Here is a 118351-nt window from a genome sequence, read left to right as displayed (position 1 = left end):
CCATTTGGGTAAGAAACTATCGTTCTGGTCTCTGTTTCTGTAGCATTTATAATCTGACTGCGGTCTGGTCTGTCTGGGAGATCTTGTGCAGAGAAGCTCTTGCAGAGAAGCTTATTTTGGGTAGGTAGTTGGTGTCAATATGCGAGTGAACACAGGACATCAGTTTCCAGAATAGTTGTTGCTGACTCCTGTTTTCCTAGAAGGTCAGTTCATGGTCACAGTTTCTTTGTCCTGCACCCATTGGGACACTTTTTGGTGTCAATATGCGAGTGAACGCAGGACATCAATTTCCAGAATAGTTGTTGCTGACTCCTGTTTTCCTGGAAGGTCAGTTCATGATCACAGTTTCTTTGTCCTGCACCCATTGGGGTTTCTTCTGTCCAGTCAACTACTCACCATCATGGAGGTTTCTGCTGAGCTTATCTGGGATGTCTTGGGACTCTGGCTAAGGAGGTATCCTTCTTTCTCAGTATATTTACCAGATTGCCTTTGTGGTGTCTCCTGTTAATCTTTAAGTTCCTCTCATAAAATAGGGTTTCAGTTCCCCTGATCACCCTGAGTCCTTATTTGCATATTCAGATTCCTGTTTCCTGATCCTTGAAAACCATACTTGTGTCTAATATTCTAGTTGAAGCCTCACTAGCACAGTGTGTTGAGTCTTCCCTATCTGAACCAGACATGGATCTCGAAGAATCACATCTGTCTGTTGGAGCCACGTTGTGGTCTCTAATGATTTTGCTTCATGCCTCCAATCTTTCTGTTGGTCTTTCCCAAAGAATGACTCACCTTCAGTTTACAGTATCAGATTTGATAGTCCCTAGATGTAAGATTGCGTTTGCTCTGTTGAATTGCCATAAAATCTTAAGGTCAGGTACCTTCTCCTCTGTGATACCCAGATCCTCTCTCTGCTGATTGTACTTCCCCAATGTTTGCCCTCAGCAAGTTCGTCAATACTTTCCCCCCTAAAAAAGTATAACACAGTGCATAACAGCACCAGAACAAGAGCACTCTTGAATTTATAAAAAAAAGTAGTGGAGTACTGTAGTGGAGTTACAGCCACTAAGGGTCAGCAGAGCTTATATTTTCTCGCTGGTTTGTGGTTTCTGGCCAACAGCATGAAGTCAGCACGGGCAACAGGCCCTTTAGATGACTGCATAACATGAGCAGTATTGCAGTTTAAAAGGGGAAGAGGCGTTACAAGTTACATGTCTTACATCAAGTTACACTGGAAAGGACTTACATGGTGACATCCGGGAGCCCATGCATGCTCTGTCACCAGCTGAGCAGCTACCCTTCCATAAAGGTCACTGCCAAGGCCATGGAACAGGAGCACTGAGAAACTCTGATGATCTCTTGCCCTGTGCCCCAGCAGCTGCTCTGTCCCAGGGCCTGGCACTCTCTTCAAGGCATCTGCCCTTGAGGAAGAAAGTGGTGTGATGCTGTATATGCCTGTGTAGGGTTTCTCTGAGGTCATGTACTGGGTTTACACGGCAAGGATTTGGTAGTGGGGAGACTGCAGCGGTGGCTTCTGTGAAGAGACACCAAAAGCTGCCCCCATGTTAGACAGAGCCCATTCCAGCTGGCCCCAAGACGGACCTGCCACTGGCCAAAGCTGAGCCTGTCAGCAGGCCTCCTCACGGCTGCAGGGGGATAAACATGAGGTGGGCAGATGAGGCATTCTGCAGCTGGAAAAGTAAACCAAGCCCTTTTCTGCTTTTCACACTGCCCTGTGAGCAGACTGGCGGAGCACAAGAGGCTGGGAGGAGCCACAGCTGGGACAGCTGAACACGGACCAAATGGATATCCCATTGCATACGATGCTGTGCTCAGCAATAAAACTGGGGAGGAGGGAGGTTGGCAGGGGCTGCCCTTGCTCAGGGACTGACTGGGCATCAGGTCAGTTGTTTTTCTTGGTCTTGGGTTTTCTCCTCTTTGTTGTTTTCTTTTTCTCTTTTTTTTTTTTTTTTTTCTTAAATTAAATTGTCTTTATCTCAACCCATAAGTTATTGTACTTTTACCCTTCCAATTCCCTCCCCCATCCCACAGGATTGGGAAGTGAGCAAGTGCCTGTGTGGTGCTTAGCTGCCAACTGGGGTTGAACCATGGCATTCCTCTGTAAACCAAAACAGTAATGCCCCAAGAACACAACATCTGAATGATGGGATGCTATCAGCATCCACTGGGCGTCTGCAGATTAGGAGTGCAGCAGCATACAGGAGGATTAGCCGTGGATGTTTAGAAGAAATCACAAGTACGACAAGAAATCACACAGCAAAACATCAGTATTAAAAATAGAGAAAGTCAGAAATATAAAACGTGTGGTATTTACAAAGACAGCCAAGTGAGTCTTCCAATAGCCATGTTAAATATGACACAACTAGGGTTAATGTGAACCCTCCCTCTGGAGACCTCAGTCACAGAATTAGGAATTCCCGTGAGAAAACCTGCAAGTTTGCCCTTTTTGTCTTGTTTGGTTTGACAAACTGGCAAATGAGATACAGGTGATATATCTCCAAGACTTGTATCTTTCCAAATTCAGATCTCTGTATAACTGTTGCATATGCTAACTATCCTAGAAAAATCTGCTGGTCATGGTGGGATTATTTAAAGCAGATAATATATTGGCTGAATTTGGACTGTGTAAGGAGATCATTTAAAACAGGCTACAGGCTTTCTTCTTTGCAAACTGGTAGATCACTTCATGTTGTACAGGACTGTGTTTAGTGCAACTTCATGGATAAGCTTGTCTTTATGTTCAAAATTAAAGCTTACTTCTTGTTTTGTGCTCTGTAGTCCACACTCTCCTTGGGGGCTGTGTCTCCGGTTTTGAGCAGTTTGAATTGCAACCACTTAATTTCTTAGTAAGTTAAGGTTTCTTTTTTTTTTTTTTTTTTTTTAATATGATTGATTAGCTTACTTTAAGGATGGATTAACTGGAATGCAATTGCTATTCAAGCAACAAAGCCAGTACTGTGTTATTTTTTCTCCTTTTAATACTTATTGGCATTGTCTCTAGGGATTATCACCAGGATTTAAAATACTTGATGATTTTTAAAATTAAGTGTTTTCTTTCAGTCAGATGATATAAACACTATCAACAATGAAATAATTGAGACTAGATTGCTTGGTATCAGCCTATTGATCTTTTCCAAAGGACACATCTGACAAAGCCCAGAAAGGAGCTCTCTTTGCTTTTGGATATCTAGAGGCAGTTTTAATTCGAGCGAAATAGGAATTTGAAAATAATAGAAAATCCTGATTATCACACAGGTAGGTAACAACCAGGGCGCCGTATGTTAGGTATGTTATGAATTTTGTGTTACCTATACAGTTAGACCAATATGGCAGAAAGCACTGGCAGAAGAATCAGAATATGACAATTCTAATCAAGGATGGACCATTTTGTCGGGCTTCTTGCCCCAAGAGAGATCGAGTAACTATTGACAGGTTTGTCAAATTTCTTCTTAAAGAATTCTAGTAATGGTTACTGCATCAGCTCCCTGGGTAATTGGTTGTACTGTTTTTGAATAAATAGAGTTTTCTTTATTTCATGTAGACCAAGCTGTATGCATTTCAAGTTCTTCTCTTGTCCTATTGACAAATTATCTTCTCGTCTTTCCTGATCTTTTCTTGTATTTGACTGTTACCATGCCTCCCCTTAGCCTTTCCATCTGTAGACTAAACACCACCATGCCTTTGCATCTTTCTGCCTTAGTCTTAGTTCCCAAGATATTTACTCGTTCTTATTGCTGTCCTCTGGACTTTCTCTAATTTGTCCACATGCTTTTCAAATGTTGTCATGTCCAAAACACAACAGAAGCCTCCAGCTGGGGCTCACCAAGACAGAGTAGTGCCTATCTGCTACCTAAGCAGCTGTTTCCCATCTTGTCTAAGTGCAGAACCCTGAAATTATTTCCTTACATCGTGGGGTTTTTTTCAGAATATTTATTTTATAGAGATTCTTTTGAATTGTATTCCTATTTTCTGTGTTACTCTCAGTTGTTTGCAAAAATATATCTATAGATACATCTATTGCATCAACCCACTCACTAATGAAAATTCTGAGAATAAATGTCCAAGGCAGAGTCCCGCTCTGTCTATCCCTCTGTGCTGACAGTGAAATATTGGTAAATTTTCTAAGAAAAATCAGACTCATGGCTGACCTTTTTTATTTGAAGCAACATGAAGCTACTTGCTGCTATTCCATCCTCTCACATTAAATGTGCTTTTTGCTGCCAGTGATTTTTTAAATAAACATCACATCTCCATATATAGCATTATGGCAGATGCTTAGATTAATTTTTGTTTATTACCGTGTGATGTATTAATTACAAGTAAAAAATATTACATTGCAGTTAAACATCAAAAGGCAACTTAAGATGGCAAAATTAGTTAAGCAAGAAGGTATGAATAGCTATATGAAATCTCAATTCAGTCCTCCGTCCTTATGCAGCATGGTAGACTTTAATTACAAGATCATGCACCACTTTTTACAGAGGACTTTATGCATGGAATAGTTACTCATTCAAGAGAGCATAGTCTATTTTCAGCGTATTTTATATATCCGTGCAGTCTGTCCTCTTTTATTTGCTGTGCAATGTGTAAATGTAGTACAGAATGGGGACGTGCATCTCCTCCTGGGTTCTTGAGGAGCGGTGTCAAATAATATCTGAATGCTCTGCAAAGAATTTTGTACAATACAAAGACAAGAGTCAAGATTTGTCAGCAACTAACTAACTTAGAGTATCCAGCTAGAAATGTCACGGGACATTTAGCATGTTACACTGCACATAGTGTTCCTATTGTGTGCATCTGTAGTGACTATGAATGGTCAATGCTTCTGCCAAAGGATGGCAAGTGTTTCGAACCAGTGCTCAGCAAGCACACATCACGCAGCTATGAGCTGCCAAAATTCACATAAGGATCATATGGGAGCTGTAGGGCAGAGGCTGACATGGTGTCTAACTCTCTGTGTCACCTTTCAGATGCCTTTGTTATAAAACCCTCTTTTCTTCCTTCTCACTCCTCAGTCTTCTGTTTCATTCATATATTCCAAGCTCTCCATGATGGAGGATGGGGTCCTACAGGCAACAGCTTTCCTTGCCCTGCAATCCTGACCAGCTCCAAAGGCAGTACTCCAAAGTTCCCTCTCTCCAACTGATAAGGAGACATGAGTCATAGGGGGAAAATTACATATGATCACAGTATATACCATCCCTTTTCCATTATTCAACATAAGTAGGGGATTTAATAAAAAAATGTAATGAAGAAACCTCCAAAGCATGTCTCCTGACTTTGAACTACTGGCTCTGGCACTCAGCTTTCTTTTAACTAAGTTCGCTTTAAAGTAGTCTTTTCAAAAGGTCTAAGCATGCTGGGGAAAAAAAGTAATTCTATGAATTGCGCTATATCCCTTCCACACACGAAACTTCTCTACAGCTTGTATACTTGGACCCTGGGCAAATGTTCAGAGGGACAGCAAAAGCTGAACCAGTGGCTGTCTCTGTCAAATCTCAAGACTCTGAAATGCTCTAGTTCCTCTGTGATTTACAGCAGTGAAGCAAACAAAGAATTATTTTAACATGGACTAGAGAGAAAATATTATTTTACTCCTACCCATGTTTTCAGACATTTGGAAGTCCTTTTCTTCCCCACATGGGACAAAATACTTCAGTGCTAACAACAGGTTATCAGCAACCTGAAAATAAAGTTTCTGATAAGTGTCAGTGACCTTTATTACTATGTTGCAATCAGTGTGACCTACAATATGGTAAATTAATTAGTAGGCAGCAAGTAAGTTGGTTTTGAGCTAAATCTATTGCAGTTTTATGAAAAGCAGTTAAGCATCTGAGATTGGACTGGCACAACTAAAGGGTGCAAATATAGAGAGGGCGTAAGGACCAGTGAAGTGGAAGAAACTGGATCAGAGGCAGGAACTGAGGCCATAAAGAAAAAGAAAAAGGGTCATAGCAATAACTGCTGCAAGAACTTTGTCTCAGAAAGCTGACAGTAGGATTGTGTTGGCTGAGGTTTAATCCAGGCGATGTCTGTCAGTTTGCCGTAGGCAGGGCGGTGCTGCGTCTGAAAAGGTGGGGCCTGCAAGCAGTTGCAATGAGTTCATTTTCTTCATCAACTGCCTAAAATGTAAAAGATGTCAATTCCATTTCTTAACCCCTACACAGAGCAAGGCAGATGTATGTAATGAGGTGGAAGTAGTAATTGTTCTGAGGTAGTAATGAGGCCACGCAATGAATTAAACCAAGGTGAATTTGTGTAATTGAAACATAGCCTGGAATAAATTTTTTAGACAGGGAATGGAGTGAGTGAGATATGGCTATCCCAGAAATACTGGCCAGATCTTTGGAAAAAGTTGTAAAGGCTGGGTTATGAAGGAGGTTTCTCAAGCAAGGAGAGTTCACAAAGTAAATTAATTGTGCCCTGTGTCATCTTATCTGCTGATCCTTTATGTTTGTACGTATCATCGCTCCATAGAATTTTCTGCCATCATGTAAAATGCCTGTTGCAAAAACCCCTTTGGTAGAAGGAGGATGTTCCAGTTGTTATTTGTCTTTTGTGTGTTTCCAGCTCATGAATCCCTTGGAAGGACACTTGCCACGCTGTTTGGACTCTGCGAATCCAGATGCAAATATGCAGTAGAGGAACGCAACAGCACACAGAACCAGGTAAAAAAGATCTGCATCTTGCTTAGGAGAACGGTGAGGACGTGGTTCGTTAGGATTTATTTTAACTTTGCTATTATGCTTTATGTCACAGAAGATGTTAAAAGCTGATTTCAGCCCTGAACAATCTACTGTTGGACCATATTTGGCTCTGTAATGCTTTTCGTACTGGCTTACTTAAAGCTGTTTGAAAGCTTTAGTAGAGGTTTGAGCGTGATTATTAGTTTGTGTCCTACTTCATTCACCAGTCCTCCTGTACTGTATGTTCTGAAGTTACTGCATTTAAGCTGGGTTTTGACTGTGAATGATATTTGAAAGTCAACAAACAAGAAGTCAAGACAACCTCAGGAGTTTTATTTCCCAGACTGATGAGATGGAGGTGCACGGCAAAGGTGTGTGGATGCGTGGCCAGATTGTTCACTTCTGTATCAGTTCTGGTAGCAGAATCAGAAATCAATGATGGTCTAGGCTTTGGGGACAAATATTGGCACCGGTTTTGGGGCCAAAGTCAGGGTATTGTGTTAGCAGTACCTCCTGAGGAAAAATCTCAAGAAACAGAGGAGCACCTTCGAAAACTTTATCTAACCACAAAGGACTTTTGGGAATGTGTGTGATACAAAACTCCTCCCCAAAACCAAATTCTAAAATGTTTTTCTGTCACCAGCTCACTGAAAGTCTCTAAAGTGTGTTGCTCTATTGCAACACTCCTGTTTTTATTAGTGTTTTTGGCTGTTGGGTAATACAGCTGAATAATGTAATGTAACTCCAATCATCCTTTACTAATTCCTGCCAGGAAGAAAATAACCTGCCCTGCTTTGTTATGCTGAGAGCCTGGTTATTGACGGCTGCAGCAATGCTTATTATACTGGACATTTAGCCGATTAAAGACAGGTCCCAGTGCTTCTTGAGGAAACACTGCATAGATGATCAACCAGGTTAAATTTTGTAACTAAGGGTGGATGAAAATTGTGGTGAAGTCGACTTTTTCTAGTAATAAAATTCTACAGAAAAGATAGGGGTTTTTTATATGTGGGGATAGAAGATGATGTACTTTGTCATTTTAGGTTCGATTTGCATTGCTGAGGACTGTCTATAAATAAAGAGGTCTTAAAAGTTGTTGAAACTCTCTAAATCTGTATTTCAAGTTCTAGTTTGATAGTTTTACACATAATTTTAACTTCAAAGATGAATCAGGCATGAGCTCTCACAATTTAGGCACAACAGAACTTCACTGAAGGCCTGAAGTACCAGCTAGTGCCAGTTTGTTCTTTAAAGTGAATGTCTACTTTGAAAAATGGATATGTAAAAATGGTAGTGTAGCTCTCCAAGTTTTGGGTGTGATTGAATTTTAAAAGGGGACCTCAGCCCTGGCAGCGTATTCTGAGATCTTCCACTTGAGCTTGAATCTTGTTCATCAAATGCTATTCTTCTTTCTAACAGTCTTAAATTTGAACCTTCGATGCATAAACCTATTTAATCACATTTTATCAGGCTTGCATAGGGGAGGGAGTAACTTGAGAGGAAAAGGGTAGCAGAGGAGACTTTGCAGTTGGCACCCTGCTTGAAAGGTGAGCCAGAGGTGAATGCAGCTCACCCATCCTGCTCTAACATTGACTTCCTGCAGCTTTTTACTGCTGAAGCAAAACTGGTGCATTTCTAAAACATAACAGCAGATTTGTGGATAATGTTTCCACTTTGTTGCTTTTAAAGATTTATTTTAACTATGCTTTGTGGCTTCTGGTATTGCAAATACCAGAATTATTACTTCACCACATAAGCTACAGCCATAAATCAGCTGTATGTGATGAAGCCTCTATGCTCAAGGTAGCTAGAAGCACTGGGACAATGATCATTTTTTAAGTGCTCCTAACAGAAGATACCTAAATTAGTTGCCTTTTATCTAATGAATGTTTTACTGATTTGTCTTCAGGAACATGGAGATGGTGGAGAGAGCTCTGAGAGAAATTATGTGGACTCTGATTGAAAAAAGCCACCTTGGGGCACAGGGTGTTGAAGACAGATCAGTTAAGGATGCAGTGGGTTTCTCCCAAAGTGCTTTTCCAAATATTAATGAAGTTTCAGAATGTGACCTAAAAAGTGTCTCAACTACTAAATACTGAATGTTGCCATTCCAATATATCTCTGAATAAAGTAACTGATAGGCTATGAATGAACTGTTATTGGGCCATGGCATAACACATCTCCCTTTGCCCAGCAAAGCAAGATTTGAGTGTTCAGTAGAGAAAAAAGCAACACAGTCAATGAAGAGATAAAGGAGTTTTGTGAGGAAGAGCACGGCCTCTGTGGCATCTACTGCTTTATTTAAGCTAGGGAGATAGTTGGAGCTTCTGTCATCTGGTTCCCATTTAGCTGAAGCTCATATTTTCTGATGCACAGATCTTGGATCTGTCATTAGCTGATCACTTCTGAATATGGAAAACTTAGTGCTTGGGGCATTACAGTGGAATTCAATATCCTGGTATACCTAAATCAGCCTGCAAAGTCCTCTTTTGTTCTGGGCAGCTGCAGACTTTTTTTCTCATTCGTCAGAGTAACAGAATGAAAAAAACCAAGAACTTTAGCTGGCTGAAAACATGTAAAATTTCCCTTTTAAAATATTCAGCAAAGCAAGTAGCTTGAACACTAATAATCATGATTTTATTAATTCTTGCTCTCTGGATTCTGTATTTTTTTTGCAAACTAAAATGTCAGTCAGTATTCATAAGAAGGTAAACTGGCTTTATAGACCAACCAAGATAATAACAGAAGAATATACTTATCCTAGTTGATATGCTGCTTCAGTAATCTCCTTATGAGATACTGAGTATTGTCCTAAGCTACTCTTCATTGCACTTTTTTGATTACTTGTATGCATGAAGAAAGTGAGAAGAACATCTGGAAGAGTGGATTATGGAAAGACGAGTTTTCTGGACAATACTTTTGAAGAGATGTCTAAATCATGTTTTTCCCTGACACTTTCATGGTAGTTGAGAAAAAGCATGTCCAAAATTTGGTTTTGCATGGGCCTGTGTGGTTTCTGGCTAGCTAAATGGAATAAACAAGATTCTTCAGTTGCTGGGTTGTCAGCTGACAATGCAAATCAGTGCTACCCTGTTGTGTGCTAACCTTTACTTTTTTCCTTTCTAAAAAAAAAAAAAAAAAAAAAAAAAAAGACAGATCACAATGGTTTAGAGCATGAGGATTTTTTACAAGAGTAATATTCTCCCCCAAAAACCTGTTTTCTTTCTCAACTAGTGAAAAGGAAGTTTCAGACACAGAATCACTGAAAGCAGACGTTTCATTCATCTACATGCAAATCACCACTATAAACCATGCTTGAGTCTCACAGGGAAGATTGGAAGTGACACAACCTCCAAGCAAAACCGGGAGCTCAGCCTATTTCTGCATAACAAGTGCTGTAACTGATTGAAAGCCGTGAATTTTCCATCACTTTCTCACAGGCTGCTGAGTGTCTTGTTTCCTTGGCATTTCTGTTTCTTCCTAATTTCAGAACTGGAGAGTTGAATTCTTCACCTTTCAGCTCCTGCTGTATAAACCAGTGGTCAGAATCAGTAAATGTTCCAGCTAAGATGGCACACTCCACAGGCCTGTCTGCGCTGCTGAATGAAATATTGAAACTTAAACTATTTCCATTACACAGAACTGTCGTCTTATGATAATTCTGTTGCATATTAGGTCCTAGGATTTGATAAAGTAATGCTGTGGTCAAAGCAGTGGAATTTATTCCCATTACTCATTTTCTCATCTGTTTTCTTTGTGGGTTTTGTTGTTGTGGTTTGTTTTTTTTTTAATTTGCCTTCTCTTCAGAATCGTATGCCCACCAGCGAGACAACTTACAGCCATGCTGTTCCTTGTTCACATTTTGAATTATGTCTTTAAGTGAGGGCTCTGATTTCTTTCTTTCAGCTAGTGCCAATGCTGATAACCCTGTTCTGCTTCTAGCATGATAAACCTTTGGGAAGGAACAATTTCCATCATCAGTTTTGATGTTTCACTGCAAGGCAGAAAATGCCCACACTGTCCTTTGGCTTTCTCCTGATTTCATAAGTAAGCAAAGCATAACAGAGGAAGCTTGCAATCAGCCATTTCTGTCTGGGTAATATACACAGGAGGCTCCATTTCCACCCTATTCAGCTTTTGTCAGGTTGCTTCTCTTTGCTGCTTCTAGTTTGTACCTGATGATATCTTTATTGGCAAGTTGGGGGTAAAGGTGAGATCTGGAGGGAATCTTTTGGTGAAGGGTGCCTGTTGAGAACTTGTTCTGTCAACTCAGTTGAGTTCCACCTGTTAAAAATCAAATGCAGTTTTTTGCTTTACTTCTTTTTGGAAAGCAACTGAAAGGAGCTTTTTCTCTTCCTGTGGCATCATTTTCTTGTATTTTGTCATCCATGAACAAGCATGACTATATGCAAGTTACTGCTGATAACGGAAGAATAAGCCCATGAGGCCCTATCCTAACTGCTTCTCTCTGTCACCCCGGGGCTTGAGGTTGCAATGTAGGCAGCAGATTCCTGTTGCTGACATCTCTGGTGTCTGGTCTGATGTGACAGCAGTTCTCTATGTGCCTCCAAAAGAGGCAGCTGAGCCAAGATCCATCCACCTCATTCCTGTGCTCCAACAGCTCCAATTGGGGATCAAGTCCTGTTTTGCCAGGTGCTCCACAAATATGAAATAAAAGATGGTCTTCACAGCAGCAACCTACTTCTAGTTCACAAGAGATGACAGCAGATTGCGTGCTGCAAGTGAACGGGCAGGGCTCACTCTGTATGAGCTGGCAAGGATAAAGCAGCTATGAAACAGAGAGCTGAGTCTTCATTACATGGTTTTCCCAAACCCCGAAAGTTCAAACCCCCCAATGACCTATCTGGCTTTGGACTTGGGCAGTCTTCTGCAGCTTAAGGGTTGACAGGTCGTTTCTGGCACTTTTCCCCCCTGCTGAAAGACAGATATTTTCTAGTTGTTGACAAAAATGGAAAAACAAGAAATTCAGTCTATGTTCTTGTTAACCATTTAAAAATGTCTCTTCTGGAGAACAGCTAGCTGCTCTTTCATCAAACCTGCAAAGAGGGATTCTACTGTGACATTATAAGAAGCTTGCACTAAATGCTTTGACAAAAACCATGCACACTTCGAAATGAAATCTTATTTATTGTGGTGTTATTAAAGTGCTAAATAAACAGACAAACTCAGAAGAGCTGGTAGGATGTGGGCGGATGAATAAATGAGCTTTGATGGCAATGTCAGTCAATGCTAATTCCTATCCTTTGAAGAAAGTGTGATAAACACAGCTGCCAGAAGTATGATCTGAAATTGCTCTAATTAAAATTAAATTTAACTGGAATGAAAGCAGCTGAGCACCTTGCTTTGTTTCCTTTTTAGCTGGACTAATTCAGAAAATAATGACTTTCCAATTCTTTCCTGAACAGGTAGGAGGGTAAGTTGTGTTAAATATATATAAGGATCTGAGTATGCACAAAACTATCATATGAATTTCTGTGTTTGTATTCCTTTTATTGTATTTGCTACTCAGGATTTGTATCTTAATTTAGAATCTGAGATCTTCAAGGGGGAATTATCTGTACTGGCTGCTAAACACTTTCTTCATAGAAACATGGGGAGATTTTGTAAGTCCCTCATGTTTGTCTCTTAAGTAAGTTTATGCGTTAACAGTAAAAGACAGACAAGGGTGTTTCAATGTTATGAACTATTTAACTGCTGATCAGGACTAGGGATGAGAATAAGAAGTCACTGTAAAGAAAGACATCAAGGGAGAAAAGATTAGAAACCAAAGACAGATGATCTTTGGATAATCCCTCATTTTTTCTCTCCTCTTTGTCTCAAACCACCTTGCTCCTTTTTGTAGATGTTTTGAAGGATCCAAGCTTTGCAATTTTACTTTGCAAGTAGAATTTTGATTGGGCTCTGATCTGGATGGCTACTCCTTTTTGGGAGAGATGAAAATGAAGCAGAGTGATAGATTATTTCAGGGTTGCGTTTGGGATTTTTTTGTGTCCATTATTTTCTGAAGAAATCTAATTAGTTACAGAGAACAGTGTAGCCAGAAGTAAATAACTGATCTCTCTCTCTCTCTCTCTCTTTGATTTGTGAGTGCTATTGATTTTGAATAAAGAGATCTGTGTCAGAATTTAATGCCATAAAATAAAAATATGGATATATCTCTAGATTTTACATAGAGAAATATTTTGCTAATTTAGAAAGATATCTTCTATCAGTGCCATCTATCAATTTCAAAATGTGTTAATTACGGCAAATCGAGCTGATGAGAAGTTCCATTAGTTTATAGCATCTCTTCCACGTGTGAACACTAGATGGCAATGAAAGACAAGGAGCTGTGGTGTCGAAACATCCCGAATTTCTCGAGGTTAGAGTACTTCAGTGGAGGGATCACTGAAGCACAAATGATATCCTGTAGGTATATTTTGTGAAAAAAGGGAAGGTGTCGCAGGAATTACAGAAACTATATTACATGATTTAGTAGTCGCTTGAGCTGATAGAAGAATTAGAGATTAAGTGGCAGAATATGATATTAAGCGACCAGGCCTGGCAGCAAAGTCTGTCTGCAGCCAGACAGGCTAGAGCTTTTCCTCTTCCACTTGCTCACACTGCTTTGCAGAAGACATATCTCCTCTAAAATTCATATGCTCTCTCCCATTCACTGTTGTGCTCCTTGAGCACATCTGTAGTGCCAGACATGACAGAGTTAAAAACATCAACTTCCACAGCATTTCATGCTCTGATCCTACCCCTGTCTGACCAAACACAAGCTCTTGAGCTTATACAGGAGACGTGCTGCTGGCACTTAGGATGAGGTCTGAGTCAGAACTCAAGATTATAATGAGCCTTTAATAAAAACCATGTCAAGTGAACCCTAGAGGAAGAACAAGAAAGAAGGGAGGGGGTCAGTGTCTCTGACTCAGGCTGCAAACTGACTTGCAAATCATCGACAGTCTGACCCGGGGTGTTTCACATGCTTCAGACCGACTCTTAGCTGATTACCCTTGCAATGGGATGAAAGTGTAACAGCTTGTCACATGCAAGGATCACTGCAAATTATCCAATGTCTTATCCTGGTTTTAAAAATTATGGAGATGTACTTTTATTCCAACCGCAAAAGAAAGCGCTCAAAAGTTAGGAAACTCTGTGTCTCTGAGTAACAACGTACCTGTATTTCAGCCCATTCTGTGCACTAAATGAGGTGGAGGTCACTTGGGACAAAATGGTATGCATATGTAATTAAAAACTGAAGCATATGCACAAGATGGCACAATTACGGCTGTAGCAAGCTTTTCCTAGCATTTCAGCACTGGATTTACCCATCTAGATAATATTGTTTTCTATGTGTGATTTTTATATACAGTATTGAAATTTCTTTAAAAGCTTGAGGACAGTGCACTGCATGCAGGGGGATGCTGCAGGGGCCAGAGAAGGGATCTGTGTTACAGCCTGGGCTGAAACCATCCTAGGGCCGCTGTGGCCTGTGTGGTGCCCTGGGTGAGCCTGGGCCCCTCACCACGCTCCCCTCCTCCCTGCTCTTCCTGGCCTTTCTGCCACGTACCCTGTCTCTCCTCCATGATGACAGAGACCCTCTGCAACCACCTCAAGTTACAGGGCAACTGCTGAGAGCGCCAGGTTTAGTTTCTTTACTTAATTCCTCCAGGAAAAAAAAAAACCAAAACACCAGATTTTCCACTGGTAGCATTATGCTCGTTCTCCTTTCGTTACTGTAATTATCTAACACTGAAGAGAATCGTTTCAACCCGAGATACGACCTTCCTTCTGTTTAGATCTCTTTTTAAAACTGTCTGTATGAGGCTGTCATTCTTTGGAGAGTTTTAGAAAGCTTCCCCGACACAACCCCTGCCCGCTTTCAGGGCTTGGGCGCAGGGGGAGGACGGGGACGGGCCCTCTGGCGACCTCCTCGCCCGCACGGCCCTGCGGCCACACTCAAGATGGCGGAAGGCAGGCGCCAGGCCGCGCGCCGCGCTCAAGATGGCGCCTCTCCCGCCCCCTTCCCCGCCCTCCCGGCGGTGACTTCCGGAGGGAGAGGGCGTCCGTCCCATGGTAACTGCGCCACGGTGGAGACGCCGCCGCCGCGGGGGCTGCTCGCTTCCTGCCGCCACCCGGGCCAACAACAACGGGCAGCCGCCGCCGGGGCTCTGCCGCCGGCAGCCGCCAGGTACGCGCCGCCGGGGGGGCCAGCGGCTCTCCCCGCCCGCCCCCGGCCGTGAGGTGAGAGGAGCCTGCCGGGGGCGGGCGGGCCCCGCGGGGCGGTCTCTCCGCGCCGGCGCTGAGGTGTGCGGCCCCCGCGGCGGGAGGGCGGTACCGGCCGCGTCAGCCGCAGCCGGCTCCGGCGGGCAGCCGGCAGCCCGGCGCGGGCGGCGGCGGGGCCCCTCAGCGCGGCGCGGGCGGCGGGCAGGCGGACGGGCAGCCCGTCTGCCTGCTTGCCGCCTCCCGTCCGCCGGGACGGCTCCCTCCGCCTCCAGCCCCTCCGGGCTGGCGGGCGCGCCGCGGGCCCCCCCACCCCGCCGCCGTGCGGGAGCGGCTCCCCCCCGCCTCCGCTTTGGAGTAGGTCGGGCCGGTGGCTCGGGGGAGGCGGCGGCGGCCCCGGCCCCGTGCTCCGGCTGTAGCGGGGGGAGTAACCCCCTCGCCTGGGAGTAGCGCCCCGGGACCCGTCCCCCCGGGACACCGGCGTCTCCTCCGCGGGGGCGGGAGAGCTCTCGTTGGGGTGGAGGTGTGCGGGCGGTGGGGGTTGCCCTCGCAGCCGCTGGGCAGCCAGCGGTGCCCATGTGTCTTCTGAGCCTTATTTTGAAACATGTACAAATGAAAATTTTTTTAAGTTCACTTCTGAATTTTTGTGTTTATTTTAGTGGGAGCTGGGGCTTTTTTTTTTTTTTTTTTTTTTTTACAAAAAAAGGTGCTCAGGCACCTAACTTTTTTCATTCATTGTGAACTGAAATATGATCAGCCTTTGGTGTGCTTTTGGTCTTTGTTCAGGCACACACTGCTTGTAGTTGCCTAGTTCATTTGTTAGGAGCAAAGACTCTGAGAACACAAGGTGTACAGGCAGTGGTTTCTACAGGGTACTCATATGGCAGCTCCTGACTTCTGCCTGCGCAACCCGTATTCTGACAAGCTGCTTAAGCATTGCTTCCAGTGGTGGTGGCAAGTGCTGGAGATGCGCTGGGGAGACCATTAAGGCAGAGGTTTGTTCAGAGATGTACATCATGAGGAGCGCACAAGCCTCTCCGGTTTTTGGATTCGCTGCAGGTGACCAGTGACTGTGTTACCAGCGATGGCATCTGCAGCTATTGCAGCTAGCTATCACTGTACCCCACTTACGGAATGGTTAGCTCCCACGTGAAGGACGGCTCACCTGGTGGTTTCTTCCCATCTTTCTCCTAGTGGAGGAGGAGAGGATATTAGAAGTTTAATTAAAAACACTTCTGTGAGGAAGGCAATAGGACTCTATCTGTGTTCTCAGCCTCTGGATAAGATTGAAAAATATGATTTTGCAGAATGGTTGATGGTTCATGTTGTATGTCAGCAAATGAGAGCCATCTCTTTTCAGGAGAGGGATGAAGAGCTGCAGTTACTCAAAAGTGTGTCTGTAGCGTGTGTGTGTTTTAAATGAACAAAAGCGGTCTGATCAGAATTGCAAGTAGCTTCTTATAGAATATCTGATTTAGACAAACCTGTAAAACAGTAACAAGCAGGATAAGGCATCCAGATTGTCAGTGGGCTTTATAAATGTGCTCAGCTTTAAAAGTGTTGACTGGTGGAATTGCAGGGGAGTAAAAATGCAACAAAGCAGTTGGGACAGATAGGGACTGGGAATAAGGTGGGATTTCTTAACTGGGCAAAGGGGTAAGAGCCTTAAGCAAACAGCCTGCAGTGATAGAGGTGGAAGAGATATAGTGTGAAACAGCCAAGGGGAGGTAACAGACTTTGGAGAGGGGAAGCTAGGAAAACATAAATATGTAAAACACTGGCATTTACACACTCTTGTGGCAACTACTTAAGTTTGTAATCACTAAACTGTTGACTCAATAATGCTTATAAACATTCATAGTATATTGTTTATAACATTCACAAGTTTATATTTATTTTACATACATTTGCCTTTTACTCTGTGAAATAAGCTTGACTTGTGCTGCTCCGGTTTTTTGGTAGCTCCCAGAAACTGCCACTGGTATTGGCATACTGCTGTGCTGATTGCTGAATGTACAAGTGAACTGACATGCAAATTACAGATGCAAACAAACATCCAGGGTCTCTTTTTTTTTTTTTCTTAAGTAATTATCTTTAAATGTTAAAGTAACAAAACACAACAGCCTTTAACATTAGTATTCTATTTAGGAATAAAATGGTTGAACTACACCATGATTGTAGTAGAAGATATTTTGGGAGTCATTAAATCGAAAGGAAAATCAAATTCTGCAGAAAGATTTATTTCCTCCTTTACAGTGAAGTGAGTAATATCCTGTAGTAATATAATAGCCTAGTTTGAGGACACAGTTATTTTGAGATTAGAAGCTTAAATGTGTACATCAGTTAAAGGCAGATGGATGCTGAAATTGGGACCTGATAACTACAGTGGTGCAAAATATGGAAGACTGCATTAGGATGTGAGACTGCATAACATAACTTGGAAGGTTTTTTTTTTTCCCTTTTGGGGGTGTTGTCTGTATATAGGGAAAAAAACAGCAAGGATTGGATTTACCTTTTTTTTTTTAACCTGCTTTTGAACTCATTGTAGTGGAGTTAAGGTTGTTTGAAGGTTATATAATGCGATAAATAAGGCTGCAGTGGTGACTTTGCCTTCATGGAACCTGAGCGTGGGTGGCTGGGCTGTCCTCTGTATAGAGCAGTACCTTTGCTTCAGTCTGATTGCCTTGCTTGCTCATTAATGCGTGAGAGGCATCACTTCAGAATGAAGCATGTTCTCTATTTTTTAGCAGACAGACTCACAGCATTGCTGAGAAAGTAGGGTTTTTCCCTTCGTTTTTTTTTCTCACTCCTTCTTTCCAAATCTGCTGCCATTGCAGATTCCCAACTCTGTTGGCGAATGCCATGTAAAGCTATTTTTGACTGATCAGAGAATTACTGTAGCAAGAACAAAAGACATTGATGGGGGCAAGCAGTCCCAAGGGGCCTTGAGAAGAAAGAGATGGAATTCAGATTAGTAGCCTCCAAAAAAATCTTGCCGTAGAAGAGGTGAAAAATAAGACTATAAAAGAACAAAGGTAAAAAGAACATATGAAAACACTTAGTTCTCATAATGTTACCCTTTCCCATGAGGAGGCTTTTTGACTGGCTTTCATAGTAATGTTTCTCATATGTTCACCATAGATTTGAGCAGTAAGCTCTACTTTTCCTCTAAGCCTTTAACAGAGCTGATTGATTTATTAGCTTTGATAGACGTATAGAATTAGTTTCAAACTTTGAAATACATAATAAGCACCTCAGATAATTAGCAAGCCTACAACTATCTCTCTTTAAAGTGATCAATGGCATTAATTTGGTTTGGTAACCATGGCTATTTTCTTGTTCAGTGACCATATGGTATTTCTGAGTTTAGTGTGACTTCCTGTGAGCAGTTTTTACAGAGTCAGCTGGGCTTTAGTGTGAAGTGCAGCAAAAATTAAACAGTATGGGAAGGTGTGAAAATGTTCTTATATTAAAAAAAAAAAAAAAAGAAGGAAAAAAACCCCAGGTTGCTTTCACTTTGGTGTAAGAGTGGATTGTAGCATCTAAATCATACATTCAGTGAGACTGTAATGCTAAAATAATCAAAACTTGTAACTACTGCTTCTTTGACCCAAGTTTTTCATGCAAATAACTATTAAGAGAATGGTGTTTTGTTGTAAACAAAATAGTTCTTAGCTTTACTGAAAAAATGAGACCCCTTACAGTAAATTATCCTTTTAAGGGGATCTCTTCTTGATGTGTGATACACTAATGTTGTTGTTGCATGTGTCTTGACATTAAAAGAACAGCCACATGAAATTTCCATCTGAATTCTGATTTTTTGAGGCTTGCAGTAGTCAAAAAAAGTGTGAATTTTATCTGTCACATAATTTTTGGATCACCAAATCTAACAAGTCAGGAGCTTTTGAGAAACATTCTAGGCATCAAGGAGCACAGCCCAGCTGAGTTGGTGAAAGCTAGGATAACAGAGGATTCCTTCACTGGGAACCCCTGAGCTGTGTGTGAAGCAATTTTATAAAGGTGAAAGGTGTTGGGTTTTTTAAGCTGACCTTTACTCTCTGCTTATTAATAGTTTAAATTGCTCCATGGGAGATTCTCCAGCATGCAATATTAAGAGAAATAAATCTGGCTGGGAGAGTTGTGGGGAAGGAGAACCAGTATCAGGTGGTGAACCTGGAAGGAAAAGACCTAAAAGCAGAAGCAATCAAGCCAGGTGAGTGGGGCAAGGAAAGAGGTGTTGGGGAAATGGAGTGGGGTGAAGTCAGGGGTTACAGGAGACTAAAGGTTGCTAGTGACTATGTAGGGTAGCATAGACCTCATGAGAATGAGTTTTTCTGGGGGGGGAAGGTGGAGGAGAGACAGAGGGAGGAACTGGTTGGTATATAAGAGGCAAAGTGCCACATGAGATTAAGTAGAAATACTTATACATAATTAAGTAGAAAGGAGTGGCAGGCATGAGAAGAACTAGTGACTCTAAGGTGCTGCACGGTCTTGGAGTGTGTAGATGGAGATGAGAATGGGGGCATGCGGAGCCCGTCCCTGTGAAGGGAAACCTGAGTGCTGAGGTGGGGAACTGAGGGGCTTGTACGGAGACAGCTTAAGGCATGAGGCACAAAATGAGAGGAGCTGTACCAGTACCCTCAAGAGGGACGTGGTAGGGTGTCACACTGGCTGTCCACAGTGGTGCAGAGCCCAGAGTGGTGGTCACAGCGTGCACAGCTTACAGAAGCTGTGAATGGAAACACTCTTTCTGCCCTCCCTGTTCTTATTCCTCTCCCCATCTTTATTCTCTATGGTAGATGTGAAAAACTTGATTTCTGGTGTGTAGGTATAGTCAGCCTATGACTGGAAATAATGTTAGCTTTCTACATTTATGTCTCTGAAGAAAGGTCTTGCTGTATATCTTAATCTATAGCATTATTGTTTTTGTAGAAACAGAGAAACACAGCATGATAAAACCATTCTTGTGCTGTCTATAGTACAACATAACCCTTGTGGTATGTAACACAAATTAACAAAAAGGACTGAATTAACCCATAACTATTAGCAGATGGATACTGTGTTTTAGTCTTGTATAGTCTCTCCTTGTGAATGAACTTGACAAGCAGACAAAATGGGAAGGGGATAGCTCTGGCTTTAATAGGAGGAAATATTTCCCTTGTCATTTGAAAACACCTTCTGGGGTGACGGGTGCATGCCCAGCAATAGCACTTTCTTGTGCAGAGCCATAGTGTTTAGGAATTAAACAACTGTTATTCCTGGATTGTCAAGAATCTCTGCCCCTTCCCCAAGCATTAATTCTTTATCTTCTGTCTTTATGTAACCAAGGTTGGTCAAGGGCTGTAAACAGCCTTGTTTTAGACTTCCTAGTATTTCTCTATGCCGTTGCCATCCTTGCATGTGATAAGACATGCCTGTTGGAGCTGTACCAAGGAGTAAATCTCAAAGGCAGGAAGTTTTATTGCCACAGCTAATACTGTGCTTGTGGCTTGCTTTTGAAAAGTATTGCATTTGCTGTTTTCCCTGAGTGTTTGAAGAGTATATCAGTGAGCATTGTTTTAGGTTGGAATGTTTAAGTACAGCATCATAATCTTCCTGTGACTTGCACCTGCCTGTCTGATCAATGAGTATGCTTTAAAAATATCTTAAATATAAAATGACTAACTTAAGAAATCGGTTCTTTCAATGTGCATACCTTTAAGGCTTCTTTATCAATGTCATATTTAATTGTACGTGTAACATAAGAATTTTTCTATGTTTTAGCTTAGGGAAGATGCATTTGCCACTGATACATGTTCAAGCTGCCTTTTGTGAAGTGCTTGTCTGTGATTAAATATTTATACACAGGATGGAGCATCAGTTGTGAGGTTTTGTAAACACAAAATCCATTCTACCTGGAATGTGAGTGGAATGATACTGCTCAGATTACACTTGTGCTTTGGAGTAGTGCTGGAGTTACAGCTGGGATTTCTGGGGTTTTTGGAGTTCTTTTTTTGTTTTCATTTTTGCGAGGCTTCTTCATTTGTAGTCTTCCGAGTTTTGTGCTTTCCTATTAGTTCTAAGACATGGTAGGTGCTTGCTGTCTGTAGACTTGGACTGAAGATCCCTTCTAGACTTGATGTGAACTTAAAAGACTGTCAAACGGGAATTTTCTCCTGTTTGCTGAAAGTAGTTTTTATGCTCAATAATACAGCTGATAGGATCCATTTCTAAAGGTAAAAATATTTAACATTGGAACACGCTCATTGGGCAGCATTTCTTGGAATTTGCATAAAAACTGGGTGATGTGGAGATGTCTTTGGGTGGGAGCAAGGAAGAGGGGGATTTGGAGAACTAAGTAATTAATTAAAGATTGCTGCAGTTGTGATGTTTTGGGCTTAGAAAATTACAGAGTACTATGCCACATAGTTTGAGTATGTAAGTAAGTTAAAATTTTTTCTTTAATATGTATGCAGTTGAAAATAATTATATAAAGCTGAAGGAAATTTTTGCCTCTTGGAATAAACTTTACTCTAGTCTTAAACATATGTTCTCACTTATTGTTGCTAGCTTCTTTAATACCATAAAAAACTACAGCAGGTATTGCAAGAATTCAGTAACTTAATCTTAACTCTTTGAAGTTAAATCATGTGAAATGTATGTCATGCTGATATCTTTATAAAAACATAATGGAATTAAACCCGAAATCATTATTAAAACTAAAAGTAAGATAACTAATGTAGTTTAGAACTCACTTCTGTGACAGTAAAGTCTAAGATCCTGAGTAGTCCTAGAAAGTTTTTGGGCCTGAATTAGTCATCATGTATTTTCTTTGATGGTGAAAAAGCAAGATTTGTATGAAGAGTTTTAGAGTATAGTATTTGTAAATGTATCATTGCGTAATAATGTTTATACGTTAAGACAGCCGAAAAGTAGTGTTATGGTTGTCTGTGAACTATAACTGGCTTTTTTTATGTGTAACTGCTTAACTGCCGCATCAGTAAACTGTTTTTCTCTGCTTAATCTGCTGTCAAGCAAAACCGATTTAAGATCTGCTGTAAACTCAGTACGTTGGCAACTTGTTCTCTGTTAAAAAATGGTGGAGATGGCATTAGTCAGAAAACAATTACTTGCTTTGTAAGTAGTGCTGTTGAGTTATGACTAAGTATATTGATTTGCCTGGCCAACACAAACTCCAGACAGATTTTTTTTTTTTTTCATGGCCTTTCCACGAGAGGTCACATGGCTGTTTGTTATTGCCTTGGATATGGTTGAGTTCTACAAACCAAACTGCTTTCTGGGAAATCTGAGAGGTTTTTAAATTATTTTTTTGCAAATTGATTTTGGTCACTGATCTGTGACGGATAGATTGGGGGAGGCTTATCGCTCTATGCTTAACTTTTCAAAATCTGTTACTTTGTAAAGCTCTTTAACTTCTCTTTGTCATGGCTTTACCAGTAACATATACAATAAAGTTACTGACTTTCAGAAATATATTGATTTCTACTCTCTTTACCATCTAGGCAGGAGAAACTAGCATCTGCTTGCTTGTGCCAAACATGGTTTTGTTGGGTTTTTTTAATTGGCATCTTTTCCTCTAATCCCCAAAGGTGATTTGAATATACTGTTCAGAGTTCCTTTCTGCATTTAGAACTTAGTCTGCTAAATCTGTAAAACCCACAAACTGAAGCTGTAATAATGGGTTTATGAGCCACTGAGGCTTCTTTCTACTTTTGAGGTCCAACAGTAATTTACAGAGCTCCTTCTTGTCTACTCTACCTTTCAGTATTACCCTCTCTCTTTCAGGGAAGGGTCTGGTGGTCACTGACTTACTGTCAGAGGTTCCAAATTAATGTTTAGTAAACTGGTAATAGTTGGTCTGAATGATATCCCAAAATGATTATACTGCTTTGTTCTTCAAGGCTTAATGCCAGCTCTGTTAACCCTGTTAAGAGGATGTTCTGTGGTATCTTGTTTGCCTTTACTGGAAACCTATATTCTTATTTGTGTTACAAATTTTCTCCATTGTATTACAGCTCTAAGCAGAATGACTCGGGTGGAGTCGAAAACAAATACAGTAAGTGAAAAGATTGAACAAAGTAAGTATTCTGGTAGTGCTTAATAAGATCTAGTTATCTTTTATGTGTGAACTGCTTCTGGGTAGTCTTCCATGATTTACTATTTAGTGTAATAAAACATGGGCAAAACCAAGCACTTACGGTTATTGCATGGAGAAGGGCAGGTGGGGGTGGTAGGAACTGATGCAGCAATTTTGTTCTAATGCTCAAATTTTTCTTTTTCACAATTACTTTCTTTCAGTGAATTTAGACTAGCTTCCTGAGAGTCTATCTATAAATAACAGTATCAAGTAGTTTTAGTTACAGATGTGGCTGCCATGTGCAGCAGCTGTGCTCTTACTGTGTGTAATGCTCTAGATTAGGGTGACAGCCCTTGTTGGGAAATACAAATCAGAACTTCCTACTACAGCATACAAGCCCAGTAATGTGGTCTTGCTTTCTGCTTATGTGTTCGTGGCATAAGACTATTCAATTCGCTAAGCCAGCAGAAGACTACTCGCTTAAGTTAGCTTTCTGGTTAGCAAGTTGAATGAACTCAACACGTGGTCAAATGTACACCAGCATGACTGGTACAGCTCAACCAGAATAGGAGGCAAGAGACCTCATTTAGCACTGATGAGGTATTTGGTGATCAGTTGGATCATTTCCATCTGTAACATAAGGCTTTGTTTTACTGGACTATTGATAACTTGAATGTGAGATGCTGCTGGGCTTTTACTAAATTAGGGTGAAGACAACTAATGAAAGAACTGAGTAGTGAAAATATTCGAAGAAATCAATTGGTTGCAACCTTTTTGGAAAAGGTTTGGATGAACCTTTTTTCAGAAATATTTAAAATTTCTGGCTTTCTACTTTCATTAAGTATGGTTTTCTTTCTGTAAAGTTGGTTAAGAGCACATATTGGCTGAGAGTTCTGACACTGAGACAAAGTTAGGTTAAACAATTTTAGAATAAAGAATAAAAGGTAAATATGGTTAAATAGTAGAAATGCATGATACAAAGGAATTGTACTATACAACAAGCTGTTTACATTCGTGTGTTCCTGTCTCTAGAGATGTTTTTCTTCAGGGCTAGCTCTTTCTCTGTATCTGGTCAAGCATGTTTGATACTAAGGGCATCCTTTTATGCTTACTACAATTAAGACAGTGTACTTATACCACATATATATATGGTGATAAGAAGAATAAGGGCTTGGCCTGCTACTAAGTAGAGAAATGTAACATGATGTTGAGAAAACTGTATGGTTAGTGGACTTGTTGCTTCAGATTTATCTTTATTTCAGGATAAGATGCAATTATACCTCTCCCCAGAAACAGAAGTGTAGGAACTTTCCTTAGATAAGGAAAATAATGAAGAATACTTATAAAAGTGCTAATTTGAAAAGCAGATGAAATTCAAACAAGGTTATTTTGCTTCACATGGTTCCTGGTCTCAGAACTGTTATCAGTTTCCATGTAGACAGATGAAGCTCTTTAAAGAGGGGGAGAAGCCAAGCCAGGACCTGTATCTGAGAGGGGCAGGTGGAAGAGAACTGCTAGAGAACTGGAGACTACCTGCAGAAACATTGCAACAAATATGAACTGTTTGGTAAGCTCTTCAAGTAATAAATACAAAGGTGTTAAACATAAATGTGGATTTTCTCAAAATTCACAAGCAGTCAAATCTCCTTTCATGACATGGTATCCAGTCTTGTTTGGATGGAGCAAATACCATCTTAGTTTAATGAACTATTCTAATGCTTTTGTCTGTATGAAAAGCAAAGTTTCTCTGAATACGTTGGTGAAAAACCTTAAATAGTTTCGTGGATCACTGTTAGACCGGAGGATGTCTAGACTGAATGGTCTCTGCAGAGTTCTGTCACTAATTTCAACTTAAGTGAAATGTTAAGACTATGCAATATTAGCAGCAGATGGTACCAAGCCAAGAATTGCTGCAGGTGTGTTGGAAAACATGGTTAGGGTTCAGAATGATTTGAAGAAAGTGGAGAAGCAGTCTGAGGAAGAATATGCCTTTTGGGATAAAGACAAGACTCAAGATCCTCCATTTATTGATCATCTCAGTACAAGTAGACAATGGGGAAGTAGAGTGAGCTTTGTGCAAAGGAGCTGGGGATGTTGCAGTTAACAAACCAGACGTGGTTCTGTTAACATAGATGTTGCAAACAAGTCAGATGTACTGTGATACATAAGCAGGATAATTTCCCATAAATCACATGACAGTCCTTCATTCTAGGCTCGGGCATTTCACCTCAGGAAAAGCTAGAGTACTTAGAGTGTAGAAGAAAGTAAAGAGAACAAAGTCTTGAAATGTAATTATTTTATTCACAGAAAGACTTGAACTGTTTTCCTTAAAGAACAGAAGACTACAGGGAGAATGAAGAGTTGTCTTCAGGTGAGATATAAACAAGAAGAGAGCGTTTTTCACTCTAGCCACTTGACTATAGAACCGTTGGTAATGTGCTTACACTGCAACAAAGATAATGTAATTGGACACTAGAATTGTGAACCACTGGAACAGATTGCTTGGGAAGACTGGTATTTTCATTTTTAGAGTGCCTTATAAGGCACAGATTAGCTATGTCTAGACTGTGCTTTTCTCCTTCAGTCCTGAGAGGCAGTATTAGCTGATTTATTGAGCTCCTTGTCTACCATTATTTAATAGTATTAGAAAATCCTAGAAGGGTTTCTGGAAAGCAGGGGCATACAAATTAAAAAGATATCAAAGTGGTTAATAGCATTGGGCCCATGTTAATCACTTTCTCACTTTTGTGCTAACAGTCTTGCTATCAAAATTGCACATCTGCATTTCCACTCCTTGCTCTTCAAAGAAGAGTAATATTGCATTGGGGGAGAGGGGGGAACTACTTCTATAAATTTCCTGTCTCACTTCCATTGCATGACTGTAAATATATTCCTGTTGATATACACTTAGTGTATACTGGTGGCTACAAACTTCCAGAATCATCTTTCTTCCCCAGCTCCGTATAAAATTGTTTTGGGAACAAGGGAAAAATTAGACTCTTCAAACCCCATGGAAAGTTTGATACTAGATTCTGAGATTTCAGACTGCTTTGCTCATTACTGCAAGTTAGAATTAAGATAGAAAATAAAACATTCCCTCATTAGCAGATACAAGCCTTTATCTTAAATGCCCTTTTTCCTAAACCTGGCAAACAAGATGCATGAATAAGAGGCAAGTGTAGCCTGGTAGCAGGAGCTTGGGCCTGGGAGACAGAACTGTCAGCATCTTAATCTTAGATATGATGTTGAATTATGTTTTGCTGACGGGCATGTTTAATTACTGGCCCTGTTTTCCACACGTCAGAACATAATGCTGTAAGGATTAATTTTTGTCTGTAGTTACAGAGATGAAAACTCTGACATATATCTCTTTCTGCTTTAAAAGTTAGTATGTAAGCCCAGGGTTTTCATTCATGGATTCTTAGGTTGTGTTTGACAACTGCTACAGTATCTTCACGTTAAAGAACAACCATTTAAAAATTTGGTAGGTTAAAAATACCTATCACGGTAGAATTTACTGTGGTATTTTCCCTGGTCTTCGTATATGGAAAATGCAGCCTCTTGTTTTCTTCCTTTACTTTTTTTCTTCCGCACTACTGTTGAAGGTGGCTCCTTTCTCAAAGACTTCAGATGTATAGTATAGTTTGACTCTGTTCATGATTTATAAGGGTACAGAAAGCTGCAGTATTTAAATTTTATTGGCATCCAAGTTCTTTTTACTACTTAGCTTTCCTAAGTGAGGTGGCTACGTCAGTGTAAACTGATTTGACTTTTATCATTGTTATAGCAATACAGCTATCCTATGAATTTCTTTTTTTGATTTAAGTTCCTTAACAGGCTGGGGCCCATGCTAGTATGATGTCATTCTGGTTCAAGAAACCAGCAGCGTTGAATAGTGAGAGGGTGTGTGGGGTCTTTAGGGCAATGAAATACCTTTTTTTTTTTTTAACTGGTAGCATCAGACTGAAATCCCTGCAGGCTTCTTTCTGCAGGTGTGGGTTTTAAGCTAGGCCTCCACTGACATTTACATTTAAATTTATTATTACAGTGTCACCCTACAGGGTTTATAGTTCCTTCAGTGAATTCTTTGTGAAAGAACTGGCATCATTTTTTAAAAGGTTATGTTGAATTCTCGTTTCCACAGCACAAGTTGCCATGGATATGTCAGGTTCTTAATGTTTGTTTACATAGGAATGAGGTAGGGAAGGTTCATGCTAGCTATTTTCAAATGAATGTTCTGCATCCAAATGATGCTGTTCTCACTGGGAGTTAACTGGCCAGTGAATGTAAATTCTACTGTCTGTTTTGAAAGTGGATTAAGTTCGCTTTGGAATGAATTAATGCAGAGATGTTCATGTGTCTGTCTTTACTTTGCACTAGCTTGTCAGTTGCTCAGGTTGCTTTTTGTCCTCTGCAGTAAATTTTGCGTGTCCTGCAGTACTTTGGAGTCCTGTCAATCAGCATGTCAATAGGTAGACAATGTACATGTGTTATTGCAGTGCCCAGGAACTGAGGAATGCAGCATTGCCACTGTAAAACCTGCTGTATTTCATGCATCTTTCATGCACGAAGCAAGGAAAGGTCCTAGACTTCTCATGAGCTGGGAAAAGGGGATGGTGGATTTTGACTGGCTGAGAGCTGGCATAACAAGGAAATTAAGCCATAAAACTCCTGCATGCGTAGATCAGATGTCCAGGAGAGGCTAGTTACATAATACAACACTTGAAGTATGTTTCTGGTCAGCTCTCTGCCTTCCAAACCATCTGCTTTGCTCCTTTCTAACTACTCATTTACTTTCTTCCCCTTCCAAAATAAGGATCACAGAGATGAACGTGTTTATATAACCTTTCAAATCTTGATTCAGAAATACTGACCGCTGACTTTCAAGCCCTTGCAAACTACCTGCACAGCACACCAGACTCTGCTCTTGAGTAACCACTAGAAAAGGTATACAATTAAAACAGAAGTCAAATGTTAACTTGCTCCTTCCCCAAGTCACACTGTAACTGGCATGGGCAGGCATGTTTGAAAGCTGAAGAAAATGAGCCCTGTTTTTGTCATAGCGAAGATACAACTAGGCTACGTACTGCTTATGTCTCATTCTAAGCTGTGCAGTCCTTAAGGACAAGGCGAACAACTGTTGCAGGACACATGATTAGTTTTTTGGTCAAAGAAGCCAAAAGTCCAGAGGCAACATAGTGGAAAAGAGCGAAGAGGTGAATGTCCTCGTGTAGAAAGTGAAAGATGAGTAAGGAAGAAAAATGCCTGTTAAAGAAGCAGCTCTGTAAAATATGATGACCACTTTTAATGGGGCAAAAGAAACAATTAGCAACAGTTTTCTTGGTAAAACTGAGCCTTGTGTACATGTTGAGATAAACTTAATTCTGGAACTCCACAGCCACAAAGGCTCTGTCCCCTTCCACTTCATAATCAAAGGCAGGTTTCTTGAGCGGGGGAGAAGCCTGGGCATGATCTGTGTAGCACAATGCTGTGTACCAATGGCTTCCTATGCTATCTCTAATGTCAACCCTGTTTTATCTCACATGTAAACTTTATTAAAGGTATTTTGACAAAAACGTGATAGTCTTATACCTTGTGTGTTCCACAAACCTGAAATGTCTCTATGAAGGAGTGTCTTGTGTGTTTTAAAATGTGTAAATAAAGTACCCTTAGTGTGCTAATTTTAGTGCAGTACATCTGAGCTGAGTTTCCAAATGGAGGTAACAAGATGTTCCATGGGTTTGGTATCCATAGCAATAGCCAGAGAGGTGTCTTTGTGAAGTGATAGGTACAGAGATAGATGTGTTTATAAACTATACCTGTTTAATAGAAGAGCTCTTTCATGGCTTTTATGGATGTAGTGCAGAATATCTCTAGTGATTCGTGCAAGATAAATACCACTTAGCAGCCCCCACCAATAAACATCTTCATTTTCCACTCAGAATCTGAAACATATACTCTCTACTTTCTGTACCTGTTTGAAGATACAGGTTAGTTGGGTCCTTCTTTGTAGTCAAACATCCAGTCATGAGCGTGTCAGGGAGGGAACCTTTATCTTGCAGAACAGCAAGGCAAGCTGTAGTCTAATTTTCTTTGACACAAGTTCAGTTTCTTTGGGAGGAAAGTGGGCATGGATTTGATGACTCTAGTATCATGTCTAAAATTAAATGAAGTTGAGAATTGTCCCACTGGAATTGCTGAAAACCACAGATTTCTAGCTTTGGGTTTTGAGACCTGATACAGTATGGCTCCTTGCTGGCTCTAATATAGACCATATACCATAAATTTGCAAATTCAGCAGGATGTTATAAAATGGCAGTGCTTGGGGATGAATGCCTTTTGCAGTCTGTGCTTATTTCATTATATTAGGTGTTGTCTTAACAATCCCAAGCTCTGGTAATCGCCAGTGACCAAACACTCTTGCGTTAGTCTGCTTTTATGGCAGTTCAAGCCTACTTTCCAAGTAGATTTCTAGGTAAAAGTCACCTTGTATTTTTTTCTAATCATCCCATATGTCTATTTTCCATACTTGGAAATTGTGCTGTAGGCAGAAAAGCTACTTGGGCTAGTGACAGGGGAAGGAAACCCAAAGCACTATACATCTGCTGGATTACCTCATTTTCCATCAATCCTCTTGGGCTGACCCAACAGTTAGCTTCCAAAGCTGACGCTACCAGCCATCAAGATCCTAAATATTCACAAAGCAATCTCTGTTCAGTGTTTTCAGATTAACCCTTAATGCATGGTGAGAAAATGCCTCAGATGGAGAATGTCAGCAGGGAGGGGGAAGAGATACTAACCCAGAATGCTGTTCTCTTATTCTGAAAGGGATGACTGCTCCTGTGAGTGTGTTGATATGAAGGAAGCTGAGCAGCCACCTTGTTCTTAAGCTGTACTTGCCTCTCTATTGCTGTTCTGGAATAGCTCATGTGATATGAGGTACATTTTGAACTAAATAGCCAAGTGGATGAGGCATTAAAGTGAGAATGCTCAATCTATGGAAAGTGTTAGGTTCTGCTTCACTGGGGAAGACTTAATATTTATCTGTTTTTTTCTTCACAGCATGTTCACATAAAAGATTCTCTATCTCATGCAATAAATTTAGGCTTGCTCTATGAGCCATAAAAATCAGTCTTAATATTCTGAATTTGAGACTTAATTCTTCAGTATTGTTGTTTCTCCATAATCTGCTTTTGATGTGATTATTTTCCTTTGAGAGAGGAATGAATGTGTATTACTGTTTAGTAGATTCACTTTTGAGAAGTTTGTCCCAAACCATAGGTTAGGTTTAAAACTTAAAAGTTCCCCATGGGATGCGGGAGTCTCCTGAGAGCTCATGATTTGCACTTCTGTGTTGCTGTGTGCAAACAGTACTTGGTAGTGGGAACTTCTCTCCAACTGTGTTGTTGCAGAAATTTGTTATTCTTGATCTCTGGGGGTATTGCTTGTTTGATCCACATGCTTTTTATTAATGTTCTGTGCTGAATGCCTGAGAGAAATTAAGATAGGTAGGAATGCTCAGTTTAATAAATGAAGGCATTCTTGTGTGTCTCTAATTTCAAAAGAGGACCTCTTTGCTGGCTAGAGCTATGTATGTGACTGTTCTGTAAGGCTGCCAGGTTTTGAGAAAAATCATACTGAGAAATGGTATTTTTATAGTTAGTTTCTTTAAGGGTGTGGTTGAATTCATATTGCTCAGCCATTTCTCTCTTACATAGTTATTTCTCTTATGTGGATAAATGTTGTGTCTTGATTCTCTCTTAAAGTGGTGAAGAGCAGGTGTGTGGATTTATAAAAGAAAGAGGAATACAGAATTATTCTTACCATACTTTTTCACTCACATTTAAATCGCTGAACTATTTAATCATGTTGGCTGTTGCTTTTAGAGATAGTTTAGCTGAAACTCTGAAAAAGAATTCTTTGCTTCTGGTGCTCTTGATGTGATATCCATCATCTGTAAACCTCAGAGTTGTGACCAAAGCAGAGACCTAAGGCATTGGATGCCTTTTATGTTGGGTTGGGTTTTTTTGTGAAACCTAAGTATAGTAGTCTAAATATCCCTTTCTCTTGTATTAGTCCTTTCTTCTCCTTTTGGGATTAACAGAAAAAACATTTATCAGTTATTTATTACTAAATTCTATCTTCTAATTTCTGTGCAAGGAACCTCTTAAATAGCAAAATTAATGGAATTACTGTAAGTATGTGATATTTTTGTGAAACTCTGAAATAGGGATATAAAAAGTTACTCTTTTCAGTGTCTTGATACACTACAAAGAAGGATTTTTACACAGGGAGAGTTCTACTATGTACTTTGGAAAGCATCGCAAGAATGTCAGTGTTCATAAGTAAACTTTGCACTTTCAAATATATCATAGAATACCAGGGTGGAAGGGACCTCAGGGATTGTCTGGTCTAACCTTTCTTGGCAAAAGCATGGTCTAGATAAGATGACCCATCACCCTATCCAGCTGAATCTTAAAAATGTCCAATGTTGAGGAATCCACCACTTTGCTGGGGAGATTATTCCAGTGGCTGATTGTTCTCATTGTGAAGAATTTTCCTGTTGTGTTCAATCAGAATCTCTCCAGGAGTAACTTGTACCCATTACACCTCATCTTTTTCATGTGGCTCCTTGTAAAAAGTGAGCCTCCATCTTCTTTGTAGCCACCCTTTAATATACTGGAACATGGTGATAAGGTCTCCCTTAAGCCTTCTCTTCTCAAGGCTGAACAAACCTCAGCCTTTTCTCACATGGCAGGCTTCTCAGCCCTTTGATCATCTTTGTGACCCTTCTCTGGACCTTCTCCAGCCTGTCCTCATCTTTTTTGTGTAGCTGGGACCAAAACTGAACACAGTATTCCAGGTGTGACCTGACAAGCGCTGAGTGGAGTGGAATAATGACTTTGTCTCTGCTGGTGATGCCCTTGTTGCAGTCCAGCATCCTGTTGGCTTTCATTGCTGCTGCAGCACACTGATCACTCATACTGAGCTTGTTGTCCACCACGACCCCCAGGTCTCTTTCCACAGAGCTGCTCCCCAGCCAGGTAGATCCCAGCCTGTGCTGCATTCCTGGGTTATGTTTTCCCACGTGCAAGACCTTACACTTGTCCTCGTTGAACTTCATAAGGTTCTTGTTAGCCCACTCTTCCAGCCTATCCAGGTCTTCTGCAGGGTGGCTCTCCCTTCTGAAGTGTCCACTTCCCCACTCAGTTTGGTAGCATCAGCAAACTTCAACAGGGTGTACTTGATCCCATCATCCAGATCACTTATGAAGATATTAAATAGCATTGGGCCCAATATCGATCCCTGGGGGACCCCACTTGTGACAGGTTGCCAGTTTGGAAAGGAGCTATTTACCACCACCCTCTGGGTGTGGCCTGTCAGCCAGTTCCCCACCCACCACACAGACCATTTGTCTAGACCATATCATATCAGTTTCTCTAGGAGTAGGCTGTGGGGAACCGTATCAGAAGCCTTGGAGAAATCCAGGTAGACGATGTCCACTGCTTGCCCCACATCAACTGAGCAGGTTATTTTGTTGTAGAAGGCGATCAGGTTTGTCAAGCATAACCTGCTCTTGGTGAATCTGTGCTGGCTTTTTCCAATCACGTGCTTTATTTGGCTTGTGATAGCCCCCAGGAGGATTCGTTCCATAACTTTCCCAGTGACTGAAGTAAGACTGATGGGCCTATAATTTCCTGTCACTTCAAGAATTTCTTGTAGGTGGGGGTTACGTTAGCCTTCCTCCAGTCTTCTGGGATGTCCCCTGATCTCCATGACTTCTCAAGTCTGATTCATGGAGATGTGCATTGCAGTGACATCAGCCAGTTCTCTTACCACCCTCGGGTGGATAATGTCAGGGTCCATCGATTTGTAGGGGTCACGCTCCTGTAATAGTTCGCATACCAATTCCTCCTTCAGTGATGGTGGGTTTGTGTTTGCATCAACCTGGATTTTTGTTCCCAAGGGCTGGGGCCCAACAGTGCTGGTAAGCACAGAGGTGAAGAAAGTGTTGAGAACCTCTGCCTTTTCAGCGTTGTTGGTGACTAACTCACCTCTCCTGTTTAACAGTGGGACAATATTTTCTTTCTGTTTCTGCATGTTTACATACCTGAAGAACCCTTTCTCATAGTTTTTGACAACTCTGGCCAGTTTCAATTCGAGCTGAGCTGTTGCTTTTCTAACTGCATCTCTGCCCACCCTGGCAATGCGCTTGTACTTCCCAATGGTTACTTGTCCCCCTTCCCATCTCTGGCATGCTTCTCTTGGTTTTGAGCAGACTCGGAAGCTTGCAGTTAAGCTGAGGGGATCTCTTGCTCCATAAAGTGGCAGAGTGTTTAGAACTGATGTTATAAAGCCTGCTTCCTGGGTGGTCAGTGATCTATAACCTTTAATTTCTTGCTGTATACCAGTTTTTACATATTTAAGAGAATAAATCATTGATTTTTAAACAACTCACTTTAAACAACTCACTTTAAACAACTCTTAACGTTTCTTTCTGGGTTGACATTTGTGCGCTTGCTATCACCTCTGAAGCAGGTTATTTGCTCTGTTTTGTATGTTCCTGGCTAAATGGCATGGATATACATTAGGGATGAGTACTGGGAAGTCCCTGCTAGGGATTTCTTAAGTATGTACAACTCTGGAAGTGCACATATGGCTTGCTCACTCCCCTGTCCTAGGAACAGTTGTTACACACAGGCACTGGCATTCTAGCAGATAGAAACTGTTAACTTTTGAGTTATAATGGTCTTGAAGAGAATGCTGTGCAGTGCAAATATATGTGTTATATATGTATTATAATGACTCATATTTAGCAAAAGACTCTGGCTTGCCTTAATCCTACATAGCTGTTGTTAAACTTTTATTTCTTTTCCCTGATATTTTAGACTTTTTAGCAGCTGTCATTAATCGTGTGGTTGAACAGTTTGAATGCTAGTTGGAAACAGGTGGTGCATGCTTTAAATATCTTGAGATACAGACAATGGTCAACAGTGTTGTAATTGAAAATGTAGATATTTGTGTCAGCCTATGTTCATTTTGTTTCAGCAGAACTTTGATTTTCTTTGCTGTGAAGTATGTACAAAATGTTCTAAAATGAATTTAGGGGTAAAACGATGCTCAAACATCAATTCATTATAGATTACTAAGCCTGTACAAAACCATCTTAGAATTCGCTGGCTTAATTGTAGAGGGTATGGATTAACCAGCAGCAGAATGTCATGACTCTTAGCTGAAAGACAGCTTTGTATGAAGCATTTCATTTAGTATTCTACGATTCCCACCCAGAATATTCCTGTGTTCACTGAATGTGGCATGTGTATTAACTGAGAGAGACACTTGCATAAGACAGTGAAATCTTTCACAAGCAGACACTTCGGAAGGCTTAAACTTCAGGCAGAATCTGTTATTGTGTACCTTATTTGGGTAGTAAAAACATCCAGTTTGCAATAGCTTATCCTGTAGCATAGCATTAGGTGTGGGTCTTAAACCTGTTTGCAAATTGAACCTTGTAAACCTGCAGCTAAAAGTGCATAGTTTTGGGTGTGCTGTAATTGAAGACTTTAGAGAAGAATCATCAAATTGAGGCAATTAATTGGGCCTCCTTAATTAAATCTGTGGCTCTTATAATTAAATCTTTTTAAAGTATTATCTGTATCTCTGTACAGTGTTCTACTGCCAGTCTATTCAGTTGGGTAAATGAGGTTCGATTCAGACCTTTCTCTTAAACAAAGTCCCTAGACCATTAAGCTAGCTAAAATAAATTTAAACATTTGGTTTTCATTAGTGTTGTAACTGAAACAAAAACATTTTAATGACTGATCCCAGAGTATTTTGAAGTTTGTGCAACTTTGCTGGGAAGGTATTTAAACTGTAGTATCAGTTGCAAGTTGGCCATAGGCCAGTTCTTCGAAGCTGTTTCAAAGCAAGATGTTGGGTTTCCAGAGTGTTATGAAACAGGAAAACTTTGAGAGGGGAGAAGCAGTGGAAGGTAGTTATGGTAAAATTTGCACTGGTGAAATGAAATTATCTGCTAAAAGGAGACAGTGACAGTATTCATGCTGTACTACAGTTTGCTGCTTTATTGGAGAGCTGTTTCAGTTATTTGAGAACAGATAAAGTTTTGAGCTTTAATACCTATTAATAATTAACTGTCCAAGGAATCGGTGTGCTTTTTAGATGGGTTTTTAGTATCTTAAACTTGCAGAAAATGGGATTGTGCTTCTAAGAGAAGGAACTTATATGTTGCTTACAAGATCTAATTTTAAAAATACTTTTGGGGAAAATACTTGAGTTGCTCTTGGGAGAGGATGACAGTGAAATCTGATAAAAATTAGCGTGTGGATTTGGCCTTTGAGTGGTGTTCCTCAGGGGTTGGTGTTAGGACCGGTACTGTTTAACATCTTGGTTAGTGATGTGGACAGTGGGACTGAGTGCACCCTCAGAAAGTTCACTGATGACACCAAGCTGTGTGCAGGGAGGGCAGGCCATCCAGAGGGACCTGGACAGGCTTGAGAGGTGGGCCTGTGCAAACCTCATAAAGTTCAACAAGGCCAAGTGCAAGGCCCTGCACATGGGTCAGGGCAATCCCAAGCACAAATATAGGCTGGGTGATTAGTGAATTGAGAGCAGCCCTGTGGAGAAGGACTTGGGAGTAGCAGTGGGTGGAAGACTGACTATGAGCCAGCAATGTGCACTCGCAGCCCAGAAGGCCAGCAGTATCCTGGGCTGTATCAAGAGAAGTTTGGCCAGCAGGTCAAGGGAGGGGATTCTCCCCTTCTACTCTGCTCTTGTGAGACCCCATCTGGAGTTCTGCATCCAGCTCTGGGGCCCCCAACATAAGAAGAATATGGACCTGTTGGAGTGATTCCAGAGGAGGCCACAAAGATGACTTGGGGGCTGGAGAACCTCCCTTATGGGGACAGGCTGAGAGAGTTGGGGTTGTTCAGCCTGGAGAAGAGAAGGCTCCAGGGAGACCTTATAGCGGCCTTCCAGTACTTAACAGGGGCTACAGGAAAGATGGGGAGGGACACTTTATCAGGGGGTGTAGTGATAGGACAAGGGGTAACGGTTTTAAACTGAAGGAGGGTAGATTTAGATTAGATACAGGGAAGAAATTCTTCACTATAAGGGTGGTGAGACTGGCACAGGTTGCCCAGAGCAGTGGTGCCTGCCCCCTCCTTGGCAGTGTTCAAGGCCAGGTTGGACAGGGCTTTGAGCAGCCTGGTCTAGTGGAAGGTGTCCCTGCCCATGGCAGGGGGTTGGAACTAGATGATCTTTAAGGTCTCTTCCAACCCAAACCATTCTGTGATTCTATGAAATTTTAATTGTTAGGTCTACATTCATGGGAGAAGCTGGAGACTGTTAAAGTGCTGTAAGAGGAGGATCACTTATTCTGTATCATGCTATAGTCACAGTAGTGTTTCATGGAAAAACTGCTGAAGTTGTTCAAACATTCTGGGTGATCAGGGGTCAGTCAGAGAGCCAGGGACTGGATATCCAGGGCTTCATCATGTCCAAACAGAAATTTTGTAGTTGCTGCTTGGCCTGGGCACACAGAGTGCCAATAGTGGTGTTTATCAGAGTAATTTTAGATTTTGGTGTTTGTATTTTTATTTTTTTCTTATAGGAGATTTGGGTTAAGTGGCAGTTAGAAAAAGACCAGAATACTTCATTTGGGCTATTAGAAATTGATAGTGATTTGAGCTAGGATGAACTAACACTTCTAGCAAAAAAAAAAAAAAATTACTGCTCAGATGGAATTGTCTGTCTGAACAGGTGTGGATTTTAATGGGTTTGTCCACACAGTATAACCTTAGTGAAGTGATTTAGCTGTAATTGATGAAAACAAAGTGTTCCTACAGAAATCCATCTGTCATAAGCAAGAAGCAGTGACGAAGAGTGGCTGAAAGTCTGGATAGCTTCTGAGAGTTTCATCCCAATTTTGCATTTGATGTGTTTATACTTGATTTTATATAGTCACCTTTTAGGAATAATGTTCTTATGTAGAATGTGTATAGCCAAGCTGAATTTAAGTAAATTCTTATTGTATCTTTTGCAACTATTATGTTGTGTGTCTGTTCTGTTATTTCAATTTAGAGTATTTCATGTACAATATATATACTTTTTCCTCTGGCTTTCTAAGAATTCTGTAATTTCCTTTAGTAAGTTTTAAACAGAAATATAGCATTTTCCAACACAAATTTTACTCAAAGTGGTCCTCTGTCTTTTTAAAAGACTGTGTTCAGTGCTTGTTATAGAAGTTTATTTGAATGCCTGAATTAAAGGTTTTTACAAATATGGAGTAATGTGAAGTTGCTGCTCCTCTGGGAGGAGTCTGAAATATGCCTGAGTATGCCTTTTTCTCCCATATTCTGTCTCCGGGATGTTTGTGGTTTCACTACTGGGATGTTCTAGCTGAATTGTCCTGCCTACCAAAGCTTATAGGGAATGACTGCAATTCTGAGGCTGAATTAAAGGAATGGCCCGTTTCTTACGTGTGTGCAGGTGCTGAAAACACTGTGTACTTACACCTTAATTTTCTGCAAATGGAAATAATGGAATAGATGCAAATGCGTGTTTACGTTGGTACCTTTAGCTACAAGTTAGAAATCCAATCCTATATTCACATTTATTTAGGTTTTTTGCTAGGCCATGTAACAGTTATCTGACCACAAGATCATAGTAGACATAAAGATTTTTCCTATCTCCTATGGTTAAACTGAAGACACTTTGTGTGAGCTGAAGATCTTTGGAAATACTAGTTGTGTATTGTTCAACACATGAGAAAAATTTGAATAGTGAAGGACTGCATAGTTTGTCATAATTCAGTGTAAGGAAGATTCCAGCATTTCATGATCACAAAATGTAGTTAACTTATATATAATTGATACTGTGCTTTGAAACTGCTTCAGCCAGATTTCATTGTTTTTATATCTTCCCTCATTCTAATAGTCATTAGAGGTTTTTTAAAAAATTATTATTTTTGTAAGATTAATTTTAGAATTTAATTTCTTGAGAATATGTAGTTGAGACTTAGTACTCTTTGGTGGCACTATAATCTTGATAATGTAAGTAAATATTAACATGGTGCTGGTACTAACATGAAAAGAAATATCATATCTAGCCCAGAGAGTTAAAAGGCATTAATAAGGGGAGAGCTGTCCAGTACCCCTTTGGTGTATCAGTTGATTCACTACTTTTAGTATTCCAGTAGTTTGAGTAGATATGAGATAGAGATGGCAGAGGACTGAGCATTAATAGTAGTGAGCAGGCTGAAAGTTCAGTCCTTGTCTGAACAAGGGCTGTCAGAATGCTGGGTATGTATAGGAGGAACGATCCTCTTGTAAACATAGAGGAACAGAATAATCCGGAAGGGAGAGTGTGCACCATTAAAAAGCTGGAGAAAAAGCGAGTTTAGGAAGAATGAAGAAAGTATATGGGATGTTTGAGGAGAAGTAGCAACAGGAAATAAGATCTGTCCTTGACAGAGGCAGGCATTTAAAGAATATAGAAATGGCAGTGTTGAATTTGACTTATAATTTGACTGCTTACTGTGTCACCTCTGATGTCAGCTACGGCCAGAAGTTTCAAGGAAAGTGTTGTGACAAGTAGTTGGGAGAATCTGTTTGCAGGGGCAGCCTCAGCTTAATAGTTCGAGAGAGCTCATCATGGATAAATTTAGCTGTTTAAATGGTTAAGGACCTAGTCAGTGCTAGTCGTCCAGGCTTCCTTTAGAATAAATGAAGAGAGACTTGCACTTTCAAAATGTCATTTTCAAAGATACTATTATGACAAATGTTTTAGCAGGTAGTTAAATGCTTCCTGCTCTGGGGGTGAAGTTGCACACTGCAGCTAAGCCACTGTGATAGCTTTGTCTCTGCACCTGCTCTGGCACACGTCAGGTCCACCTTTGAGTCAGCTTGGCTTGCCAACCAAGGAAAAATATAACCTAGTATGAAGGGGTCTGGGAGAGAATGGTTTTCCATGATCTTTGCCAATAGAAGCAGCCCAGTTCAGGGGCTGAAGAGCACCAGGGCTGATGGGGCAGGGATGGGGCTGGAATCTTATGTAAGGAATCTTACTACCTTAGAGAGGGTGAAGTTACTTGTTATGGCAGACACACAAAAAGCTTAACATGTTAAACATCAGGTTTTTATCTATCTTCCAATAGTTTTTCCATTGGCATTAATAGTATGAGCAGCTAAATGTTCTTGTCAACCATAAAAATTTGCAGTGCATTAAATCTTGCTGTATTCCATGTTTAGCATCATGTGGTAATGAATTCTAAAGGCTGATTGATTTCAAAGATGTCAAGGTGCCAAATTTAGATTTTTATTGAATGTTCTCTTGTCATGAGCAGACAACTTGCTTTACTTCTGTTTTATTTCTCTCCACTGTTAGGCTGCAACTGGGAACAATATTCTTTCTAATGAGACTTCTGAGCGTGGAGCTCCAGTAAGAGCAACAACATCTGGCTATAATAAGGTTTTGCTCTCTTTCTCCTGCTTTGTGACTTCCACGTGCCAAATGCTTGGTGCCTTCATCCAGCTACATCTTGCTAATAGGACATGGGGAAGAAAATTAAGGCGCTATATGCAAATGCATGAGATGCAGGCAGCTGAGGGGGAAACAATTTAAAGTGGGAATATAACATGCAAGTCTCATGAATGTGTGAGACTTCTTAACTGGTCGAGACAATGAGAACAGAAATTCCCAATTCTGGCTAACTTCTCTGTGCAGTTATTTTCCATGTAGTTTTTAGTATGGTGCACCCCTTTTTTGTTGCAAGGTAAATAATTTCTGTAACTTCAGTGTCTTTTGATATAGATGGATTTTTTTCCTGTTGCCTTCTGGCAAAGTACTATAGTCAGAATGGCAAGAGTTTTGTTTTACTAGGGAGAGTTAGGATGGAGGTTAGACAGAAATTCTGTGATTGGGAATCAGTTTCTTGATGCTGGCAAAGAAGAAAAGCCCAGGCTTTGAGAAAGATGCTGCAACACTGACAAGAACTTCCCTTTGAGAGAAGGACCTGAGGAATCAAGAGAACAACAATGAAGAGGTCTCAGGTGGCAGCTGCACTAAAGATGCCTTTTACCAGTACAGTAATTGACTCTTATTTAGAGAGCTGATCAAATGAGCTGTTAGTATTTCTAAAAAACCGTAAGCAGAAAAGTTGAATGAATTAGATTTAAAAGGCAATTAAGTAAATGAGGATTCTTTTTACTGAATCTCTTAATAATTATCATTATTTTTGTTTTAATGATTGTCATATCTGATCAGGTAATGACTGTTACAAAGCAGGAACAATTAAATGATTTAAAATATAGTGCGCACATAAGTGCATCCTACTGCAGAAGTGAAAACTTAATGAATGTCCTTGGGTGGGATGGAAGTTGGGTAGAAGCTGTGGAGGATGAGATCCTGCCGTGGGGGAGAATGTGCCTTTAAGATTGCATCAATGCCTAATTTAAACACTGATCGTTCCATGTGGTTCATGGAATTGTTGATTCGGGGTTTTTTTCCTTCTGTTTGCTTCGTTGCTTGGATAAGTAATGGAGTGAAGTCTGGAGCTGACTGTAGGAACACTTGAAATTTAGAATTAAACCTTTTTTCATTTGACGGGAAGGAAAAATACAGCTGTCTGGGTGAAGATACTGGCACGGTTTCTCTAAAGAAATGGAAAACGTGTGGTTTTTTTAGGTGACAGAGCATGGAGTAAAACTTGCAAATAAAACTTGCATGTATGTTCTTTCCTGCTTCCCATGTTCACATTACTTAGTTAACATCTTTAAAGGGACAGTGACTGAATAGAAGGCTAGAAATATTTACCTTCTACATTTCCAAGAAAAACAGTACAAAAGTACCCAAAGATTAGAGAAATCTTTTCCCTTACTGTGCTTGGCAGCTCTTTCTGAGCAGCAGTTTTCATTTGTGGCTCTCTTGCTGTTTGCATCCCAGCCCAGTGAAAGGACAAGAGGCAACAGGCACCAATTTAAATACAAGAAATCCAATTTAAACATAAGAAAACCCCCTTGTTTTACTGTGTAGATGATTGAAGATGAACAGGTTGCCCAGAGAGGCTGACTGTCTGTACACATCTGTGTGTTCTTTTTGTGTGCCATGACAGTTTTAATCATTTAATTGCAAAGTAATACTATGATAGGGAAAACAGTGTCCAGCACTAACCATTCTACAAATTTAGTTGCTGTATAGCAACGCAAAAATTGCAGTTCTTGAAAGTATGAGATGGATTATAAGTGGCATAGTTTGTTTGGGGATCAGAAAAATTGGCTATATGGTTGCAGAATTGGTGTTGCAGTGATAGGGCCTCTGCCATATCTGAAACTTATCTTAAAAATATATCATGGACTTATCTTAAAAATTTATCTTGTGAAACTACTCAAAGAGTAAAAAAAACTTTCATAGTTATGAATTTATGGCTCAAAACGTCTAGGAAAAACATTCCTCGTTGAGTTGTCCATCTTGTGGCAGTTATATATTTTTCTCTGAAGAATCAGATATTTTGTCACTTTTGAAGACTGAGAAATCCCCATTCTCTTGTGTATTGATTCAGCACAATCATTCCTATATTTCAATCACACAGAAATGTAAATACCTACAGTTGTATATACAGCAGTGTATAATACTGTAGCTAGTTTCTTCTACAAGAGAAATGACTTAATGAGCTACAGAAAGCAGTAATACCTTTTCTAATCCATAAATAAGTATGCTTCAATACCATTGCTAATGGCTTCTTATAACTTGGTAAATGTTGGAGAGAAGTGTGTCACTTCTGTACTGATTACATGTAATTTCTCTTACTGTAGATGCACACCTTTCTGAAAACATCTAAACCAAACTAACCTGCCTCAAAAACCCTCAAGAAAAAGGACTTCTGGCTCATTTTCTGGAGCAAGGAGATTCTTAGTTTTATTTTTCTTATTGGATATTCACTTTCAGTGGTCAACTACTGCCATTGACGACAGAAGCAAAATTTTAACATGATTAATGTGAGACATTAAGCAGAGATTAAGTTAAAATTTCTTCAACATTCTTGGTTCATGGAAAGTAGAGCAAATCAGTCAACTCTGAAATATCAATTGGTCTGCCTTGAAGTTTTAAGCTGGGAGTGGGAGTCCTGGAATGCCAGATTTCTGCCTCCACCCTGACTTTTCTGTTACTTTTCGAGACTTTGTACTGCACTTTTTCAAAGAAAGGTCACGAGCAGGAATATAGTCCTCTGCTGTTCCTGAGTGCTCAAAGCCCTCTACGAGGGGAGAGTGACTGGAGTGATAAACTGCTTTCCCTCTTTGCATTACCTCATCCTCCCACCTCCTTGTTTTTTTTCAGCATAAGCCAGTGTTGCAGACACTACTTTTTTTGCCTACTCTTACAGTGACTTGATGGGCAGATTGCATATTTTAATGGTGTAGTGCTAGATTTTGCCAGTGCTGTAAAGCGGAAGTGTGCATTTAACAGTGTTGCTGCTTAGATTAACAATTACAGGAGAAAATAATAGTTGTATTGGTCTTAATTTCTCATAGCTGTGTGAGGATCTTCTCATAGTTTATTATGGGGCGAGGGGAAACGATAAACCACCTCACTACTTGCATTTACTTCCTACCCCATCCAGCTTTGCTGCAGTCCGTAAGAGCGTGTCCTGCCTGGGGAATGGAGCAGAATTTCTCAAATGCGTTTCAGCTCTATGAGATATTTAGTGGCAACAGCTGTTTCCATCTGTGTACATGTGCAGGAAGAGATGTTCAGCTGAACAGGCGGCATGCTCTTTTTATTGTGGTATGCATAATGCTAGCATATGTTCTCAGTTTACAGATCTGCAGAATATGGCATATTTTTTTCTGAAGCTCATTGAACAAAATATGACAGAAAAAGAGTGCATATATTTGTGTTTTAAAAACAAACAAACAAAACCAAAAAAACACCCTGAATCTTGTTGCGGTAATTGGAAGACAGGACCTATTTGATCATCTATCAAAACTACTTTCTGTTGTAAAAGACAGGTATATTATTTTTCTTTATGTGTATTCCATCCTACAAGTGAAATATTGTCTCCAGAGAAGGAGCTAGGGCTTTTGGCATGTACTCCCAGTTCTGACAGTGCACCTAGAACCCTATTAACAACTGGCTGACATTACCTCAGACAAGGTTTCAATTCACCGAGTCCATGCACCTCAGTCCACCAAAAGTATTTTCAATGCAAATGTAGTTGTTTGGGCATTGGGATATAGTAATTATAAATTCAGAATTGCAGATTTGTTTATAAAAACCCTTGAAAACAACAAACTGAAAAGTAGGAATTCTATTTTAGGATAAAGACAAATGAATTTCCCCTTTTCCTTCTAAAAAATCTGGATCTTGTGTAATAGCTGCAACTCCTTTTTGCCAAAATAGTGGTCAGTTGCCCTACTGCTTGTGTTAGCTGATGTTGCTAAACAGGAGCTAACTTGAAGCCCAGCAGCCAATTCTTTTCTCTGATACTGTGATTAAACACTTGTTTCACTTGTGCTTGCAGACTGAAGGGAAGAAATGGTGTAAGTCCCACTCCTGCACCAGACAAACTGGATAAAATTAATATATTGACAACTTAGCTTTTGTGGAGAGGAGTTTTGACTCGGAAATCTTTTGAGGGAGTCAGTGAGCATGAAGGAAGAGTTTATTAGGAATAATCAGTGTTCCGGACAATCCAGGCAATGTAATATGTGTATGGCACAGAGCAGTGTTTTCTCTTGATTGTCTGCAAAAGCTTGGAGTTTGAAAGTAGAAAATGAGCAGACAGAAGAAAGAAGCTGAGATGTTGGCACACATCATACATCAACGAAAGTAGTATCATGAATGACATGAGCTGGAGGAGAGACATTAGACGCACATTTCTGAATTTGGACAGGACAAGCTCAGGTGTGGTACTACTGAAGGTCAGCTAGAGAGAAGACAAACTGGATTTGCAGTACCCTGCAGTCTGCACAGAAGCATTAGGAACCATGGCATAACTAATGTTTAAACTCATTCTAATTGTATTAAGGTATTTGGAGCCAATAGTTAAGTTCTGCTTGCTTGCAGTGAAATATTTGTATATGGGCATAAATAATGTTAACTGAAAAAATGCAAAGCAGACCTGCTCAAATACTCTGTCAGTCTGTTGTTGTTATAGTTCTTGTAGCGTACAGCTTTTTTTTAAAATCCGTATTTTATTCAAATGCTGTTTGAAGTACTGACTTTCCCCTTCTGCAATACTGTATGTTCCAGCGATCAGTATAGACACGTCCCACTTTGAAGTGGTCTATACTTAACTACCTTGTTGAAATTCCAAGCAGAGCTCCACTTAAGAATTTACACTGAGATTCCTTCCTGCCCTCATAAGTCTAATCGGTAGAGTCTCTGTTTATTTTCAATCCAGGTACAACTGCTGCTTTTTAACTCTCTTCCAAACTTTAAGAAAAATTGGATTTCATAGAAAAAAATAATTTAGAAAGTGTTAAGTGGCATGATATTCTGATACTGATGAGAAACTTTGTTCTGCTCTCTCTCTCAAGTATCCTTTGCAGAGATGTGATCTTGGCAAATGAGCACAAATAGTTTGTACTAGTTAATTTTCCACCTCAAGTAAAGAACATACAAACATGAGATCATATTCCTGGCATAAATCAGGTTTTAAGAGTATTAGAAATCTGCCATCAGCTTGCACACAAATATTTATCTTTTAAGTAAATTATACAGATTTGATTACATTTTAGGTACTGAGTAAGGTACTTTATATTCATGTAGTAGGCAAGATCAACATGACACAGTTCCTCGGACTGCTAATTCATATACATTTCTGCACCCAGCACAAAATGCGTAGTAGAGGCCTTGATTGGAATATGCTTGGGAGTCTTCTGACTTGGTGGTAATCTTCAAGGTATGCTGATAACTTCAGGCCATTCTTGAAGGCAAGTCTGCTCCTTTCCCATCACTTCAGAGGCTTCTACTGAGTAAAAGCTTTTTACTGTGAAGAAATGAGATTTCCATTTTTAAAAAAAAATCATATTGATGGTTTACTGCAATGGAAACAGGCTTCTGTGTGCCTAGACATTCTTGACTCATTGAGACCATCAGTCTGAAATTAAGGCATCCATTTGATTTACATGAGCAGTGAAAAAGTTGTCTTGATAACTTTTTTTTTAATGAATAGTGCTTGAAGCTGGCTATCAACTAGCATGTTAGAGAACTTAATTTCTTACTCCTAATCTCTAAACTGTACAGTTACTTTCTGAACCATTCCGCATGCAGTATATTTAGTGTTTTGGTATCTTAAAAGTTCTCAATCCTTGTTTTCAGGTTAAGCCATTTAAAATTTTACTTATTTTTAATACTCGAATTATAAATATTTAAATAACTACTTGTTGATAATTGCTGTTTTGTTGGTAATGTCTAAACTTAGAGGGTAGATGGCTGTCCTCTTTCACTTTGTTTTTTATGAGACTTGAAGGTTTTTGCTTGAAGATACTATAGATGAAATAATAAATCCATACCACTTACGTTTTGGAGAGAATGGGAATGTGATCATAATTCCTACTAATCTTGTTACATAAAAATTGCACCTTGGTCTAAAAGTCCCAAGTTGAACATACTTCTGACAAGAAGTCATTATCCAGGAAACACAGAAGTTAGATTTTAATTGTATTAGACAAACTAAAAGAGAGGGTTACTGGTGAAGCAGCCTCAAAGGGAAAAAATGGTGTTAACCTGTGTGATAGAAGGGTTTGCAGGGAAATTTTAAGAATCCATACAGGTGTTGGGCTAGTAGTGGTTGGAATCCCTGGGTAACAGTAGGGTGAAGTTATGCTTGTAGCTCAAAAATAGCAAGAGTGTGGGACTTCTCTGTTGAAACTCCATTGATATGACTGGTTTGGGTGAATAATCCACAAAGTATGTGAAAGAATGACTACAACCCTAAACTCGCTTCCTTTCAGTGAAAAGTTATGCCATTTCTAGGCACCCAGGTAGTTACTACTCAAAAAAATGCAAGTCTTCAAAAAAGCCCTGTAAGAAAGCTAATGGATGCCTTCAGATACTACCAGCCATAAGGCTTTTGGGAAAGGAAAATGTCAGCTTCTACCTTACACTTCTGTGATGCCAGACCCAGTAGCTCCAGGACAGACACCTGCTTTTCATAGCCTAAGACTTTTTGTCTGTTTTTCAAGATTGACAGATGAGGAAGTTGATGTGACTGTCATTTCCAGGTAATGGAAGTTATCCTTGCATCTTATCACTTTAAGTGTCTTCTCCAGGAAAGTGGTTTTCTTTTGTAACCTACATGACTTAAAACCAACTACTTGTCTGCTTCATCCCTGCTGCCATTGATATCACCAGCCTGTGTACATCTGTCCCATTAGTTAAGTGTTCCAGCTGACATGTTGCTGCTCAAACTTATGAAGCAATCAAGATATAAAAACATCTGTACTGAACAGTTGTCAAAGACTGAAGGTAGCTGCTGAAGGCAGCGATGTTCTGCAGGCAGGCCAACTGCTGTCACCAGCCTGTTCAGATGGTTAAATTCAGTTCATGTTACTGATGATAGACAGAATGCATGACAAATAGAAGAATGGGGCCAAGAGCTGCTGTTAGGAGTGGACTGAAATCAGGGGGCCGATTCCAAGGCAGGACATGCAGCTCTCCTAGCTGGGTGGTGTAGCAGTACAGGGAAAGCAACAGGTACCCATTGTTCTTACACTTTTTTGTGACAAAATGTGTAGATAAGTGGTAACTTAACATCAAAATTATATGCACCCATGTTTCTCTGTTCTGAGAGTTTATTAAAAGCTTTGTTTCTCTTCTCTTTCCCTCCTCCCCCCCCCCCCCCCCGTTGCCCTAAACCATAAAAAGGAATTTCTAAAACTCATTTTCAGCTTTTTTTGTGCAAAAAGCCTAAATCAGTCAAGAGTGGGCAAAAGTTCATGCCAACACAAACAGTGCAAACAGTGAATCAGCGGTGTCATGAGATTTCTTAAAACTGCATGTCATACAATAAGATTCATGACTTAGTATGTCTCAGGAAGTGCTTCAAGGCTATTTCTAATGTGCTAAAACCATGCACAGGTTTGCATGTTGAAATACATTTACTCTTTTAACCCTTCTCAGGACAGTGAACTTCTGTGTACAGCAGTTGAGACACAAAACCTCGCTCCATATTCGGACTTTCATTTTGGAAACTAAGTGTATGTGTATTTGCATCTATCTCTGTGCTACCTCTGTTTCTTGATGTGCTGGATTTGTTCTGCTTATAACTTTTCAAGTAAAACAGACATAACTGGCTAAAGATGCTTAATTTTTCTGCTTGCTTGGAATCCATTTTGGATTTCCTGGGATGTAGGAAGGGAAGTCAAATATTGCAAAACATTCTTCCAAGCTGTGACAGTGAATGCCTGAAATCTTAAGTCTCCAGCAATTGTACTGATCGAACCAGAAAAATCCTTACAAAAATATTGTGGTTTCTCTCAAATTGATAACAAAGTTAAGTCAACTTCTTACCTGTGAGAGGCTGTGTTGGGGATTTTTGCCTCTTTTTGGCTCTTCCCTTTAAGGAGGGGGAGTAAGTTTTGGGGTTTTTATCACTATTTCCAGCCTATCTTGGTCAAATCCTTGTGTTCCAACCTGATGATGATGTTCAGTCTCTCTGCTCTCCTGTAATGTCACTCTGGTTCCTACGCTGATTCACCATCTTCAAGTCCCTTTGTTTTCTTCTTAGAACATCTGTCCAAAAGACCAAAAGAAAGGATTTACTTTCAAATGTGTAACACTCTGAAATGCACAACACTTCCAGCAATGCTGGGTGTTTGACTGAGCCTTTCAGATTAGGGCAAGTCGAGGTCCTGCTTTCTCATGTGTATTTTCATTTTTATTTGTCTGATGTATACCTGGTTCTGACTTACTCTTGTGGCCATACTGAGAGGCTATCCTGTAGTTGGCATACCAGTTCTGGTTTGTCTCCTGCTGACCTCCCATCACAAATTCACAGCGGATGTCTGAGCTTCTGGCTGGCAAGCCATGTTTTTGGTGCTGAAAGGTGATATCCAACTTGGTGTCTGTTTTGTTCTGCATAGGTAATAATGTGGGGAATGTCATTGAACCAGATGCTCAGAATATGAGATACTTGTGCACAAACTGTGGCAGTGGTTGGGCTAAAACACTCTTAAGTGCCTAAACATAGCGTAGTGAAGGAACTCCTGTAGTTAAAACCCTATGATTCCTTCCTTGACAAGAATGTTTGCAGCATAGTCTCCATTCAGTTTCGTGGGTACTTAGGATTTTTCATGTGTCAAAATAGCAGTGAACAATTCAGCTACGGAACTCTCATTGTTTGGATTGTTTCTGCCTGTCTGAAACTATTGCTTTAAAAAGTGTTTTTAAAAGGAACGCTTCCTATGGCACTTTAAGGCAATATTCTGTTGGATTATATCATGAATAATTAAGATATTTTGCTTATATTATCAGTAATAATATTGGTATGTAAGTTTTGATTTTTATTCTTCAGTGGTGAATACACTTTTATAAACATGTTTTAGAACCATGTACTGAAAAACCACTAAAGACTTATCTGCTTCAGTTTTTCCTAACTTTGCTATTGGAAATGCAAAATATGTAGATACCCAAATTGCATTCCAGCATGACCTACTAGCAGGCAAGAGGATTTCCGCTTCAGTGCTGCAGTTCATTAAAGAGTTGTAAACAGAAATGCTGCAAAAGTGTACTGTGGGCATGTGACGAGAGACTTCTGATAACCTCAAGGCTGGCTCCCAAATGATCTTATTAATTCTGTGAGTAATCCGGGGAAAATCAGTAGGGTTTCTTTGACTTTTGCCCTCCAAGGTTGCAGTTTTTACAGCTTGGAGCAGCTATTAGTAACAATAGCTCTTGAAGTGTAATTTAAAAAACCCCAGGAAATGTGTTCCTGTTTTTCTTTCTGATTCAGTTACAACTGACAACTCCTCTTCCTTTAGCCCCTAATTCAGTGGGCTGCTGTTCCTGGAAACCTGTTTGGAATGTTATAATGAAGTTTTTCACTTGCCTGAAGTACATCAAATGAGCCTGGTTTCCAGCGGAGACTTCATTCTGCGTGCAGTCAGCTGTTTCTCATGAGTCACACTGTTGGCTGGGTAAGGAAGGAAAGGGTTGCTTTGTGCAGGCTCTGGGAAGTTCATGATTTCAATTCTTCTGTATTGGAAAGGCTGCTGTTACAGTTGTCAGCTCATTTGTGTTCAAGGTAACTAATCCAGGACCAGAAAGTGACCTCTTTTCTAGCTGTTAGTGACAATTAAAACATCAATAAAAACTTAGGTTGTAGGAAATCTGAACATGGACAGTGTCATGTTTTGTGGTGATGGATGGAAGAAAATTGCAATAAGTATTTGCATCTTGTGAACGCGTTCTCTTTTTTCATGTAGCTTGAAGTTTAATTTTTCTTCAGTTTCCCTTTGAGAATTATTTTCAGTATCACTAAAATCTTATCTTGAAGAGTAACACAAAGAACTATTTCAAGTTGCTTTTCTTCTTTTGCAGCGCCTTTCAGAGTGGCATCATCTTTCCTAGAACTGGGCTGCCTCTTCCCAGGTGCTTTTTCTTCTGTTCCATTTTGCCTCCACTCTCCAGAGTTGGCATGATACAGTCTGCATTGGAGAGGGCAAGATTCCGGAGAATATCAGGCATTAACTGTTTTGAAAGGCTTGTGTCTGTGGCCTGTTGTCTGGATGTTACTTATAATAGATATGGAACTGTTAACTCTCTATATAAAAAACACTTCCCATTTTAAGACTGTTCCTTCCTATGAAAATTGAACTTGGCTGTTCTTTAAAACTGCTTTTCTAGCTTAAGGTAGGCATGCTTACCTTGCTATTCAGTGTTAGCAACATATTTCTTTGACACATATTCACCTAACTTTGACACTTTTATAGTTTTCCAGTTTGGCTAGCTGCCTTATCTCTCTGCTTTTAAGTCAGGTTTGGTTAAAGTGTACCCTTTTAAACCACATAAATGGGAAAGCACATAATTTGTTAAAACAGAGTTTTAAAAAATTTGATCAAGTCTTCAGTAGCATTTAACCTTTGGTTATTGCAGTTAGGAGATTATGAAAAGTTCAGATTTTTTTTCAGCTTTTTAAAATTTTCTGATAATTCTGATAGTTTTGAAGCCAGCAGCTGTGTTTACTTGATGCATCAAACAAGTTGATAATGTTATTGTGATTAAACTTATCTTTGGAAATCTCTTCCATTGTTCGGTATCTGTTAAGCCTAATAATACCAAAGTCACGTTATAACCCTGAAAAGTCATAATATTCATTATAGCTGGTTAGTATTATTTTCATTATCAGCTTAGAAAAATCACAAAATCCAGTAGTGCTATTAGGAAATGTTTTTTTTTTTCTCCAGATGGTTTTGATAAGAAAAAGCTATCTTCTATAACTTGCTCATGAACTAGTTAAATTGAGAGTTCATATATTGATTATTTTTTTCCTACTAGTTATCTTTCACTTATCTGTCATAGTTCTTCAGAGACTGAAAGATAACAGTGTCTTTGTTTCTGATTTCAGTCCATAGGAAACATATCACTCACTCATATAGTATGTCTGTTGATGGCATTTAGAGCTGTTCTCCTTTTTGCTTCTCATTTTTTCTAGTTAAAAGAATATAAGATCAATCTTAGAAAATAGTTTCTTAAATACTGTTAGAAACATGTTAAAGTATGTTGGAAGTATTTCCACATTCCACATTATAGTGATGTACCACACACCTTGGCTTTCCTGCTTTGAAAACTAGGTACGTGATACTTGCAGGGTTTAGATAATCAGAGGAGATACAGCATTTAAAGTGTTTCATGATTATCAGTTCTGAATTCTCGTACTCCCGACGGATCACAGATCCCGTTGCAGATGGAGTTGGGTAATGTGCTTTTATCCTTTCAGTAAGTGTATAGGACAGGCTTCTAGCTGTTCAGCTATGAGCTTTAAATGGTAGAGGTAAAGATCTGTTCTTTTTTAAACTTCTCTTCTTCTTATGACTTCTAAAGCAGCTTTTGTAAGTATAAAAAGAAAGTTTAAGAAAAATAACTGCCTACAATTTGTCAGTATCCACTGCTATTTTTAAAGTTCTGTTTTCAAGGGTTTAAAGTTCTAGCACTGGTTTTCAGTATTTTCTTTTATAAAGATAGGAGCTTTGATAAATAGCTACTGTTTGTTCAGTGGTCTTTTGACAGTTTAAAGTAGTTGACTGGCTTGATCTGCAGTTGGTGAAACATAACTATTTTAACTTACAAGCTGAGTAAGAATCATTTAGAAAGGGTTTTCTGAAATCTTGAAGTCAGTCTGTAAAAACAAAATAATTTTAGTGACAACTTTGAATATTACAGTTTCTCACTAATCTCATGAACAAAATTTTCGATTTTGTTTTCCAACTGTTTCCCTTAAGAGGATAAATAGCTTTGAAATAATCTTACCCTAACCTGGAAAATTGGAGACGTGCCTCATCAGTGAGCTTTATGGTGCCTGACACTTCAGTGTTGTGGAAGGTGCAAATGCAGTGCAGGTCACTGCAATGATTAAAAGGTGAAACTGGTTAATGGAGTCTGTAGAACCTGCATGCCCATGGAAACCTCTTGGTTATATGTTAAAACTGTCCTGCACATGTAAACTTCTTGCAATGATAAATAGTGTTTATGTAGATAGGTTTATGCAGTAAGATTGCCTACAGGACAGATGCAGGGATTTCTCCTTTCTTATCTAGGCTGCTGCTTCTAGAAATTAATCTCCTGAGTTTCTGGTTCTGCTGATTCAGAAGATTTTGTAATTAGGAAGATTCAGGAACAGAGGAGCAGGAAAATAGAAGCAGGAGATGAGAAAGAAGCAAGCGTTTGTATGAAAGAAAGAGAAATGGTGCTGTACCTGGAGCGTAAGGAGAGATGGTTATTGGTACTGAGAGAGCTGTGTGAAATGGCTTTAGTAGTGACAACCGTACCTTTGAAGCATTTTTTTTCTGGTTTATAGAAGTTATGACTTGTTCATAATTGCTTTGCTGCCTTAGACTGAAAGGCAGATTTTGGGAGCCTCTGCTTTCTTTGCTCTTTTCTGATTTGCCTGTGTAGTGTTCTGAGTTGGATATTGAGGAGCTGTAGCTCCCCACTGTGCAGAAAACTGGTTTTAAGTTTCATTATATTCCTCTGTCAATTACCACATACACTTGTACAGATTCTTAAGGAAATCTGGAATATGTGGGGATGATGATCTCATTTAGATTCTTATCCCCCAAGTTTTCAGCAGCTATGAGGGGGGGAAATCCAACTTTATTGGATGGAATATACATGCAAATAAATGTTTGCTTTGAAAACAGAAGAGGCTCAGTGCTGAAAAAGATTTTCTGGAAGGATTTCCTTCTAGTTAAGAGTGCATAATTCAACAACTTTAAAGAATACTATAATATATTGATACTTTTATTCGCAGCTTCAGCTAACATGGCATGATCAGTGGCTTTAGCAAGTTTTAATTACCCTCTGTCTGTTCTGTTGCACCAGGAGGAATAAATACCTTAGTAACAGATTTGTGTTAAGTAGGAGAATTTAACTCGGTGTGTGCTTACAAAAAGAAGAAAAGGAAAACTGCTTTTGTCTCCATAGTGTCTTCCGTGTTTACATCTCCTTTAGATTTGCTGTAGTTTAACTTGTTAGACTATGAGTTTGATTTAATAAATAAACACGATATGGAGCATTTCTCTTGTAGATCACTTTGCTGAATGTGTGATGCCAGCAAAGACCAAACCGGCTTCCCCTTTGGTAGCAGTGGCAAAGCTGTCCCTGCAGAGACTCCAAAACATTCACTAGCCATAAAACTGGCACTTATTTTCATTTTTCATGTTGTTTAATGCTTGCATTTTGTTTCTTTCCTTAGGTTTTTTGATTAAGCATTTACTTTTACTGAATCCTTACCTATAATGACAGTTTAATTTTTTGGAAGATAAATTTAAGTGGCATATACAGTAAAATGACTTTTCAACAGCTTAGTGCTAAATGTTTCCAGACATAGATGCAATTTAATCACATCTACACTTCTTGAAAAATGTAAATCTTCAGTTCTCTAAGGAATGTTTATTAATACCTTTAATGTTTATCATTGTACATGAGGAAGGTATACATAATCCCTCTGTGTTAGAAAGACCCTTCAATTTTAATTTATTAAAAGATTACTTTACCCTGTCATGGACAAAGTGTCCCCTAAATCCAGTTCCCTCCCATGAAAGCGTGAGAATTTCTCCAGTACTTGGGGTCTGTGCAAATCATCTGCACTACAAAAGAACCCTGGCTCCTTCCATTTTAGGAATCTGGGAAGGGTAAATATTTAGAAGTGCTGGTGTAACAATAGCAGAAGTAGAAGGAAATTAAAGTTTGGGATCCAGTGCTGAGACACATTTGGCTTAAAACTGTGGGTGGAAAGAAGAAAAGCTTTTTAGTAAATTCCGATTTTAGTAAGCTTTTTAGTAAATGACAATTTTAATTCTTGGATTAAGGAAAAACCAGAACTGTTCTATGTAGAATAAACTACCCAGTTTCACAGACAAGAAGTCTCAGTTTTGGAAATGTAGCCTTTTTAGTTATTGTTTAGGTGTTTTGCTTTTTCTGTCAGCCCAGAGTTCAGTCACTTTCTGACAGGTCACAGGAACAAATATTTCACTGAGCAAAGACTAGCACTGTTAAGTGAACAAGTCTTTTTATGGAAGATTACTGCTGGTGTGAGAACTTCTTGAATGTAAAGCTTAGAGGCTATAGGTTGAATGAATACATGAAGTAATCTGAAATTAAGACCATGGCATAGAAATTGATTTTATTATAGAAACTCTGGTGTTTAGGTTGCAAAGTATTTTGCTTTATAAAAGATTTTGTAGAATCTCAGAGAATTTCCAGCATCTGTTGTTTGCAACAGCTGTTAGATATTGAGCAGAAAGATTCGTCTGTCCTCAGAATAGCAAGAAAAATGTATTCCTTATCTTGATAAATTCAGTTCAGGTTGAGTAACTCTTCAGATATTAAAACCAGTTTTTCTGGTGTATTTCACTTATCTTTGGGAGATTTTTGGCACTGTGTTCAAATACCTAAATGTGTATGTTCTAAAGACTGAAGTCTGTTTCTGCCAAAATTTTCTGTGTGACTTATGAGCCTATATAAAGACCATTATAGTAACTTAAGCTGATACTTGGCTTGTGTTTATGCAAGACAATTCCAAATAATCCTTTAACTTAATTTTGAACAGTGCTGTGTTTTTCAGGAAGAGACCATATAGAGTTGGCTGGAGAAAGGGAACTGTCCTTTTGCAAAGAATTCCAGTGTTTTGAAATTTGATTTTTTTTTTTTGATCCAATATAAAAGATAAAATAAAAAATTCTGCATTTCTTTGTAGAAGGAAATAGTTTATCTTCAGGGCATTCATCTCCACAGGTAGAAGACCCTGCTGGGTAGCCTTATCTGATGCCTCAGGGCTCTTTGCACTCACTCAGTTTGCTCTAAGTTGTATGGGTCATCAGAAAAGGCAGTTTTCCAGTTAGTTCTATTGGAAAGTTGTCAAACTTTACCATCACCATCATGTTTTAATAGTATTTTTTTGTTACCCTTCATATATAATTTTGATTTTTATGGTTTCCAGATGGTAGATAATTGAGTGCAGCCCCTGACAGAGTTTGAATTTGAGATCACCTAGTGTCTTGAAGGCTAGCAGAAGTTGCTCTTCGTATTTAGGTGCCAGTTGCTGCAAGGGGAGCTAAACCCACAGAACTTCGGAACTATAGTGAAATAGTGAATATTAATGAAATACAGTGTAATAGTATTTTGAGAGGGAGTAATTTAGACCACTCTAGGACTTAAACGTGTGAGTTTTCTTGTGAATTTCTCAGTATTTTTTGGATACTTACTTATGGATATCTGTTATCTTGAAGCTTCATTTGCAGAATGACACTTCAGTATTTAAGTGGCTGTTCCCTCTTGGCTTAATCTTACTGAGTCCTCTGCAAGTTCTGAAAAGTGGAACAATTCAAAGAAATTCTTATTTCAGTAAGGCCATTTGTTCAACCTAGACATCTGAAGAGCTAAGCCCAGTGCCAGGAGGTAATTGAACAACATGGTCTTACTCTGTACCACCAATGACAGGAACTGGCACATCAGAGGTTGTTTTGTCTGCCTTGCTCAGAAGCAGATGTGCCCTGCACAAAAGGTGATATTGAATCTCACAGTTGATTAATCAAGCACTTTTTCCAGCTTTTTGCATCATTGTCTGTTACTTGGTATTTCTAGTTACTGCATGAGATGTATTAGTTGTTAAACTCCTTAAAACCTTAAGCAGGAAAAAGAAATCACAAAAGAAACTGAATTTATAGTAAATTGAGTTTAGATCATGAAATCTGCACTCTCTGGTAGTTTAGTCTCTTAATTACAAGTTATCAGTCGACTTCAGATTTGGGGTCTATATGACAACTGTTGAATTTTGGTCATAGTTCCGGGGAACATGTGACCGGGGTCAGTGCTATTCCAGTATGTCTGCACAATAGCTTTCTACTGGTAAAATAAATCATAGTAGAGCGTGTTTTAAATCTGTTTAAGGCTTATGGGACTATGAGAACTTTAGTAGGTTCCTGTTTAATGTTAGTGAACATGGCTCAGTTGTGACAGGTGACACTCATTTTAGTGTAAGGTTTACCATGACTGTTTTGTGGGGTGTTCCATTTCTTCCCCAGTAATTCAGCTATAGCACCATTTTACCAGTCAGTTCCTTTTGAACCAGCAGAATTAAAGATGTTTAGTTTACCTTGTTTAAAAATAGGGATTTCAAAATGCTTTTAGTAGGACAGCACGTCATTACTTCTAGAAATTCTTGAAGTAACATATGACAAAGTAGATCAGAACTTAGGAGTGTTAACAGGGATGAAGGCCCTCATTGCATGGGGGAGGAGTGGAGAGCTTGATCTAAGCAAATGTAGCACTCCAGTCCCTTTGCAGTCCAAGCACCAAGGCATACTGGTATGTTCTACAGCAGAGGCTGTGCCCAGTGCTGTTTCTGCCAATGTTCCGGTGTCCAAGTTCCACTGCAACAGCCATAAAGGAAGTGTCTCCAGATGTCTTGCAATACTTTGATATAATTGTTGGGCAACTGTATGGTAACTCCAAGAAAAGTAAGACTTGGATTTTATGCTGAAATCCATCTGAAGGATTTCAAGCACAGGTTTCTCACCAAATAGAGGACTCTTAACTACTCAGCTGTTTACTAGATTGGTATCAAGGGTCCTTTGTACAACTAGGAATCCAAAATTTACAGGACCAGAATGAAGGAGAGCACAAGCAAGAGAAATAGGACTTTGTAATCCAATTACGAGGTCGCTTACCTGGGAGGGAGGAAACACAGGCTGTACTTCAGGGACTGTGTATGTATTTTACATAAAACAGTACACAGTTTATTAGCAGTCTTGGAAGCTTAAACAGAACCAAGCACAGCCTATAAAGTGGTGGATTGAACAATTTCTGTCTGAGTTCCTTTGTAAATAATTGAGCAAAGCTTTAAAATGGCAGTAATAAACACAGAATGAAAGTAAGATTTTTGTACGTGTGGCTTCATGTTTTTTTTTCCAGATTCTTGATATATGCAAAATTGATTCATTTCATAACAATTTTGCATGGTGAAAGCTTCTGTTTAATCCTATTTTAAGCCCCTGTTTAATCTTATTTTAAATGTGCTGATCAAGCTACAGCTTGTGTACTTGCCAGAGAAATTATTCGTGATTTGTGTTATAGTTTTAAGAGAAATGAGCATGTTGAAAATCAATGGAAGTTCTACATCTACATCTGTGGATGTAAAATGTTGATGTAATAGTGGTGCATGCCAGCACTCGTGTATTTCTCAGTTTATAACTTCGAAGTGAAGAAAATGCAAATGTGTTGTACTTCAGTGCATGACTAAATTAGGGTACTAAAACAGGTTCTTTACTATGTTTACCTCTAGTTTTGATGGTTTAAAAAACTCACTTGTCATTAGCTAAATTTACAATGGCAGTTTTAGGTTTCTAGGAAGCTCTAGTGACCTCTGTAAAGAGGTAATTCAGTGAACCTGTCGCTAATAATTTCATTCTGTAGCTAATAGTAATGGGTTTAATCCAGAAATTATAAGATGGGCCCCACTTCCCTGAGGGAAGTATTTCTTTCCATCTTTAAATGTACAGGGGGTGAGTGTAAATTTAACAGGATCTGGCTGTTCTTTTATTTTTGAAGTCACGATGCTTTTTCTAAGTACTATGCAGAATTCAGTAATGTGCAGCAGTTTTTCTTGAATTAACTCCATCTAACGGCAGACATGTGTGTTTCACTCATGCTGTTTTAATGGAATACAGCTTTGTTTGCTGTTGTTCACGTGTTTACCTGTGACCTTGCAAACTAGCTCATGATGGCTGGTATCTCTTAGACATGTTCTGTGCACAAGAAGCCTGACCATTTCAGTCGTGCTCTGACTGGTAATCTGAAGAGTATGGAGGCTTCTGCTCAGTGTTTACAGTAGCTGTGTAAGTAGGGTGGTAATGCAGCACTTGTGAAGAAAGTCATAGAAGATAATGACGTTGTTGAACTGTAGACTTGTTTAGCTCTGAAAGGAAAAGTGCAGTCATTCAACAAAAAAGCAAGAAACCTGGGAAAATCCCCTCAGTGGCTTTACCAATTGTACCCGACTAGGTTTTAGTATTGAATTAGAATGCTAATCACTGAATTCTTCTCCATCTTGTCCTAATGAAAGAAATTCCTGTATGTCGGGGAATGGAATTTCAGTTTGCAAGCACTTCAAACACAGCCCTTTGTTTCTTCTTTGTTATTTTGTGAGAATTCGAAACTAGTTCAGCAATAACTTGCTTTATAGAAAACTTACAACCAGAAGTTAAGGATCTTGCTTACACTTTTCCATTTGATTTGCAGTTCTAATTGTTAGTTATATTCTGTCCTTTGTGCTTTTTCTTAAGCAAAATTTTAAAAAAGTTTCTGTTTAGTGCTGAGTATCAACTCTAAAGCTATTTCTTCTACAGTGTATACTACAATATAGATATTAAATGCATACATACTTCTAAGTGGACCTAAATAATTAGTGTCACTGAAAGAAGCACATCTCCCCGCTCCTGATGGTTATTCTTGCCTGTTATGGTTGCCATCCTTATGCCAGCAAATGTGCTTGTGCAGGTATATGGTGAGCTGAATTTAGAAAATTTATTGGGATTAAAACTAATCTGTGAGGAGGAAGTATGTGGGTGAGTGTCTTAGCACATGTTTGCATGATAGGCACTTGCCTCTTAAAATTATCGCCTAGCTGTGAAATTCCTTGTCCTCTGACCTCGGGCCAGCATTCCAGGTTCCTTTCTCTCCGTTCTTCCCTGCCCCCTTCTTGAAATGCACAGCTTGCTCTCACCCCTGGTTTATAATATGCCAGTAACCAAGGAGCTCAGGGTCACCTGTTTCCACTCGCCAGGCACAACTGCTGGTCCTGCCCTGACATCTTGCACTTGGTTGTACTGGAAAGGAGGGAAGAATGCTGGTGGATATTACAGTCTTTTCTAATGCCTGGCAATAACTTCGTATGCATTTGGCTTTGAGTACTATGACCAGATCCATGTGATACCTTTTTGTTCACTGCGGGGGGAAGTGGATATGTCATGCAAGTGTGAAGAACAAGTCATCCCAAATTGATTGGGATGCTTTCCTGGTTAGATTTTTTTTTTTTCCTTATCTTTGTCTCTAAAGCAAACTCTTTGGCAAAGATTTTTTTTTTTCTGGAAGATTTATATAAAAGTTGTTTTGGAAAGGGTATGTGCAAAGATGAATATCTTCTGACAAATGGAGCAATCTCTGTGGCTGCTCTTTTGCTTTCAATAGCTGGTTGGGCTGTGAATTTTACTGGGAAGGTCAGTATCTTGTGCATGCATTGCTCATATTAAAATAGTATCTGGCTGATGACTGTTAAATACTGCAGACTAAACAAGGCTGTTTTGTTAAATAAGATTTAAAATTGTAAAAAGAATATTCAGGTTTTAATATCTGAACACTTCTATGAAGGTTCGATGGCTTGGTAGTAAACCGATTTCTTAGCTTTATTAAAAGTAGCAGTGCCCGTGCCTTGGAACAGGTACACGGCCCAATTAAGTGAGCTGAAAGGGAGGGAGTTGCAAAGGGACCAAACTTTTCTCCTACCCACGGAACGGCTGTGCAGCTGCTGCTGCCACAGGGCTGCCAGAAGTCTTCGGCAGCTGCTGTATGCTTGTCTCTGTCTGATATGGAGGTGGTTTACTGGTGCTGACTTTGTACAGCTGTGGTACTGCTGGCATACACTCAGTCACTCTTCTTTGCCAGGGTATAAAAAAAAAAATCTCTCCACAGTTGTACTCTGTAATGACAAAAGTGACTACTGTCCTCTCAGTTTCCATATCCTGGTTTCCTGTGCAGAAGACTGCTATCAGTCCTGCTGCTTCAGAGTCCTGGAGTGCTTCATGATCCTTAGTTCCTGGGTGCAGAAAGAAACTATCCTAAATATGTTTCAGCACCTGATCCTCTTCAGGTTCCTTAATTTGTATGTGAAGAGAGTTAATCTGGTACTACAATTCATGAGACCAGTAGAGAACCAAATCCTATTCTGACAAACCACCTAGAAACAGTATAGTACATACAAAATGGGTGAACTGTAGTATCAGAAAAAACAGTATTGTCTGAATTGGCTACATATATCACAGACTGTAGTAGAAGTAATCTAATTGAAGTCTGATCTTGAATTCAATCTTTAAATAGCTATCCAACTGTACTTATTGAATGTAAATCTCAAGAGGTACCATCAGGTTTAAAAAGCCTTCAAGTACGTAATCTTAGACATTTGGTCAACACTGGACATCTTCAATATAAAAATTTGGTTTGTTAAATGGACCTCATGCAGAGAAATAATATATCTTGGTTTGTAATACAGCTGTAATGCAATTTCTATATACCCTGTGCTTTTCCAAAGGATTTTTTGATTTGAGAATTGATCAGGAAGGTATACAGTTGCAGTTTTGCACTGACAAGAATATAACTCAAAACTGTGTGGCTCCAGGGAACCTGTGCACTGCAGAAAACACCAAATCATATTTTTGAGAAGATACACCTCAATATCCCTAGGCATAATATAAAAGGAATAGAGATAGCATTTAAAAAAAAGCATGTAGTAGAATGTTTCATAGTTTAGACTGATCTCAAGATTTTTGACTTAAAGTAGCAGGTAGAACAGACATATATGAAACTTACTTTAGTGAACAGCTTTGGAAATGATGTGACTTGTGTCTGACAAGCAGTAACTGTAGTTTAGAGTAAACAGTGTGAAATCAGAGGGTCCCAGAGAATTCTGGCATCTCCTTCTAAAGCTACGGAGGTTGATGCTCTGAAAGGTCTGGTTCTTGATTTATCTGAATGCATGAGAAATTCCCAGGCTCACATCTGTTTGCTAAGAGACAGGCAGAAAAGATTGACTTCCCATTGCCGGAGTTGTGTTTGGGTAACCCTCTGGCAGGCAAGCAGGCTAGAGAGCAAACATTGAGTTTGTGCTCAAATAGCGTTTTCTCTTGCCTTGCCTGTCAGGCCTTCGTTAGTGTGTCAGTAAAGCTCACATCAAATAAAAGCTCCTCTATAGGCTCGAGCAATGCTTGTTTACTCCAAACACTTAGATTTTTTTTTTTTTTTTCCTGAAGGAAAAAAAGATTAGCTTTGGTCCTAATTTCACTTTCCTAATGAGGAAAGGTGAAGGTGTGATGTGGGTTGTGCACAAAAGGGGGGGGAGCTCTTTCATGCATTATTTGAAGGTTTAGGCAGTTAACTTTGAAAATCCTTTAGAAAAATTAATAATTAAGAAGCTCATAGGGGTTTTCTCTCCTGTTACTTTTACTAAGCCAAGGGAACAGCACACTAGGTTGAAGGTTGAACTTGCAATAGGTAGAAGAAAGGTTTCAGAACTACACTTGTCACCTAATTTCCTCTTAAACGAATAGCAAGAACCTGCTACTTTCTTAGTTGTGAAAGTGAATGAAATGAACAACAAAATTAATAATTTTCTGATATCTGCAACATAAATGCTTATTTTGCACGTAACCGTTTATATTGCATACCTATTATATGGCAATACTTACGCAGTTGCAATAAATATTCATGTTACTTTTTTAGTTTCCCTGAAATTAAGTGCAAAACAATGGTCCCTATCTTAAAACACTAAGTTATCAATTACTTTTAAAAGAATCCCTTAGGTTTAAAGACTTTGCTGTTTCCTGAACTAAGAATATGAATCTGAAAAAGTGACTTTTATCTGGATTGTTGCTATATGAATGCCTCCAAATGATGGGAGAAGTGCAGTTCTTCCTTATTTCTTTGATTATAGACAAGTTAATCTTAATATGATAGTTACTGTAACGATACGGGTAAAATGCATTTCTCTGTCATTTGGAAAAAACTTATACTGCAATAGTTGCTTTCACTGTAACATCAGGATGGTGGTTGTAATTTAAATACTGGTGGTGTACGAGTGATGGAATTACTGCTTTTTATGTCACTTGTTTATGTTCCGATAAAGCATTCTGTTAGTTTTTCCCTCTGGTCAGTCTGGACTATTTTACAAGTGACATTATACATGTGTGCACTTACATAAGATACACTTAAGTGGAGTTAGTTCATAGTGGAAAAGGTACACCTGTGAGAAAGGAATGTGAATGAGAAAATGTAACTGTGTGTAAACATGTTTATGCAGCTGCATTTTAATGTAGCTTATTATTGGAGCACTCTGTTTAGAGAATAAAACTGTTACAACTGAAGACAAGCTATTAAAAATTCCTTAAAAACATTGTGAGCTACAGATAAGTCAGAAGGTATAGACCTTCAATTCTGCTTCCAGGTTTATTTGTACTTTTAACAAGTTTTTTTCATATTAGTATCTGAAAACTATTTGAGATGCTAATAAAACTGTCTTACAGACTTTCCATATTAAAGCATTTTTGCAGAGTATTAAATCTGGATTTTTTTCTGTTTTTCATGATGAATACACAACTTTGTTTTTTATTTTAGTAATGTAAATAATTGCTTCCAGTGTGGGGAATGTTTAAGACTTAATAGCTTTTCAAGACGTGTGATGTGGGACTTGAGTTACTGTGGAGCTTCGGATACGCATTTCAATTCAGAGTACGTGTGATTTGGAAACATGCAAAATAAAAGATTTATCTCTATTGGATCTTCACTGAAAAAAAATCATCAAATTGATGTTAGTATTTCTGTTCTGTAAGTAGATAAAACAAGACAGTTTTATATTTCATAAAACTCAACCTTCACATGACCTGGTTTAAAACTTTAGGATCTCAATGAAAAAATTTAGACAAATACTGCTGGAGTGTCTTGTTTCAGGGCGTGGGGAAAGACTGGAAAATGTCACTATCATACTTTGAGAGCTTTTTAAAAAAATCAATAAAGGAAATAGTTTAGAATCCTGCTGTATTTGTTTGCAGTATCGTACTGAACTGAGTCTTTAATTACAGTAGGGACTGAGAGCACATTGTTCTAGGCACTTCATGGATAATGAAAGACCCTCTTTGCCCCCAGAAATTTATTTCTGTGCTCTGACTTTCAGTGTTATTTAAGATGATGTGACCTTAAATGTCCAATTTCCAGAATGTTAAAAGAATGCATTGGTATCTGTTTTATTGAATGTACTGTGTAGAGTTTAAATTTCCCAATTACAAGCCAGAAGTCCTTTGTTTATCCAAAAAAAACCCAAATAGAGCATGATCAGCAATCATGTCTTTAAAATTTTCCCTGTCACTAGTGCTGGAGAAGACTGCTTTGTGAGACTTAAAGATTTTTTCAGCCTCTATACTCACTTAATTCTCAGCCTTTCTTGAGGATATCAATTATGAAAGATTTTGTGATGAAGTCTGGAGAAGGACAGCCAATTTACTTCACATCATCTGTAGATCAGACAATATTTCATCCTCGTGGAGCTAGCAGTCCGAAAATGGAAGGCTCAGTACTTAAGGCTTCAGCCATAGGTATATGATGATACTGAATCAGTTTTGCTTATGTTACGACCTGTATTTATATGAAGGTTTGTGTCTTCCACTCCATGAGGGCGGGGAAAAAAAAGTGTATAGAAGAATGCCAGTATAAGAGGATGTGAGTTTTTACATTCAATACCTTGTATTTCATTGACTTCCTTTTCATACTGTATCTCAAAAAAATAGATCCACAGATCTAAGTACAGGTTTTTCATTGCTGGGTGCTTTTTTTTTTTTAATCTTTTACAATATGTTCTTTCATCTCTGGATGGGTAACACAAATTGTGAATTAAATCCACTGTCTGTTCAGAGGATCCCAAATGCCAGTTTTGAGAGTTTCCAGCTCGGGGGTGATGCCTTATGAACAGGCTCAGTTTAGGTCTAGGAGCAGATGACTCACGTTTGTGTGGCTGGTCTTGGATAAGTCAGTTGTTTCTTCACCTTGTATTTGTGGACCTAAGAGCACTTTGTAGCACCATGTAGGCACATGGATATCTCTGAAAAATTGTCAGATGTGACACAATCAGTGGCAGTCTAGACCTAGTAATGTCTGATGGATCAAGCTGACTCAGTCCAATTAACTTTCCCAATACTGTGTTCTTGGCATGACCCATGTACCACAAGAATCTGGAAGATGCCACTATGTGCCTCTGAATAATTAAAGTAGCTGCTGCTATCTCAGTATTACCTCAAATGCTGCGCAAAAATATACTTCAGTATGAATAGTAGTAAATAAATGGTTGGTCCCTACCATATTTCTCCCACTGCATTGTTTGTTTTAAATGGCATTTGGTAAATTGCCTACTGCAAGAACTGTGCTGTAGCATCTAAGATGCAATAGAGAATGTTGTGTCCAAGAAAAAAAGCACCAGCCAGGAAATTCTGTAGGTGGATAGGAATTGTAATAAAAATTCAATGTAGCCATAATAAAATACTTGCAGAGTACATGTGCCACGTGCAGAACTCATTCTGTCATTTTAATGTGTAATTAGCTCATTACTTCTATTCCATATTCCCTTATTCTCCCCAGTTCATTAGCAATTCCGCAGACTTTCTACAGCACCTCTGGTGCCTTCTGCCCTTCAGGGATTTCAAAAGCCTCTGTGCTTTTTCCCTGAGCACTTGCTTAGTCCTTCAGCATCAGTTTGTCCCCAGAGCACTCAAAACTGCCACCAGCTCTCCTGTTAACATCCAACACTGTTGAAGTCCTTCAGCTCCTTCTGAATCTACCTCTCTTCAAAAGACACCACTGTGACAAGATGAATCTGTGATTCACATCATATTAAGAGGCATGTTAAGGCATCCAGCCAAGCGAAGGTACAGAGAATAGCTGCACTTACGGTGCTGGAAGGGTGGTAGCTCAGTAGCAGCTCTTGGTAGCAGAAGTGGCTGGTGCTTGATGGCATTGACTGGTGTCTTCAGTTTAGCTTCAGGAGAGGCTATGAAAGGATCATGGACAAGAATTGCAACTCTTTATATCTTGTCTGAATAGAGAGAATAGTCAGACTTCATACATTACAATGCAGTATGTCGGCCATGCTTTGTAAATACAGATGTAAGCTTCAATTTTTTAGGCTTATCTCCTTATGTATTACACAAACTGTAACTCATTTGAGTCTCTAATATGGTTATCATCATAACAGTATTTATTTTTTTCCTGAGGATTGTACATAGAATTCTGGGAAATGTATTAGTATTTTTACTACTACTTGATTTTATTTGTTAAGCATACTACAAAAAATGTTATTTTAAAATCTCAGTAAAAAGAAGCTGCTTATCATGATGTTATGATAAGAGATGGTTTGCCTGTTTTTCTAAGTTTAAAGGATTTTTCTTTGATCAGAACATGCAAAGTACTTTTGTTTGCCCAGAGAAGCCTGTCTGTCTTCAAGGGCTTGAAGTTCAAATCACAGATTTTTAAGTAATCTGTGAATTATAAAAATAATAATTAATCTTCAAGATGGCATAACTGTAAAATTTTGTTCTGCTTATTCTCTCTTTAATGCATAGTGAAGGTCTGAAAGTTCATTTTATTTATGATAGAAATTCTGTCACTTGTAAAATGTATTGACAGATCCATAAGTAGGTAGAACTTCCTGATGGATCGAGGATTGTATTGACTTAAACCAAGGCTGACTTAGCAGTGCAGATGTCCTGCAGATTCTCTGCATATATGCATTTCCAGGTGGTGGATAGAGCAGAGTGTTACTCATTTATCTTCTCAAGGCCTCCACAGATCAGATTTGACATCCCTGATCTGCCTTGAATCGATCTAAATTCTTCCATCCTTTTCTACCTTCCCCCAGTTTTCCTGTACGTGCACTCCATATGCTGCAGAGCTCAGTTTTATTTCCTAATCACAAATGAAGTCAGCATTTGTCTGATACCGCTGGAGATGAACAGTGGGATAAGTAGCAACATTCAGAGTTGAATATAGTGCAGAAGGGGGTGTTAAAGGCTGTATGATGGAGATGTCAAACCCAGGAGTGTGCCGTGGGGATGTTGGACAATTAAGGCTCTGCGCGGGTAAGAGCGTAGCGTGGGAGGAAGGTTTCTCAGCACTCACAGTGCTGAGTTTGCTTTTCAGATACTGTAAAGGCAATAATTGACCACAAGCCTATAATTCAAATATACGCTACAGTATTTAAATACAGTTTGCACAGGAATCATTTTATTAAGCATAACCTATGAACAGACATTATACATGCATTTTACTATTGTCCATGAGAACAAAGTATCTGCAGTAAGTTGGTGTCCTAAGATACAGTGACACTCTTTTGTGCAGTACATGTAATCTAAGAGTTTTAACGCATTGTAATCCTTCAGATGTTTATAGTACTTTTCCTCCTAGATATCAAAGCAGTGAGGAATTATGTGCCTCTTGTCACATCTTTGAGGTGGCTAGCAAATACAAGTGTATCTGCAGTGAGCTGATATACAGTAATATTTACATATTTAAGAAATACTTTTATTAGTAGACAGGTTTTTCAAAAATATTTACAGTTTTGTGACTTTGGAAAAGTAGTTTTGAGATTATTCTTGTGACATTTCTGGGCATGTATTATGCATTTCAGATATTCAGAAAGTGAATACCGTATTGTAGTCCTACTTCCATTTTGAATTGTGGTTTATCTGCTTTGTAGTATCACTATTTTTTTCAATAAATACATCTGAGTTTCTTGTACAAGAAGCATCCTGGATCATTAGCACCAAATGGCTCTACATTGGACGGAAAGCAAGTTTTCTATTAGACAATCCATTAATGTTAGAAAAATGATGTTCTAGACAGGATGCTGATGTGTGTGGGAGGTAGAGACAAGGGCAGCTGATGTCAGTGAAATTTTCCAGTTGAAGCTAAGTGAGAAAGGCAAGGAACATTGACTTAAAAAGTTTCCCCTTAGAAGTGGGGAAGCAGCACAGGCTCTCACCACCTGTTGAAGACCAGATCCAGTGAGCAAGAAGAGCTGCTTTGCATAAAAACTTGGACCAGAGTTAGGATGCATAATTCTGAGGTCACACTGAGGGAAGTTGGGCCCCAGTGTTTCCTTTGGTAAGACTTTTTTTTTTTTTTTTTTTTCCTCTTTACAAAGAGTAAAGGTGCTTGTGGATGGGAAATTCCTTTTGCTACAACCAGTTCAACTTGACTCTGAAATCAGAGCTCCTGTTTATCAGCAGAGGGGAAAGAGAGCTCTGCTAAAAAGCCAGTCCCAGGTGGACTGTGATCTGCTCTGGAGTGGCAGCGGGACTGGTTTATAACATCTGCCCTAGGAGGATGCCCGTTCTGTGGTTTGCATCCGAGATACCCAGAGCTGATGAAAAACCAGGAGTGACCTCCCCAAACAGGAGGCTTGTGAGCACATGAGGTTTAGTAGTTAGTTTGAGCATAACCTTGGAGAGCAGGTTGGGACTGGCTTGTAGCATTTCCCTTAGTATTTGAAAGAGTTCTTCATAATACAGCTCTGGGAATCGAGTGAGTACAGTGTTCCCCACCTGAATACTGAGGTCTTTCTATACATGACCTGCTGCTTTATTCTTGAGGTCCTTTAGTTGAGAGTTTAAATATCCCCAGAATCTGGCAATCTCTGTTTTTTCATTTTGACTTGTTAGTGACCAGGCTATCTTCTCCGCTCATGGAGTTCTCAGCTTTCTGCATTAATAGTCTGTAATAATTCAATTTGCATTTATAAAGTCTGTTTTAAAAAAAAAAATATATCTGAGGAGTATATGGAGATGTTTACTTTTGGACTACCAGGTCCTCAAGTGCTCAGATATGAAGGAAGCTAAAAAGGCATTTCAGGTACAAATATCTTAAAATCGGGTGGGGGAAAAGCCCTGTTTTTCCATGACAATTTTTTTGTTGTTGAAGAAGTGTCAGAGATTTGTAGCCACACAGAGGTATTTTGTAAGAAATGCCTGACAACCAAAGGATGACGTGAGAGCTTGGGGCTGGGGGACAAGGCATTGCCAGGAGCCGATGAGGGTGAAGCGAGTTTGAAAAACACGTGCCCCTCGGTGCTGTTTTCAGTGTCCCGCCTTCCTGAGCTCTTTTCCCTTTCAGAAAGGCCGGGGGCAAGGTGGTGCCGCTTGTGCTTTCCACAGCAGCGAGTGTGTCGAAGCCAAAAGGGGAGGCGGGCGCCCGCCGCCGCAGGTCCCGCAGCCCGGCGGGCGCGGGCAGGCCGAGCGCCAGAGCGCGGCTCTCCCCGCCAGGTCCGCCTTAACCAAACCAGATCAAAGGGGGCTGGGACCAAGGGCGGGGAGCGGCCCCGGGGCCCCCGCAGGAGCAGGGAGGAGCCGACGGGTCGGTGCCAGCTCCCTGACCTGCCGCGGGGAGGGGCGGGCTCGGCTCGGCTCGGCTCGGCTGTGCGCTCCCCGCTCCGGGCCACTGTTGGGGCGAGCGGCGAAACGGGCGCGGCTCTCCCCGGGCATCCGCGGGGCGATACCTGGATCGAGAGAGGGCTGCGATCCCCTTACTGCTAATCTTCTCTGGCTGGGCTCTGGTAAGCGTCGGGGAGCGTGTTATGTGGGATTGCTTCACATCTGCCCGCGCGGTCCCGTGGTGTATCTTAGGTTACAGCTCAAACAACTCGGGCTTTCGGAGAGCGCGAGGATGTAGGTTTAGCTAAGACCATTGTGTACCTTCAGTTTATCTACGCTGCAACGCTGCTTGTAATGCAAGTAGCCTCCTGGGCTTGTAAAAGAGTACAGCTGGATTAGAAATGCTGGAGAGCTTAGAACAGGACTCTGCTAGCGCTGAAGAGCCTGTTGAGAAAGAAAAACACACCTCCCCCCGACTCGAGATCCAGCTACCTCAACAGATGCGCTATTATAGAAGTGGTATATGAGGTTATCATTTGGCCTTCAGAGCGCGGCTCAGCAAATGGGAGGCTTAAAACCAGCGTACGCTGGGGAAATGAAGCGGAAAAAAAATCAGTTCTCACATGTTTAGCTTTCGAAGAAAATTATTGTTGGACTGCTAGCGTAAAACTGCTTTGCTGTATTTTCTGTAGCTAAATGTAAAGAATGCTCTGTGTTTATCAAATAGGTGTGACTGCGATGTATACCTGCCTGCTGTGCCCTGGCGTTCTCACCAAGTGGTTTGCTTGGTTAATATACAGGAGTTATAAAATTATGTTAGTGGTTCTATTAAAATATGAAGAAAAAATGCTATTATTAGTAAGAGATTCTTTAAAGATGTTCAAATATAGCTTTTAAATTTGGACAGAAAACCAAAAAAAAAATTATTCTAAACAGATGGTAGAGAGATTTCTTAACCTCTTATGTAACACTAATATAGTCAGGATGATAGTAGGCATAGCTGGAGCTGTATCCTAAAGAGTATTGCTTTTGTGTCCCTTCACAGCTGTAATAATTTAAATGTTAATCCCATAGCATGGTGAAGTAAAAACCTGTGGAACTTTCAATGCAAGTAACTCCTTTTACATCCAGAAAGAGACATATTTTGGTTCCCCCCCCCCCCCCCTTCTGTGTAGGCAGGATTAGAGCTATTTTGGAGCGGAATATTTGCAATTACAAAAACTTAAATGTCTTTCATATGGTAGTGGAAAGTCAGTAAGTTGTGTAAATAAGATTTAGTGTGATGACAGTGTAGCAGTTGTAATGTTTGGGTTTTTTTTTTTAAATAGCTTTCCATGCTCTTAAACTGTGCTGAAGTGTATACCTGCTTTCCAGAACTACACGTTTTTTTCTTGTAGTAGTATGTTTTGTTCCAGTAATTTCTGCTTGTAGCTGTTTCTCTTTCCAAACTCAGCATACTTGAAGCTTTTTTGGATTTTCTTAATACATTTTTTCCATTTCCCCTACGTATATATGCTTAATTATTAATAACATTTTAGGTCATACAAAACTTCTGGAAGAGAATTTTCAGGATTCCTAGTTGTTGTTTCTGTCTACAGTTTAGTTATATTTATTGTGAATTCTGTCTTTAAAAAGACTTTGTAGTTAAAGCACTGCAATTGATTTCTTTAGTCGAAGCCCTGCATATGATTTCTGTAAATGGTCTGCTGTTGTTGCACGGTTCGTGCTAAGAGGAGTAACTTTAGCTTGAAAGCAAAGCAAAATCTATTTCTGAAGTTCTGAAGAATACCATTTTTCCCACCCTTTGAGGCCTTTCCCAGCTCCCTCACCCCACAGCTGTCGCTGGTGGGTCAGTTCGTGTGCCAGCTTGGCACCACTGATTTGCTAGTGTCCATCTGTAGCATGAGCTGTGGTCCTGGCACGGTGACTTCTGGAAACTCCCTGTCACAGGAGCTGCAATTCCCGAGCCAGCCTGCGACGCAGAAAATGAGCTCGTGGTGTCTCAGGTCCAGGACGGGACAGCTTCTCAACCTCTTGGGCTGCGGAGAGGGATGGGAGGGCTAGTTGGCTCTTGAAACACTTGGTACAAAATGGAGGAGGGGAAGTTTCCCTTCTGCAAACCTCTTCTGCTTCCTGATTGTCTTCTAACTACTACTGCCTGGTACAAGTACTTAGCTGAAAATCTGCCTGTTAATAGGGCGACATCAGTTGAGGAAATGGGTGTTTATAGACTGTGCAGAAAATGAACCAACTGTAATGGCATTTTTCAAAAATAGGAGCTACATTGTATCAATCCTCAAAGTGAAGCAGTTGCATTAATACCTCAGGTAAACCTGTGTGCTGATGAAATAAGAACTAGAGGATCTTCTTGAAGGTGACATTTTTATATTTAAAATGTACTTTAAATACCTGAAAAAGAAGGGGAAAGGACAGGGAAGTCTTGTTCTAGTAGGCGTCTGTATTTTGCATAGTGAAAGCTTTTCAGGGAAGACCTAGTGGTTAACAGCTGAAATGAAAAAGCAAGAATCAGGGTATTGAGAGAAACCAAGCACCACATATGAACGCATAGGAGTAAGAGCTAGAGAATTTGAAAAATGTCTAGCTGAGAGCCAAAATGGAGATCAACAACCATAAAACATTAAAAAGCTGTTTGACTTGCTAAAGACCATTGCAGTGGTAGATAACTAGACGTCTCCCATAAAACCCCGTATCAAACACCAGGCACCACCTGCTACTCCTGGGAGCACTGAGAAAAAATAAAGATACAAGGAATTTTGGTGATGTGAAGGAGGAGAAAACCCTCCTTAAGAGTGGCTGTGCACTGGCTGGCACAGCAAATGAAGTCTGGAGAGGATTTAACTGAGTTTACAGATTGAGACCATGTAACCCATTTGCCATATTGAAAAACTTTAGCGTCTTAAGAGGTGACAAAGCCATTATAATATTTCGTCTGGAAGGAGACTTAATAGGTAGCATTGGGATTGTTAAATGTTGCTTATTTCAAGAATGCACTGCTTTTAGAATCCAACTGTTTTAGGTGAACTTTTGACGTGAAAAGATGTTTTTGTTACTCCAGACATCATGTTCATCTCAGAACCATGATGCTTTGTAGCTGACAGGTTTGCAAGGTACAGAAAACCTGGACGGATTCAGTTGGCTGGGTGGTGCAATGCTGACTACAGCTAAAGGCTTTAGATAACTTCTAAATGAAATTTGAGTTTTGTCCTACCTTAAATGAAAAATGTAAAGTTTTATAACCAGTTTAGTTTTGTTTTAATGCAAGGTACAGATTTTGGGAATTTTTTTTTTCTTATATGGTTAAAACAACCCTCAACATTTAGCTGTTCTCTGTCGTCTTCTAAAGATCTATAAATTATCTGTACTAATATACTAGGTTATACTGAATTTCCACTACATCATTCCCTCTTGAGTTTGCACTTCTATCATTCTCAATTGCAGGCATTATGAGTCCAGATGGGATTTGTTGAACCAATGTTTTTTTAAGTCTGTTTTTTTTTTTTAAAAAAGAAACTTTAAAGCAAAGAAAAATTCTTTCAGTTGCAGCCAAAGGAACAGGTGAACTTAATCCATGTCTAAAAAGAACATGCTAGTTAGGGAACACCAAATCCTACATAGTTTCAGTGTGGTACAGCATTACTTTATTTCCTGAAGGGCTTGCAATGCAGATGGCAGATGTCTGCTGGGTAAGCTGTGTTCATTGTTAGCTCCACAAATAATAGAGGGATTACTCCATAAAACTGTCACTAAGTAACATTGCCTCTACAGACCGTGGTACTTCCCAGATATGACATTCTTCCAAGCTGTTGTTTTGAGCTGCATGGCTTAAGTGCTTTCTTAGCAGTTACTCTTATCAAGCATGTAGTAATTAAAGATAATTTTAGTTTTCTTTCCTTAGCAGTCCAGCTGGCTTAATTTCTAAAGAGATATTAATGTTTAAAATACCTTGTGTCCAGCTAGAGGTGGATACCTAAGTGTGATTAAACATGTAGGTTAACACTTTTTCTAATTGTGTTTAATCTTTTGTTAAGTAGGGCTGCCAATATTAAAACCTGCATTATCTACAACCTCATTCAGAATACCTGTCCACTGCTTCAAAGCCTTCAGATGTAAATTGGTGTAAGTCTGAAAACCCCACTCTGTTGGAGAATACCAAATCCTAAAGCAGTCTGAGGAATGCAGCAAAAATAAACTTCAGCATCGGAAGAATTCAGAATTCTGAAAGACCTTGTTTTCAAATATTCTTATTTTTAGATTTATTTTTTCTTTCGTGAGGAGCAGGTTCTTTGTTTCCCCATGTCCGTAAAATCTCACTGTGCTTTTACTTCTTGCATTTTAAATAGCTTATTTGTGCATGCTCTAAAGGAAGGATTCTCAGTTAACTGTTTCCTTGGACCATTATTATATCTCTCAGTAAGTTCCCAGTCACTGCAGTTGTGGCAGAGGAGACAAAATACAGCAGAGAGATAATATAATCTAAGGATATATTTTGGTGTGACAGCTGCAGGTGGAGTTTTGCTGTCAGTGGAGTTGCACCTGCTTATATAGAGTATAACACAAATGAAGTACCATAGTGTGTATTTTTTAATACCCTCAAACATGAGTGAAACAAAACTCAGATAACATTAGACTTGTCAAGTGACATCAACCATCTTACATTTGTTTAAAAAAAGAAAAGCTACCAAACCAAATGAAAATGTACAGCCCAACTCATATTCTAGGTTTGAGTCCCAGTTCTTCTTAGCTATGACTAAGATATTTAATCAGATGGCTACCTTAAGCATGCAAAGTAGTCTTACTGTAATATGGCATTGAAAGAGCTTCAAGGTAAGCAGGTGCTTCCATTGCCTTGCTCAAAGACTCCACTAAAATGGCCAGAACTCAATAGTTTCTCAATGCTTAGGAATAAAGAATCAGCTTGATCTCTTAACTTTTTTATAGCTTGAAATAGTTCATGAATAGCCTGTTCAATAGAAGAACAATGGCAGAATTATATGTTGTGGTATTGATGATGATGTTCTTTGGCTTTTCTTTGAATTTACTAGTTTCTAAAGTGTCTTTCTGAAAATTGTATTTAAACTGAAAGGCATGCAGGTAGATATTACATCTGTTGAAAAGAAAGTATTTTATCTTTAAGGATCATATTAAATGGAGGCTGCTGGGCTCTCTGGAATGAAAGTTGTAATTCCCATGTCGGTGTTCACAAGGGGCACAGATACACAGAAGGTCCCAAGACAGCGTGTCTGTGCAGGGATTGCCCAGCTTCCATGGGTGCGGGCTAGCTTGCATCTCTGTTTGGCACATGTGTGCCTTGTGCGTAAATGTGAGGTTTCCTTTATAAATTGATTTGAAACAGCTACTAAAAATGATGTTCTGTTATCTCAGTTGGTGCTCGCTGCAGATGTCCTGTGTTTAAAGCAGAGGGATGGTGCGTCTGTCTTGAAGGGCTAAATATTTTCAGTGTCTCCATACCTTATTTTCAGTTATTATAGTAGTCTGCAGGACAGTAACTTTGATCAGTGTACAGCAGTTTCAAGTGATGATATGGACATGTCAAACTAACTTAGAAATGTAACAACATCACCGTGCAGCCTATCTAAAATGCTGCCAGACGCCTCGAGAGGAGCTTTCTCTGCCTTGATGTCCAGCTCTCGCTCTGTCCACTTCAGCAGGCTTTGAAGCTGCCTACAGTGCGAGAGAAATCCAGACTGTTCAAACACAGTGGTATTTCATGTAACTAATATGTCTCTTCAGACTGAAACGAAGTTTAGCCAGCCACTTGAATTTACTCTCTGTGCTCAGCCAAAACTCCTCCATGAGCTGGACTTGCCTGAGCCAGGGGAGGGGGTACCCGGCAGGAATGTGTGGAATTGGAGGCTGGAAAAAATACGCTTGTCGAGCAGCATATTCTCCTGTTCTGAGTGGTTATCTAAATGAAAGTGATTTCCCCCGGCATCTGGCTCTGCACATGATCTAGAACAAATAGCAGAGGATTAATTTTTGTTTCAGAAGTGAAGGATTTAGCAATGTCTGGGGGAGATGCTGCGTGGGGGAGCTGCCGGGGGTAGCATTCCACTCTGCAAAGCACTTTCTGCTCAGAATTAGCATTCAGGCAATTAAATAGCTCAGCTGGCTGGGCAGGCTTAGCTCTCTGAGCACTCAGCAAAGGTATTGGGGAAGAAAACAAGTTAGAAACTTCCTTGCTTATCTGTCTTAATCTGTATGTTGTGTCTGTCTGCAAAGTTCAGTGTCTGTAATGCAAGCCTTGCAATTTGGACTTGGAATGTTGTCGATTAAATTCAGTATTAAAAAGGTAACACTAAGTTAGCCAAAGCAGTTGTAATTAACTGATTCTGTGTTTTAAGCAAGTGTTGATGTAGTCTTCTAAATAGTACATAATTAGTGTTCTTTCTTCCTCTTTCTCCTCCTTCTCCCTCCCCCCCCCCCCCAGCCCCATGTAACTTGGGAAACAAATTCTTATCTAAGTGTGATGTTTGACCTTTCATGTTATTTATCAAAATAATCCTCTCCAATTTATTTTCAAATCTTATTAACACACGTTTATAGTTAGCATGGGGGGAAATGGGCTGCTGCAAGCACCTCAGACAAGTTTTGATTTTGAGCCAAGCTCCTCAGTCACCTTTCCAGTTTTAGTTTTCACTTATTTACATTCTGCTTGAAAAAGACAAGACTTTAGAAGAAAATCTTTAATATCATTTGATTACAACACAGCGCATTTCTTAACTGCCTTTGGAATATGTGTCACTCAGAAGCAGGAGCTTCTCAATAAGCAGTAATTGAATCCTGGGATTATTTTTTTTAAGTTTGGGAAAAACATGTGGTTGTATTCTATCTTTTTAGTATTTGTAAGAGTTCATTTTAAGCTTCTGCTGAAAACCTTGTCTGTCATCCAGAAATTTTGACAGATATCTGCTGAAGTGGCTTGATTTATTTAAATAAGGCATTTCAAAAGAATTTCTTTAAAAATAAAAATATGCCTCATTTTCAATAGCAATTGGAGATAGGAAAGGGAGTTACTGAAACCAGCTCATTAATGATTATTAAACAATCTCAACTGGGTGGTTCTGTCTCCTGCTGGCTTTCAAAGCACACAGGCAATTTGCAGTGCAAGGTGTGGATGGTTACATGGTTTATACCAAAACCTGTTTTCATAAATAGTGGCTATTACTTTGTCTTGTGCAAAATGATCTTGTTCCCATATACCTCAACCATTACTTGTTAGTGTGACCCAGAGACTGTCAAATGTCTATTCAGTTGACTTATCCTTTGGTTTAATCACTGAGCATTTACATAACTTCGCTCTTAACTTGTTGTCAAACAAATGAAAGCCTTTCAAAACATTCCTGGCAGCGTGTGTGTGACTCCTTTCTATTTCCCTGTGTTGTGAAAGATGAAGAAGAGAGAGGAGCTTTACTCATTTCAATCTGAAGTTATTTCTGAGCATCTGAAAACTCTGTAAACTTTGCTTTATTTGTTTCTTCAGGAACACCGCATATCCATCAAGAACTTGGAGCATGGCTATGAGCAATGTCAGTGACTCTGTGGTTCTGAGCAATGGCAGCATCTTGTCAAATGCTACTGGCCCAGGTATCGTTGCAGCTAATGATGGAGATGTCGTGGTCCAACAGCTCCCATCCAAGGAAACACCAAGAACAAAAGCGAGTCCAAATGGCTGCCTGCAACTTAATGGTACAATCAAACCATCCTTTCTGCCTTTAGACAACCAAAGAACTCAGCAGATGTTGTCGCAATGCTGCCACCCTTGTCCATACCATCATTCTTTAAGTAGCCATAATAACAAGCAAGAATGTCATTCAGTGGTTGGCAGCTCAGCACCATCTCCTGTGACTTCGTGCTGCATGCAGCCACATACTGAGTATTCAGCATCTGTTTGCCAAAAACACACCCCCATATATCAGCCTGCCTGCTGTCTTCAGCCCTCCCCATCCTTCTGCCTTCACCATCAGTGGCCTGACCATTTTCAGCATCAGCCTGTGCAGCAACACATAGCCAGGATAAGGTAAGCAGATTGTATCATTTGTTAGTTCTCAGTATGGGTAACCTTTTTCATAACTATTCCATTTTCTTACAAAAGCATAAGATCTAAAAGGAAGATGAACCCAATTTCTACTCCAGTGTTTTTACAAGTTAATCTTTGATGCATTACCAACTTACTTTTTTGCAGAAGAAATCAAGTCAGGAAACTAGTTTTGCTGGGCTACATGAATATTCCTGAAGCAAATTAGTTCTTTCTGGGGAAAAAAAAAGGCTGTTTTTTCTTCTTGGGGATTGTTTGGAAGCTCATTAACTCTTACAAGACACAGTGTACACCTATATTGTGTGAAACAAACCAATACAGAGATAGCTAAGAAAACACTGAAAGAAGTGGCATGTCTGCATAGTCTAATCCAAACCTACATTTCCTCAGAAAGATGCATCGAAAAATACTTTCAACAATTCTATTCGTAAGTGTACTGGGTGGTTTTTCTTTGTCAGTTCAGCTGGTTCAGTGAGTTGCCCCCATGTCTTTTCAGTGTACGTATCTGCTAAACTTCAAAGTTGTAATTGGATTGAGAAATTTTTGATTGTTCCAGGTCTTAATCCTTTCTATCTTCCACTTCATATGAACTTGCCTCTTTATATTTGTTAGCTTTGAAGTTCCAGTGACAGTAGTCCCAGCTACAAGGAGCAACAATCACAAGGAAAATCTACAGCCTGCTGGTCCTGGGCAAAATCAGTCAGTCCAAGAGGCAATTTCTAAAAATCAAATTTCCTGTTACAGTAAGGCACTTCTAAGCTTTTATGTAAGGTTATGTTTTTCTGAGTTGCAATTGGGCCAAACTGGATGGATTTTCAATGGGGTAATAAAAGCTACCCTTCTCCCTGTCATCCAACATCTGCATCCTCGGTCAAAAACTTGGGAACTACAAGTATTTCAGTCAGTTATAATGATTTTGTCTTGATGAAATGCATGAACTAATTTTAAACTTCTGAGAATATCAGACTGGGACAAATATGTAATGTGGAAAAAGTCAAAGTGAATAAAGATTTTATCCTTAAGGTGAAAGCAGAAAATAAGGATAATAATACAAAGTGCAAATCAGCTTTCCCCTGCCAGTTATTCCTCTTGCAAACCGAAAAAATCATGGGGGTTGGAACTGCTTACAATCAGACGTGGTTTTTTGGCCCCATACTTGTTTAAATGTTAAGTAAAAGTGAAAAATTTTATACTTTTATATAATATTGTATGCAAAGGTATGCAGAAGGTTGAGCCATTACAGAATCAGTCAGTCATACTTTTCAAACTGTCAGAATGGGTGTACTAATTTCACTGTTTTTCTCTCTGCGCAGCAGGACTGTTAAACTTCATCTGTATTCCATAGTCTTGAGGAAGGGAACAAATGTGATCCATAATCTGTGTTTCTGTTCTTAGTCTAGAAAAAAGAGCAGTGAAAAGTTCTTCCAGATATGGTAAAATAATGTTTTCCATAGCACTTCACAAATACAAAGACTTTGGTTTAACTTCTCTGCTTGGGATCTTGAGCCAAGATGCTTTTTACCATCTTGCACTTCCTCGCCACGGTGTACATTTGTACATAAATGTACATAAATTACAAATAATGATTTATGATAAATGTTTGTCTGTTAGCTGTCAAAATAAGGATACAATCTGGCCTTCAAACCACCTGTACTGATTTACTCAACTGTATGCGTTAGCATAATCTACATATCCCTATCAAGTGGTTACTGTTTCATTTCTGGACTTGCTTCTGGCTAAGGCAACTGAATTTTCTCAGTGAGAAGATACTTGCAATATGCCTCATGGGTCAGCAAATCAAATGAGTCCATCTTCTAACAGCCACCTAGCTTCTTGTTGCTGTTACCTGTTCTTTTAGCTCTAAACATGTGGTAAATAGGACTCAGGTCCCATGCCATGCTGGGGAAGCTGGACTTCTTGTATGCATTTTAACTCCTTAAACTGGCCGTGGCTACGTTAATGGACAGTGCATACATCTGACTGTATCACATGTGTTATTAGCATGGAACCAAAGACTTACTTTCTCTCTGAATAGTATACAAGGTGTGTCTAAATGTATTAGTCTCCTGTTGCATTGTGAATCTAGTTTTTCATACTGAGAGGCCATTGTCAATGAAGACATGTTGGTAGATGGTAAAAACAGGGACCAACAGCCTTGCAGGTGGATGGATATATGCTCAGGAAGAAGCAAACTGACTCACTGGCAGTTACTTTGCAGTGCTAAAGAGAACAGGAGAGTAAGTGATAAATGTGTATTCATCTTTATGTGCTCAGATAACTTTCTGTACACATAAGAGTATCACTTAAGTGTGTGATATTTTTACGTGATCTTTGTTCCACACTCTAATTTTATTACATTTTGAGCCTATAATCTGCACAACAGCTTCTTCTCCAGATATTTTCTTACAAGGCTAATTGGAAATCATCCAGCTTTATAACATGTGCATGTTTTAACAGGGTTATTTAAAATGCAGGTTCTCATATGATACGTTAATTAAATTCAGTGTGTAGTCAAACTAGCTTTCATTCTGGTTCTTTGTATTTTTAAAAAATGCATTCAAATATTGTTATAATTTTAAGAGCGGGGAAAAAGATACGATTAGATGAAGTGGGTTGAACACTTTTTGCAAACTGTATCACTAATGCTTACAGCTCTGGGCAGGTAATTAATTGTTTCAGCATGACAGGTTTTGTCAGGTTTTGAAGCCCAAGGCCTAACGTTCGTCAGTGACCTAATATTAAAGGAATGTGGCTCTGGTATATCATTGCAGATTGGAGTGTATAAAGAAGACAGATTGAAATAATGCCACACTTGTCCTATCCTCTTAAAGCTGGCTGGATCTGGAATTTTGTAGTGTGTTCAGCTTTGAAGTTTAAACTAAATTACATGGAAATGTCATTTATACACCATAACTCGAATGTCTCGGCAACTGGTAATTTTTTTAGATTGGTGAAAAAGGCTTGTAGCATAAAAGAAAATATTTTTAATGATTGGTGGTTTACAAACATGATTGTGGCAAAAAATTCTATTGTAAAAGTAGGTAAAACAGGTCAACTGTTCGTCGTAATGATTCTAACGATTTTTACATATTTTTCAGAGGTTGGAAGATCTCAAGCAAAGTTTTTTGTGTTATTTTGTGCACATATCTAAGATGTATTTCATTCAAACGTGTTCATACCTCTTTTTTTTTTTAGTGGGCATAATATTTTGACTGCACAAACACTCCCTGGGAAATTCCAGCCATCTCTCCATATCCATATGCAATTGTCTGGGGACTTCATTTGCTTTCTGACAAACTGTTTCTAAACTTACCTGTTAGGAGCATGGCATGAATAGTTCTTCTTTTCAGGTACTATTGGAAGATTTTTTTCCCACCCTGCCCCTTTGGAGGACTCATGTTGAAGTAACCCTTCTTGTCTGAATGCACTTCTGTATCTTAAGAAACCTGTGGGGCTTAGAGCCACTGGAAGCTGGGGAGTTATTGCCCTTCCTTTGCTGCCATCTGCTTCTGTAATCGTCAGCAACCTTCACCAGGTAGACAGAAGAAATGAGGAAAAAGAATCAAGTAAGACTGTTCATCTGAAGAGGTGAAAGAAGCATGACGACTGATGCTTAACAACTGGAAGCACCGAGTTAGAAGTCACTAGGGAAAAGTAAAACTATGCAGCCCAGCAGCATGTTTAGTGGGATGAAAGGAGGATAAAATAAATAATGAAGGGTTGCGTATTCAAGCAGAACTAAACACTATGGTAATGTAAAACCAGAAAACTCTCAAAATGTTCCCTGGTATTTTCAAAATCTATTATTTATATAGGAATGCATGCATGTAAATAGGGGCGGAAGAGGAAGAATGTGCAGAGATCATTCAGTAAGTCATCTCAGGGTTGTGGAAAACATGGGGTAACAGTGCTGTACGTGGCTGTTGTCTCTGGTACCAAATGGTATGGCTTCTCTTAGACTCGTATGTGAACTTTTTAATGAGAAAACACCAGTTAAAAGCTACTTATATCCTTGCTAATCTTGATGCTAACTCATTTGGAATCTCTCTTTGGTGATACAATTTAGAAAACTTAGGTCTATGGACTCGGAGGCAAAAGGTAGGGGAGAAGAGGTCAGGGAGCTGCGAAAGAATTGATGGTACTGCTGATAAGGAGACCCCTCCAAGCTGCCAGTGGGTGTAGTGCTTGCACTTCTGCGATATTGAACCAATAAATTCATACAAGTACTCTTTGCTCAGAGTAGACCTGCTCTGTATCATCTACCATTATTTACGTTTCAAGACTATACTGTTAATCCTTTTGGCTAAAGCGGTTAAGTAAAGAGAACTGCTCCAAAAAGCATTGGAATTATGTCTGGTAAAAAAAGACAGGATAAAAGGATGTGTGGGATGATCTCTCTATGATCATACAGTCATCTCAAGCTAGAACATGAAAATAAAATCAGTTTAAAGCCTCACAGAATCATTAGTTTGGCTAAAAGTTAAGTCTTTGGTATATATGTAAATTGTCCCTTATCCCCCACGAGCCTAGTTTGGAGGTTTTAGCTCCCAAAGCTTAGTTAGTTTGAACTGCTGGATTCAAAGTTTTCACTTGCTAGACCAATTTATATTCTAAGCAAGGCAAAAACCATAGTACTTCAGAGTCAGGAAACTGGTAAAGTGTTATTATCTCCAGACTTACTGTACATCTTCCTTTCAGTTAGATTTAAGCCTTCTTTTGAACTGTTTTGGCGTTGCAGATTTATGTGATGGTTCTGGGATTCTGCGTTCTGCTGTATCTCAGAGCGTTCTGTGCCACACACTGTTTAAACAGTATTGCAGATATACTTCAATACTTATACTTTATTTAATACTTTAAAAAGGAGATCTATAAAAATGAAAAAGCTGTGAAGATAGAACATTATAGCTGCCTCTTAACCATTTTACATTTTCCTTCTAGTTACTTGGCATAAAGATTAGAACTAGAAAGAAATAAAAAGCTCTTGTTTTTTCAAAAAGCAAGGGAATGTTTGCCAAATACCAATCTTAATAACAAGACTTTGTTATGAAACAGCTCTCTGCTTGATTCCAGGAAAAGGATAATTGTTGTCTAGTACATTCTGCGTGGCTTGCAGAGCTGATTATATGTATACATGTGTATACAATATTTTCAAATATTCTCATTTCAGCAACGTTGTTCACAAGAACTCCAACATGGAGTTCTTTAAACAAAGTATTTTCCACCTATCGAAATATTTTCCATTTTGAAAGTCGTTAGCTTCTGCTGTATTTGATGCATTAAAAGATACTTTTGTTTTCGCTTTTTGTATGAAATGGGTACTAGTGTCTTGTACAAAATACATATGCATATACTGTTATAAATTAATAAAAGGAACTTACTCCCTTCCCCTAGGAAGATTAAAAACAGGTATCTTTAAAATAAAAAAATCCTTTAGGTCAGATTTTCAAGGTTGTTTATGAAACTTTTTATCAACCTTTGGCAACTAAAAGGCAAAAGCTGTTACCATAATTTCTTTCAATATTCAGGATGTTGCAAGTATCTTGATTCATGCTGTAGATACAGGAGTTCCTGCATGTTGGTAATTTGTGTGGAAACAATATAAATTCTGTCTTTATTCTCGTTTAAGCTATTTATTTCATGCTAAAATAGGAATTCTTTATCCAATGGCTTCCCAGAGTGAAGAGGCTGGAGGCACATGGGAACCACAAACTAGATGCTTCCTTTCGTGTCACAGTGTTAACAGCTCAGTGGTGTACTTGGGGATTTTGATGTAGTTGAGAAAAGGAAAGGGAATGTGTAGCAGTCACATGCATCCTTCTGAATCTTGAGTCCAAATGTGGGGTTCTCTGTTGTGCACGTGTGGAGGAAGAGCTCTCCCTGTGACCAAACAAACTTGTTTTTTTTCCTTTCTCAGAAATAATTTTTCATGGCAGTCAGTAATTTGAGCTGTGCTTTCTCATTTTTACTCATTTTTACTTTTAGTCTTACATTTTCCCTGAGTGTGATACCTTAAGAGGTTTATTGTGGTTTTATTAATTCATTTACTCTTCCCATGATAATTATTGTGTGTTGTTGGCTAAGCAAACAACATGCTACGCTTTCTATTCGTCTTGCACAGAGCTGAAAGCAAAGGACTGACACGCAGAGACCAGAATACAAATAAAAAATGCCATTTATAATTCAGTGGCTGACCAAATTAAAAATAACATGCCTAGAAAAATATGAAGTGCGCTTAAAAACCCCTCATTTTTAGTCAGTCCAAGGGATTTTTGCAGGCTTTAATTGTACTAATTAAGCATTAGGATTTGTCTAGACTTCAGATTACTTTGAAGCAAGCATTTTTGCAATAGGAAAAAGGGAATTGGAAGGCTCCTGCTCTGGTCTGAGTGCAGCAGAGTACCAGCCTGGCTGTATTTTGACCTTTAGTCTCTGACACTTACAAGCTCCAGGTTCTGTGAGTGCTTGAAGGTGAATTTCTTACCTCCTTTATCCCGCCCCTTTCCTTGAATAACAGAAGAGCTAGTACTTAACTAGCAATCTGCTGTTGAACCACAGTCTTCAGAAACCATAAAGCTGATAATGTGAGGCAAATGGTAGAAAACATTTTTTTTTTGTACTTTCTTTTGTACTAAATTGACTGGAAAACCAGCATCAGCTTTGTTCATTCTTGAAAAGGATTAATCAGTGTGGGTTTTGAGAGGACTTTTAAAACTGAGCATTTTAGAAAAAAAAAAATACAGCAGAACACCCAAAACGATGGCAGTTAGTTGTAATATTTTGACTGTGTATAGTTGTTCTCATGCACTTTTAATTTAATAGTAAGTTGTGATAAGATTCAAATGTGAAACAAGACAACACTGGACAACAGAGAGCAAAAGTCTAAACTAAATGTGGCCGGTGGCCTGTTTTTCAGAACTTTTAAGGAGATGGAAATTGAAAGATTTGGGTATTCCTACTTCTTAAAAGTTTTCAGTCTTCCTTATGATGGAGGGAAAGTGCAGAATGAGGAACATCGACTTTGGAAAGCTCTTTGTAAATTGCCATAATTGTCTCTAGCTCTTTCCAAAATCACTTGTCCTTCCTCTCTGATGATATGTCAATGTTGTCTTAGTCTCCTAATAAGTAATAATTGATGTGCATGCTTTTAAGTAATCAATGATGCTTGAACAGTAAAACAAAACAAAAAAAAACCAAACACAATGCAAGAGGAAAATACAGACAGCGCCTGAGCAAGTTGGCATTAATTTTGCTACATTAAGATTGCTATGAGATTTCTGCCCAGGATATCTGCTGAATAAAGAAGTCTCTTAAAGCCTTGACTATCAATGCAAAATAGAAATGAGTTGTTACCACTAACGGATTAGTACAGGTAAGGGAAGTTACAGGTAGAAATCCTGATCATATTTCAGAAAGCCTGGCCCCTCTATTTGGGAATCAGTTTGGTTTTGGGTTTTTTAAATGAAATCATGAATAGGTGAATGTACTGGACTAGAAAAGCTTACATGGATCACTTCTTCCACTTTTCCATTTTTTTCTGTGATGTTAATGGGATACCTTGCCACAAAATTCTTGTGTTATATTTCCAGTTTGTAGGATGTTTAGTTCATTCAGTCAAGTGGAGCATTTGCTAACTTTTTGCTGAACAGTTTTAATTATATTAAATCTGTTTTATAGTCTGTTTAATCATGCAGTGCTTTTTTTGGATCTTAGCTGCAATGCTGAACACCTTTAAATGTTCGGTAAATACTCCTTTTTTGTTTGCTCTTAGTGAGCAAACAAAACAAATTTAATCTCAGAAGGTACGGAAGGTGATGTCACATTATATATGTGCAGTTTTTGATCTGTCAGCATAAGCCAAAGAGCTGCCTTTGGGTAATTACTTAGTTAATCCTTCTAAATCTTTTAATTGTTTTGAATATACACTTGTTTTATATAATTTTAAAATTATGACATTCTAAGTAACTAAATTCATAGACATTGAAACAGCAGCTCAACACCAGAATGTATGTTTGAAGCGAAATACTTCACTAAATTTAGAACAAAATTGCTTAAGTAACAGTACTTTCATTTGCTGTAAGAGATTAAATATGTAGAAAGATAAAAACTAGCATTTGTCCCCATAGTCAGTCTAATAATTTGGAGAAATTGTAAGGGCTTGTAGTCTATCTTCAGAAAAGCTCTCTGGTCAGGGGTTTTCTGAGAGCAAAAATGAACCCCCTGGCGACTTACATTCACAAATTCTTACATCTGCACAGGAAGGAAGACTGAAGCATGTACGAGTTGAAGTGTGATATATGACAGTCTGAAGTCTCCCTACTCCAGAGTCAAACTTACATATGCTTCATGTCAATCATTAATGCCTGTAAGAACATGGATTTCAGCCTTCATGGAGAAATACCGTGATAAAAATAGGTGCTCTTGTACATCTCTTTCATTCTCTTTTGTATCATGGGATGAAGTTTTTCTTGTGTGTATGTTGTGATTTCTTGGGTCATGTTAATTTCCTGTCTGTCAGAGAAATGCAAGATGTGACCATGACCTTGCATTGCTCCATTCAACTGGGAAGTGTAATAAAAACAGCTTTGAAATAAAATATTTCTAAGGAAGGAACTTTTTGCCAGTAAAAATGCTGAAAACTACTCTAGTCATCATTTAAATCCCAGAACATATCTATTAATTTCACTATAATTACCAAGAAAAGAAAAAAGACTAATGGTTTTAGACTTGTGAAGGATCTTGAAATAATATTAGTCTGCTCCAAATTAGCTGTTGGCTTGTTTTCAAATAATGATTCATGGTGGTATTTTACTAAGCCTTTTTTATTGTCTTGAATAGTTCAGAACTTTTGTTTAACTTGCCAAGCAGTACTATATGTGGTCCTGCCCTTAGTGCCTCAGAAGTTAAAGGAATATATATATAGCTTCAATTAAACCTTTTGAAGAAGAATATACTTTGAATTATGTATAAACTTTGCCATTTAAAGCTGGGACAATCCAGTTTAAGTATGTTGGATGGCAATTTTATTATTGACAGTTTGAGAACTGTGTTTAAAAGTGACTACACTCATTGGAGAAAAGTTTAGGGAAAGAAGAATACAAAAAAAAATATTTGTGGGGTGTAATTACTTGGCTCCTTCCTACACCATCAGCTTTTCCTACAGAGATGATGGTTTATGTCTTGTTCAAGACAAGTGAACCAAGTAGACACTATTAAGGAAAAGAGCCAGCTTTCCTAGTAGCTGATAATATTTAGTCAGTTGAAGATGAAAGAGGGAAGGCATTAGAAGTCAGTATTGCAAAAATGAGTTTCTAAGGAACCTTAAACTTGAAGACTTTGTGAGTAAATCCTGAGCTCTTGCATGTATACCATCCATATGGACCAGTGAGGGAAAGGAGAGGAGGGGGAAAAAAACAACAAACCCTAAACCTTGAGTTGTTTATAGGACTATTTCAATATCAAGTCATCTGTATGTTATAAATTTATAGAAGATTTAATTTTAGCATATAATGAATCGTACTGGGATAGAAAGAATAGACTGTTTCAGTTGGAAGGAATCTACAATGATCATCTGGTCCAAGTGCCTGACCAGTTCAGAGCTGACCAAAGGGTAAAACATGTTGTTATGGGCATTGTCCAAATGCCCCTTAAACCCTGACAGGCTTGGGGCATCAACCACCTCTCTAGAAAGGCTGTTCAGTGTTTGACCCCCCTCTTGGTAAAGAAATGCTTCCTAATGTTCAGTCTAAACCTCCCCTGCCATGGCTTTCAACCATTCCCACATGTTCTATCACTGGATACCAGGGAGAAGAGATTGGCACCTCTCTCTCTGCTTCCCCTCCTCAGGATGCTGTGAAGAGTGATAAGGTCGCCCCTCAGCCTCCTTTTCTCCAAACTAGACAAACCCAGAGTCCTCAGCCACTTTTCACAGGACATGCCTGCCAGCCCTGATACTGATAACAATAACTTCCAAATGAAAATACATATATATATATAGGATGTCACTATGATTGCATTGACCTTTTCCCATCTTTTGACTTGATGGAAACATAGTTTCCTGTTGTATGCTGCCATGAGCCAGAAGTTTGTGATTAGGAGATGTCAAAACTACCTGTTACTTTTTCAAAGTAGGTTAATAAAGTTTAATATTGATTTCATGGCAGAAGGAAAGTGAGCAAAACCTTGGCTTAGTTAAGTCTGTAGGGTTTGCCACCGATGTTCAAGGAGTCTGGTTTTACCCAGTGTGCGTGCTGTAGGTCCGTAAAGCATATACATTTATGCTAAATCTAGATCAGAGAGCAAGAATCACTTGGACAGTGATTTTATTGTTAACACCATCCTTACAATTGCTTATACTTGCTGTGAACATAGAGCAGATCCTCAGTGAAAAAAGTAGGTAAGAATAAAAGAAGAGCAGACAAGAACCTTTATAAAGCTATCTCAACTTTAAAAATGTGAATTGATATCTATAATGCAGTTGCCAAATAGCATATTGATTTTTGATCTCTCTACAACAAAGACTTTAAATTTACTTAATTTTATGCAAAAGAATAGTCTTAGCAGAAATAATTCGTAAGGTTAAGCAAAGCTATAACATTGAGATTTCACATTTTTTTAATGGGATGAAATAGCAGTTAATTTCAGGTCATCTACCCTGATAATCTAGAGATAAAATAAGCTTCCTTTAGATTGTTCCATGTCATTTTATGTGGGAGAGAAAATTCTTTGCATTTTTCTTGCTTTCAGTAAAAGCTTAAAAAAAGCAGCTTACCAGAAAACTGAATTCTCTGTCATCTTTACAACATCCTTCTGCTGTGGGTTATCCTATTCTTCCTTTATAGATGTAAATAAGTAAAGCTAAGTGCAGACAAATACAATAAACACTACATATGTAAAAAACATCTAGAGAGTTCATGATTAGAATCAAGGAAAACTCTACATAGCAAAAAATTAAATTGGGAGGCTTGTAAAAAGTTTTTGGGCAAATTAATCTGTCGGATTTGTTGTCTGAGTGATTGTAGTGATTGTTAAAATGATAAAGCACATAGGTGTTATATGTGATATAGCAGCAAAAGCTAGCTTGATATTTAAGAGCAAGTCAAATTGTTCTCATGGGTCAGTGACATTCTGAAAACACGAGGATTTTCTTCCTCTGCAGGGATTTAGTTTGTATTATATGTTCTAATGGAAGACGTACAATATGATGCATATCTCATTCTATCCTGCAGGGATTTAGCTTATCCTTGAGTGTAATAATGACAAAAAGCTATGTTTTATCGCTTCTTGTAACCAGATCTACCAACAAAGGGAATAGTTTCCTTCTGGCAAAGTAAAGCATTGAGGTTAAACACCTCATAATCCTTGGACAGAGGAGTCTTTATATTGATCTTTTTTGTTGTTTTTTTCAGTTAGTACAGCTATTTATTGTAACTTAACATTTTTGACTCAAGTGAATCTTTAGGTGAAAAGCAAGGGTGCAAAATTAGTTTTTCTCCTATTGGCTTTTTAATGTTTTTTTTTTTTTTTTTAATATCAGTATGTTTAGACACCTGTGGTATACATGGTACTTCAAAAAGAAGATATAATTTGTGTCCTAAAGAGCACGCTATTTCACAAATATGCTATGTGTTTTTATGGACATAATGTTATTTGTATTAAGAGAAATAATACATCCCTCTTACAAATACCTGCATGAGGAAAGTAGAATTAAGATTATGCAAAACTGTCAGTGTTTGTCCATGCTGCCAGAAAATGAAGATGTTACATGTCTACTGCAATGTCTACAATTTTCATTTATTCTGGACTCTATTTTGCTAGAGCAGTTGTCATGATTGCTTTTGCTGCTGTGTTATCTACAGTACTATTAGCGGTTGCTTTACGTCCCTGGGACAACTACTTTATGATAAATAACTGTAAGCTGTACAATTATTTTCGAAATTTTATGCAGCTCAGCACCAGAATGAAGGAGGTCGTCCACTTGACCAGTTAGTTTTCTCTGAATGATTGTTTGGAAAATTGGGTTTTTCCTAATCTGTCAGGTTTCTGTCAGTGACCATTTCCGTGCTATACTTGCACCTGGGCTTGAGCCCTGAAATTATGGTTGGCTGTCACTGTTCATATTCAGACGTCACTGAGCATGGATCTCAGCTGGATTTTCTAAGGGATGATTTATCAGCAGTCAGTACTTTTTCATCTGAGACCAGTTCCTGCAGTGAAGTAGGAAAAGTGGTTGCAAAGGCTGGTGCGTATCTTTTTGAGATGCTTCTAGTCCAGTCAGCTGTGAGTTCATAATAAACTGCTTGATGGCAGGCAATGGTGTGAAGAGCAGTGCTTCCTCAATTAGTGCTGGTTCCGGCTGGGAGATGGTACCTTTCAGCCAATGCTGGAAGCTGACTCAGCTGCAGCACAGCACCAAAATCAGCTGGGTGGTGCTGCTGGGAGCACAGCTTTCTGCTTCTCTTAGCTGCTGTCTCCCAGGAACAAAACCAAGGAGAAGCACCTGTACTGACAGTTTTGGATTTATCTATAATGCTGTTAATTGTTTCCTTACATCTTAGAATAGGGCGCAGTGATGCGAGGCAGTGCCTCTGTGCTGTCAAGGTGGTAGCCCCACAGGCATCAATTTTAGCTTGAAGTCTAACTGGTTTGTTGTTCCTCTAAGGAAAAAGGGGGAAAAGCCCATCTATGTCTGAGCTCCACTCTCTACATCTGTATACTGTTAAATAGAAATTAATTGCATCTAAGTGGCATGGAATAAATCAGAAATCAAATGTTTAGCCAGGGCACTATCCAGAATTATAATAGGAATTTAAAATGTTTTAGGAAGGTATTGTTTGGATAAGTTAGTACAAATGTATGTTTTGGAATGTACTTGTTAGGCATTGGAATGGGCTGTCCAGGGAGGTGGTGGAGTGCCCATCCCTGGAGGTGTTCAAGAGGCGGGTTGGCATGGCGCTGAGGGATATGGTGTAGTTGGGATCTGTCAGTGCTAGGTTAACAGTTGGACTAGATGATCTTCAAGGTCCTTTCCAACCTAGATGATTCTGTGATTCTGTGATTTTTAACTAACTTTAAAAAAAAAAAATGTTACTAGCAATGTAGGCAGGAGTGTTCCTGTTCAAAATCATATTAGTATCTTTTTCAACCTTTTAGGTTATTGATAGCTGCTAACGCTTTTAAAAAATGCTAGTTGCTTCACGGCAGGTAGAAAACTCTCTCCAAAATATGCTTCAAAACAGAGCCTGTTTTCCTAATTTTCTATTTCACAGTTACTTTCTGGGGTTTCTTGCAGCCACTCAGGAAGCAGCTAGCATTGATTCCTTGTGGTGTGAGGCAAAGGGTGTAACTTAAATTGATACCTTTTTCCCAAGTGAGGTTTGCAAAGAAAGACTGCAAAAGAATGTCTTGGAATATCTAGATACTTTTATTGTCCTCTGACACATTCGGGTTTGTATTCCCCTGAAATGCATTAGATTAATGAAACAAATACACTGCAAAAGCGGTAAACCATCCATAATTTTATTATTAAGTGTTAAATTCATTTGGAATGGTCCCATGCCGAGGAACATGTTCGTAAAACATTGCTTTGTGCCACGTAACGTCCAGGTGACACAAAGGTTATAGAACTAGGTTTAATAATGCTTACGATTTCGAAAAGCTTGCTTTCCATGGTGATTCTTGAAATTAGGACCAAACTTCCCTCTCTGTTATACCCATGGCAATCTATTAGTTTTCATGAGAAAACTCATTCAGTGCTGTAGCTGAAAGGAAACTTTGTCTTCATTGAGAAGCTGAAGGCGGATGGGGCTGAGGGACATGGCATATTCCTCTTAAGGAAGCTAGAGCACTAGCTGTTGTCTTTCACAGATTGAAAAGAGTATTGAACTGCCCATATTCAAGTTGGTATGTACACAAAAGCACAAATGTTTTCTGTTACCTCACTGTTTAAAATATTGGTAGAAACACTGAGGTGAAGTGCTTATTTAGGCTGGAAAGGTGTAGTAATTAGTATTAGTTGTTAGAGCTGTGGTAATCCAGTCCGCACCAGTGCCCTGATCCATCTTCCTGATAGTCTTGTTATTTCCTACAGTAAACTTTCAGTTGTTATAGCAACACTTTTTAAATACACCACTCCTCCTTTTCACCATGTTGCACAGAAGGATGCTGGTCATCCAAATACATTTCATGTTGAGAAATGTCTGGGATTTCTAACCAATCTATTTCTCTCTTCTTTATGTAGTTCCTAATTGTACGATGTGTAGTCTAAAGTCACCATTAGGAAAGGACAGGATGAAGCTAAACACCTGTTGAATAGGGGCTGAGACTTGCAGTAAATGGTGGTAGAATAGAGCCTGTTCTTTTCTTCTGCCTTCCCTTTCCCCCCCTTGGTGCATAATATGTAGTAGATTTTAATCAGTGACTGTAATTTATGTAATAACTTGGTTGTACTAGTCCTGTCACAAACAACTGTGATTGTCGCTTTCCACTACCAAACTTGTGAGAACTAAGTAGAGGGGTAATTTAATACAGAGATCAACTTGGCTTTTGTCCCAACAAAATAATGGAATTCACCATTTCTTTCTCATGAAAACTGATGAGGATTTTTTTTTTTTTGTCTAGACCTCTTTTTGGAGGTTAGTGGTGTTATTTAAACTGGCTAAATAAAAATATAATACTTCAAAAATTAGATACAGCAGCATTAATTAAGTGGGAAAGATCTGGTTTTGCCATGCATTTCTGTATTTTATAGCATAACTAAAGAATTTTTGGGGCACAGTTTTCAGGGATAACTTTTCCTATTGACCGATATAATAGAGTCATCACAACAGCTGCAAGGGATTGGTTACACTGCTGGAATTCACCCGGGTGTGCACAGGTTTTTTTAATGCATGCTTTTCGAAACAAAACAGTTTGATAGCAGGTGTGACCTTTAACCCTCCCTAACTTTGAAGAACTTAATCATCATCATTTGTTCAGCACTGAATATATTTTGCAGGTGGAGGAAACAGAGGGAAATGTAGTTTGGTTTTGATGGGAAAGGGAGATGGTGAAGAATGGTTGTGTTGGTATTTTTACCCCTTTTGTGTAAACCAAATTAGGCAAAGTTAATTTTTGAAAGTTTTGTTTAAAACAAATTTTATGTTCTGTTGAGAAAAACTGTTTTGTCATACAGTTACAGAGACATAACTGAAAGACAGAGTAAAGCTCGGAGAGATTTAAAACATGCCCATCTACTAAGATTTGGCATGCAGAAGGGGCTGGGAGAACTGTGGAAAGAGTGAATATACAAGAAGATACGTTGAGAAAGTGCCTGCATCATCTGCAGAGTTACACGTTGGTCCTCCCCAACAAATGTTTGTCTTGACAGTTTTCTGAGAACCTCAAATGGGGTTCTGTACCTCACTGTCAGAACAAACCCTTGTATTGGGGGGGAGTGTGTAGTGGTTTGGACATGGGTCTCTGGATGAAGCAGCTAACCATTTATAGAGTCATGGAGATCATGGTAACAGTTGTACAGCATGGTGTATGATGATGTGGACAGCATTGCTGCAGCGTGCGGAGAGGAAAACATTGCCTCTATAGGAGTTAATTCTAAACTAAAGCACCTGCTTGGTTTTTCAGCCTTGTAGATTAACTTTGTTGTAAAAGTGGGTACTAAAATTGACAAAGTGCAAGAATATGGAAGGCAGTTTTATCTGCCAGTATAAACTGAAATTGTCATGTAAAACTTTATACAAGTCAGCATAATTACAAAGCTTGTACTAGTTGTCCTTGTATGGCTCTTGGTTGTGCCAGATAGTTTTATGGTATTATTGCTCATGGTGGGGTCCATTATGACCCATGAAAACAGGACTCACTTTCCCAAATGACTGAATATATATGGAAATTCAGATCTTTACAAATAAAAGCTAGAGATTCATGTCTGAGTCCCCATATTAACAGTAAATATGTCTGTAGGTATTTCTCTCTATTCTGTAAACCCAAGAGTGTACGCTGCAATTACAAAAATCTGTTATACCTGACTCTGTAGCTTTGTCCCCCTTTTCATATAGGCACGGAAGCACATATTCAGTTTGGGCTCTGTGTTGGTGCTGAATTAGTCCATGAAAGGGCTTGTCTGTTTAAGCATTTCTCTTCATACAGAGTCCTGTTACACCAACTTCGGATACAAGTTTAGTGAGTTCTGACTTCAGTACCTAGTTTCTTATCATCCAGTCTAGCCTTAGTTGAAAAAAGTTGGTTTTGTGGTTGAGACTGTAGATAGGTCTGCGAGCAGTCCCCTGAGCCTACCACAACTTCTTTTCAGCCACAGGCAGCTTACTGTTGCAAAATCATTTCAGAACTCAGTTTATTTGGGTTTCTGTACATTTTGACTGCTGACAAGTCTGTTGTTCTTGTGGTGGTACCAGAAGTTTTTGGCATCAGATGTGAAACTGAGTATGTTCAGTACCTCTGAAAGTCAGATTTGTGCATCTTGGACTACAGTCTGAAGGTTGGAGACATTTCATAAATTTGATTTTTGTGTCTGGATTTAACAGAAAGTCCTTGTCGGTACATTTTCTTAATCCTTGATAACTGCAACTGCATATTGGTTATTCTGCTTTTCTCCAGCTTCCTCATGGCTGCAAGGAGCAATTTTTACTACTATGTACTACCTACGGGCACGTACCCGTTAGCAGCTCTACTGCTTTGTTGAGTTGGAGCATTTCCAGACAGCAGTGAATTACAGCTGATAGAAATTTGCTTTTATACAATTCTTATTTCTTACAACAATTAAATTAAAATGGATTTATGTTTCTTGAGGAAATAAATATAATAGCTTTATATTTCTTGATGGAATGATCCATCATAGTTATATTTATGTACTATATTGCTGGAGAGACACCATGAATGAAGATGAAGAGTAAAAGAGGGCTTTGCTAGTTTAATTTGTTCTTCCATTCTCCCTGCCAAGGAAAGGGATAACAGGAATGGTTACATTTATATTACTCTCAGTGTCAATTACATTTTCATCACCCTTTCGCTATCATGTTAGCTAGCAATGCTTTGAATATCTATCTAAAATGGCCTGTAGCTGCCTTAAGAGCTGCTTTGCATTGGATTGTACTTTTTGTTTGGTGTAGCAGAGTGTTGTGTTTCAGAGGCTCAGTTTTATGTGGATTATTTTCCCTGTACTGTTGCTCCGTTAGAAATAGATATGGCCTAAGCAGTACTCACACCTAGTGTGGGCATGGTTGCAGCTACCTTGAGATGATTATGCCGGAACAGTTTGGTTCTCCTGGACTAGAATTGTAGCACAGTGTGGTGAATCTTGTGCTTTGAAGGACAGCAAATCTCGTTCCTGAGCACTGAATTAAGCTTTAAACTTTTGTGAAAATTTCCAGGGAATCTAAGTTTGAACTCTTTATTCAGTGGTGTGAAAGCATACAAATCTACTCTTTTGGAGACCTCAATGTAGAAATACTAAGGGCTCTATTTTATGCAAGCAGCTGCTTCTTAATTCCTTGTTTTCTATACCTTTTTAAAGTAGTAATATTAAATATGTTCTTGGTGGTAAAAGTAAAACAAGTCCATAACTTAACTGAAGCCATAGTATGTTTACATCTTTGGAGTGATTGTATGACATTCATAGACAGGAAATTCTCGAAAGGACTTGCAGATTCTTCATGGGAATTTTTTTAAAAGTGAAATTTATGTGAAATTTACTGATCCAATAGCTAACAAAATGAAGTGTTCACTGAACAGTGGCAGATAAGAGTAATTTACATTTGGGTTTGCTATCTCCTCATCAAAGTAATATTGTTTATATTAGATTTTTAATAAATAACAAAAACTTGCATAGAAAAGTTAATTTATATAGGTACCTTTTGTCATTCTATTTCCTGTATTATGGCAAGACAGAATTTATGGAAAAAATATTTTTTTGTAATGGAATTACGAAGGACAACTAAGAAGATTTGTGAATTGCAATGTAAGAACATGGTGTTTCGGTTGTCAGTTCCCATCATATGCAAACTTTGTCATGATTGTCAGTGGTACTGAATTTATATCATGTTAGTTTATTTGATCTCTTCTTGAAAAGTGGAAAAGCCTCTGGAATAGTAATCCCAAAAATCAGCTGCATAACATTCCACTTTTGAAAACCCAGCTGTCTTTGTAGCTGTAATTATTCTCTGAATTACTTGTTTGCAAAGACTCAATTGAATATGATTGTATGCCTTTTAAAATAATTCATATTCTAAAACATCTGATTTTTAAAATTTATTTACTTAGCCGTGTATGGGAAGAATTAAACAAATTGATACATGCATGTATATTTAATATATTTTCAATTACTCTCTTTTTTTCTCCTTCCAGGCCAGCCAGACCACTCAAGTTACCAAAAAGGTAAGGTCTAATACTGTCACATGTGAGGTTTACAGAATCATAAAGGCAGTAGATGAGATGATGGCAAAGCTGTTATTCCCCACACAATGCAAGAGTAAGGAATGTTCAAGGAAAACAGGAGACAATCAAGTTAAAGCAGATTTGAAAATCAAAAAGTATTTGTTTTATGCAGTGGGTAGTGAATTTCTGAAACTGCCACAGGAGACTGTGGAGGCAGATAGCATCAGCAAGTTCAAACAACGTTTAGAAGAGCTGATCTACGGTGGGTCCGTAAATAAACACTGGAAGAAGGAGCCAGGGACAAGCTCTTTAACATCCGCAGTCACACACCTCTGAGTCCTGAGGGAGCAGGAAGAGGATAGACCACAGAAGGTGGCCAAACTCACGTGCTTTATTTATTGAGAGACAAGTAGTCCCTCCATAAATACTGGGCCAGAAATTTAAAATCCATGCAGATTTCAATGTTCGCTGTTTTTAAATATTTTATGACATTTTTTATTATAGTCCTCTGTCTGTGTATGTACACTATCTGCACAAGCATGAGAACTCTGTGACTTGGTGCCTTTTTGATTAAGGGTTGTTCTGAGAAGCAGCTTGGTTGTATCATCAATAATGATAAAACAACCTAGTGAAAAAGGTCAGAAAATTTCATCAAAATGGTCTTTTATTCTTCCTAAAACCAGAAATGCCACACAATCAGGACCACTAAGTTTGGACTGTATATGCTCTGAAGAATGGCAGGGTCATAGAAAACAGCAGAGCAATTTACCTAGAACTTAGTGCATCAGTAATAGCAACACGAAACCATCTCAAGAGAAAATACATTAAAAACGTAATCCACCTTTAGGATTTGCTTTCAGTGAAGAACAGGCCTGTTCGCTAAATATCTGGTTTGAGTTACATAAATCTGTTAATATGAATTCAGTCACACAAATATCTGTTGCACCTAGTGACCACTTTACAGTACAGAAACTATATATATTATGTTGCTGTCTCTTTATATGAGACTGGGTAGTGGTTTAACCCGAGTATGCCTGCAGATAGGTGCTGAATTGAAAAGTTTAACATTATCCACGTTATGCTGTAGCTTAAAATGGGAGGGAAAAGCAAACACTATCTTTTTTCCCTTCTTTTGAAGAAAGCATCTGAGGTCTTAGATCGCCTTGGGGCAAATTGCTTGAAACCAGTCTTTTAGTGGTGCTAAATGGGTGAGATAAATATAGATTGAATTACTTACTGTATCTCCTAAGCATTTTTAATAATTGAAAACATGAAAAGAAAACCCAAACCTAAACCTTTTTCAAGTGTATGAAAAACATCAGGAGGAAAGAAATTAACGAAAACTATATGCATTTTAATGGTACAAGGCAACTTAAAGTAGTGTTACCATTCTAACAACTACATTGAAAGCAGGCATAAGAAGAGATTTCAGTCAGTGTCATAGTTATTGAGAAATCATCGTTCAGTGCTTGAATAGTTTGGAGGAAAAAAAAAAGAAGATAACGTATCTGTGTAGCTTTATGTCCAGCTCATTGCACAACCATAGTTTTAATTAGGCATCAAAAGGCAGGAGGTGTTATCCTGATTTAGAAAAGTACTAAAGGATGTGCTCAGCACTAAGGATGTCCTTTCTGAATGTGATTCCTTGGCTGAGGAATTGATTTAAGCATTTTTCTCTTGGACTCAGACATTTACAAGCAAGTGGTCATTTCTGCAGATTTTAAATCAGGGCAATGTCTTACTTTTCACAGAGAAAATAAAAAGTAACTAAACTCATTTTATGACTTTTTAATGGGTGAGAAACAGAATAACTGCCATCTGCTTAGCCACTGACAGTGGGTTGGGATCAAAGTTGGCTGTAGGCAACTTGGTTGGAGTCAGAGCCCTCAGCAGCACCAGATGATGCTCAGACAAATAAAATATAGCGCAGTTAGTCCTTTTTGATGTTCTAGCCCAGGTCACTTTTGCTTATCTGATTCTGTATGTGGCTTATTAACATGTTACTAGTGACTGAAGAATTTAACCAATTTAAGAACTGCTCAGCTGAGAATGGAAGTGTAGAGACAACATGTCAAAGTAGTCAATCTGGCGCTAGTGATGAATAGGAAAATAAATCTTTCAGGTATAATTTTTATGACTTCAGAGCAAATGTCTGTAATAGCTGGCCAATCTAGCTTGGTGTTTATGAAAACATTTACTCCTATAAATAGGAAAATTCTATTAGGTCATTTACTTCCCTTCATTTCTGCTTTGTACAATTGCTCATTTGGCAAGCTGCCCCTTTCTGATTCACTTTAATAAAAACTTACACTTCAAATTGCTTTTCAAGCTTTTGCTAATTAACCTCTTGTGTGAGAATGTAAGAATTATTCCACGTTTACCTAATGGGAAATTGAGTTACATTCAGTGCTGTGAACTTCCTTGCTCCTTAAAACTGTATTTAGACCCCTAGACCATACCTATTTCCACATGTTATGGAAAGTCAGCAATAAGCTTGCTCACTGCAGTTGATGTTACAGTTAGAAAACTGGGAAGCTGTTGCTGGAGTGAAGAGCTGGGCATTACCTCCCTTCTTAGCAGTGGGACAGAAAATTTCTGTAGAGCCAACAATTGAACTGTGATTAGATAATGAGTTGCTCTGAAATTGAAAAAGAACCATAATCTTTTAAGATAGTAGAAATAAGCAAAGGAGCCCTCTGCTATAAACCTTCATGTTACATTGCGTGCAAGTTGAGGAGGAAATAAGAGTATAGATCTTCTTGATCAGTATTTAGTGTGTACAGAGACTGTTGGTATAGAATGATTCATAGCCTGTAATTATTTTTCTAATGCCTTTTCAACTTTTTGGGACTTTCTGTACTCTCTTTGCTCCCAAGATTAGACTATGTTGTACTTGAAACATAAACTCTATAAATTCAGATCTTTAAGAAATTAAGACTTCCGGCTTTCATTTTATTTTCTGATACTTAGCTGTCAATTTAACAAAAATAAAAATATTTTATGAAAATGAAGAAAATTAGATTTGCGTATAAAAATTCTCACACTCTTAAAATTTAGAATAAGCTAGGAGTTAAGATCCAAGGATATGTGTTGTACTAGAAGACTAAATAATGCTGATTAGTTTACGTATCATGTCACAAATCCTTTGCACCTTTGAATTTACAACAGATTTTATGGATCATTAGTATACATGGTTTGAGTATATTTTTCCTCTCTTTGATACTTTTCTTAAAAAAACTTGAGCTTTCAAAGAAGAAACTATGATGTTTTCTATCATTAAATTTTTAACAAAGCATCTATTTTCTAGTGGTCCCCAACTATGGATAATGTCCATGCCAAAAGTTAAGTATAAAGTCAAGGAAGAAGTACTTATGTAAAAAAATTGTGTGTAGTCTTGAACAACAGTTTACATATGCTTTTTTTTCTGCATTTTTTTATGTAAAAGCATTTTAAGTAAATTATTGCCATGGCAGTTTTAAATACTGAACATGTATTAAACAACAGAGATACATGTTTCAGTAGCCCATAGTTAATCACCTCTGTAGCAGCACAAAGAAAATCTATGATAAAGCCTACACTTCTGTCAGAATCCTAGGGGAGGAAGATAGCAGTCTGACATGAAAAGCTTTTCTATATAAGAATAGAAAGTTTCGGTAGGGAGTAGAGAAATTTGATAGAAAATGAGTTGGGTTTTTTTTGTTTCCTTACTTTAAAAAAAAAGGGTGTAGGAATAAACTGTTCCAAACGCTTTCCATCCTTTTGTGATAGCTAGTTTAATTTCCTGTAAGTATAACAAAGAAAACAGATCAATGTTTCAACATGGTTCTTTAGAGAACTATGGATTAATTTTGTGTATAACTTTTATTTCTGTAATGTCTTTTTCTCTCCTCTCCACGTAGCTATGCTGCGCTGATAGCCGACTGGCCTGTGGTGGTCCTGGGCATGTGTACTGTGTTAATAGTGGTGTGTGCGCTGGTTGGAATATTGGTTCCAGATCTTCCAGATTTCTCTGATCCATTGCTGGTAAGTAAATATTAATCAATTTTGCTGTCAAATAAGTATTTTTGGTTTGCTGTTTTTTCAGTGATACCAGTAAGCAGTAGATGCAAGTACAAGATTCCTCTTAAATTGAGATCTGCCCAGAGGAAAAAACCGACTCTCTTAATATGCCTGGAAAAGTTTCCTGTACTATGAATCTCTTTGGGAATCAATTTTCAGAGACATTCAATTGGGAGTAAGCTTGCAAAAGCAAGTTCTGTCTAATGAATCCAGGAAAGAAACGAGTTGTTGAAGAGCCTCGTAGTTCCTCTAATTAAAGAAAAAATATTATGAAATCTTGACATTGGAGCAGCTAATGATTATACAAAGATACAGTTGCCATCAGAGAGTGTATTCCACTAGCTTAAATTCCTTCTGCATTTTGCTGTTGAAAGGTCATATGTCCTTCAACAGAACTGGTGTAGATTGAATAATGTAAATTCATCCCAGTTTTAGATGTACAGCACAGTACAACACAGACCATACGTTCTAAATCAGGTTTCAAAGAGTGAGGGCCAGGATCTATTAAAGGAAAGGGGATTCTAAGTGCCTTCTGGGGATGAAATTATATCCATATTGAAAGACTGAAAGTAATTTTTATCAGATTCTATTAAATACTGTGGTCATTTCTTACTTTTCATGAGCTGTCTTACCCGCGAGTAGCTTTCAGGACTTTTATGAAAATACTGTATTTATTATCCTCAAATAAAAATACACTGTTCCTATAAGTTTTTGTTACTTATAGTAGTGTATATCTGTACATTTCCATATGTAATGGATATTTCTTGAAAACAGCCAAGGTATTAAAATTATTTCAAAGTCACTTTCAAAATTATTTAAAGATTTGCCTTATTCTTGGAGAAATAGAGGAGATACACTTGAGTGATTTTAATCATATTTAATCAGTAAAGAGTGATAACTGAGATACAGAAGAGGACTTTATAGAATGCCCTTGCTCTGAAAACTAAGTGTTAAATGTTTGATAGACTAAATCATCATCACTTCTTGGGGAGAAAAGTTGTATGTGCAAGAATTCTTAATTCCTTATCACTCTATACAGTCAGTCATTATTTTGTCTGACTTGTCATAAAGCATTTTATCTTTTAAACGTAGATGTCTGGAGTAACTGTGCTTCATAATGAAAACTATCCATCACTTTGATCATGTTTCCACTTTCCCATTTGAGCGAAAGAATGAAAAGTATTAATGGAATTTTGCGATGCTCTTCTCTTAGGGTTTTGAACCAAGAGGGACAGCCATAGGACAGAGATTGGTCACATGGAACAATATGGTGAAAAACACAGGGTACAAAGCAACACTTGCAAACTATCCTTTCAAATATGCAGATGAACAAGCTAAAAGGTAAGAATTTATATTAAAAATGCATGTTATTTTATTGGAGGTTTTTTTGTATGTACATATTGCTTGCTTCAGTACCCTCTGAAGTTAATATATGTACTGCCACTGATTCCAATAAGTGTTGAATCTGATCATCTACAATTCTCAAGGCCTTCCACATGGAACTAGGTATTTCCCATCTCAAGCTCTTTAAAAAAGTGTATCATTTTAGTTTTCTCTTTGAATTATTGATATTGTCAGTACTGGGCTCAAAGTAATTTCCTCTGAAGTCTCTAATTTAAACAAAAAATTCAGTGAGTGTTTCAGGTTTTGTATACCAAAGTCACATTGGTAAAAATACGTTTTCTCATATGTAAGAGCTATTATGATGTGTGGCTTGTTTGGATGCTGCTTCTATTAATAATCTCTTTGCTAAGGTAAGGTAAAACTATTTACTCTGTTTTAGTCATCAAGATGACAGATGGTCAGATGATCACTACGAAAGAGAGAAGAGGCAAGCAGACTGGAACTTCCACAAGGATACCTTTTTCTGTGATATTCCAAGTAAGTGGAGAAATTATGTAAGGAAGGCTAAATACTTCTGCCAGTTGAATCATTTCTGAGCTCTTCTATATATTGTACCCCTTATTAGGAAAATATTTTTTGCTTGGTATATTCACAATAAGCACCTTCTTTCTGTGTGCAGAAGTCTGAAGAAATGTTGTGTTTTATTGGTTTTTCCTAGGAAGCAACTCTATTTACTTAAAGTGCTTCCTTTAAGTGGTTTCATTTCCTGTAAGGATTTTTATTAGTTATTGGTAATACTGATCGTTATAAAAGCAGTGGTTTGTGTATAACTGTGGAGGTAGCACTTAATTCACTCTAGGGAAGAAACTGAGTTTTATCTGTGCCGTTAACTCTAAAAAACCTAAATCAAAATACTTTTCCTGTATATGTCGTAAAAGACATCCACAGGTCATATATTGTACAGAATTTAGGGCGTTGTGTAGGAAAAAAAAACCCCCCACAAAATACTACACACACAAAAAAACCACCCAAACAAAACACCCCCCTCAAAGAAACAAAAATTAACCCCCCTCCCCCCTTAAAGTACTGAAGGCTTATGAAACTGTCTAAGTTAAAGTAGAGGTCAAAAAAGACAAAGAAGTCTTTATTAACTTTTTGCAAGGCATACTGCAAAACTTTGATAAGTCCTGTTCTGGCAGAGAGCATGCATTAGCAGATGTAGATCTTGCCTTTATTCATATAATGACCTGGGCTCTTTTGCAGCTACTTCAATATGTGAGGACTGATAACAGAACACAAAAACATAATTGTGAAATTTTTTGTTTATATTACTTGATCTGAGAGAGCAATGACCAGTAAAAACCAGGGTGGAAAACAGATTTATGATTTTTTTTTTTTTTTTCGATTACAGTATGGTCTTACATCTAAGTGAGAGGATGTGAGCAAGGTTGTCATTTCTGCTCCTGTGAGCAGAACCAAATTAGACCAAGCATATCTTGTGTAAGGAAGAGGAAGTGTACTCGAAACTCTACTGAGCATTAACTGCAACGTGTAGCAGAATTAACTCCTCTTATCCTGCCCACTGTTTCTGGATAGTCTCACTCTCATTCTTTCCACTACTGTTTCTGCGTAGTCTCAGTCATGTCAGTCATGAAGGAATTGTGCTTCTATGGGAAAGTTTGCTAGTCCGTTATGTAAAGAAAACAGTTGATTTCCTCTTAACCAGTTTTTGTCATTCCTGGTATCTTTCTTTCTTTGCTCCAGGATCTGCAGATTTCAGTTTGCTTCATACTAAAGCACGGTCAGAGGTTCATAGAGCACTACCCCGAGTCTTTTCATTACACTCCCGTGAAAGGCAAAAATTCTGCACGTTCACAGCAGTGAGAAAAATACAGCCTTTTGGGTTTTGGAATATTGTAATGGATGCGATAATGTTTCTTAACCCAAAGTACCATATATGCAGCACCGTGTGTTTGTATATATGTTTCCCTTGTTAGGTATGCATAAAGATCTCACTGCCACTAAGTAATTATTTCCTTTCCTAAAAGCTGTCTTCTAATAAATGTGATTTAACTTGTAATTTAAGCTGTATGTGTCTAAACTGTAGAATTCTTTAAAATGGCCTCAAGGATATCGCAACAATTTCCACTGCAGTCATTTGCTTCTAAAGCAAAAACATTCTTGTAGAAACAGCTTTATAATTATTATTTATATTCCCAAATTACTTACTAAATCAGCCCTTGATTACTATTATCTGTGTACTGCCATTATGCTGTGCCAAGAATTTCATAGTTTGCTGATTAGATCTTTTGATTTTTATTTGTTTGTCACATTTCAGAAGATAGTTTGCTTGAATAGAAGTCTGTAGAGCTTCTGAGTGGTATATAGTATTGAAGATGCCATATTTACTATAAGCACTTTAAGGAAACTGAAACTTTCATGTGGACTGAGTCTTACAGATAAATAGCTCATCTTGAAAAGGAGGTGAATTCCCATGACCTGACAAAGATTTCATCTGTGTCATTTGAATGGTGGGATTTTGCCTCAGTCTTTGATACCAGACACACCCAAACAACCTATAAAACCTCCCTCCTGTAATTTCAGGTGATCGCTATTCACGAGTGGTGTTTACATCAACAGAAGGAGAGAATTTATGGAATTTGAATGCAATTAAGTCAATGTGCAATGTAGATAACTTGAGGGTAAGTAGAGATGGCATTTAATTTGTTTAATTTGCAAATGTAAAGCGTGTATTTGAAACTGTTTTGCTGCCCGTTGCCATCCAGTAGCATATGAGAGGACTTCACATTGTTCATATCCTTTTCAAATGGTCAGTCAGCATGCAGATGAAGTTAAAAAGCAACTTTTAATTTGTAAATTGGATTATATAGGGGAATGTATTTGATTTTGCTACTAACACCATCCAGAATGGGATGGAGGAGGTTTGCTTCAGAAGTTTCTTTGCAGAAGGGACTATCTTAACTTTTGCTGTGTGTTACCTCTTAGAATATTATTCCATGGATTTTTGGTTTTGTTTCTCAGCAAATTATTCATTTTTCTTGCTTTTTCACCTTCAGGTGAATTAGCTGCCCCACCCAGTGGGTCACTCAGACTTCTTTTTTTAAAGCTCAAAACAGAATAAGTTGGCAGATGGAGATCAAAGGAACATAGATACAGTAGGGAGAAATATAGTCCAATTAATTAGATGTGGATAGTGATACTTCCAGAGTAATACTAGTTTTCTCTTTAAAAGTGGGTAAATGAAAGAAGACATTTTGGCCTTGTCTGTCTGGCACTGTTGTAATTTTTCTTGGCTTTCCTTGTACTTGGTACCTTGCATAGTCAAAATAACCATTGTAATAGCCAGCTTCAGAGGCTACCATAGCTTCTTTTGCATGTGTTAGAAGATAATTTAGCACTTCACTGGACATCACTTTCTGATAGAAATTGATGTCCAGTTTCAATTGATGGAAGTTAACTGACACAGGCTAAAATAAAATAATCATTGAGATGGTATATTTGTAAAATAAAAGCTTGTCACTTGCTGGAGTGAACTCCTTCGAACTGCTGAGTAACTATAAAATTTTGTTTATTAGTTACTTTGTATGGAAATAAAGTAATATGTTTTTCTTCTATTAATAATTATTTATTTCCAATTTTTTTCTCCTAAAAAAAAAATCCTAAGCAATTCATATTATACCACATTTATTTAATAAGGAATATTTTAATTATTAATTTTGTTTATCATTGCCTTTAAGACAACTCTATTAATTTAGAGAATTCCCAAACTGTTTTCCCTAACAGCTGACATTTGCTTGCTTAAAATGTTGAGCTGTAGTGAAACATTGTATAATGAATCTCCCTTGTCAGTCTGCTGACAGGCACTTTGTCCTGGGTGGCCTCAGTTGGTGTAAGTGGTTTTTGTCCTCACATGCTCATGAAATGTTCCTTTTTCCCTATCAGTGATTATTGCATCAACAGGATGGCTCATGTGATTACCCTCTATCTCTTTCAATCAGAATGAGCTAGGTGAGCAAAGTACCGTATTTAAACTAACCCAGCTCAGTTTTGAATGAACTGAGCTAGGGAGCAATCGTATCACCAGTTCAATCAGGAGATACAGTGGTGAAGAATCTTTTACAAGGGCAAAAATTAAGAGTTAGGAAGCAGATGCTAATCTCTGTATTTAACTGTACAAGTTTAGTCATATAGACAACTGATGCAGGTAAATCCTGGGTAGTATAGATCATTGCAAAGCAATGCAGGCTGAATAAAAAAACCAAAATATTTTTGTATAACAGAATAAAGACAGTTAATTACCTCTGAAGAATAATCTTTGTAATGGTTGCATTACTCCTGAGGAATTTATCTTTTTTTTCCCTTATATGCACAGTTCGATAGTAATGTACTATTTCAAATGCTGCTTTACTTTCTGAGGGAAGGATGAAACTATTTTACTTGAAAAAAACAAGCACCACACATCTTGCATCCTTAAAAATAGCTCTTCCTTTGAAATAAGAACACTTCAGAAAATTAAATGTTGGTTACTTCAGCTACACCCATAGTTGTATAGATATTTAGAGAGACTATTGTTGCAGGTAATGTGTCTCTGGGTCTTTTTTGTAATTTAGGTCTTTACTTAAGAATATAATAATCTAACATCTCAGCTGAGCAGAATGACCGTGCATCATGATAGCAAGCATTGATTTTTAGCTAGTTACTAGACAAAACCAATTGCTCTGGTTAGGTTTCGCAATTCTTGCTGGCCTACATGTAAATTTATAATAAAAATTAGGTACTCAGTGCTCAGAAAGGACTGACGCTTTTTTCACCAAATTTTTTAAAAAATGCTTGTTACTTACAAATAACATGTTTAAATGATTTTAACACTTTAACACTTTCTAACAATTTCTAAGCACTTCTAACACTTTTTAGAACGCATGAAGTGCTGTGATATGCCCCACTTCTGAATGCTAAGTTCTGCTAGCAGTCAGTCCCTAGAGAGGATGCTGACTTGCACTGCAGCTATCAGAAGAAATTGATGACTTCAGTGACCTTCTGGTCTTACAGACTCTCTTCTGGCTGTAGTTATTTTTGTTGTTGAATTCATGCTTGTTTAGGGCCACAGTTCTGTTGAGATAAGTGGCAAAGCTTTCTGTATTCAAAGACAGGAAAATCAGACACTATTTTCTGGAAATGCAAACCTTAGAATTTTTGTATTTTTCTGATAAGTAGGATTTCAGCACCAACTAGTATTTGCTTTAGTATGAACTAACAGTATATCCCCTATGTGTTAATTGTATTCCCATCTGCTTGTAACTACTTTAACTATATGTTTTACTGACACTTCGGGGCTCCATCCTGCAGCTGCTTAGCATATGGTAGTCCTATAATCTTCATGGAAACTTTATATACAAAATAGCCGTAGGAGGTGTTCTAATTTTTTACTACTTGCATAAGAAGAGCCCTTTTTTTCACCTGTTAATTGCAGAATGTTTTCCCTATAAACTGTAAACAGTTCTTTTATAAACTTCAAAGACCGTAAATGATCTCCTCAGACTGCTTCCCCAAAACGGTGTATTTGTGATTCTCCGTCACTGTGTAGATCCATTTGGGCAGGTCTGCCCACAGATACAGCATGTGCACAGGTTGCACAGCTTAGTTTCCTTACTTGTTCCAAAATAAATGAAAACGTTGCCAGTGGCAGACTAAGTCTGGCAACAGCAAAATGGCCTTTTTCAATTCCTTTGGATCACCAACAAAGCCCAATGCTACAATATATTAACATTTTACAAAGTATTTTAATGAGCTATCCAGAGCTAAATTTTGTATTTTAATTTCTAATTTCCAGCTGCCAGCTCGTGTTACTTTATCTTTGGCAACATTTACCAGTGAATGTTTATGGCCTGCAGCAAGTGTTGAAGAACAGCCTATAAACCTCATTGTCCCATCTTGAACCTGAATACATAGAGAAGACAATACAACCCTTTCCTCCCAATTTGCCTATTATATCCTCATAGGATTAAGCTGGAGATGTGCCATGAAAAATACAGATATGCTATTCCAGTGCTTCCTTTTATTTAGTAGGTTGTTCAGCTTTTCCTGAGTTTGCATGTGTAGAGTGTTTTTATCTGGAAACAATCAAATGTGAATTATCCTGGGTTTTTGGAATGCCAGTTTGTTATTGTTCAGAAACTGGTTGACAAAATTAAGTCCGTACTAAAGCTTTTATCACTGCCATGAGAATCCCCAAGTGCAGTTTTTTTGTCTGCATTATAAAGGATTGTTAATAATAAACTGGTGTGATTTTGCTTTAAAAAAAAAAAGCAAAGTGATATATTTCAGAATACCTAAATTTAAAACATACATGGATAATGGTTTCAGGGCCCAATCCTGTAAACTCTTAGGCACGTGGCTGTATTATTATGTGTTCATTCTGTGTAACTTGATTAAGACTGAAATTGTACAAATACCTATTTGAAGGATTAATTCCAATTTATCATGTGTAACAAGCCAGAAGTTATGGCTTTTAAGATTTATATTCCCTGTGCCCTATCAGGATTGAGTTTTCCCAACTTGAGAAAATGTCCCTGACCTAGACTTGTTACTTAAGAGTTTCAGCTCTGTTTCATAGATCCTGTCAATTTTGCCTAGAAGTGCCTTATGGTGATTTAGATAAGTTGTGCTCTTACTGGCTTCAGCTAAATCTGGAATATTCTTGAAGTGAAAGAAGAGCATCCACGTAAGGGATTAACACTTATTTAGCTGAGGAGAGTCCTTAACCAAAATGCTAAAATTCCTATAATTTTTGTAAAGCCCTGGTAGGAGTTCCTAGGCTTTGGGCAGTCACTTGAGCTGACAACAGCAGTCCTCCCCCACGACCTGACTCTGTGCCTGCTTGTCCCCATGACTTCTCTGGCCTTGCTGCTGCTGCATCTTCCTCCACTCCGCTCCTGAATCAATTCTTGGGAGTTCGTCCCACGGTGGGTGCAGCATTCAGAGCCATGACCGTCGCCTCTGTGCAGCAGGGCTTTTTTTGGGGTGCTTCATGCCACAGCGGAATTATCTTGTGCTTGTGCCTTGGAAATCCTGCATGCCTTAGGGACACACAGTGGCAGGCTGGCCTGGTTGGGGGAAATGTCTGTCAGCTGTACAAGAGCTAAAAAAGACTCATACAGTGATGTTGTAGAAGAGAGGTCAGATGATGGAAGCCGTCATAAAGCTGTCACATCCTTTCTTTCTGGATGGTAAGTCCCTGCCTCTCCTAGGAACTTCAGTATGTGATTCCAAGCAGAATGAAACTTCATTGATGTATGGCTGATTGTGTATTTTCAGGAGTATAGCACAAAATAATAGAATTAATGGCCCTCAGTCTGGGAAGAAAACCCTCAGTGCATCTTCAAACAATAGAATTACAATATTCTTAACACCTCTGCCAATTTTATGCCACTGTGACAAGTCAGTGTACTGAGTTACTGCTGGTTTAGTCTGCTGGGTGTAAGAGGATACTGACCAAAAACAATGTGCGTGGAAGTAAGAATTTAAAATATTAACACAAAAGGACCATAAGCTGAATTTTCATCACTTTGGGATTTTTTTTGTGGGTGAATGTTTCTAATAATTCAGACTACTACTTTAAACTGGATTTTTTGCCCTGCCTGTCTTTATACAGATCAGATCCCATTCCCAGTTTGGCGATCTCTGCCAGAGAGCCACTGCTGCTTCGTGCTGTCCCAGCTGGACACTGGGCAACTATATTGCTATTCTAAACAACAGGTCATCGTGTCAAAAAATTGTAGAACGAGACGTGTCTCACACCCTAAAGCTGCTTCGCACATGTACCAAATACTACTACAACGGAACCCTGGGGCCGGACTGCTGGGATATGAATGCCAAAAGGAAGGACCAACTCAAGTGTACAAACGTGCCTCGCAAATGTACCAAGTACAATGCTGTTTACCAGATCCTTCACTATCTAGTGGACAAGGATTTTCTAAGCCCAAAGACAGCTGACTATGTCTTACCAGCTTTAAAATACAGCATGCTCTTCTCTCCGACTGAGAAAGGGGAAAGCATGATGAGTATTTACCTAGATAACTTTGAGAACTGGAATGCTTCGGATGGTGTAACAACCATCACAGGGATTGAGTTTGGAATAAAACATAGATTGTTTCAAGATTACCTGTTGATGGATACTGTGTATCCTGCCATAGCCATTGTAATTGTTTTATTAGTTATGTGTGTATACACGAAGTCCATGTTTATCACGCTGATGACTATGTTTGCAATAATTAGTTCCTTGATTATTTCTTATTTTCTCTATCGGGTAGTATTTAATTTTGAGTTCTTTCCATTCATGAATCTCACAGCATTGATTATTCTTGTTGGGATTGGAGCAGATGATGCTTTTGTCTTATGTGACGTTTGGAACTACACAAAATTTGATAAACCTCATGCTGGAACCTCTGAAACAGTGAGCATCACATTGCAGCACGCTGCTCTTTCTATGTTTGTCACAAGTTTTACTACCGCTGCTGCCTTCTATGCTAATTATGTCAGCAATATCACAGCAATCAGGTGTTTTGGTGTTTATGCCGGCACTGCCATTTTGGTGAATTATGTTCTGATGGTTACATGGCTACCTGCTGTAGTTGTATTACATGAACGATATCTTCTCAATATTTTCAGTTGCTTTAAGAAACCTCAGCAGAGGGTATACAACAACAAAAACTGCTGGACAGTGTTGTGCCAAATGTTCCACAAGATTATTTTTGCAGTCTCAGAAGCATCCAGGATATTTTTTGAAAAAGTTTTGCCATGCATTGTTATCAAATTTCGATATATTTGGCTTTTCTGGTTCCTTGCCTTAACAGTTGGTGGAGCATATATTGTGTGTGTAAATCCAAAGATGAAATTGCCGTCATTGGAGCTCTCTGAGTTTCAGGTATTTAGGTCTTCTCACCCATTCGAACGATATGATGCAGAATACAAAAAGCTTTTTATGTTTGAACGTGTCCATCATGGAGAAGAGCTCCACATGCCAATTACAGTAATCTGGGGTGTCACACCTGAGGATAATGGTGACCCTTTAAACCCTAAAAGTAAAGGAAAGCTGCAGCTAGATAGCAGTTTTAATATCGCTAGCCCAGCTTCACAGGTTTGGATTTTACGTTTCTGTCAGAAGTTAAGAAATCAAACATTTTATTATCAGACTGAAGAACAAGACTTCACAAGCTGCTTCATTGAAACATTTAAGCAGTGGATGGAAAATCAAGACTGCGATGAGCCATCTCTTTACCCCTGCTGCAGCCACTGGAGCTTTCCATACAAACAAGAAGTTTTCGAATTATGTATCAAGAGAGCTATAATGGAGCTAGAAAGAAGCACAGGGTACCATTTAGATAGTAAAACCCCAGGGCCTCGCTTTGACCTAAATGACACCATCAGGGCAGTGGTGTTGGAGTTCCAAAGCACCTACCTCTTCACGCTGGCTTATGAGAAAATGCATCAGTTCTACAGAGAGGTAGACTCATGGATTTCAAGTGAGCTTAGCTCTGCTCCTGAAGGTCTTAGCAATGGTTGGTTTGTGAGTAACCTTGAATTTTATGATCTTCAGGACAGTCTTTCTGATGGTACTCTAATTGCCATGGGTCTTTCAGTTGCTGTTGCGTTTAGTGTAATGCTTCTTACAACTTGGAATATAATTATAAGTCTTTATGCAATAGTTTCAATAGCTGGAACTATTTTTGTCACTGTAGGTTCTCTGGTTCTTCTTGGATGGGAGCTAAATGTGTTAGAATCCGTCACTATTTCGGTGGCCGTTGGCTTATCTGTAGACTTCGCTGTTCATTACGGAGTGGCTTATCGCTTAGCCCCTGACCCTGACCGAGAGGGAAAAGTAATTTTTTCTTTAAGCCGTATGGGTTCTGCTATTGCAATGGCTGCATTGACCACATTTGTAGCTGGAGCAATGATGATGCCCTCTACAGTATTGGCGTACACGCAGCTTGGCACTTTTATGATGCTTATAATGTGCATTAGTTGGGCTTTTGCAACGTTCTTCTTCCAGTGCATGTGCCGATGCCTTGGACCTCAGGGCACTTGTGGCCAGATCCCACTACCAAAAAAATTGCGGTGTAATGCCTTTTCTCAGACCTTTTCAGGAGCCCAAGGGGGCAGAGGTCAAAATAAATCACATCCTGTTAGCAAATATCAGCTGGACTCCAGAAGTCAAAAACCAGAAATGGAGCATGAGCACTATGAGCTCGAGCCTCTGGCATCACAAACAGGTATCTGTAACCCTGCAGAGAAAGTGACTTACGAAGAAACTCATATCTGCTCAGAGCTCTTCAGCAGCAGGCCCCAAAACACATGTATGCCTATGCATTCAGCCTATAATAGTGAAATGAGTAAAAGCATAAAAAATGTTGCTAGTTCAGCTATGTTACAGACATGTATTGACCAACACACCATATGCCCAATTTTCTCTCAAAACAGGCAGTGTAGCTGTCCCGATGCATATAAGCAAGTGGCAGTGAAGTGGAGCCCACACTCATGTCAGCAGTTAAGTGACACCTTCTGTTACCAGTGTTCTCCTTCACCGGCAGCTGTACAGATCCAAAGCTCTGTAGCTCCTATAAATGCTTTACAGCAAGCTGCCGAAGGGTACGTGCATCCAGTCCAGCATGTCCTCCACTGCAGTTGCCTTCAAGGAAGGCTCAAAAGAACGATGACGCAGAACTCCCTGCCTAAAAATTTTTTCCTCCAGTCCGTGCAACAATTTCAGGCACATCAAAGAATAAATAGGACAGATTCACATGCTCATCAAAACCCGGAGGAAAATGTAAGAACTGTTCCAAGGGTGATGAGCTCCTCACAGTTTCTCTGTCGAAACGCAGGACCTCTAATAGTGCATTGCTCTGAATGTGAGAACAGTGTATCAAATAACCAAAAGGGATTCTGTCAGCAGACAGACAAGTGTGATGAAAAGAGTGGTACAGAAGCGAATGGGATTGAAAGCAAGAAAGCCTCTCTGTCAAAGCAGAAAAAGAAAGCTGAGAGCAAGATAGATCAGCGTTCTTTGCAGAATGACGGGGTTTTGAAGGCTGACCAAAATGATAAAAAACATCTGCTGAATAGGTCAGCGAGAGAGGCTCGCTACGAGGGTTGCCGTGAAAATTCACACTGTTGTAGCAAGGCTATCACAGTGAAGTGCAATTCTGTTGACTGTCAAATGCCAAACATCGAAGCCAATGTGCCTCCTATGTTAATGCGCCCAGAACTTTCCAATGAAAGTTTGTTAATAAAAACGCTATAATAAATCTTTAATTTGGCAATCCTGTGTCTTTCTTTTAAAAGTAAGTTTAAAACACTAATTATTATAATTTGCATTTTGGAACGAAAAATGTATTTTATAGAACAGTAAGATTTATACATTTCATAAAGCCGTTTCATGTAGTAAAACCTGATGTTGTCCAGAATGGTTTTTTGCTGTAACTCGTAAGATGGATTATGCTTAATTTAGTTTTTGTCCCAGGGCATTAGAGTTTGAATTCTCCTTATAAACCATCTCAAGAAATAAAGTGTTACAAAGAAACTCTCCCTTTTCCAAAGCCAGGACTTGTGAGATTGAAAACGTTTGGGGTGGACTGAGATTGCCACATTTTCCAAGTACATCATTTACCTTTATTCTACTGCTGCCTTGGCAGGCTTATACCTCGAAACAGCGGCAGGACTGGAACTGTGTTTATTCAGGATTGTCTGAAAGACCAGCTCTGCAGTGCAGCCTGTTTGGGGATTTTTTTTGATTCTTTATCCTAGCATAATCTAAAGAAAAGCTCTTTAGAGGCCAACAGCACTTGCACTGCCATTGTTGCATATCTGTGTAAATAGTGCAGTAAAATATTTTAAATCGCCCTTTCTGGCGTTTACTGTATAGACCATTAAATACCAGAGAATACAGGTGGAAACAATAGTAAGTGAACATTCTTTACTTCTTAGTGATGGCAAGAAAAATATAATTCATGTGTATGACATACATATGTATATAAGATCAGGAGTTATAAAATTGGGCATGGAGTGCCTTGCAATACTGAACTTTTTCCCACAAAGTATAGAAACTAGAAGTAAATCTACTGTGGAGAAAGGCGTGGTTAATGCACATGTACTAGACTTACTGTCAATAGTATCAGATTAATTCAAAAGGCTCAAATCCATAAATTAGAATACTGTGCTCTGAGATTTCTTACCCAGAGAAGTTCAAGATTTAGTTACAGATACTGAACTAAACCATGTAACCAAGACATTGGATTTCAGACACTGTATTTGTGTAACTACAGGGCTTAGTCAAATATCAGCTACGGTTTGGTTGTGGGAATACTTGCTGGTCTCGTCATTCAGGGAGAGTAGATTTGAGAGCTGGGACTGTGTCGTATGTCATAATTGCTATGCACCTTAATGACAAATCTCTCCTCATATAATCGTTTGGTTATACTGATTATGTTGATTTACTGTACACAGATAACAGAAGATAGATTTTATGGGCTGATGTGGTATCATGTACTTGGTGTGTTATGAATCACTGGAGGAAGACCCTGGCTTTTGCTCTTCTAAGGTTCATCTTGAAGGGACGTAGAAGATGAGTATCATACAGCAAACCACTTTGGTTTGTCTGGGAGTAGTGATGTTAGTGTTTATATATCCCAGTGACTGGAACAGAATAAGAGTTTGAAATCTACAGAAAAAGCTAAAATAGTTTTACGTGGTTTAAGAAGAGTAGTATTATTTCTTAGATATAAAATAAAACTCATTTTTAGTTCTTTTAAAACTCATAACTCAATTTAGATCCAGATTCTTTCTAAATGTCTGTAATGAGAGCAATTCACAGATTTTCTGTGCACCATAGGGGCCATTAATTATAAAGAGCCAAGACTTGCACTGTTAGCAATCTAAAGAAATTAAAAGGGATAAGAAATAAACTGGGCTGTTGCTGTTGTCCAACTTTCTTCCTGACCACTGCACCTGCTTGTGTGCAATTTCTGTGAGGGGTGTATGTAACATGCTAAGCAATAAATCGTTCCTGAAATAAAAATGACGTTATGATAGTTTAATGGACCTGCAGTCAGACCTTGCCAAAGCAGTGTGTAATGCTTATGTAGTGCTTGTCACACAGCTGTGCCTTTGAGACCTGGGCCTTAGGGAAGGTCCCCAGCTAACACATCTACAGAACATAGGACATTTTGAGCTGATGAGCTCAAAAGTGAGGTTTTTTTCTAAGCCAGTTTTCCACAACTGCATTCTGTATAAGGAAATCCCTTTCGACCGCTTATATTAATAACTTCTTTTATAATGGTGAGGTAAGCGAGAGAGATTAATGTTGTATTTTCATTATGATTTGTATGTTCTTAAAGGGTGATACAGTGAAAAAAATGGGACAGATAAGGAGTTGTGATGTAATGTACTCTTAGAAAAGATTAAAATGAGCTGACGTACTTGGCTAGCAAACAGTATCGCTGTTGTATTTGCCTTTTGTGACTTTGCCATTGCCTCCCTGCTAACTGCTTTATTCTTTCCAAATCACTTAGCTGGACAAGGAGCAACCATTGAAATAGTTGGTTAATATTTATGTATGTAGCACCACATATGTGTGTGTACTGCATCTATGTCAATTCATGCATGGACTCTAAAATCCAAGCCAATACAGCTCCTGGAGAGTGGAAGAGAATAGGAGTTGGTTCCAGTGACAGTTGAGGGCTGATGATGCTGTGCATTACTCTATCCCCATAAAACTCATGAGAAAAAAAAAGTTTTTACAGGCTGCTAGGAGCAAGCGAGGAGAGGTGGAATCCTGTTCCACTTGAGGAAATCTTAACAAGGACCATTACATCCTGCTGAGACATCTCTCTAAGACTTGTCAATGATTGCCAAGGCCTAAGGGAGGCTGAGGAGCCTAGAGTACTCTGATTTCCATTAACTGATTCGCTATCACTGAGGTCCACCCTTGCTTTGGGATCGCACAGTGAATCTGGATGTGTGCACACCATGTGGGCTCAGTGTGGTGCTTCTCTTGTAGGCTGCCCACTTTGGGTAAGGGCCCTGCCACTGACGCTGGCTGGCGCTTCCTCCGTGGAGTGACAGGGTCCTGGCTTTAGAAGATGTAGAGCTTTATGGATAATCCATGCTGGGGTATTTACCAGACATGGAGGGTATTTGGTAATTGTTCTGGCAATGATGACACATGTAGCTTGGGACATGACATGAGCTTTCTGCCTTTTCAAAGTCGAGGGAAGACTTTACTGTAACTTGTATGTGCAGTGAGTCTTTAAAGTGACATGTCTTTGATTATCCAAGGAAGGAAAGAGAGACTTTATGTGGGAAGACAGTAATCTTCTTTATGTGGGAGGACAGTTTGTGGCTCTGAAGTTGCTAGTATGCTTTCTTCAGGAATAAAGAATACAGTCAAGAATCTTCCTGTGAGTGGGACTTGCATCTGAGAGCAACTCTCTCAAATTCACCTCACCAAGGGAAAAAAAATTATATTTAACATATTAGATACCTCAGTTGTCTGTATTGTCCTTAGACTCTGTGTTTTTCAGGTTACAATCACATTTATAGTGTGGGTAATACAGCGATTAGTTTAACAAAAAATGGTACAGCAGTTTACAGTAAGTCCTTTAAAGTATTACACCAGGCTCAATATATATTCACACTGAATGCAGCTGCCTCATACAAAGTATTGGTAGATGGGTAGGCAGGTGGTATAGTGACATAAAGGGGGTTTTTAAGTTACTATTTCATTGTTAGTTTTTTTAAGAAAATGAAAATCCATCTTTTTACAATCACCTGCAATCACTTTAATTTGGTCTTTTTTACCTAATGTGGGAGAATTGCTTTGAAATGCTTTGGATTAGGAATACCTCTAATTTTGCCAGATGGAGCCCTGAGAGTCAGTCCAAGAGAGCTCTGAAAATACAGGTTGACAAATGACAAAAATTTTAACACAGTAAGAAATGCCAAATGTGATCAAAGTTGAATATATTTTATTTATATAGAGAATGTTATACTACTTAATATAGGTAGCAGATGGGTGATTCAGGCCAAAATCACACTGACTTCATTGAATTGGACCTTAAATTTTTTCCACGTGCTGGCAAGCTATATTAAATTTTACTTCAGCCAGTAATATCTGAAGTCCCTAATACATCTAGCATTTGATTTATGATGGTGAGTTGGGGCACTATCCTACTACATATTGCGTATTCCCACAGTGTGAAACAATACTTGCCTTTGCAAAAAAAGCTCAGTCTATATACAAGAGGTGGAAGAAAGGCAATAGCTTCTCTGAGTTCATAACGGATCTCCGCAGACTCCTGAATTTGGATCCAGTGTAACTACTGCAGAACTACCCTCATTTTAATGTTGTTATCCTTTGTTTATTCTGTATGTAGTATTAGTCTGGCATCACTCATTCTGCCTCTGTGTATCTCAACAGTTCACTCATTTTATCAGAATAAAGTCTTTGAGGTCTGGAAAGTCTGTAAAACATGTCGTGCGCAGTTTAGAGAGGTTGTAGTTTTTAGCTACTGCCATGCTATAACTTCTGAATACTAAGTAGTCGTACACACCAAGAACTCTGACTTTTCTGTTTCCCTTTACTTGGCAGCTTGTATTTGGAGTGTTTTTTCTAAGGTCTCCACTTTAGAAAGTTGCATAGACTCAGGTGCCTCCTGGAGATATTTTCAGTTGATTCCTGAAATGTATTAAAGGTAGTATGTCCCACTTGGATTTGGATTCCATGTTTTAGGTTTTGATAAATGTCACTTTACCTGCAAATGGATAGACATATTGCAGAAAAGCAGATGGTTGTTACTTTTATTTAAATTCTGTTAGTTAAAAATGTATGTTGAGTCTAGTTTCCAAACCATTAAAGTTAATTAAAACTGGTGCTGATTTGTCTTCTTAAAAGCTGCAGGGATAACACATGTTCTCTTGCTGCAGGCTGGCCACAGTGATGGTAGTGTTAGAAGTTGAACTCTTCCAGCAACGAGCCTTCAGAGCAGATGGATGGCTTTGCTTTGAGGCCTAAACAAACTTTCTTAAACCCTTGTAAAGCCTTAACCAAAATTGTCCGTAGATTTATCTTAATAGAAATTCTAGCACATTTCTCTGTGGCTTAGGAAAGGAGCAGTTTATTCATAACTGACTCTTTAGTAATGCTGACTATATTACAGTGCCTTGATCATCTGAAAACAGTATGTCTAAAATATAAACTGAGTAATGTCAGACCCTTAAAAATTTCACCTAAGCCATCTCTTCTGCATATAACAGTATTCAATAATAGGAAATGTCATGGTTTAAATCTTAAAATGGATGATGTACTAAGATTATTACTGAGTTTACGTATATTTGAAGTAATTTTCAGGACAAATGAATGACAAGTGAGGACAGCTTGGCTTGAGATGAGTATAGGCGTGACACCTCTGCTTGTTTGCCCTTACCCAATCCTGGCAGCAGGTCACCTGAAATCATCTTGCTGTAACAGCAGCGTTTGAGTCAATAACTGCATCAGCCACCTCTTCTCCCCTTCTCTCACTGGTCAAGTTCTTCATTCTGTAATAAGAAAACCTGTGTGTTGCAAGCTGGGACAATAATTCAACTCTCACTTTAATGGTATAAATCAAAAGTAAGTTAATTGGAGTTGCTGGAGCTGTGTTGGCATAAGAAAGAGAGGTATCACAACCTCTGAGTTCTTGACTCTCATAAAAATTCCTAGTACACTTTAGTGTTTGGCCTTAAATCCATTTTCTAAGAGAGATGTTTATATGCAAAAGCAGAACCCATGGATGTTCTTAGAGTTCAGGTAAAAATGGACAGAAATAGGCAACTGGAGGCACATGAACTCAGTACTAAAAGGATTGACAGCACAGAAGGATGGGTTTAGCAGTGCTTTGGATGGAGAGTTCTGTCAGTACCACCCTGAAGTACAAGGTTAGATACTCTCCTTTTTCTTACAAAAGTCTGTTTAAATATATTTTTTAATCTATGTTTTTAAAATTTGTTTTCAATATCTATTTTTATAATATGTAATAGTATTGTCCCAAATATTTTCCAAGTGATCTGGTATGACATGGCTGAACATCAAATCTTTTTCCTAATCTATGCTTTTTTCAATCTGATGAAGCTTGAATCTGTGGCTGTCATAGCAGCAAGACCCTTATTCACCTTTTCTTCTATTCTGTGTTCTTAGTTAGGGTTCTGTCTCATCTGACTCTAAAATTTTGGGCTTTTCTTAGATGCCCTAATAGCTTGATTTCTTTCCTGACCTAGTACTGAATCTGTTAAGTGCCAGTTGTAGCTCATTTTGACATTAATATACACTAAAGGTAACCAATTTTCTCTGTATTTCATGTATTCATAAAACTGCATGTAGCAGGCCTTCCTCTCCTTTTGTGGATTCCCATTTCTCTTGAGTTTTTGAAATACAACTTGTGTAGTTGTGTAGCATAATCTCTTTGATCCTTTCTTATTAGAGAAGCTTTATTTACATTTGGGGAGTATAATATGTCAGCTTTTTAACAGTTCACAGCAGTATTACACTATTAAATAGGGCAGAAATAAAGAGTGCTGTGTTACACTGACACTAGTTTGACTACTAGCAGTGGGTAGTTACATGATTTGAAGGTGTTTTATTTGGCATAGCTCTGAGAGAGTATAATCTTTACAAAGGGGCATTATGAATTTTGTAACATAAATGACAGATAATGACTTACTCTTAGCTTCTTTTGTGTAGCATTATCTTCACACAGAAAAACTTTAAAGAAGTAATTCAGGAAGTATTAAGCAAAGCAACATAAAATTGAAAAATGCTAGGATTACAGTGGCTGGCCAGGAGGTAAGCTCTGCTACTTTCTCAATTCTCAGCTCTATAAGGACTTTTTTAAACCACCTAGCTTAATATGTCCCAGGTGAACAACATGCTGTTGTTGAATGCAAATTCAAGAAACTGTCTTCTGATATCTCTAGACAGTATCACTTTCCAGAGAAGTTTGAATATGTGAAATAACAGCACTGGGGAAAGATACCTTACCAAAATAAGGTGTCATAATGAAGACTCATTCAAGCGTTACTCAATCTGGCATTTTCATCATTTGCAGCTGAGAAGCAATATGGGACTTGAACTAATATATTTTAACTGCAAGCTACTCAAGCCCGTATGCAAGAATTTGAGATAGCTCAGTAGGTGCACTGGATAACAGATACACAACCTTCAATTAGCTAGCCTCGTTTAAGACGTAGTGGGGGAGAGAGAGAGAGAAACATACCCCAAATCCTTATTTGCATTGAAATACTCTTGTCCACAATACAGAGGGAGTAAATGTCTTGAAAATGTGTATAAACCACAGCATTTGAGGCTACAGTAACTTTTATGATCTCAGAGTAATAAGCGTGGAGCAGAGTTGCAAACAATAGCATATAAAAGGTGATTGGTGTTTAATTAGGGAATTGTAAGTTTATATGCATTTAAAATCAGTGGTATTTGAAAAGCACACGTTCCATGAACCTGCAA

General features: G+C 38.7%; 1 protein-coding gene and 1 long non-coding RNA gene across 23 annotated transcripts; both read left to right on the top strand.

Moving 5' to 3' along the window:
- The first annotated feature begins 14749 nt into the window (after positions 1-14749).
- Positions 14750-111114, top strand: DISP1 (dispatched RND transporter family member 1). Of its 22 annotated transcripts, none has more exons than XM_074817823.1 (13): positions 17578-17965; positions 19003-19143; positions 22946-22986; positions 24435-24574; positions 25315-25378; positions 39412-39465; positions 75445-75981; positions 94354-94383; positions 98283-98406; positions 99656-99783; positions 100226-100323; positions 102391-102488; positions 107459-111114. In XM_074817823.1, exons 6-13 carry the CDS (start codon positions 39440-39442, stop codon positions 111101-111103), a joined length of 4686 nt encoding a protein of 1561 aa, XP_074673924.1. In that variant the 5' UTR covers positions 17578-17965; positions 19003-19143; positions 22946-22986; positions 24435-24574; positions 25315-25378; positions 39412-39439; the 3' UTR covers positions 111104-111114. The 22 variants fall into 22 exon arrangements, with proteins under 22 accessions (XP_074673934.1, XP_074673919.1, XP_074673916.1 ...); XM_074817821.1 differs by having other exon boundaries at positions 24423-24574; XM_074817816.1 differs by having other exon boundaries at positions 22946-23008; positions 24423-24574.
- On the top strand, positions 47001-63063 carry LOC141920676 (uncharacterized). The gene is made up of 3 exons (XR_012622417.1): positions 47001-48824; positions 48980-49163; positions 49567-63063. It is a non-coding gene; the product is annotated as an uncharacterized LOC141920676 (long non-coding RNA).
- Positions 111115-118351: the final 7237 nt, after the last annotated feature.

Source organism: Strix aluco, chromosome 3 (assembly GCF_031877795.1).
Source record: "Strix aluco isolate bStrAlu1 chromosome 3, bStrAlu1.hap1, whole genome shotgun sequence".
Lineage (NCBI taxonomy): Eukaryota > Metazoa > Chordata > Aves > Strigiformes > Strigidae > Strix > Strix aluco.
The sequence above is the reverse complement of the archived record's forward strand: the minus strand, read 5'-3'. Positions and strand labels throughout refer to the sequence as shown.

What these genes read in the sequence shown, in the direction of transcription:
- DISP1 (XM_074817825.1), top strand. Translation starts at nt 39,440, where the DNA reads ATGAGACTTCTGAGCGTGGAGCTCCA. An exon ending in CAACACATAGCCAGGATAAG is followed by an intron (nt 75,982 to 94,353) that starts GTAAGCAGATTG and finishes TTCTCCTTCCAG; the next exon opens with GCCAGCCAGACCACTCAAGT. An exon ending in CCACTCAAGTTACCAAAAAG is followed by an intron (nt 94,384 to 98,282) that starts GTAAGGTCTAAT and finishes CTCTCCACGTAG; the next exon opens with CTATGCTGCGCTGATAGCCG.